Below are 144179 nucleotides of genomic sequence, written 5' to 3' on the forward strand. Positions count from 1 at the left end.
AGGTCACGGGGTCAACAAAAATCGGTTGAAATTGTCCTCACGGGATCAATAAAATCCATAAAGCATCCCATGAGAATCTGGCCAGTAGCTGTGAGAAAACCTTGTACAAGATTAATTATTTTCTACACTTCAACCTTGCAAAACATATCTATGTAATATTTGTTTCATTTTTTGAAATATAAAAAATGTCACAGGTGGCATCAGAGTAGGGGGCGTCACTTGTTTACACAACATGTGTGCAAAAAACACAGGGTTTAAATTCACTTTTGGGTTTCCCATTTGTCTCTTGTAAGGGGTATATCTCCCCTCACGTACCCTTACTTATTAAATTAAATGACATCATGTGCGTATATCTATCTGTATGTACAATATAAAACAAGACTGATTACAGAATGTACAGTACATTGTCCCATGGCATGGGATTGCTTTCTCACCATGGATAATCCGCTCTGCTTGGTGCTCTCTATAGGCTGCATCTGTTATTACTAGGGCAAGTTTTGTGAAGTTGTATCTCTCAGTATTTTGCTACCGTTGACCCTCAAAGCTGGATGTGAACAGAGACTTAACCACTGGTGTGCTGAAGATAAGGACGAAGAAAGAAAGAGGGATTGCAAAGGCACACTAGATAGGCTACTTGCCCCCCTTTTTTTCAGATACTTTCAATCAAACTGCACTGGGTCTGTCTGAGAATACGACAAAAGGGGAATTGGCTGATAGCACAGCTCGACCAATAACCAAGCAGGTCCTGGTGATTCAGCGAGACAGCAATCGAGTGCCACTCCATTGTTAAGGATCCAGGGAGAGTACTGACAATGATACCATACACACCCTATACAATTGAAGTCTCCAGAATCATACTCTCCGCTCCCTTCATTCAGACATAGTAATTGTGAAATTGAACGTCAAGGTCAATGCTTTGTGCCTCAGCTCCAATGTTGATTCAGTACCTTATCGGGAGCTGGAATGAACGGGATCCACCGTCTTTGTACATCACACATTCATGGTGAAAGAATTTGGTTTCAGTTCAGAAATGTAGCAGGTAAACAAAAGAGTAAAAAAAGCAAGAATAATAACCCATCCTAAGGATTGGTGGCACTTCTTAATATGGATGAATGGACATATAGCTGTCTGTCACCCTTTACAACCTGTTCAGAGAGAAGAAACGGAAGGAGAACTGAAACAAAAGAAAAGAAAAACAAGTCCAGCTGGTCTAATAGATGCTTATCCCCTATATTTAAAGTAGTGACTCGCTATAGGCCTAATACATACTATTTAATTATTCAAGAAAGATATTCAGTACCAGAAAAGGATGTCTGTGGATGTAGACAGGATGTGGGAGGGGGAGGGTGTTTGCTCCATTGATTTGACTCGGCTGTCAATGCTACATCCTTGTACCTGAAGTTTCCCCTGCTGATTGGTAAAGCAGATGAGCTGTTTGTGAGCCAGCTGAGTCAGTCTCTGGGCCGCTGTAGTTTCTCACGGCTTCGTTATGAGAGCACAAAAAGACCGAGAGCACTGAGGCAGATGATGCACACGCCTGCACACTGTGTCTGTCCACATGGATGGGCACAATCGGCCCAGCCCATGGGAGGCAAAGGGGTTTGTGGTTTCAGAGCAGGTGCTGGAGGCAGCAAGTCGGAGGTGCAGGGTGACATGAATCAGAGAATCACCCCGTGCCCCCCCCCCCCCCCCCCCCCCCCCCCCCCACCCTCCTCCCAGAGGAAAAAAAAATCAGTAGCTGTCTTGCACTCTCGCACTTTTCTTCCTCCTCGTTTTTTCTCCCTGCTTGTATCCATCTTGTATTTGTCCACAACCAAAGCTCAACATCATCCAGCCTTTACTGTCTCCCTTTTTCCCCTCTTATTCTCCACTGCATGCCTAACCCTTTGATTTGATAAATAAATAAAAGCTTTACTACTGTAGGGGGCTCCTTCCACCTTGCTGCACACGGCGCTTCCCTGTGCTTCCAAAGCCAAAAGACGGAACTCAGAAAACAAGTTCTGCCTTCAGCCATGAGACACGGACAGCGTTGCATCTCGGGTCTTGTTTTTTCTTTTGTTTTGTTGTTTTATGTAATTCAGTAGGGGGCAAGCATGTCTTATTTTCCCTTTTTAAGTATGCATTCATTAAAAGTACTTTTGGACTTATAGTATTGATTCTTTTAATTACATCCTTTTAACTAGTTGCATTTCTTTGTTTATGGAAGAGTCTTAGTCTTTGGGAGGGGGCTCGGGGGCTTGGGCTGGGATGGGAGTCTCACATGGCTGCAGGAAGTGGCTGGCTTTCAGTCCTACACAGTCTGAAAGGCCTTGGTCTGGGCGGGGACCATGAGGGTTGGGGGTGTGGGCCCAGACATGTTCCTGGAGTTGAATTTGGGAGTGGTAGGGGGCTCAGGGGTCTTGGGCACCACTGAAGTGTAGGATGGAGGGGACTGGGGGAAGCCTGGAGGCTGTCCATTTTCCTTGAGAGCTGTTACAGCAGGTGGGCGGGGGCGGTGACCACGCTGGGCGCTGTTGTGCACCATGGACTGGGTGGAGGAGGCGCCAGAGCGGGAGCTGCCAGAGCGGGATGAGGACAGGGAGTTGGGCTTCACTAGCTTGGCCTTGGGAGCCTCTGCATCCTCCCTGTGGTCAGAAACACACACAGACACACAAACAATGACAAAGGTCTATTTATCTTATATCAACTCTACTTCTGAAATGAGAGAAGAGAAACACACACAGACACCACACTATTTTAAGACCCTATTCACACGGGACTGGTATTATGTGAGGACCTCATGTAATTCATGAGATCCCCCCCAAGCCCCTTAGTTTTGTGAAGCACATTTGCATGGAATAATGAAATCTGCTGAAATCACTGGTTCCCCAGATACAACTGTTGAAGGAACAAGAAAAAAAGTTGTTGCTGAAAACACAATGAAAACTTTCCTTTATAATTCCACTTTCATGACAGAGGGAGACTAAAAAATGTACAAGATAGCAGAGAAGAATAGAAACCACGTGGCAAAACCACTTAAAAACATTAATCACCAAAACTAAGGTAATTTATACTGTGATTGTTACTTGGATGAAACTGCAGAGGATCCTTGCAGTTATAATGAATCACTGTCACCAGGTCACCAGGGTGTGTGGGTTGCAGGGCTAAGTCAGCACGTAGTATTATCCCACTGATATAAGACTTATATTCTCCACAGAAAGCTGGAAATAGAAACCTCTCATCTGTGCACCGTTGGCTACACGGTACCTTCCCAGACACACCAGAGATGGTTCTATAACTCTTGGAAGATTTATTTTTTTTTGTTTTTGAACAGCAGTGAGGTTGGTTCTAAATTCATATACCTGAGAGATGTGCGTCACCAACACTGCTGGGGTCTGGTTCAGCACATTAGTGGAAAAGCTCAGAGTCTTAACATGGTATAAAAACAGAAAACACCTCATCACATCTACATTATTTACCTGAAGATGTCCCTCATCCATTTTGCATTATGCACTGTTACATCAGTAAATATGCACCCACACCTACTCCGGTCTGTCACAAAAAGCGTTGTTGCTTTTACAAGTGTCATTAGCAGTCCTCAGGGTCCGCCGCTGCACGCAGGCTTTAGAGTGAGGAATAAACACTAGTGGCATCCCTCAGCTCTGATGCAACACACACACACATACACAGGGAGTGTGTGAGAAGAAGGCTCTTAAAAGATAATTGATGAACACTTGACCTTGTAGTTGTTTTTATTTTTAGACACACACATAGGCAGGCAGGCAGGTGGACAGCAAACACATCCAAGCATACAGGGGCTGTTGCTGTGTCAGTTAGCATTTCGCTTGCACACTGTAGCTGTGGTGCCCCAGGTGCACCACCCCCGGCCCCAGGTGGCCGAAGTGGGCTGTAATTGCATTGCTGCAAGATATCTTTATTCTGTTTCAATAAACTCAAAATAACTCTGTCTCCCTCACCTGAGATGTGTACCTTGTTTTGTTTTTTTTGCATTAGGTGTTGCATTAGCTAATTCATGGTTGTTGTAAATGTTCAGGTTGTGAGGTGATCAGAAAAATCTAACAGGCTTTAAGCATGATTAAGCCAGACAGGTGCTTTCTGTAAAGCCACCCACACATGATCAGCTGTGAAACCGCTCTGCGCCGGCTGTACCATTGTTCTTCTATGCAAAGAGCGTTGGCGCCCGACTAGGCGAAAGTGCTACCCTTGGTGTGGTGCACAGCTGCACTTCAATTATTTCAACTTTGACTGCTGATAGAAGAAAAACTCATCCTCTTTCCCAAACTCTAGACTATAACACACCATAAACAAGACATCACAATCTCGACATAAACTTCTTTGACATTCAGCTCTCACAAAATGGTCTGTGAGTGCAACTGTTGCTGTTCCTAGATGATGTATACCTGTGCTGCGCTTTGCATCTTCAAAAGTTTACACTATGTTCTCTGACCTACGTTGAGGTGAGTGAGGAGCACATTTCCTATCATGTGAAGGCAGCTTGAGGTCGCAACAGGTTTGATCTCATTTAAAAAGTGGCAATTAAAGCAAAACTAAAAGAGCAACAGCCCCACAGAGATACAGGAACACATGGAGAAAGAAACGCAGGACTATCTGCACTCGTAATCCCATACATTCACACGATTCTAGCCTTTTGGTTTGCATTTTAACTTGTATAATAGAACAAAAAATCAAAAAAGTAAACCAGTCATAGAAGAAAAAGAGGACTATTAAACCTGATCTCGTTTGGAGTCTCCTCCTCCTCATACTTCTTCTTCTCTTTCTTCCGGAAGACGAGCCAGATGATTAATATGACAATGAGGACGCCGAGGGATATCCCCACCACCGCACCTGCTACCATACCTACATCCCTCACATCTGTGAATGGAGAAGAGGAAGTGATAAGTGATGACAGACAGAGTCACTCACGAGCACATATTATTCATCATTCACAAATACTTCTGGTCCATGCTCATTTACTGGAAATACCTCCACACTCCGTACGTCTGTGCCACAGTGCCCAAATTCAATTTAACACCAGGGCTATCAAACTGTTTCTGCTGAGCTACTTATATGTGTCATTTTCTCCACACATGACCCCAACCGTCCTGGGTCTCTCAAGAAATGCATTTGTGTGACAGTGAAACATAACTGTGGGAGCATAGGTGGTGACCAGTAGCCACCAGTTTAAGTTTAGTGCAGTCCCTACAGGATTGAAGCGCTGGGGGGAGTGAGGGCGTGGGGAGGTAGATGGAAAGGCAGAGGGGGGGAAAAATATATTTCCAGCTGCAGTTTGAAACAATAACCATCAATCAGTGTGGCAGTTTGGTGTGAGGTGAACGCTGTGAGGTCGACTCTCCCTCCCCTCCCAAAACTCACGCTGCATTGTGACCTCAATGGTGCAGTTTTCCTCTCCCACATCATTGCTTGCTGTGCACCTGTAGACCCCTGTGCTGTCCATGGTGAGATTCCTCAGGGTCACGAGCTCTGGGTTCTTGAGATCTGGGGGATTGAAATAAATATTTGTGTTCAAGTGTTTGCTGTACATTGTTTTGCATTCTGGCAGGTTTATCCTCAAAGTAAATTGACCTTTCTTTAAGCCCCGCCCCTTTGCGATGGTTCGACAAGCTGTCAGAGTAAGCATGGAGCCCACACTGTAACTAAGTGCACTCCCTGAAGGAATATTATCATATTTTTAGAAAAATGAAAGAGTGATTCCAGAGAGAAGCAGACAGAGGGGTCTACAGTCTGTGTTTGACTGTAGACCCCTCTGTCTACAGTCAATCACTGCTGATCGCCACACAAGACAATGAATATAAAGGGAAACTTTGCTGATATTGAACCAGCTGTGTGGCATCGCAGTGTGTGCAGATGAACTGTGTTTGGGTTCGTCCCTGTGCCGCTGCCAGCACCTGGACCTCTGGCACCAGATGAGCAAGTACCTCTGGGGGAAGTCAGACAACGCTCATCTGTGCACAATGCAATGACATAGAGCTGGTTGAATATCAGCAAAGTTTCCCTGCTTCCCTTCACTGGTTCCTGTACAGCAGGGTTGGTCATTTTTCCACTGTTACAATCATTAAAAAGCAAAAGCAGCATGTGTATACACTCAGTAGGCTATATCTTCAGTAGCTAGCTAGCTAACCCTACACTTTTCAGGGTTTGATTTTGGTTTTGGAACAGGGAAGAAACGTAAATCTTTTTCCAACCTCTCCAGGTAACGAGTATCATTAATACACGACGTGCCCCAGGCACAACATTTAGCTCCAAATCCACAATACCAGCCTGAAAATGAAGGAAATCTGAAACAACTGCATTAAGAGTCAATGGAGCACAGCTGTGTTGTTGTCAGACCCTGGTCTAAGCCGGCCAAATGCTACATTATGATTGGCCATTCTGCGATGGGTCAATTGCATTTGCAGGATTTGAGAAACAACTGAAATGTCTTTTATACCTGAAGAGAGAGAGACAGAGAGAGAAAGAGAGAGACATTGATGGAGTGTTTATTTAACAACGAGGCCCATCCCACTGAGAAGGACTTGAAGAGAGTAGCAGGAGCATGTCTGAGAGAGCGATGGAGCCCCACAGCCCCATGGGATATTCAGTCATCCCCACCAATGACAACCATGTGATATTACCTTTCACCAGACCCATAAATAATGGCTGCTGACGCTGTGTGTTATCGTCCAATGAAAACTAATTAGACTGAACAGGTGTTGTTTGGTGGAGGTCATTAATTTGAGGGTTTGCGTCTGGGCACGTGCCATCACGGATGCCAGTTAAACACTGGAGGGAAAACTGAGACAGAAAGGTTGGCACCCCGGGGGTGTTTATGCCGGTTTGGAGAATACACAGTAGGGAGAATTGCCCTACCATTAGCTTTTCTGTTATAAACTGTCTCTGTTACTATTTAGAGGCGGATATGCCTGGTTATGATCCAAGAGGAATGCCAGAATCCACACCATGTGAATGAAGTGTGCCTCAGGGCTACTACACAGCCAATGTTTTTTTTGCTACAGAATGTAGTGGGAGCTGCCAGACCAGTTCTGTGTGTTACATTTGATTTTCTACACTTTACACACAATCCAAGAAAACACTCTGTTCACACTGACTTCATGCATGCAGGTATAATTCACTTGAGCCAGGCTGACATTTCAATGTCACAGACATCTTCATCAGATGACAGCATAAGCCTGCATCCTTGTGTTTATATAACTCATCCCAACAGAGTACAACTAGAAATCACAGGGCTGTGTTCTGTTTGATTTCCTGGGAAAAAAAAAACAACAGGTAGTATGCATAATGTGGTCTTTAGCTGTACATGGTGGTGCTGGCCCTTGTGTGAAGATAAGAGAGGCATGCAGAATCAGTGGCCTAATTTGGAAAATCTGAGTCCATCTAAGTGGCCTTTAGTAAAGCATTGTAACTGTTAATGAATCTGAGAGAGCCACCAGGAGAATGTAGTTTTACTGGGCAGATTTAGGTGTCAGTGTTTCCAAATGTATGAATGTGAAGCTGGGAGGAGGCAAAGGAAAGGCGGTGCACTCAGCAAAACACTTCCTTGGATAAATGCAGCCTATAAAAATCACTAATATGAAAATGAATCTTCATAGCATTTATGTGCAGAGGGCTTGAATGATGAATCAGCATGTCAGCGTAGTGCCAATTATTTTCCTTACCTATCAGTGCCAGGTTTGGCAATTTGCCCAGACTCTTGCCTTTGTCCAGCACTCGCTCCCACTTGTAGTTGATGGGGTCAGAGCCATCGCTGGACTTGCAGCTAAGCTTGACATCACTGCCCTCCAGGAGTTTGCCATCCATCCAACACCTCGGCTTGGAAGGTTTGACTGTGAGAAGACATGGGAATAAAAGACATTTTCATACAACTGTGCAACAAACAATGAAACTTTTGTTTTTTATCTCTTTCTCTTCAACCATTTAGGGTCTCCAACAGGGGCTCCGTGACCCCTAGCGGGACTTCAGGGTTATTTTCACACATTCACAAACTGGTGGCTGAGGCTATGGTACAAACTGCTTCTCTGTTAAACACACATAAACAAGTGACACAGCCATCACAAGCAATCTGGGGTTCAGTATCTTGTCCAGCGATTCCTCGGCCTGCAGACTGGAGGAGCCAGGGATCAGAGCACCGATCTTCCAATCTAAGCCACAGCCACCCCTCGAGTGTACAGATAGTCTTGTGAGCCACAGTGGATTGTTTTGTGACTAGGGATGCTGTGATTCAACTTTTTCACTTTCGATCTGATACTGATACCACAGTCCTAGTATCGATCCCTATACCAATCCGATACCAGTGCATATTTCTATCTCTCTGTTCTGACCAATAGGTTCACTTTTTTTAGTACTTATTTTTTAATGTGGAATAATAGAAAAGGCTTGATCAAGTGCTATATACTCAAAATGAGAATAACATACTTCCCGAGATGAATAGTCCACAACAGTAGATTATTATGACAAAACTTGAGCCATTTCTTAGATATTTCAATTTTTACACATTTATATGTTTAATACATGTTTTGCATTCGGCCGTTCCATCTTTTTCGCTTTTCAGAAGGAAGTACTGCCACACCGCTGACATTTTTTTCAACTATCCACACTGTTTTTCACCCGGTTATTGTTATCACATCACCTCCCCCTCCCGCTCTCCTCTCTTCTTCGTGTGTTACAATGAAGTGCTGGATGGAAAAGCTGGAGCAGATTTGTGGAATGGAGTGCTAGTAACGCAGTGCTAGTATCGCACTTTTCCCCTGCAGTGCGATCCGATCCGATCCACGTTTTTTGGCTGGATCGCAGCATATTTTCGATCTGCGATCCGGATCGCAGCGTCCCTATTTGTGACTTTTTGAGTGAGACTATGACATACCGTCCACCTCAGAGACCACTGGTTAAAGTGCGGAGGGTGAGGCTAATGCACCGAGCCACACTACTGCAACTTGCTGACTTAGCGTCTACAGCACAAATGAGAGAAGACTTGAAAATATTAAGAGAAGTACCTCAAGTGCAACTCGGATTTATACAATATATATAGTAGGGCAGTGGTTCCCAACTGGGTGGTCCAAAAGTGGGTCGCGGGGCCATTCTGAATGGACCACAAGTGACTCGCAAACAAGCCAAATTTGTAAAAAACACATTTTACTTTTAAGTACAGTGAATTTCCGGCACAGAGATTTTATCGTGAAGTGCCGTTTCCTGCTGTGCAGTGAGTGATTAATGGACAGCTACTTGACAGAGACAGCAAACTAGCTCGAAGACATGGCCAAATGTGGACCTTGAACTAATGACTAAGGAGAAATCTGGGTTCTGTGGCTGGACTAGTTGGGAGCCACTGTAGTAGGGGATCCCTGCTCTGTCTTTCTTTGAGCTAAGGGGTACCTGGCCTGGATAACACTGAAGACCCCTGATGAACTGCAGATGATGCCTTCACCTATTGTCATATAACACCAGAGCAAAGTAGGAGAACAATCAAACAAAGGTACGGACAGTAAATATAACATGTAACATGCATAGTTTGAAATAAAGTTAAAATAAAATAACAGAAATATTCATCAAAATGTACTTGTTAATTATTTAATCAGTGGATATGAAGCCATCTTTTAATTAGCCAAAGATACAAGACCAATGACAGACCCATAGCAACATCACATAAGCTTGTGTCGTTTTTCCACTGAGAATGAATGAGAGCCTTATAGACACTGACTGAGTCTGTGAGACTGTGGCCTGGGAATATGGACACATCTCCTAATTTTGAACTATTATTGCTATTATAAACTAAAGCTTAAAATCTCAAACAAATACTCCACTACTTCATGAAATTCATCTTTCGTCTATTATTAATGGATGGATTAGTGAAGATATGATTCTCTTAGTGTCTTAAATGAGCTGAATTATACTTTGCAGTGGATTTTCTCTTTAAATAGAAATTTTACTGAAGCACGAGTTATTCCACGACATAAAGCCAAGTGAAACCATCCAACACCAGTGTGTAACACCTCAGAATAAAACACCACATAAAATGAAGAGCAAAGGCATTAAAGTGGATGATAAGAACGGCTTGTTAAATTGCACAAAGTTAAAATGTTTAATATACATTATAAACTTCTATTTATCCACCACTGGTGTAATTTACATTTCCTAACAAGGGTCACAGTCATTTGTCCGAGCTGGTGACACAAACAGAAAAAAAAGATCCCATAGGGAATGGATCAATGTGACCCCAAAGCTGGTTGTGGACGCTTGTGGTAATATGTTCTCCACAGGTCAAAGTCAGAGTAGCTGCAGGCACAGTACAGTATAGCTGCTGCCTGCTGAGCCCTGTACAGCTGCTCTGCAACGCTATAAAGGCAGAAAATAGCACACTGTTCTCTCACTCTCCCAAGTAATGTATTTTTAGATTAGTGCTGGGCTAAATATACACATCTATTTTGTGTTTTTGTTAGGCTGTCATATTAGCGATGTCGACTTTTGTGCATTTGGCTGTTGCTGCTTGTCAGCATAGTTGCTGTATGTGTAACTCTGTAATGCTGAAATGAGAGTTGGTGGTAGCTGGCACATAAAGGAAGACAGATTATGTGCCTTTGTGTGTCCAACCCTCCATTACTCCATCCAGGCCTCATCCGTGTGAGCATCTAGCAGCTCGGTCAGGGTCAGTTAGGCCTAAATGCAGCAGTAGCAGTTTGAGCCACACAAATACAAACACACCTATATCTGGCCACAAACAAAAATACAAACACTAAGTCAAAAATCTGCACTTGCAAATCCACACTCTCTACTACAAGAAGCAGTGCAGGCACCCAGGCGTTACCGTGCAAGCTTGCACATAAACACAAACACAACCACTGGAGGCACACATAAACCCTGGCACGCACACAAATGCATACACTCACACACCGTCTCATGCCAAGCCAGCTACCAGCTCGGCTGCCAAGCTATTATCTTAGCGTGGGGAGCGAGAGAAAAATGCAAATGTTCGTCTCTCTCAAAATCGAAAGTGTCACCGCAAAGCTGAGGGCAATTTGTAAAAATCGAGGCACTAACTCACTGAAATGTCTTTATGGAAGAGAGAGGAGAGTGAGAGCGAGAGGATTAACAGACTGTTCCATTAGAAAACCAATAACCGCGGGTTGAACTAATCTCCCATGATGTTTTAATAAATCGCCTGCTTTTCTGACATTGAGAACGCTCTTGCTCCTCCCGCTGGACTTTGCGGCTGGCTTTTGTGGTACAGCCGCTCCCCCTTTTGCTGTCTGTCCTTCAGAGTTGTTTAGCTATTTGAGATATGCCAGCAGAGACACGTATTACCACTGAGCTAGCTGTAAAGCTAAGCCATTTAGAACCATCTGCATATTGGGCAAATGAGGAAAACAAAAAGAAGGGGATAAATATACAATGACGCCTTTGCTCTCGCTTATGAGGCCAAAACTGGCTTTTCTATAGTTTCAAGAGCTAAGACATGATTTGTACTTTTCCTAAGTAGCTTATCAGTTGTTAGACTGATGACAGATGACTTTTTTCAATGTCATTTTCACTGACTAAATTTCATTACAGAATGTACCTCGAACCAAGAGCGGGGTCTGCTTTCTCATTGATCTCATAGAGGACACAAATATGAAGTATTTAACTTGATGCATGTCCTTGTATCTCAGACCCTAATCAATCACTCTCCTCAAGACCCAGTCGCATGTTCCTGGTCTCACCTCATCAACAAAGCAATCCGAACGAACCCAAACAGCACGAGCAAAATCAAATCTCGCTGTCTGAAGCAAATTGAATCACGAGGACGGTCAGCATGACGGAGGAAATGTGCCAGGCTAATGATCTAGTGATTAGGTCTGTGTGTGTGTATACGTGTGCGAGAGTATGTATGTACAAATGGGATTGGCTCTCTTCATAACCCGTGTGTCTGTTACAATGTGTCTGACAACACTCACCCAGCACAATGAGGTTGACCTGGCTCCAGTGGTACTTCCCCCCAGTCTTGACTTTACAGTAGTATTCCCCGGAGTCGGTCAGCAGCAGGTCACTGATCAGCAGGGAGGCGTCTCCACCCAGGTACTCGCCAGCGAAGGACAGACGGCTGGCCTCACTGCCCGTCGCCTCATTGGTGTACACCTGTCCCCCAAAGAAGGTAATGATCTAGATATTGAAGAGAAGAAAAACAGATTTATTTTGACACTGAGTATTCTCACTAAATCCTGATTTACCAAACTCTCTTGTGTAACACGCTCCTAATGTCTCCGTCTGCTTGACTGAGAGCGATAAAATCACAGTCGTCCCACTGCCGCTTAACGCAGCATTTTCTTCCTTTTAGACAAATTTTTCAAATTCCTCTTGGACCTGATATAAACTAACATTTTAATTGTTGGTGATGTCAGTATTCATCTAAATACCACGCTCTCACATCACTTACCAGCACATTTGGGTAACTTACTGTGGTTTCTACGTCCCAGCAGTAATACCCTCGACATATTTGACTGGTACTCTGCCATTAACATTTAAAATTACATAACTCTAATGATGGTGTGCGTACAGCTCCAACATATCGACACTCAGTGGGTGAAGAGTGCTGAGAAAAACAGAATACCAGCACTCACGGGTAACATTGTTAACAATCACTTTTTAATTAACACTCGGGAAATAATATTTTTACAAATGAACGCATTTGCTGGAATGCAAGTATCCTGCCAGTGTTCATTTAGCTGATTATCTGTGAGCGCTGTTATCTCCTTGTGCTCTTTCCACAAGCGGAGCTGTGAAATTGACCAAATAAAAATCTATTCTGGTGCTGAGATAAAAGATTGAAATGCCCACAGTGGTGCTGATGTGATGTTAGCAGTCTGGTTAAAATAAAATGCTAGAGAGCTAAACAAATGTCTCACACCAGACGTAGTCCAAAGTACATAGTGACCTAAACTATGTATTCAGAGAACAAGTGTGTTATGTAGCAGGAAATCTAACAAACAGAACACATCTCAGTGAAAATGACAAAATCAGAACGTGTGTTTTGACAGATTTTCATCAGATTTGGATCTTATATAGTGCCACAATATTGCCATTTTTTAAAGCATATAAACTGCAGCATTACAAAAGGAAAAACAAACAAATAAAAACACATACCTATGTATACATACGCACAAGTACACACATATACAGATACCGACATACATATAGAACCTTCAAAGGAACAGGCAGCTGCAGAAGATAAATGTGACTTACTTTACTTGGAGTTATCAATAAAGTGGGGGTTTAGAGTCTAGCTTTTATATATTCCAGAAATGGATTCCAGATTTTTGTACATTTATTACAAGAGCCATTTAATGTGATTCTTAGTTTCTCAAGTTTGAGAAGTTGCATCACTTCCCTCAACCACTGAGTCCAGCTCGGTGGATGGAAGAGGGATTGACCTCCAAGCTAATAAAGTGACACATTATGTTATTTTGAGTTTTGATCCAGAAAGATTTTTATTTTTCTCTTCTGCTATGCCAAAAAAAGCTGTGGTAAATTTTTATTTTAAGAATATCTGATAGTGTTGTGAGGATCCTCAATATTGACATTTTTAAGCACTTTACAGTTTTCTGAACAGTGAGGTTACACAAACCAGTAGAGGCATTAATTAGTTTAATTAGTTCAGCCACTCTCCCTGCAAATTATTTCAGTCTCCACCAAATGAACAATTATTTTGTTTTATAATGAGATACTGTTTTTGCAGCTTTACAGCATTTACTGGAACAACCCTTTAGTTTATTTAATTTGATATGTTACATCACAGTAGCATTAGAATTGTACATATATCCACAGGAATGTGTTTAGTACCACAACTAAATAACTCTTGCCATACCTCTTGAGTGCATTAAGCTATTGTCAGCGTAGAGTGCTTACCCCATAAAAAATGAGCGTGTACACATAAGTATGTTGGAAAGCTGGGCAGTGTCATGATGACACAGGCGCCTCTGGATCTCTTACAGGGTGTCTACAGATACTGACACATTAGTGTGACACTCTTTCCAAGTAAACACAATGAAGCTCAGCATAAGTTCAATCAGGAAGACTTTCTCCGTGCTCATCCTTTCACATTTCTCTCCATCTTACTCTCACTACTCCCTCTAATCAGCTGACTATGGGTGTTCACTCCTCTAGTTATCCAATCACACTTTGCCACGATCTCTCAGCCAATCAGGATGCCACTGCAAAATTTTAAATCTGCTCTCTCTTCTGCTGCTGTCCACCATCATTTTAGGCAGAATCTTCGCACCCTCCTCCACCCTGTTCACCTCCAGCCATCGTATCCAGAGTCCAGGACAAGCTCTCAAAGACTCATTCCTCTACTCATCCAGATCATTGGCACTTGTCCATCTTCACCACCTCTGCCACCTCTAGGGGGGGGAATTCCCTATTCGACTATGGATTATCACCCTCCTCAAATCAAACCATCTCTACGGGGTCTAATCACCAAAGACTTTCCACATTCTTATTCATTTGTTCACATGTTTATAAATAAATATTCTTTTACCATAAAAACGAATCTCTCCTGACTGAACTGATGTCAGTTTAAAATGAACAGTAAGGAAAAATGACAACAGCTGGTTGAGTTTAAGTTTAACGTGTTTAATGTAAAAAGAAAACAAAATCTCATCGCTGTCAAAAATGAAATTTATTATTAGAATTATTCGGTCTGTCCAATGATTGTAAACAGTCACTGGGTCTGACAGGCTGGAGAAATTTTTGCGATATTGTGACCAAAAATATTTAGACCCATCACATCTAAATTTAAGATGATTTAAGAGTTATTAAGGCCCTATATTAAGATACCTTAATTTGAGGATGTGTAGACACCCTGTCTTAACTTAATACTCACCATAAGTAGCTACTGAGTGTTGCAGTCAGTGTTGTATTGAAGTCAGCAGCAATGCATTAGTCATTTTCATAAATATATTAAACACACCTGGTGATAGTGATAACATGAACAAAGGGGATGTTCTTTGATGTACATTAATACAATAAATCGATGTGTTTTTGTGGGTGAATAGCAGGACTGTTAATATGTGTGCATCTTATACATATAGGGTACATGAAAACATACATATGTGTGTATGTATGTATATTTGAATTCATATGCATATATATAATCATGTTGGTAAGTCTTTTCTATGTTATTTTGCTTTCTGTATGATTTGCTTTTTACAGAATGTTTGTATTTGTCTTTATCACAAAATAATTAAAATATAAAACACAAAAGAAACAAAGATCAGGTGAAGTATATCTTTATCATAACATTAAAAGTAGGCTGGTACAGAAAAAGATGTTTGTGTTAGCGACTGAAACAATCTCCTCTTCATTTCTCCTTTTATTTTTAGCACAAGGTTCACTGATGTTTGCAAAGACCGGGTCTTCAAAGGAAAAATCTGATGGTTTGAAACGTCACCGTAGACATCTAACATCTGTAAACCTGAACTGGAGAGCTTTCATTTTCTCCTCTCTGCCTGTTTATGTCTTTGTATGGCTTATTTCTATATCCTCTTCGTGTTCTCTGTGCCTCTCTCTCTCTCTCTCCATCCACATACACAAACACAAACAAACACAGCTGTCACAGTGGCCTATTACTCAGGGCAAGTGAGAGCCTGCAGATGGGGACTGCTAAATGCCGGTGCCACAGCGCATCAGAGCCCAAGAAACAGGGGCACCTGCTGTGATCACAGGTGACGACTGGCCATTTACAGGCACACGCGAAACATGCACTGACCTACACACACAACGTTGCGTCCAAGCAATGTAGAGTCGAAACACGTTATGAATGCAAACAGATATACATTACTGCGCCACAGCTACAGGCGCAGAGCGACACGGCCCTGGCACCTAAACAAAGTGGGACATATTTTAAAAAGCTGCCGCCTATGGGCACACTTCTGCTGCCTTCATGAACTCTGGACATTTATTACTCACATACACATGAGTGTAGCCTACGCCACAAGTGTATGTGTATTTATGCTTCTGGTTATGTCTGGGTGTACTCTGAACACATGCTTATGACACCGACAGAGGGAGAGATAGTGGAAGTGCCGGTGAGTGTGATGAATTTAAAAAGAATTTAGTAAAATGGCCACGGGCTGTTAGCATAGTTTGCAATTAAAATGAGGTGGTTTGTTTATTCAGTAAAAAATTGAAAATACTGTATGCAGACATGGAGTGCCTCTACCTTCCCTGGCTTTTTTGAACGGATAACGAGTCATTAGATGAAACACTCGGAGGAGTTATTTTTACTTACTACAGTAAAAATGTTTTGTTGACTTGCAGGGTTATTTTAAGATGTACAATAAAAATATTAAAAATATTAATATTAAGAGTAGCAGAACCTGAGCTCTGCCTGTGCTGTATGTGTAAGGAACAAAAAAACATGATTCCCATTTATATGCCTTGTTTTTATATCATATAAAACACTTTGTTAAGATGCAATAAAAATGATAGCTATCCACCTGTTCTTTGATCAAGGAGGGATTGTTAAAGATTACTATGACCAGATTACACACGAAATGGTATTGGTACCATTCAGACATTCACGGCATATAGGCTTTGTTTAAGAAGTACATCTATCAACGGTTAACCATTAATTGATTAACTGCTGAGTATAGCCTACTTTTGATCAGTTATGCATGTCGGCCTGTAGGTTCGTTTGCGTACACGCCACACTCCGCAAACAGCTTATGACAGACAAGCTGCCGCCTGTGTTAGACCAGCAGCGCCATGATGCATGCTTTGGGTTGATGACTACCACAAACCAGCATATCTGAGCCACCTGCCCATTACCCTCCCTATAGCCACAGTAAAAAACAAAGCCTCTGATTGGAACACACTTCTGACTGGTTTGATAAAAGCATCATGGATGCCAATGGGGACAAACAAAACAATGGATGTGTTGCGAATCGCACTTTTTCTTTTTACTTCTAGTAGGTACTGCAGCTGCCCTTGAAAGTATGTACTGTTGCATGCAGTATACACCAGTGGCGGCTGCTGGTCTTTCAAACAGGGGAAGCTCACTTTAAGTCTACATCATAAAATTTGGTTTTAAATTGGTTTCCCTGAAGATAAACAAACACCATTCACCAACTTCGCCAGAGACGGAGATCAACCCTTGGAGCTCTGCTGTTGTTACTTTGCAATGTATGTAGTTTAACTTCAAAGTTCTTACTGCACAGATTGTAGATTCTAACATATTATATTTACGACAGTGAAATTACATCTGCAGTTCTCTGTCATTGTTATTCCCATAGTTATGTCTTTTTGTTGTTTGTGATATTTATGATTATTTTGTTTACCTTAACAATCAATAATCCTATTCTTACTATCAGACTGGTCATCAGTTCCTTGACTGTGCTGTCATCCCTCATTGGGACTTCTGACAATCAGCTGTCAAATAGCTGTCTTCTGTTTGCGGCTCAGTCGATGTGACGTCTCGTCCGCTGCGCAGAGGATTGTGGGTCAGAATAGCCAGAATAGCATGCTGGCTTGCATACTGCAAAACAGGACCAAATGTAGTAGAACATCCTGATATTTTGGCATACTGCATTTGACATACTATGTATTGGGACATACTAAATCTTTTTCTGTAAGTATTGGAAGGCACAGCATATCTCAGCCGCCCATCACTCTCCCAATAGCCACAGACAGACCCAGTCCAAAACAAAGCCTCTGACTGGTCGAAAGTCTGATTGGTTTGACAAAAGCATCATGTATGCCTAGTTGGGACTACTAACAAAACAGTACCTGTTTTCAACATGGAAAAATGGATAAATAAGCACAGAAGACATTCAGTGTCGGACACTGCAGTTCAAAGCTGGATTCCAGTGCTTCTAAAAGGCATACGATTGCACCAGAGCCCAGAGCTAATGACAGCATTAGCTTCTGGGCTAAAAAAGTAAGTCTATCTTGCATATAGCATTCCAGAGATATTTAATGTTAGTAACATTATGTCATGTACGACAGAGACGACCCCAGATTTAACTTCCATATTGCCCAGTCTGTTTGATTTTTCTCATCAGTCCTGTTGAGAGTGTGGTGGTGAGGCAGACATGTGCACGCAGCTCTGCTTTGGAGATATAGTGCTCAGTGCATTTTCAGAAAACGTTACATTAGACATCACATTCATTTTTCACTTGCCTGATCAGACAACTGCATGAGGCATTACATGTGCCTGAACACAGAGTTTACTTGCCCCGGGCAAGCGTTAATATCAAGCCCTGGCACCCCTTGTGATTCACGTCATTTTGCATTTTTTCATTAAGAAATTAACCAGTTAGTTACCGGTTAATGGGTGTAGGGCTGTTAAACGCAACATTAAATGAAACAAACATTCCTATTTAAAACTGTGATCCATAACATGTTTGATATATGTAAGTAAATGAAATACAGAAAAATACACATTTTGCATCCACTCTCCACTCTACTGTTAATTAATATTAATCATCTCAGCTGGCTGCAATTGTAGTGTTAATAAACGACAATAAAATAAATAAAAAAATGGAGCGCTGGAAGGGCAACACTTTTTGTTTCTCTACACTCTCTTGCAATGAAAATCATCAGCATACAGTAAAATCTGGTATCACAATGCTGCTGGTGTGTCTTCCAAGACAGGATGATAATTTGTGGAAAGTTGAGAATTTCAGCTTTAGGCATCTTCCTTTCACTGTTTTACATGTTTTGGAAAATGGCATTTCTCCAGGTCAGTACCACCGCTGTCGCTATGCTAAAACCCAGCATGTACCGTGTCTATAGTTTCATGTCAGTACAGTGAAAACCAGACAGAACAGTCTTTTACTATTCATCTGGAAGATTGTAAGTGAACTTTGGTGAGATGTCTCGAGCCCCTCTGTGTCCTTAATACATGTAGCCTGTACATTTGCTAACAGAGGCTAAATGTTGACAAGATGCTCTTTCCCTCTCAACATGGCCCTCCAGCAGAACAAAAGAATGATTTATTCATTCAGCTACAGGCGCAGTCTCTTTCCTAATCAAATTTTCAGACGTTTGATTTTAATTAATGGCGCCTTCAATGTTATCTTCCCGTTAAATATTCATCGCAATGTGGCAGGCCCCCTCTGAATCATCAAAGCGTAAGACACTTGTTTTCCCCTTTCTTTCTTTCATTCCGAGGCCCCTCTGTTTCCCCCTCTGCACACTCCTTTCCTTCTCTTTCTCACACTTCTCTGTGCTTACCAACACGTCAGTGCATGAACAAACGACTTCCAAAAAAGAAAGGAAATCTCTTTTTTCCGACAGAAAGCTGGTGAGACTTTATGCTCCGTCTGTCATCAGATACAACGTTCAATTTGGGTGAGGAAAGGAAATGATTCGAAACCAGTGAAACGATACCAAAAACGTCTTAAGAGGCTGTGAGACACTAAACCAAGTTAAGGCTATTTAAAGGCTTTCAGGCAGGTGATGCTTTATTTAGGACAGAATAGTTGTGCTGCTCTTTAAAGCTGGGAATATGTGTCTACAATCAGCTGCTATCTACTAATTTTGTGTTTTGTATATCAGCTCTAGCAAGCAAAGGAAACCCAAAGAAATGTCACAATCAGTTGAGCTTTTTTTAGACATTACAAAACATGTAATAACATAAATCATTCAAGTTTTTTTCCTGATGTAAAATAAACAATTTAAAAGACAGGGAGCACATAACAGATGCTTAATATGCTTATGTTTAATTTAATCTCACGATGTGAAGCCTTGACAATCATTGGGTAAAAAGCAACTATATTAACTTGCAAAGAAAGCAGCAGCACTTTAGAGTGACAGATATGCAGCGCAGACTGTCTTTACTCCATGAGCTGACATTTTGGAAACAGTGTGCCTTCCTTGGAGCTTAAGGGAGTGTGTGTGCAGTCTCAAGTCAGTTCTGTCTTGCTGAAGAAATGTACAGCAAAATCTCTGGAGAACCAGGAGTCTCTGCTGAGGCTGTTTTTATGAGAAATATGACAGTTATGCTGCTTCGTCTGTTAGCTAATGTTAGCTCGAGTTAAGGACTGCTAATTGTTCAGACGACAGAAAATTCTGGAGCCACAATAGTCGGAATTATATCCCTCTGGACTGAAAGGCCAGTTGTCCGACAGCTTGGTATCCCAAAAGCAAACATGCTTTGATCCAAAGGCCTTTTCTCTGAAAATACACTAAACACTCTCCCAAACAGAAGCACATGGCTAAGTATTACGCAGAATGATGTCATCGAACCTTCCCGCCCTACTCTGCCTCCAATTGGCCCGTATTCATTGCCTTTGTTGGTTGTGTTGGTTACATTTAGGCATGAGGAATGACACTGGTTAAGGTTAGGGTAAGAATATTAGGGTAGGGCCAATCAAACGGAGAGTAGGGCGGATCATGCTGTTGCTAAAGTAAGAAGGTCCGACGACATAATTCTGCATAGTATTAGCCATGTGCTTGGAAGAATGGTGAGATGGCCCTTTGGAGCATATTTGCTTTCAGGAAACCGAGCTGTTGGACAACCGGCCTTTTGGCCCAATGGGACATTTTTTGGACAATCGCAACGGTGTAGTGGAGGGTTTAACACGTGTACATGTTTTACCAACTTCATTTTCAGGTCATTCATGGTGACCCCTCCCAACAACCAAAAAGACATTGAAATATATGGGACAGTATACCCACTTCCCCCTCGGTAGCCCATCCATTTACTTAATGGTACATCCACCACATCAAATATCTCTACACCACTAGAACATTGGAATTATAAACTAATAGAAACAATGGCATGGCACACTTGAGTTAGCAATTTCTAGCTAGCTTACACTTGCTAGTTCCTTAGTTAGTTTTAGGTATGGTACTGAGCTAACAACCACACACTAAATGGAAACTGATGAAAATATAATTAAGACTGTTTCTCTGTTAGACGTGTTAGAAACAGTGCAATCACATTTGGTTAAAGAAAAAAAAGCTAATTGAAAACCTTGTCCAAGTTGCTCTCACGTTTGTGCCTTTGCTGTAGCAAAAGTTAAGAGTAAAGGGTCCAAGGTTACAACTACAAAATGAGCTGGGGAACATTCTGGGCATGATTGTTCCTTTGTGAAAGGCACTAAAACTTGAAGTGCCACAGTAACTTTGGGCATTGAGTTAATGTGCAACTATTATGGCTCCTGTTGGAAATCAATCAGCATGACTCAAATGGAGGGAAGATAGAAGATAGATAAAAAAGTGGATGTGTGAACGAGAGAAACGGGGCAGAGGGAAAAGAGGAGGAGGAGAGGATATATGTCAGGTAGATAAAAAATAAAGGGGTAATAGACAGAGGTCTGTGTTTTAACGCGAATGTTCCCATTGTCATTTTGAAGGTTCTATAGCAAAGGTCACAAAACCTGTAACCCCAGGATTCAAAGCCATCAAGAGTGTGTTTAAGATGTTCTCCTGTTTACGTTCTGCCTGTAGCATAAAAATAGTTTTGCTTTTTCCTTCTGAAGAGGACAGCATTCAGGCTGTTCCTGCCGGCAATGACCAGTTTAGGAAGCACTGCACTTTTAAGCTTTTCTCTGCAGTAGTGATACAAAAAATATACAAGAAGTTATGAAAGAATGACACAGTGACATATCCATTTCCAAGGGACTCATTTAAATTAATGTGTTGACAAACCATATGACGATGGAGAATTAAAAGGAATCTTATCTCACCACTTTCTGTTTGGAGTTTGGTTTCTGCAGTAGCCACTCAATGTCGAGAGAGTTCGACGACGGGAACTGGTGGTGGCACGGTAAGGTGGCATTGTCCCCGACGACCTTCTTCATCTCCGTCTGGGCACCCACTGACAGCAGGCTGAATAGAACTAAGAAAGAGGAAGAGAGAGGTAGAGAGTTGGGGGAGGGGAGGGAAAGGGAGAGGTAGATGTCAAATGGGGACACTTGCTCGATCCAAACTTGAGACAAGAGGCAGATGCCACAGATAGGAAGCAAAAGCATGCCAACAGAGGAAATTGAGACGGAAGACGCAGCGAGAGATATGACCCAGAATCCCAATCACTATCTGACAGATGCCGAGATACGTCACACCCGGACACTGAAGAGAGACGATTCTTTTTACAGGAAATAGAGTTTGGCGTAGGAGGTCAGAGAGAAGTATTATGATGATCTTTTTTGTTAACCCCTTTTGACAAGGGCAGTCAAAGAACACATTCTTATTCACAGCAGCAGCTGCGGGGTATTGTGGCCTGGGAAGGAAAGGTACACAGCGGTTGACTACCGAGCTATGGCGCCTGCACATGGACATGTCTGCTGTAAAACTGCAGAGATACAGTTACTGAGTTGCTTAATTAACGACCTAAAAGGGCCATCTTTCTGTTATCACGTGTGACAATGTAGCAGTGCTGGACCTAGCACATTCAGCGCCCTGGGCAGGCTTCCCCTGCTAGATAATATCCATCCATCCACTATCCCAGCTGACATTGGGCGAGAGGTGGGGTACACCCTGGACAGATCGCCAGACTATCACAGGGCTGACATATAGAGACAGACAACCATTCACACTCACATTCACACCTATGGAGAATTCAGAGTCACCAATTAATCTGCATGTCTTTGGACTGTGGGAGGAAGTCAGAGTACCCAGAGAAAACCCTACAGAAGGGCTCCCTCCTGGGATCGAACCAGAAACCCATCTTCTTGTTTTTGTACTGCACCCCAAATGGCTTTTGCATTTTGTCTTACTTAAATGCTCTCCATACAATCTACTACTGTCTACTACTACTCCACCATTTCCCTTATGTTTGATTTTTTTTGCATATTTGCAATATTTTTTACATCCCCCCTCTGGATGGCGCCCTAGGCAGCTGCCTCTGTCCCCTAAAGGAAGATCCGCCACTGCAAAGTAGACACTGCGATATGACACTATCCACAAACGGAACATGGAATCAACACCCATACCCAAACATCCACAGTCTACACAGTGGAGAACTTGCAGTGAAAAGGTTTGCAGTGAAAAAGTAGCAATAATTATGACTGTGTGTGCACAAGCGAGTGACTTTGGGCACCAGCCAGACTGTCAGGGCCTGTGTCTCAGTGGGGGAGCAGCGAGGCTAATTTATTGGAGGATGCTGGACAGCCCGGCGGGCTTGAGTGGAATTAGCCAGAGGCGTCAGGGGGGTTTGCTGGAAGCTGAAGCTATGGTTTTGGTGTGTGTCTCTGTGTGTGTGTGTGTATTTGTGTGCGTCCAGAGGGGTTGGTGCACTGCTGAGATATTCGACTCCCTCCACCTGGTAGAAAGGCTGTAGGATACTGCAGAGGGCCGCTGAGCTCACTGTACACACTCAAATGTGACGGATATTTTTGGCTCTACAACATTTAACTTAACTACCTGCCTTTAATTTAATTGGCGAGCGAGCAAATAGCTCCTGGGGACTCTCAGCGCTTAAAATAAAGTTATCCAGCCAGCAGATGCTCATTTGGAATCATGCAGGAATGTACAGGTTGTGTAAATATTGTTAGATCTCCTTTTCATTATCATGCTGCTTAATAGCTTTAACGTTTCCTCCTGTTTGCACAGAATAAATAAACATCATGGAGTGAGACACGTATTCAAATGAAAACTATGTGCTTTCACAGGTGTTGTGTCTGTGGCGGAGTGATTCAACCCAGAGCCACTCTTTGAAAGAATCCCTTTGTACTCCGCAGACACAATCACATGCTGTCAAATGTTCCACAGGAGGCCAAATGTGGCCTGTGAATGCATCAGCACTCACTGGGCGCCTGTCCACTTGTTCACTGGTCCACCCTCACAGGAGCCAACACCCTGTCCCATAAGCGATCTCTGGGCCAATGAAAATGTCAGCTCTGTGCTGTGAAACCATTGAGTCAGTGCTGACGCAGGACACAGAGGAGTTGCCTCTACTTCTACCAAGGGGGAGCTTCAGTCATACAGATGACATCATATGGTGGATTTCAGCAGTTCTTCAAGTTTTGTTTAAGCTCTGTCTCTACTTTGTGAGTCCTCCGCTATAAGCCTGAGCTCCACGCTGCTCACTGTCAATCGAGTTTAAAGTTTCCAAATGGCATTCGCCAGTTGGGCAGAGAGACGGCACTTCACGGTTGAGTGTTTGTGTGTCCATTTGGCAGCGCAGGAGCGACAGGATGCATTGCTGAGGTCCTTCTGCTCTGTTGGACCACCTGCTCAGTTCAAGTCATTAGTCAGCAGAAATAAAAGGGCCACCCCTTTTAACAGAGGAGCTCCTGGACCCTGAAGGTATCCCCCTTTATGACTTTTTAATGCAGCATTTGCAGGGTCATTCATCTTGTGGGCTCCCCACCGATATTAGTTTGGATGTCAGAAAAGAGAGAGTGAGAGAGCTTTTTGGTGAAAAGAATATTCAAGAGGAAGAATGATCAGACTGTGCGGTTTGTTGGACCTAATGGTGCTGGTTAATGCTCAATGGCTGTACAGGGGTCTACTGGGAGACCTGCGCCCACTGTCTCTCCTCAGCTCCTCAGGCTAGCCTCTGTAATCAGTACTCCCACACCCATCAGCAGCCCCGGGCTGAACCCAGCACTGTGTAGCAGGCCTGATAAGAGCTCACTGCTCCTTTTCTCACCTCCAACCTCCTACTTAACTGCCCACTGCTTCAACTGTAGGCGCTGTAAATGGAAGAGTTTACCTGGAAGATAGATAGGGCCAGGGTGACCGCTGAAAGTGGGGCATTGCAATCTTTTTCCACATTAAGTACTAGACTTTCAAAAAAGCAGACTTTAAATTGACCTTCAAACAATGACTGGGGTCAGTTCGCTAACTTTGGCATTGCTTGTGTCAAAACTGTTCTTCATTGCTCAACAATGAGGATTTGAGTGTCATAAATTGTATGTATTTCACAGAGGAAAAAAATAGGCAGCAAATGTGCTGTATCTGTGACGGAAAGAAAACTGTCTTAGTTTTTGCCAGAAAGAGTTGGCAGACAAATCAAAATGGGTATTGGTTGGTATACAGTCGCTGCTCCCCACTTTCCCACTTATTTATGGTCTTGCAGAGGAGCTTTTGTGCTGTGGAATGGATGACACAGTGCTCCCAAAATAAGCTCGCCTTGATGTGCGTTTGCATTTGGATTGGCCTCATTCACCGTGTGCACAGCTGGGACGGTTGGACTGCAAGACCCCATCATTTGTGTCAAAATCAACTATGAGACACAACAGAATTCACTGTGGTGGCAGCTCTGCACACACAGTATGAAAAATTGTTTTGTCAGTCAAGTTTAGGTTTGTGACCTTGGCTTTCAATTTGCAGTAAGGTGACCCAGAAACAATAAAAACTGTGAACCATACTAGGTTAAAATGCGATAACATTTGTGGTCACAGTGCTGTGCATGTGTTCACATGTCTCTATGAGATTCCATAAGGACATGGGAAAGGCTATCTCAATAAACATGGCCATCTTGAGGGGGAGATAAATGTGGAGAGGACTTGTGATCTGGTAGCTGGTGCCATATCCTCCACCCCTCTCTCTCTGTCATTGTGTCTGCTTCTCTCAGCTGCGTTTGGCTCAGCCTCGTGCTTTCATTTGTGGCGAGGTTCAATCTTTGCCCATAGAAAGAAAGCAAAGAAGCATAACATAATTAACAAAAGAGAGTGGGAGCTAACACCAGAGGTTTGGAGAGCGAGAGTGTGAGAAAGTAAGATAGACACATTTGACAACAAGAGAGTGAGAGGCTATGGTGAAATATGGAGGAACCCATTTCTATGAAAAGGCCCTAGGGGGAGTTGTGCTCCAGTAAATCCGCCTTACAGAGCCCTGCAATCTTGTTATAGTGTGGCCAGTGAGACGGACAGACAGACAAACAAGGCAGGCCTGGATCTTTCACACTGCCCAAAGTCAAGCCCCATATCCCCTCAGTCAGCACATTGGCCTGGCTGGGGCCTTTGCTATGTCCAAAGCTTGTGACCTCTGGTACTCAAACACAGCAGATCAGAGAAGGGAGAGGGACAGAGAGAGATAGAGGGGGTGAGAGGAGTGAAAGGGTAGAGAAAAATGGGTTGAGGGAGGGGTGGAGGGAATGTGCAATGCCTTATTTTGAGCACTTACTGTAAGTCACTGGTGTGGAGGATGGATTATACCATCACAAAGGTGGTTTTAGACACAGGTTAGCACATGCACAATGGGAGAAAAAGACTGGAGGTATCACTGTTTTATTTCTGCTGACAATTTCCCATTGTGTGCGTTCATGCTGCGTTCCGTGTACGGAATACATATGCGCCCATCTACATTTTCTGTACATGTGTGACTGCTGGTGTGTGTGATGCATGCTTTATGGGAACGCATGCTGCCTATCTACATAAGAGAGATGCGAGGTACTATCTTTTGCCGACAGTAAATAGTGCCTCAGCACACAAATCTTTGATTTAGACTACAGCTGTCATCAGGCTCACATCCTCCAGTCACATTTGAGTAACGTGTACAGCCTCACAGAAGCAGGCAGAAGTAACAATCATCTCCCAACCCTGCCAATTACAGGCTTATCAAGGAACGTGACTAAATGCGAGAGAAATAGAAATGCTTGTGCTATAACCTCCACGTGAATCCCCTAAAATAGGACTTTTTGCATGTCACTAGCAAAATCTGACATGGCAAATATAACTACGATTCCTCCATTCTTACTGCTGACATGAAGCTAGTTTTTAGCTGAGTTGGGGACATGCTGAGAGGAGCATGGGGCTGATGAGACAACAGTGAAATACTCACAGCTCAGCGTGCTGTTTAAAAGGCTGTCTGCCCCACCAATGAACAGCAGTCGTGTGTGACCTGAATTGGCTATTCAAATGCCAAACATATATGCTATAAATACCACCGATGTGGCGCAGAGATTCACAGATAGTAGGTTACATATTGCCCTTTCCTCTTTTCTTGTATCTTTGAGGATTTTCGAGACAGACTTCTTGAAGCGCCAAAAGTCTTCAGATGTCTCAGTAGACATGAGGCCGCCTCCAGTTGTTAGCGCAAACCGAGTGCCTGCAAAAACAACCCCCAGTGCACACTGTGTGAGAGAGTCCTTTATTCATACACCCACAGCTCCCTTTTTAATTACAGCTTCTTAAGGAGTAAGTCTCTTTAAATGTACCAAGTTATCATGCCCCATTAAAACACATGTTTTGCATATGGCACACTACACTAGTCTCCTTGTAGTTTCAAGGTCCAACTCATGAATATATTGCTCCTGTGAAAATCAAAGGGGCTGTTTTTTCCCTGACTGGAAGCTGACTCTTTGAAGGGATAAAATCCCATAATCCTCCTCGCCTCACACCCAGCGACCGACGCTCCCTTCTGCTGACACGAGGCCTTTGTCCCCAACACTTTACAATACGGTACATGAAGTCACTACCAAAGAACGAGTTAGAGACAAATAAGAGCTAACTGCTAATTAGCAATAGCGTACGAGTAGTTCTCTAATGACTCCTTCCTGTTTCCTCACGGCTTGAATATTACAGTTTCTGTGCCACTCTCACGTGAGAATTGTTACACGAGTTGTGTCACTGCTTCGCGAGTATCTTACCACAACTTGCCATGTTTTTGTCTCCTCAAGGGGGAAGTAGCACATCCTACTTTCAACCAGCTAGTACCTCATTAAGACACTGTACTGTGATGATTTCACATCACATCATCCCTGTTTTCCTTGCTAACACGGCAACACTACATGCCAGGCAGCTAACAAGTACACATTATAAAGTAATCATGAAGTAATGATGAATTCCTTGTAAAAACTCACAATGAGGCACCATTTTACTTGATAGGATGCTAAAATAGAGCAGTAACTATTACCACGCATGGTACATCAGAAGAGAAGTGCTTATACTTATTGGTTGTATGCTGCTTATCTTCAGAGTTTCAGCCTTTTATGTCTATCATTTTTAGCAACACAAGGGCCACTTGAGCTGTGATTCATCTGGAGCTTGAAAATATCTAAAAGTGAGGGCCATCCTGTTCACGGCCATCTTTGATCAGAGGTTTCTAAGAAGTCTGACTGAAGCAGTAATGGATGAGTTTGAGGAGGAAAAGAAGGAACTGAATCAATTCCACGATAATCCCTTGAACCTGGAGGGGGAAGAGGGACGGGAAAAGAGAGGGAGGACCAATGGCAATGGGGAAAAGGGAGATGAAATACCACTGAGGTCTGAATAATGTAAGGCCCTGTGGTAAATGTTCACCTTGCGCCACTCTTATTGCCTTCATTAGCATCCCTTTCATGGCCTCGTCATTGCTGTCACGTCGAGCGATAGGGCCGCCATCCCGCTGACAGATCCCCAAAATAGATCCAAAATTAGTTTCACGACAAGCACTTTTAATTCCCCCAAAGTATTCTGCATTTTCTCTCAGCAAAATAAGGAAGAAGGGAGGAGATGGGAGAAAAAAGCTAATTACACCATTCCCCAAGGGAGGGAGAGTCAGTGAAACCTGCTTACAGTGCTATACACATCTTATCAGCGCTGCATCTGGTGGCGTCACCCACACTCGTGGGTGCAGCTGTCCAAGATGCTCCGGCTACTCCATAAATCTTCTGGTTTTAGCCTGAAATGCTCCAAAGAGCACAGAGCTTCTCAAAAAAAGGATACACTTTGGCTCAAAGTCTCTCACGACCATGCAACACTTTCACCAACCTGTACGACAAATGCTGCTTCCTTTTACCATCTTTGGTTTGGTCTCTTTACAGAGACTATATTCCAAATGAAAGAGAACAGTGAGACACTACACATCATTGTGAGAAGCCCAATTTCAATTCTTTCCACTTTACAGTATGTGGCTTATGTAAAAGAAAAAGCAGGGAAAAAAAATAAAGAAAAGAAACACAGCTAGACACGTGACCGAGTGGAAAGAGTGACGAAAAGGAGACTTAAGACTCCTGTCTCTCTCTCAAAGAAAACAGTGATTGCAATTGGCCAGAAGTTTTTTCTTCTTCTTCTTTTTTTAAAATTAAAAAACAATTCATCATTTTGGAAAGGATGGTGCCCATTTAAAATGTTAATTACAGCAATGCATCTTAGAGACTTCACCCTGACTTGCAAAATAATCTGCAAAAGCTTGTGTGGTGTTAAACCGTTTACAGGGTTACATCCTGCTTAAAAAAACACCATTCAAGACATTTTTTCCTTCAACAAGGTCCAAATGTCAAATGGTCTGTTTTGCACCAGATAACACGCTTTAGTTAAATGGGGCTTGGACAGTGACCTCTCTATTTTGCTGCAGCAATGGATCCTCCCAACATCTGGCAAAGCCTAAACAGACCCTCATGTGTGCACATTCACTTTGTTCTGCATGAGCGTCTTCAAATCTGAGACTACAGAGAAGCATGCAGCAAAGGGAGGAGAGAGTTAACGTCTTGTGGAAACTTATCACCGAGGTTGCTGAAGCTGTGTGTGGGTACGTGCGTGTGCGTAAAGGGCACATCCTCCCCGCGGCACGTGCGCACAGCCTTGAATAAACCTGCCGTCCCTCACTGAGAAAACACATTTTAATGGAGGACAGAGGAGAGTGAATTCTTTGACATATTAAGACATGCGCAAAACAGCACTTCATTCTTTTTTTGCTGTGGCCGAGAACATTTTGCTGAAAGTCATTTTCACGGGTATGTGTCGAAGGCTGAAGAGAAAACAATTGCTCGGTTTCAAAGTGGTAAGTCAGCAATTTGGGCTATCAAAAGAAAACAACTCTAAATCCGGTTAGAGCAATTATATTTGCTTTGACAGAAATCAAATTTGGTTCCTCTCACAAAGAAAACTTTTTTCCATTCCTGCACAGATATATTTTTTTCCTACTCTTCCTCATTCAGCGAGGCTTTGTCCCAGGGCTGGGCTTATTTCTCGGTCTATGTGGCATTACGGTATTTTTTTGTTGGCAGAGCTTTGTGAATAAGGGTGGAAAATATTCATCATAGAGATCTCCAGTATACGTACAGACACCACAGTGGAAGGCTGTTCTTTGCTGAGTTCAAGCTCTGTTTGACCCTGCATGCCTGACAGATGGCGCAGAGAGAAACAAGATGAGCTGTATTCATTAAAACACTGTAGAAGACAGGTTTGCCTGCTGCTGATCAACTTAAAACTCTCCTGTTGGGCATTGGTGTGGTATGATAGCATATCTAAGCACTGCTGGAGTTTGGACAGATGGGCTAGCTTTGATATAAACAGCCATAATGCCCACAGTGCACATATAAACAACCTTTTTTCCTCCTGCCTCTTTCCCTGGCACATCACGCAACCACGGGCACAGTTCTGTTCCCCAGGACACGAAAGGCTCCTCAATTTCCCTGGTTATTTATGTGTACTAATCTCAATTTGTGGCTGGCAAGCGTGTGAACGAACTCCTCTCACATTGTTGGAGTGGCTGGACATGGGCACTGACCTCAGCAGATCAATACTTAATAAGCTTTTGTGCTGCCAAGTCCATTTTGCTGCAATCTGCAATTTTTTATGTCCATTAGGTTGAAAATAGAGCTGACTAGGTGTATGACCACAGGAAGTGGAATGTATCGCGGTCGCCCAGGCTCTCTCTGATGATGGATGCTTCACAACAGTGCGAGGCCGATGAAAACTTAACGAATACTATCTACCTCATGCACTATAAAGTGCTACACCCCTGACTTTTATTAAATGCAATTCAATACCCCAGTGGTGTTTCAAAGAAGCATTTAACAACTTGTGGGAAGACAATAAAAGCCACAGTGGGCTGTATGGTTAAGTTTGGCTGCACGTGACGAACAAGGGGAACGGGAGGAAAACAAGCCCAGAGCTGGTGCTATATTTGGAGCACCACTAAAGCTCAGCTTTAGAAGCATTGTAAGATAGCCCCAATCTGGATATGTAAGCACTGCATTTTGGGAGCTCATAGTCAGGAGAGTGTGGGGATTCTGGACACTCCTTGTATTCTTCTCCTCCTCTTCCTCGCCTCTCTGCACACACAGATTAAATTCCATTATTTAGGTCACTGAGATTATTTGTCACTGTCTAAAGTCCAAGTTCACCTAGGGTTAGACGGCAAAGCCTCTCTCAGCAAAGACGCTAATTTACTTCGCTGGGTCCACGGGAAAATAGGAACTGAATACAACAGAGCAGCTCCCATGTTGTACATTTCAGCGGCTAATTGAAAACAGACGGGACGCTAACTCCCTCTCTCCATCCGCCTCGGCTCTAGCGCGCTGCATCACTGACATATTAGCGCTGTCGCCAGTCCTGTGGTATGCATCTGACATATCACTTTACTTGATCGGTTAAGCAGAAAATAACAAAGCAGGGGACGCCTCGTACACAAACGAGAGGATGATATTGTTACAGCCGCTCGAGCTGCAGCTGTAAAGGACAAAGAGGTAACCTATCCATCCGAGCCCCGTGACTAGGAAGGACACATTGATGGCTGCCATTTCCCCAGAGGTGAGCAGATGCCATGTCTGTTTTGGCAGCTGTATACTGAGAGGTGTTGACTTGTGGGGCGGCTGACTGAGGCAGAGTGGTGGCTGCATGATGGCCAGGCAGGTCAACAGGGGCTGCAAGGCTTCCAGGAAAGGCCTCACTTAGGCTCATTTAGGAGAGTTAATGGACCAACATACCATCTGTCCTTATGATTAGCTAAGCCAATTCATGCAGGACACTAACCTTATTCACCTGCTGCACACACACACATAACACACCTAATGGAAGTGTCCACTGCATGTTGTGTTCCTTTTGGCTGTGCCTTTAATAAAACTAGAATTTTCTACACATCATGTGTGTGGAATGCATTTATTTTGACATTGAAAAATAAAGCAAAAGACACACTCACGTGTTAAAGGTCAGCCAAGAAAAGTATGAATGAGTATATTGTTCTAGATGGTTTAATTGCAACCATTTCAGAGGACCACACAAAAGCATTAGCACTTTGCAGCTTTTTTAAAGTAACCAGAGTTAGAAAGTCCTTGTCCCCTAAGAGTAATACACAAGCACACACACAGGCACGCTCCTCCAAACAAATAGGCCTGCCCTTTGTGCAGCTCAGCACCACTTCTTCCCAACCCCCCCCATGTCTAGGAAAGGAATGCCCACGCGGCCACATCCGAGGGCGGAGAGAAGATTGAAACCAGATGAATGGAGCTCGGGTACAGCCTGCTCGCCAGGCCCATATTTCACTCCCCAAAGCCTGATTAAAACGAGGTGCGGCACTAGCTGGGCCAAGGGAGCTTATTCCAGCTCGGAGAAGGACATTTGCTTGCAGCGACACTCTGGGCGAAGGAGGAAACGGGGCGAAGGTCACAACTAAAGTCTCTGCATTTGGCTCACGCTGCCCCTGTAGAGGTTTCCCCGATAAAGCGAAGAAAGTTCCTCAATTTGCACAGATAAAATAAATCCACAGCTGTCCCTTACATATGAATTTGATTCTGTCAGAAAGCAAGAAGGAATCTGTCACCTTGCATTGTGTTTTTTTTTTTTTTGTAGGGGGCACAGCAGCTGAGGAGGTGTAAAGTAGGCCATTGGCGTGGAAACTGTTAACTGATGTGCCAAAGGAAATGAGGGCAAACTGCGAGAATTGTGGAGCAAGAATTATTAGCATCATACAGTAGTTAGACATAGGATGTTATATGTATCACAGTGAAAACAAAAGCCATGATACGATATAGACATTGGATTTTTGTACACATATATCCAAGGTATGATTCTTATGTTTTGAGTATAGATTGATGTGTACAATTGTGGAGCTGTTTTGGTGCCAACAATAATCTCCTAGTATAATTCTTAATTGAATAATGCCCTATTAAGAATGTAAGGAGCTTCTAAGAGCATTATCATCATGTAGTCTACAAAGAGTTTAGTGTGTAGAATTTAAGGGTGTGTGCATGTCAAGAATAAATCCTGAATACTTGGAGGATATGACTCTGTTTTTAAGATAGCTGACGCATAATGTTCATGGTTTTGTCCACAGACATTACAGTCAGTGTTGAGCATGTTGCAAACTTTGGGCAAGAATTCACTGGGACTAAGATGAAAGGAAAAAAAACCCAAACAAATAAACATGCCACATGCTGTTTCTTTCTGCCTTGACCAGTTAGCTTGCCCACCCAATGAGTGTGTCTTTACGCTGGAAGCCATGTCACATGTGTGCATGTGTGTGGGGGTAGATGGAGGTAGAGGGTGTCATTTACATTCTTTCTGGGTAAGGCCAGTGGTGTAGTCTATGTGATACGCAGGTATGTGCTACATACCTACTGAGAACGCTCTAAGATTTCCATATATGTTCTTTGAAATACGCGAGGATACATGACACTTTAGTTCCGTGACAGGACTTTGCTTCAGCTATTTGTTTTCATACATTTGGGGTCGAGTGATGAGACAGAACTTACTGAGTAGTGTGTGCATAGCAAGTGTGTGGTTGAGCAAAAGAGAGAAATCACAACGATGGATGCGATCAGAGCGGAGAAGAAATTAACAGTAAAGATGTCAAGTGGTAGTAAATGTACGGTGCAGGTTACAGTTTGTCTATGAATAAACACTGCAGCTCCCCAAGACCCTCATAAAGTTCCCATGTCTTGCTGTTAAGCTGCTGGGTAAAGTGAAGCTGGTAAGCATCAGCCTCGGCCTTGGAGGCAAAACAAAAGTCTCCTATTTACCTAGACGCCTTGTGAAGCACGGTACATCTTGGCTTCCAATATATGAAGTGCTATGATGCTTGACTGTGACCTAGACCTGACCTACCAATAAACAATTTGCAGCAATTTCTGCATACATATTTCTTTAATTTAGCGTAACATTGTGGGAATAATTGCATTGTCAGTTTTTTCACACCCTCATATGATTGATGATATCTCAGTCTCAAGACACAGCTGATATATGACTGTCATCACATCATCTATCAGCATACAAAACACATGATGATATTGTGTATGACATGTGCTATACTTCAGAAATATATTAGCTGTTAAAGTCTTGTGTTGCTCAACTCTTTCAAGAGGTTTCAACCTGATAACACAGACACAGCATTTGGACTCCTCTCAGCTATGTGTGAATGCATGTACTGTATGTGTTAGCGTGGCGGTGCTCATGGCGTGTGCTCAATAAACTATGATAAACCAGACTACACTGTAGCACAGGGTAAATGTGTACAGCGAGACAGTAAGAGAGTGAGACAGAGAAGCAGCCTGGGTGCTGTAGGTGTGTGTGTGTGGAGCTTAACACATGTGTGAGTGTGACTGACTGATTAGTGGCCTGTTTTCATCAACTGTCTGCAGTCGCCTCTCCTGAGATAGCGAGGCAGAGTGGGAGAATTTCGTACTATTTTCCAGGAGCTGGCTGCGCTCTCTTTCCCTTCCCATGCAGCTGGTCGGCCACACTCACCACCCGATGCCAAACACACTCCCCTCTATCCCCTTGACATTTTAGCTATGTTACCGCTGAGAGAGTTGTGGCTCGCCTGCCTGCCGCCTGCCTGTACACATGAGTAAATAAGGCCCAGCTCATTTCATTTGGCCATAATGTTTAATCTACATTTGCTTGGTCAACGAGAGGTTAATCTCATTACCTTTTGCTAAATGGCATGCTTGGGCATCCTCTGACAAGACGAAGCCTAGACACGAGTTAATTAAAAGAGCAATTAAAAGAAGACAGTAAGTCCCACTGAACAGTGGTAATATGTTCCCTTGACACCGGCACAGCGATGTCGAGTAACACTGTTCTACGGTAGTTTGTCACTAATAACAAACCACTCTTCATTACAAACAATGGAGACTGGTAATAGTGGAACAATAGAGAACTCTGGCACGCGATTAGCTTGTTTTGTGGTTAAACATGTGCTTCAAACTAACCTTTAACACTGTTTGTGGTTTACCTACCGTGAGGCGCCTTATTAAAAGCAAGCCTAACCACAATACACACGCACACTATTACAGCAGTTAATCAACTCCAACAGGTTGTTAAAAATCTGACATGCAATTAGCCGAGACTGTATCGGAGGAGACTTAAATGTCATCACTGAGGGTAACACATTACAATGGAGCTCCGAATTGGAGGCTACCTTGGGTGCTCCAAAAAACAATAGCTGGAAGCATAACCTTCGAAAATGTCGGAGAATGTTAGAGTTAGAGAGGCATATCACTGCTGGAGAGATGGTCTTTTTATAAGACTAGGCTGTCTATGCTGCAGAAAGATGCATAAACTTTTGAAATAAGTGCTACAAGACCAAGAGAAATATGAGGAAAAGGGCTGTGGTATTTGCTATTGCTTAAGATGTAGAAAACCTACAACTACCTGAATGCAGTGTGCCACAGCGGACCTATAAACGCTTCAGCTGGTGGGTGACGTAATGCAAGTCTGGCCAGTTTGATGCAGAAATCTATATGATGGCTGACTGGTAACACATGATCTTAAATAACAGTTTAAAGGTAAGAAAAAACAGAAAACATTTAAGGTGAGAAATATGCAATGCATAACAGAATCATGGTTCATATTTGATCAGCTCTGCTAACAGTATGGTGCCCAAGTTCTCATATTACAGCCAAACAGTGCACTAAAATATGTTTCTAAAGACATTTCAGGTATAAATAGGCAATACAGTAACCAACTCTTGGTTTATATTTGATTATCACTGCGTAGTTTTACTACTTGTTTAGAATTTGGTCTGAGTTTGAGAGATAGAGGGGCGGGTCTCTCTCTTGATCTGCTTCTATACTCGTGTTCGTGGTGGTGGGCATATGGAAATGCATAGGTACCATGTGTGTTTCAAGCAATAGCCCCAGAGCCAGAGCGACATGGATTTGAGCTGAGAGATGAGCAGGGAGATCTGGGTGCACATTTTACCCACACTGTCATGATACAAGGCTGGCTGAAAGTTGGCAAAGTATTCCTTCAATGTTCATTTAGATCAAGAAATCATAAGAAAATAAAAAAATACTGTGACAATTTTAAATTTCTATACTTCATAAAATGATTAAAGTATAGGAAAAGTGTGTTGGGAAAAAGAATGAATGTATTTTTATGCTCAACCTTCCTCATCATATACTGGCAAAAAGATTTTATTTATTTCCACAAGGCAAAGAAATCAATTATTAACCCAAAGAAATTAAGAACACCCATTAATTTATGCTAACAGCCTAACTTTATACAACTTTAATATTACACAACATGACGCAGGACTTACGTCAGAAAGATTTACGTCATTCTGAAATGTGTAATCTGACTTTCTGCCTCTATGTCATCTCTATGAAGGCCATTAGGCACTTTTCTGTGTTCAGTGTCCTGTTAGCATACAGGAAAGCGAGGGAGCTGGGGAAGTAGCCTGCCCTGTGGGTACTACTACCGGCTCCAGTCCCCCCCCACAGATGAATCATAAACAAGTCCCTTGGCCTCCGTGACTTAATCCCCTGTGACATCGCCACGGGGACACGGAGAAAGAGGGAGCGGGGAGAAAAGGAAAACATGCCCTGTGCTCAACTTTCAAGTGAATTAAACATTAGGATGAATGCGTATGAGGTGTATCTGAGGATATGCCATTGAGTTGAAGTAGTAATTTAACAGATGATAGCATCTGGAAGTGGGGGTGGTGATATTTTTTGGGGGGGTTGGTAGGGCAAAGGGACTTTAATATTTGCTTCATAGAAGTAGCAGTCACTTCATCTCAGGCTCTACCTTGGAGCTCCCTCTTTTCCTCCATGTGTGTATTATGCAAATTCATGTCCCACAGTCCTTTCATTTAAATTTGGCCACACAGCTTAAGCTTGGGTAGTCTACAGAGTGTGGCAGCTAAAGCTATAATCAACATCGTGCTCCTTTTAGGCATGAGAAAGCATACCCAGGAGGGAGCAATAAATGGATTTATTTTAGGAACCAGAATGTAGAATCTTAGTTAGGCCCAGACATGCTAAGTGCTTTGTCCCTTATGCATCAGCCCTTGGGCAGTATTTCCTTCCTAATTAAAAAAAGAACAAGGTGCAGGAGCAAAAACAGTGTAGGCACTGTGCTGTAACAGAGGCGGGAGCAGCTCGGCCCGCTGGTGTATTTCTTTTTTTCCTCTAAAAGTTTGGGATATGATTCTCACTTTGCCGGCACTCTGCAGGTTGTGCTGATGCAAGGAGCTTTTGTCTTGAGATTAATGAAATGAAAGGCTCTTTGGCATTTTGGATCCCACACAAAGGTTAAAAACAGCCTCTGACCAGTGAAAGGTTTATGGGGCGCGCCACTGAGAACGTTCTGCTCGCTCAGGGAAGAAATTCTTTCATCCTACACTTTCTCTACCATTTTTACCGACACAACAAATAGATGAAAAAGTGAAGCTGTATTTCAAACTATTTCCTCCAAGTATCTGCTGACAAATTCAATTTCGGTCTGCAAAATAAAACCCATTAACAGTTTTCTTTATCTTTCCAACAGGTGTGAGCTTATGTGTCCATGTGTTGCATATTCCAGCATGCCGACAATAATAACAATGTGGTTAATAAAGGTCTTTGTCAAAAGAAGGCCTCGGTGTAACAACACCCTGACTCTTTCATGGGTATCCTGGCATGGCTAGTAGTATCTGAAGGAGTGATTCAGACGGCCAGGTGGAGATTACAGATCCCATCTGTCCGTCTGGCTAACTTCAGGTGATCTACAAACAGTCTGATGTTAAGTCACTCTGTTACAGAAACTAAGGCTAAAGGATTCTGGGTTGTTACATTCTCAAAAGCCTCCTGACAGTGGCGATACTAGATTCTGTGGGGGCCCCAGGCAAAGAAGCCCATCGAGGCCCCCCAACAATCCCTATTGTATTTTGTCCTTCTCGCCTTGTTTTAATTTAATTTCTGTTGACCAGAACGATATGCTCATTTCACTGTGCTGACGATTACACCTAACATATACATGATGATTACAGGTGAGCAACCTGACTGTCCTAACTAACAGTATCCAGCTGTCATACCGTAGCTAGAAGGGGCCCCGCTTGGGGTTTATTGGGGCAGCGTCACTGCACATAGTGCCTTTGTGGGAGGTTTAAGGGGGTTTATAGTTCTTTCATTCATTAATTTTCTGTCTGCTGGAGCCTATCCCAGCTGACATTGGGCAAGAGGCAGGGTACACCCTGGACGGGTCGCCAGACTATCACAGGGCTGACACATAGAGACAGACAACCATTCACACTCACATTCACACCTACGGACAATTTAGAGTCACCAGTTAACCTGCATGTCTTTGGACTGTGGGAGGAAGCTGGAGTTCCTGGAGAAAACCCATGGTAACATAGGGAGAATATGCAAACTCTGCACAGAAGGGCTTCTTCACTGCAAGTTGGAACCCCCCATCACATGTTCAAACCAGGAACCCCCTCACTGTGAGGTGATAATGCCTCTGTGCCGCTGGTGGTGCAGTGGTTAGGCAACTATACAACTATAAACCCATGCCAGGGTTATAGTTGTCATATTTTGGGGGCCCCAAATATTTACCTCTATTGACGGTGCACCCCTGCTTACCGAGATAAGCACTTAGCTTCATCTTTTGTGGTGGAACTGCTCAAATGTTACACCACATCGTCCCTGAGATACATTGTGAGACTCTCTCTTATAGTGGGGCTGAAAGAAGCAGGTGTGGACATCAAATCTTTCTTGACAGTATTCAAGATTAGTATAGAACCTTCATGCCGGGTTAAATAAAGTGAAAAGTGCAAAATCCCTCTGGCTAACCTGGAAGCCTTTGAGGAATAGTGTTAAAAAAAAAGAAAAAGACTACTTGCCCCACTGCTTGTGATGCCCTGCCGCAGAGGCTTCCGACTGATCTCTTCTGTGAATTGCACCGTATATGGGTCTCTAAAGCTATTCTCCATCCCTGTGGGTCTGCTCTCACATGGGAGATAAAGGAGGCTGGGTGGGGAGAGGTTACCACCAGCTCCACTGCCCCATCCCCCAACATCATAATCTATCTTACATCTCTCTTATCTCTGTCTTGCTGTACATCAGACCTCATAAAGAACACGCGTACAAACAGTCATTGCCGTAAAAGCACACTTTTTGCCTCTGCATGGCGCCTGCTCAGCCGAGAGTACATAATGCCTGTGCCATGCATGGCTGGACCAATGCCAGGACAATGACAATGTTCTCCCCTGAGTCCAGAAGAAGAAACTGTTCAGACATCTCAGCTTTCCTCCTACGTGCCACATGCTGGCCTGGTACATCCCTTATCACTAATTCCATCTGAAGGGGCATCAGGGTTTGAGTAAAACACCACAGCTGGGATCAAGATGACGATGCAGCCTTGTAAAAACCAGGGTTATAAAAAAACAAACATCTTTTATCGAGAGATATATCAAAGAATAACTACCAAAGCAGCTGGAGTCCAGTCTGAACTGCAATGCTGACTTGAACCTCTTGACAGATGCTTAAACAAAGACTTGAAAAGTCATCAAATGTTTTACAGGATAAAGATATTTAATTTGCATCCTGTAAAAATAAATGTGTTTCTCTAAAAGCTTGAAGATGTACCCATCTTGTTATACTTTAATCTTAAAATGTATTGCAGAAACTCCTGAACCAAAAAACTGCATTAGAAAACAAGTGGAGTTATTCTACTGGCAGAATTCAATTATTTCAGAAAGTACGATTTTAATACTAAACTTGATAAAAATTGCTTTCTGCAGCATGGATCCATTTGCAACAGACATGTGTTTATTTATCCGAATGTAGCCAATCAGGAACAATTTATCTCCCCTTATCCCTGGTGGATTAGGTACTAATCTGTTTGCTGAGGGGAGAACGAGAGAAAGGGAGAGAAAAAAGCTTTTCTCTCTCATCCTCCCCATATTAATATTTCTATTAGTGGTGCCTCCCAATGATGCGATGTGACACTTGTGGCTCCGCTTGAGAAGCCAGGCTAACAGGAGGATAGAAGAGGAGGTCAGTCTGGGAGACAAGAGGATTTCGTTCCACCTGAGATCTGGCACCACAGCAACTCTATGTGTGTGTGTGTGTGTGTGTACATGCACGTGCACCACGTGTGTCTGCATAATCATATGCTTTATGCATATAAGCACATTAGAGTGAGATCTGCTGGATTTGTTAATGCAGATGTTCATTTCGGTGTGTAAGCAGTGCGATCGGAGCTGCATCGCATGCTGATTAAGGCTCTCTGTGCGAGAGTGATGGGGAAGAAGACTACTCCTGTACGGTTTAATGAGCAGAAGAGTTTAGCCTGGAGCGAGGTCTTTGGGAGCAAACACACACCCAGCGTAAAGCCAGAATGTCCTCTTCTCTTCCTATATACTCACTAGATAGAGCATCCATACCTAATTAATTTGTGCACTCGCATACACACCGCTTAGATTATGCATACCTAGCAGATTCGTAAACACGCGTGCATGCACACTTGAGCAAGCGAGTAATGCTGCCCTAAGCAATGTGCTACTGACTCCACGGTGCGACCTTCAAGCCCCAATGTCCTTCGTCCCTGAGATGTCCTTTATAACAGCCTTGCTCCTATCCCACGCTAATGCAAAGGGAGGAGGGGTGGGAATAACATCTGCATGAGCACGAGAGCCAGGATATAACAGGAGAGCGGACTGGGGTGGGGGGAGTCCCCTTCTCTCTCGGCAGATCCATTCTGAATAGCTAATGTATTCTCGTCACTACAGTAACAATGTGCAATTCCCTTCACTCATACGCAGCATGCATATCTTTCAGTCACATAACCATGCAGGTCTCATTGTGTATGCATTAAGTGTTAAACCCATGCACCACAAATGCATCTAACATGTTAATGTCCTCACTAATAAAGGTGATTTTGATTCTGATCACGGCCAGATCAAGGCCGGGCCCCTCCCCTTCAATACCCCAGCTACCCTGTACAGTATGCGTAAATCATCTCAACTGCTAAAAGCACAAAGAAAAATGCCTAATGACATTTGAAGGGCTGCTCATTGCCACAGAGTTCCCACTGGCAATTTCCCTACACAATACGGCATTCTTCAAGACCGAGTAGATTAAAGATGGTCAGTGAATGCCTGCGTTTCAGCTGGCCCGTCTGTTGCTGTAATGTCACTGGGTTTTAGCAGGAATTAGTTTTAATGTCACTCTGTCTCCCACACCTGAATGTCACTGGCTTTTAATTGGCCAGCTTGTGAAATGATAGTGTGACTTGTGGCTGGGAGCTATGGATGGATGAAAGGGGGTTTAAATAGTATGCATATTGTACTCTAACTAGTTCCAGTTTGGGGACCAAGCTGTGGTACAATGCACCAGAGCCTGAGCCAAATAGTTGAAGTATTTGAACATGTGCCATTGCAAATGGGCCAATCCCCGTCGTAAATGAACCGCTCCGCTGCTGCATTGTTCCATTACTGCCAGGAATTCTGCACGTTGAAGTGTGAAAGAAAGTGCACTGGAGGTAAAAGTTTAGTTTTCCATGCCAAAAAAATGTTGTTTTTATTATTATCACCACGCATAAAGAGCCTTTTGCAGGGCCACTGGTGCACTGATAAGTTTTATACTAACAGTCCCATAGCACTTTGGTGGTGCAGTACAAATAATAATGTATAGGACAAAATGGATCATACCGTATATGATGCACTTCATCTGTAATACAGTCAAGAAAACAGCTCTGCAGAAGCGAATGCAGTACCCAGGGATGCGCCCGGGGAGTAAAATATTCAGAGGTTAAAGGTCAAACCAGTCACAGCTGCTCTAAAGTCCATAGCCGATGGGCTCTGGGGACACATGGAGACTAATCAGACACACACACATATACACATTTACCCTCTTGCTGTCTCTCTTTCACACACAAAAGAACACGTATACACATATATAGCCTGACAAAGCAGAGAAGGGCATCAGTGACATTACAGAGATTTGACAAAGACTGAATTCATCCATACATTTAGAAATATTTCCAAAATATAGTAACTGGAGTACAAAGGGCTATGTATTCTGTCTCTCTTGGTATGTCGTTGTACTGTCCCTGCAATCTTCTGGCTCCAAACCCTCATTCTGTGCACACACACACACACACACACACACACACACACACACACACACTGTATCACATCACTGACCATCACATGCCAACCTCCTTGCCAACCTCTTTCTCCCATTTGACCGCGGTGACACTAATGTGCGTGATGGGTGTCTCCACATGTGCCAGACTAGTGGCCTCACGATAGCCTCTTGACCACAGCGGTGCTTCAGGCACATTGCAGTAAAGTGAGCTCTGAGTTCCCATTGTTTGTTCACACAAATGGCAATTCTTCAGAGGCAAGTGGCTGTAAGAGTGTTCACACATCATGATTAAAGCTTAACGCGTACACACTCGACTTTTCCAGCAGGAAGAAATCTGCGCTGTGTCTTCTTGGGGTATGGGTCAGATTTTCTCAGTTGCACTGGTAATTTGCATGGTGGGGCATGCATTAAAATCCATCTTTTGGTGATGTGATTAAATTAAAGACAAGGGTGCGGTGTGCTGTGACAGTTCCTGTGATCTTCAGAGTGAGCTGGCCGTGAATGCAAACCTCATGTGTGCTCATCGGGCCCCATTAGCTCACTGGAAAACCCATGACATGCAATAGCCCTGATGATGAGAAGCGGCTAATTGTCCCTCTGGCTCAGGCAAACAGTCAAGTTTCCAAACCTTGACTGTATTTCACCCTGAGGAAACTGCAGATCCACTGTCAGTGGTTAGACTTTAGAAATGCAACAGGAATCTGCGGAAAGAGCCAGATGGGAATGTGTTGCGCAAACGTTACTGGAATGGGGGGAAGAAAAGTGGATGAGGTTTCCACTTTCAGGAAATAAAATCAGTTGTTTTTGTACACAGAACTTAGTGTTTAGAGTAAGCACTTCGACTCAGATAAACACATGAAGAAAACATCACAGATAATGAGAGAAATAAAAGTGTTGCAATGGTGTATGTGCCCTTCTGTGTGCATGTGTGGATGAGTCTTTTTTCCAACTCCCCTGTGTATGACTGTGGTGCAGACTGAACATGTTCCTGAAAGAGGGAATTTATCATCTCTCTGTGACTATACATGGCAATCAGGTAAGTCTGGGGATAAGAATAGCCCGCCCACCAAGAGGCTCTTGCAAGTTAACACAGCTCTTCGACTCAAGTACACAGTGAGAATACTGAGCTGCGTGCAGGCAAACACACTCACATACACGGGTGTATGCACGCCCACAAACACAGGAAAATGCAAGGACAAAATGCAATGCAATGTCTATGTCGTTCTCTCACACACACACTCACACACACAGACAAACAAACACACCAACACCCCCTCCACACTCATCCTGGTTGACCCTTTGCGTCTATGACCAACAGTGCAGACATTCCTCATTCTGGCTCAGCCTGAGCTTTGTTTGGATTAGCTGAGAGGGAGCAGAACCTCTTCGGTCCCTGTGGCTGCACGGCACACGTCAGCCTGCTGCTAGGCTGCAGTCACACAAAGATACATACACACACATACCCGCTGACCTGACATATATTTTTAAGTGCATGCATACACAGATACACACAAAAGTCAACGCCTGCACCAGAACACACAGTGGTAAGTAAATTTACCCAAACGCTCATAGATAAACACAAACACACACTTACACTAATGCACACGACACTGGCCAGTCATCTGGCCTTATACAGGCATGGTGGCGACCCATTGCCTTTCATGGGAGCTGACTTCCTGACATCCTGTCCTCGGGCTCTGTGTTCTCTGTAGCCCAACTAGCACACAGCAGGAGAGGAGGGGGTTGGAAAGAGGGCCAGGGAGAGAAAGATGGAGAAAGACAGATAAAAAGCAGGGCTGGGTCGACCATGGGACTGAGGGAAAGTAATGGTGTAGAGGGTGAGAAAGGAGGGGAAACAGGAATGTGACAGAGGGAGGGAGGGAGGGAGGGATGAAAGCTTCGAGGAACACACGGCAGGAGACAGAGGGGATGAAGTGTGCTCTCTCAGTGTTTAGGTTTTAGTCATTTGGCACCAGCCTCTTCCCCTCACAAAGCCTCTGTTCCCAGACTCCAAAACACCTGAGAGAGTCCCACAAGATCCAAGCCGAGTCGAGACGACTGGACTGTGACAGCTGTGCCTTCAACTCCTCACCAGCTAAAGTTAATTCACACTAAGTCCTGTCTTCATTATAAATATGGTGTCATCCTTTTTACAGGTGTCTGCTGATATGTAACACTCGCACTTGTTTTGCGCACAGAGCTAATTGGATAAGGCACAGGATAATGTGATGTAATAAAACAGAATTTTTACAGAAATTGGTTATGGCGCAGGGATGAACAGTGATGACACTCTGACACATTGTTAGAGTAAATACTAAACCAGGGGCTCATTCCAATAACTTGCAAAAATGCCAACATAGGTTACAATAGTGGAGAGCAATGACATCAGCGACATAGAACTTGACAGAACAGACCTGGAAAATAGCAAAAAATATGCAGCAGCTCAATCTGAAAGAGGCAAAACAGCTTTTAAGCCGATGGAGAATCACGTTTGCCAAGAGACTGATCTGGTGTTGCTGGTTGGTAAAGAAGTAAAGGAGGAAATTGCAGAATGTGTCAAGTGAAGGGACTGAAGTGTATAAAAGAAAATGCAGATGAAAAACCCTGTATCTGACACCAGCAGACGGTACGTAGACTATTACTGTCCTTGTATTAAATGTCTGATTTCCTGTTTCCTTGATTCTCTGGTCAAAAGTTTGCAGGTACCCTAAGGGATCCTTTAAAAGTATGAAGGAAAGTCCCATGACTGAGAAAAGGGCACGAGGAAGCACAGAGGTCATCACACACTGATAACTGACTGCTTTGCATGCATGTTGCATGAATCAAGCAGCGTAAATTCGACCGTAAAATTCCAGACATGTACTTAATGCAATGATCATAAAGAAATTCTGCTCATCAACTGTCAAGGTGTAGGATGAGAGGCGTGTGAGCTTCTTTTAGTGCTTAATATTCATTATGAATTTATACTTTAATACCTTGAACATAAAGCTAGGAAGCTAGGAAACAGCAAGCAGTGATAGGAAGCTAAAGGCACTTAGTTGGAGAGGTATAAATCAGTCATCGATATGTAAGTGGATTAAGGAAACGGTGTCATGTGCAATGTATGTGTTTGTTGAGACAAAAGCACTCCTTTTAACTGAAGAACTTCAAAACATGTACAAAGACACATGTACTGTTGATTTTTAATTGATCTCAGAGAGATAATAATTCCACCCTGACAACCATCATTTGTTTTGTGAGCTTTCAAAATGAGGCTTTATGAGATTCACTTAAATGGGTCATATTCGATTTCAGTTCAAATAAACACCACAGCTGGAGTTTTGTTCTTTCCTGCCTTTCTGCCACGTTGATGATAAATGTACAATTATAACCAAATGCTGTGTGCTAAATAGAACTGTAATTTTCAGCCCCTTTATGCACTCGATGCTAATATTGCAGCAGCTCCTGTGCTACAAACACCGCACGGTGGCACATCCCTGCCTTCCTGCTCCAACAGGAGGTTCTGGTTGACTGAACAGTAAGACTCTAGTCTCCAGCATGACTCAGGGGAGTCATAACCGACTCATTATAAATGAATGAGTCGAGCCGAGGCTACAGTACATATGCACAGCACGACAGGCACACTGTAATGGAAGGGGCATTTACAGACATTTTTTTTACCAAGTCGGAGGAAATTCGCAGGCCAGAATATTGATTTTAAGTTAAACCATTATGACCTGACTTAAAAGCATAGCAGGAGCAGCTGGGTGGATGTTTATAGTCATTTTGTAAATGACTCTACCTTATGTGCTCACCCCGGAGAGGGAAAAACAAAACAGGGAGAGTCTTGGGTAGATGGTGGCCAGAGTAATGCATATGTATGATGTATGACAGGGAGGCGAGTGGGTGTGGGATGACGTCCCATGGTGGAGGTGAGTCACTGCGTAGTGTCTGAGCCAAACAGCCTTTTACGGACACGCTAACTGCTCTGAAGTCTGTGGAGGAGAACAAGGGTTGTTGGGCAAGCCATCAAGGGGCCAATGTTGTAGTGTGGCTTGAACACCTGCCAATATCCTCCTCTGTCGCTGCCATGAGCTAATGCACACTGATAGGAATAGCAGGTCATGATTCAGGGTTGCAAAATGACCATTAAAAAAGTGCCCCTGTCTCTCTGCTGCAGGCCTTTTTAGCGTGCGCTGCCGATATACTACATTCAGGCCCTCGCTGGCCGAGCCCTGCAGGAAAATAATGCATGTTCCCATCAGTCATGCTACACCGCAGTGCTCCGCAACCCCCTCCGCTTCCATGCACCCTTGACCCAATCCATCATTCCTGAGTATGGTGGCCTCAAGGCCTGTCTGGGAGCTCACTCTAAAGAAACGGGGGAGAACAAAAGAGGAGATGTCAAAAAGAAAGCAAAACACAAAGACAAGGAGACAGAGGGGATGCAAAGGAGACAGGGCAGGATGCTCTGAGTAAGAAGGTGTGGTGCATGGTAGACTGCAGGAGGCCACTCCCATACTGCTTTGCAACATCTCCCTGCTGCTCTGTGGAACTACATTTTATGGCTCATTTAAAAATGGAGTTTTGTCTTTAATTTTCTTCCAGCCTTTCATCGCTTTTTCCCCACTCCTTGTCCCCGCTGTCTGCTGTTCTCCCATGAGCTCAACCTTGCCTCTCTCTGACGTCCCCACTTTTTTTTTGCTGCTGTAGTCCATTTTTTGCCTTCTTGTGTTTTTTCCCTCTCTGTGCTCATTCCTCGCACATTTTGTGTTGTCCACCTCCTGACTTCATATATTTTCCCGTTTCCTTTTCTCTTTTACTTTCTGTTCTTCTTTACGCATCTCCTTTTTCACTCTCTGCTCTCTCATTAACACACCATCTTCCTCTCTTTCTCTTTCCCTCTCTCAGCTCTTTTATCTATCCTCCGTTTCCCTTGCTCCCTTCCACTGTCTCATTAGCTGACAGCTACAGCGGTACTCCTATGAGAGTGCCAGATGAAACCCAGAGAGTACCGTGACCTTCGTTTCACGGTGGGGCCACTATCAGTGACAAGCCATCAGCTGCAATGTCGTCTAAGGTGCACACACATACGCGCACGGTCACGCACGTACAAACACATACCGTTGTTCTAATAGGCTGCATGAAACTGACATGAGAACCCCGACACACATGCACACAAACACACAGCACATTCTGGCGCATCATGGTCTGAGCGTATGTCAGCAGCCTTCAACCTTCAACCAGCTATTCACCAAGGCTAAAGAGGTGACACATCCAGTAGAAAGACATGACAGCCATCTTGGCCCTCCTTCCTTTTTCTCATTCCCTCACATGATCCATTGCACGGCTGGGGGATGGGGGTTACGAGGCCAGGAGCCTGCTGGGGCCAGAGTCCTTGAGACGCATGCACACGTGTACAGAACACACAACACACACACACAAGGGCTGTGCAGTAAATAACGCCCATCAACCTGTGTTTTAATCAGCTTCAGGGACGCATGGGTGCTCCCTGTGATGCTAACAGGCCATCCTTCATCGACATGGTGGGCCATGGGGTGGTTGAAGCATGGCCGAGTAGACCTGGAAGGTCAGTGATCAAGCCCCCTCATTGACCCCTTAGGCACGATAGTGTTAGCAAAATGCTGAACCATAAACCCTGGATGAAAAAGCCACAGGGCCACGAGGAACTAACAACCTTGAGATCAGATGTATTTGAAAAATGAATGTGGGCAGTGGACATATTCAATCTATCTTCTTCCTCTTCAAAGTACTATTAGTTAAACCTCACACTACCTGCAATATAGAGTGGTTGATTCTGCACTTGGGGAGGGAAGAAACAATCAGTATTTTGAAAGAGCCTCTGCTGAGATGATTGCAAAGACCCACCGGATGCCAATGCAGCAAGAAGCGAGAGGAACTGCACTTAAGACAGTGATTGGTAATTGCCTTGATTAGCTTTCCTCTTTCCATTCCCTCTATCCAGATAAGACTGTTTATTTCATAAGCGCATGTTAGAACAATATATCCCTGTAATGAAATCACTCCTTGGGGTAAAGAGAAAATATGCCCTGATGTCCTCTATTAAAGCATATCGTTGTCGAAGTACAAAGAAAGGGGAAAGAAATAGCAAGAGAAAACAGAAGTGGAATGGTTAAATATAATGACATCATGGGAATGCTTGATGGAGTTGGAGATGAAGCTGGGGAGAAAGAGGGCTGGGACTAAGTCTAGGTTGCACACAAGCACACTGTGCCAAAGAGTGAGCCGCCTTGACTGTGCCAAGCTTTTTCACATCTTGCAGCATGCTGCAAGGGCCAGCCTTGCCATATTCCCTGCATGTCCACAAACATCTGGCACCCAACCCATCCCGGCCCATCAGTGACTGAGAAACCGCATTCCTCCAGCCCCCCTGGCCTCTCATTTGCTGAGCCCAACCAGGCTTTCGCAAGCTTCTCTGAGGTTACACACTCATTGTCTTCGTCCTTCCATTGTCAACATACCAGCTGAGTGACGTCCTAAACTTTTCTCCTCATATAAACTGTATTAACAGACTTTACTTCTAAAATCAACTGTGTAAAGAATTATGACATATTCTATTGTTTTAAACTGCAACTTGATATACTGAGCTGATACTAATGTACTGTGTTGGAGTTGCAGTTCATCTAAATTGCTAATTCAATAAAAAAATTAAAAAAAACTCAATAGAAAGCAGAATAAAGTGCAGCTCTTCCAAGACGAGATGATTAACAGTGATGGGAACAGCTCTTGTGAGAAAAAAAAAAAAAAAAAAGAGAACAAATAAAAACATGTTGATTGCATGCCAGAAGATTTACACCCCCTGTCATCAAGAGATTCTCATTTCCTCTTGCTTTGCTGGATTGTTAGCAGCTTTATTGTGATTAGCAAATTAGCAGCTATGAAGATGAAGTGGAGCCGAGGTGTCAGAATCAGTAGCTTCCACAGAACTTAACGGAAACTGGCTGTGTCAAATATGCAAAGCTTGATCTGGCGCACCTCCAGGGCCTTATGTGGCTTCTTCTTTATCTATGCTGCAGACGCTGTTTTCATATATTTCATAAATTACATTTCTGTAGTGAAACGCAGCGGAAGCGATGCTGTTTAAAGAACAATAGACAGAAGCAGAGAGCGGGAGACAAAGGAAGGCGTTAAGAGTTATTGTGAGAAATGGTGTTTTATTGACCGGAGCCTCTGTGATCTCTGCCCGTTGTCTCAGTGAGTAACAGCACACACCTTGAGCTATGCAGACCCTCCGTCTCCTCACTTTTCCTCAGAGATAGGCAGGGATGAAACAGCATAAACCACACTCTGTTACCCTTTGAGGTTTGCCTTCAATGGCTCTCTCGGTGAGTCAAAACCGCTTTTCACTCACTAAATCATCTTATAATCAGTCATGCCTGAGTCTTAGGCTTTGCTGTCGTTGTCTATTTGTATGCCTTGCTAATTTTCCAAGACGTGTCGGTGATGCAATGGCTTTTGTAAATGGAGCTTTTGTAAACGGTGTCTTGACTGATTAGGATGCAGGTGCAGCTGCTCAAATTTACCATATTTATCCATTTAGGGCAGATTAATGCGCTTAAACACCCCTTCCTCCGCACAAACGAGTTCCACTCTGCCCTGTCTATGACCAGCATGGCAGTGTGAGGGGTGCCAAGCTCAATCTGAGAGTAATGGGGGAGGTGTCTCTCTTACTCAAATGGATCATTGCGCTCCAGCTCCCAGGGTGAGGCAAGAGATAATTTGTAGGGACAGGCTGAGTCTCAAAGAAGACACTGATGTAGTTGAGCAGTCAGGGTCCCGGACAGATGCACTTTAACTTACTTGAAGGGAAAGGGTTAATGCCAACCAAAAGAGAGAAATCCGAAGGGTCTAGTTATCAACTAATGGCACTCTTTAAAAACCCAAACTCATACTCACCCCTGATTAAAGTACCCGTGATCGTTTGTCAGCAGCAGGATTCAAGGAAGTGCATATTAGACAAACCAAAAGAGGTCAGTCGGGCTGTTAAACAAGCTAATTAACATAAACTCTAATAGCCCATAAGGATGTGTGGGGAGACAAGGTTTAACACTTTACACCATTAAGGCCCTCTATCATCAGTGTACTTTCTACTTTGCAATCCAGTAGCTCAGATATTGCCACCAAGAGCTCCATCTGGCAAAAGCCACCAGAACTCGTGTGATAAGGATCAACTCCCACACTGGCCACTATCAGCATTGCTTCATCATCCCAAACAGCCATCCAGAAAACACTAAAGCAGGAAAATGGGCCACGATTAAGCCGCCCCTAGCACACACTTCTTTTTTTCCTCTAATGAAATTCTCTGTAACAATTAATTACAGTCTCAATCATGGTGGATGCAGTCATTTTCGAGAAACTGTAGTTCAGCTAAAGTTCCCTCTTCCCGCCTTCAGACTCAGCCATCATCCAGAAACGGAGGTGATAAAATATTTAGTTTGGTGCGACTCCTACATCTTAGGATTGATTATTCCCTCTGCTCTCTTGTCTAAATGAACCTAAGTCAGCCAGAGTTCAAAAGGTTTGTTTAGCAGACTTGCTTTGCCAAACGAAGCGGACACGCAGAAACCCTGGGTGGCGGGCTGCAGATGAGAACGAAACCCAGTAACAAGGAAGAGTGGAATACTTCAAAGTTCTGCTGATTGCAGAGAGTGCTCTACCTCCAGAGGCAGGCTACATAAACAACCAGAAACTCTATAGCAAGCACAAATGTGGTCCTGGATATGAGCTGGAAAACAACAGAGGAGATAAAAGCGCCTTTTGTTTTGTGAGCTTTTTGCAGCTTTCATGCTAAGCTTCTGGCCTTTCCCAGAAGGAGTCCAAGTTAAACACACCTCATGCAACCTGCTGCATAATTCTCACTGTCTACAGCCAAAAGGGGGAAACATTACTTAATGGGATAGCTCAGATTTTTTGTGTGGGGTCGTATGAGGTACTTATCCATTGTCAATGTGTTACCTACAGTAGATGGTGGTTGGCACACCTCCAGTTTGGAGAGGCAGACTGGAGTCTGACACATAAGCTATATATAGCCACCTAAAACAATGATATCATTTTAAGTGTACGCTATATTTAGAGTATATTCACTGCTTCACCCATCTGTCAGACAGCTATTTCCGATTGGGAACTGAGGCTGTTATATCGCTGTCTTCAAAGCCAGACTCCATTGAGAAAAGCAGTGATTTAACTTCTCTGAACACAGGAGCTGCTGGTCTACCGCTGCCTCGATCACTTATTTTTTTGTAATATTGTGTGACTTTGTAATTTAAAGTGGTTAGTTCAGATTCACCTAAGTCACACAATAACACAAACTGACTAACTGACTGAGGCAGCAGTAGATGAGCAACTCCTGTGTTCATTGAGCCAAATTTATTCTTTTTTTTCCAATGGAGTCTGGTGGCTTTGAGGAGAGCAGAGACGTGGAACTGAGGCTGTTAATGGCTTCCCTGTTGGAATGGGCTGTCTGATGGAAAGTTAAAGCAGTGAACATAATACATAATATATAATTCAATATAGCATACACTTAGGGTGCGCACCAAATCTTTTTTTAACTTTTAGTATGTACTGCAGCTGCTCTTAAAAAGTACATACAGTTGCATGCAGTATGCACACAATCAAGACATACTACTTTCACATAACATTACGCCCTGAACTTTGACCCTCTTGCTTTTATATCCTTTACCTTGGAGATAAAACAAACCCCACTTACAGAGTATGCCAGAGATCAAACCTGGAAGGCTCTGCTGTTGTTACTTATATGTAACATATTTGCCACAGTGAAATTACATCTGCAGTTCTCTGTCATTGTTATTTTTATAGTTATGTTCTATTGATTTTTGTGATATTTATGATAATTTTATTTACCTAAACAATTAATATTCCTGTGATTACTATTCGACTGTGTTGCCATCCCTCTTTGGGACTTCTGACAGCTGTCAATCAGCTGCCAAACAGCTGTCATCTGTTTGCAGCTCAGTCGATGTGACATATCGTCCACTGCGCAGAGGCTTGTGGGTCAGAATAGCCAGAAAAATATGCATGGACTGGATGTTGTAGGACATACTGGTATTTGTGGCATACTGCATTTGACATACTATGTACTGGGGCATACTAAATCTTTTTCTGGCGTACTATATAATATGGTAGAATGGGTATTGGAACGCACAGTTAATCTGCTGTTGATTTGTTTAGGTGGGATTTTTGGCTAAAGTACGCTTTGCTGCTGACTCTCGTCCACAGCAGTACATTGCTTAGCTTTGTTTCTCAAAACTGGAGGTGTACTGACAGACGTGCTGTAGGTAATACACTGACCTTATACAACTCCATCTAAAAAAATCTGAGAGCCTCTAATCCAGCCTCATGTATAGTTTACCCCTCTCCTCGAGTTTTAACAAAGGGGGTCAACTTCTGCCCAGTTGTTCGACACAAAAAGACAAAAATCAGTGGCTGCTCCCTAAAAATCCAAAAGTAGCTCAGACATTATGTTTCAACACTTATCTTTTTCAGATCTCCATTTTTATTGTTCATGGCTTTGAAATAGACTAATAATATCGCCAGTGGATTACACAATCTGTCTGATGTTGAATTTTAGCACTTCTCTATCTGTCAAAAGTGAAACATAACTCTTCTCAGGCGATCTGCTCCAATTTCCCTTTAAACAAATGTGTCATTTATGATATCCTCACCAAAAAGCAATCAACTTTTGGGTTATGTAACCGTTATATTTGAGCGTGGGAGATGAGACATATACGTGAAGGGACAAGAACTTTTTGATTCAAATCTTTTGAATGTGGGTGTTTCTGAGGGAAAGATCATGAGGAGCTGGAGCTGATAAAAAAACACCAGCATCACATAAAATGCAGCACAGAAAAATAATAGGGTCTGTGAGTGAAATGCCTATTATGGTGTTTGTCCTGGCTATGGAGAGATCTCATTCTGGCGCGGTCACACCTTAATTTGCAAAGCTGTGGGAGTGACAGACAGAAGGGAGAGGAATAACACACACACACACACACACACACACACCAACGCAGCTATTAGGTTTGCAGAGGAGTTGCCCCCCAATGATTATAAGCTTGACTTAATAAGTGATGGAGGGGCTCCAGGTGTTTTTAATTGTGCATTAGGCCTGTTTATTATGACTGACTGAGAGCTTCACAACAGGATCTGCTAAACACCCTCAAACATCTGCACTTTTTCATTTGTGCCTCATTTTTTCCTTGTAACTGGCTGTCTGTTTATTTGTCTGCCCCACATTCAGTCGCTCTCCCTTTCTTCCTTTCCTTCTGCCTCCCTCTTCGTCTCCCTCCCTGCCTCTTCATTCTTTGTATTTTTCTAGCCTCTCTTGCCTCATGCCTGTGATACACTATGATAGAAATCTGCACCACAGCCCCAGCTCCCAACAGACTTGGGCTTGGCCCATTTTCATGTGCATAATGCAAGTTCAGCTTGTGTTTGGACATCAAATGTTACAATTCAATTCAATCTAATTTTAATAATGGCCTTAAATCACTCCATCAAACAGGTTAGTTTCTACTCTGCAGTAGAGTCATTCAGAATAGTTGCTGTTTACCTTTTTTTGGCTGTGTATTGTGCAAAAACATATCATGCAACACTTTTAGCTGTCACCAACTTCTCTTCTGACATCAACACATTACTGCTTTGTTAGGCAGCTGTTAATTGTTTGATCTTCTTTTATAATACAAGAGCCTTAAACATTTTGTCTACACATTTGTGAAAACTGAACCATTATGATAATTAATCACAAGTTGTTTTTAAGCAGCCCCAGCTTCGTAAAGGAATACTTTGCCATTTTTTTTTATCAGCTTTGTATCACAACAATGTTGGTAGTATGTACCTCACTGTTTAAGGCACAACTCTGCAGAGGGTAAAGCAAGCGTCAAGCTAGTGTGAATTCATTTATGAAAGGGTGACAATCAGATGCAGTCAGAATGGACAGCACACCTCAAGTCATACTGACTAGGTCATCAAGGCATTTCTATAGAGAAACTACTTTCCTATCCAGCTGGTATATTGAGCAATATTCACCTGCAAAATATACAATTTTTACATTAATAACTTACCGCATTTCATGTTGAATTCATGAAGAAAACTGCTTTTCTGTTGGCTGTGTGTCGTGCAAAAAACATATCATGCAAAACTTTCAGCATCACCAATTTCTCTGCTGACATCGACACATTACTGATTTATTAGGCAGCTGTTAATTGTTGGATCTACTTTCATCATACAGCAGGCTTAAACACTTTGTCTACACGTTTGTGATGGTTGGCTCTCTTGTGAGAGCGAGGTTGAAAACTGAACCATTTTGATAATTAATCATTCAAGTTATTTTTTAAGCAGCCGGGACGATGTTTTTAACCAGCTCTGTATGACCACAATGTGGATAATGTGTAAATGAACTATGGTAAAACCCTATCCATCTTATGGTGCCCAGATCTCCCAGCTTGCTGACTCTAGTGCTGTTGCTCCATCTACAGATTGTACCTCTGCATTTTCATAAGCCCGCCACCACCACAGACACAAAGAGTATTGAAGCGGATCGAGAGAGAAATCCCCCCACCTCCCTCTCTCCTCAACAGTAAAGCCAGGCAGTGCTGCTCAGATACAAACCAAGATTCTGTTACTGTATCACCTGTTCATGAAATGTCTTCAGAAACATATTTTAGTGCACTGTTTGGCTGTTATTAGAGAATTTATTAACAGAAAGTGGGCACGCTATGGTTTCCTGTATTGGGCTGAAAAAAACAGAGATTAAATGGTAAAACTAAGCAGTGCTTATCAAATGTGAACCACAATTCTGTAACTACAATGCCTATTTCTCTCCTTAAATGCTTTAGAGACATATTTGATCTTACTGTTTAACTCTAATTTAAGATTGTTTGTTACAAACTGGCTGCCATATTGTTTCCTGTGTCAAAACAGACAAGCTTGCATTATGTCACCCACCAGCAGGAGCATTTAGTGGTCCAGTGCATTATGGTAATTGTAGGTTTTCGACCTCTTGAGCAAAAGTGAATGCCACAGCCCTTCTCTCTGGTCATTTAGCACCAATTTCAAAAGAGTTTGAATCTTTCTACTGAATAGGAAGTCCAGACCATCTCTCTGCAGTGAAATTCTTTAAATGTGAATGTTCGCTCAATTTCTTAGTCTCCTACAGTAGTAAATGAATTAAATATCTTTGGATTTTAGAGTGTTGGACAAAACCAGAATTTAAAAACATCAACAAGGGCTAACAGAAAACACTAACTTTCCTATTTTCTGACATTTTATTACCTACATGGCTACTTAACAAAAGAATCTTCAGATTAATTGATAACGAACACCACTATTTGTCGTAATGTTAACAGCTGGTGGACGATTACTTCAGGTTTCATGATAGATATATCAATAACTTGTATAAATAGACCAGGCTAAGACTGTGAATGTGGTAGCAGTGTTTGTGTGTCGCTACTGTATGTATAACAGAGAGGTGGGAAACCTACAAGAGTCAGTGCACGCCTTGGTTTGGTATTTTGACAACACAGAAATTGTTGCCCATGCTGGATTCTATTACTGCACTTGAAAGGTTTGAAAGGGTTAAATATCACACACTTAACAACCGCCATCCATTGATTTCCTTTCATCTCTAATTGCATAGTGAAACACATTCAAAGATGAGGTAAGGGCTGAAATCACAGTGTGCTGTAATGTGCTGTAATCTCAGCAATCAATGCTATTATCTCATGACAGTGTACGCCCTTACTCTCCTCAAATATAAAAACACAGTAAAACAACTTTTTAAGGGGGTTTCTGTCATTTGCTGTTGCGTTCAGATTTGAGTTGCTGAGCAGATCACACCAAGGAAGTAAAAGACTTGACAGTTAAAAAACACCATCCATATCCGTCTGTGCTGACTGTAGAAATGATGTAGGAGTTAGTTGAAAATAATGTCTGAGAGCTGCACTGTGTCTATTATTGGACCCATACCAGTGCTGTGTCTCCCACCTTTCCCTCTAATAGCAGCTCACATATATCTGATTGGACAGGGAGAAGCTAATGGTAACGTTAATGTACTGGAAGGCACATGCACTAATAAATCTATAAACAAATGTTCATAAATGCAGACTTGCATGACATATGGATGAACACACACATCCAGAACACATTAGCGCGGATGTGCAAACGTGCACTGCTGTCCTGTGTGTGAGCTTACACGCAGAGTTGCAGTTAAAAACAATCACACACACCCATTTATTCAGTGACACTGGATGCAGTTTAATCACTTTATGTTGCATCCACTGAATCAAAACACTTAACTCAGGATTTATTATACGATCAACCTGATTTGCTGACTGTAAGGGATACAACCACACACACATTCACCCACTTAGACGCACACCTATCTGCACTTTGCACAGATCTCTATAGTATAATATCTGTGGAGCATCTGTCCATGCCCGGCGCAGTAGTAAATAACCCATCCTCTTGAAGGGAGGGACCTAATGAAGTCGATCGTATGCCACTGCACTGCGTAACTCGCTGAGGCTGGCCGGCCGCAGCGCGGGGCTCCTGCTCATCAGGGCACTGTGCCTTGCTTTGCTAGTGGCTTATACCGCAGCGACATAGATCGATTCATGAATAAGAGAGATCATGCCGCTTTTAACTTGTGTGCTCTCCTCTCACTTTCACTCTGGCTCTCCATACGGCAGAGATAGCTTTGAATGCAGTCAGTAGAAATCCGCTGAAAGATCTGGGAAGCAGAATGGGATGCAGATGATGTAGATAGATAATAGAAGCCTCTCCACTTTAGGGGCCCTCCTTCTTAATGCGTGCCGCACTATCATCTTGATGTCTTTGTGCCAGAACATTGTTCCCCAGTTTGGAAAATGAGGTAAATCGGATTCAGAAAACAAGTGGATTAACTTAATCACCCCTCGGCTTTGACAATGACCTTCGCTTCTGAGGCATAATAAGGATTAGTTAGAAGTGGAAGGACATATGCCATGCAGAAGAAAAAGATTATAGTTCTCCCGTGACAGAATGATTGAAATGTGCTATTCACCATTCCTTCATGGTGAGAGGCTGTGATAAGAGTCCATGGAGCAATGCATCATAACGCTTGGCTGTGATATTCAAAAAGAAAAGTGGTATTTATAACCCTGCACAGTAGAATGCTTTCGGTGTCGCACGCGCAGATACAAATCTGCCGCTAGCATATGGAAATGTATAAACAAACCACAAACCATCACTGAAACAGGAAGGGAAGAGTTTACTTTTACATCAGTGCTATTGATTCCAGGCTGGCTTGCATATATTCTCCATGTTTCCTGTCATTATTGCCAAGGGCCATGGCGTAATATTTCTTACGGCCCATGCTACATTATTGATCCCCTCCACAGGACGGAAATCATTCTCAGGGCTGTATGAAAGACAATACAGATACGCCACTGCGCAGCCGCTCAATAGGACATTAAAAGTCAACAAGGTCATGCAAATTAATAACAGGCTTTGACCTTCCGTCTGACTTATGGGAAAGGTGAGGTCAGGTGGGAATATGAGGTCGTCAGGCACGCTGCTACAGGCAAATGGAGGAAACAAGATCTCCAATAGAAGAGGATGGATGGCAATTGATCTCCAGCGACAGAACAGGCTGATCAATCGGTCGCCAACCCGGCATGTCCTAACAGGATCCCTTTTTAAAATCTAAAAGAAGGACAGATTCGGAGAAGAGACAGAGAAGGGAGAATGTGCTGACGTGGGTTCAGTGAAGGACGTGGCTGTCCATCGCTGTTGTTGTTGTCGGGATCAGGATTTATGCTATTGTTGCTATTGTCAGCTGGAGAGGTTATCTATGAAAGGAGGCTTACTGAGGAAAAGCTCTGTGTGTGTGTGTGTGCCTGAGCTGATGTATCAGTAGATTTGTGTGTATACAGCGTATGTGTGTTTTTCTCTGTCTGTGTGTGTGAAGTGGCAGGACTGATTAGCAACAGTTTTAGCTGCAGACACGGGGGGAAGACGGGAGGGGGGCAAACACACTGAAATCCCTTAACTCCTCTTTTCCCCCTCATATTCCTCTTTCTGTGTCTCCTTGTCTCCCACTGTTCTTTGCCTTTATGTGTCTCTCACTTCATTTTCATCTCTATGCCTCTGCTCCCCCTCCCTGCCTCCTCCTCCTCCTCCTCCAACAACAAGGTGCCGTTTTGGGAGGAATGACATTAAAATGTGTTGACTGCAGTTACATAATAGGAGCTGGTGGTTGAGCTATGTCTGCATGCGTTTGTGTGCTTATCAGTGTCTGTGTCTTTTTCTGTGTATGTGTCAAACAGCACCCACTCTGTGTGTGTGTGTGTGTGTATGAGCTAATGTGATTGTTTAATATGCTTGTTTATAGCAGCCATGTGTGAGTATCAGGTGCTAAGAGAAGTGCCTACCTCTAATACAAACCATGCACCGTTTTAGCCACATTCACAACATACAGGCAGATTCAGACATGCATGCACCACACACGGCCTTTAGAAGTCTTTGTAGTGTAAGGATGAGCTTCAACTACAAAGAAGTGATTGAAATAATAAATCAGTAGATATACACTGGCATAAGGTGATTAAGTTTGAGATGTCTGTTGAAGTTAATACCCCTGTTTACGCATTATTATATGTAATCATGTATTGTACTCACAAACACACTTTGTCATATACTGCATGAAGACATGTGGAACTAGAGTAAGGAGTGCCTAGAGCTATCAGTGTTTTTGAGTTCATTGTGCACTCAGTGTTAAAGGATAACTTCGGTATTTTTCAACCTGGGCCCTATTTCCCCATGTGTATGTGTGTGTATGATTCATAGGTACAACTCGTTTTAAAATTGGTTCAGTACTGAGGGAGGCGGATGCAGCCGGCAGCCGCGAAACGAGCTAAAACGGTAATGGGGGCAAATGCGTCCCGTATAAGTTTGCGCATTAAAAGTGCTTTTTTTCGCCACTGACCGGTTCAGATCGCCAGTGCTATCTCTGTAAATAGCATACTAAGCGTTTCCCTTACCCTTCACTTGCTCTGGGCTGTGACGTCAACTCAGCTATCTGCATGGCCTTGGACTTGGACACCAACGTGTCCCACATCCAGGTGGCATGAAAAGAATACACCAATAGGATTGGACTCACCCAAAAGGGAAAAATATGCCACCAGTGTGTTTGGGCTCAAGTGGGCAGGATTAAGAAAAAAAGGTTGAGATTCAACAGAATCTTCACCAGCATAAAAGAAAGCACTCAGAGAGTGAAACTTCAGTCTTGTTCCGGAGCTTGACTCATTGAGTTGTATGTGTTGTTGCCTGTGAACACATTAAACTCAGTTGCACCTGATTCTAAGTGTCTCCAGTGATTTTCTCAACATCAGCTATCTGACTCTAAGATACTTAATTGAGTAGAAGGCGAGTCCAACCAAATAGTTGAAGACAAGGTTGGGAGCCATCAGGTCCAGCTCCAGGCACCGAATTCTGCTTCATCATCTTGATGAGAGAGAAAGTGGCACTCTGTGTTGCATTTGGTCTGCTGTACTGCAGCAGCACACAGTGACCTGGACCTGCGAAAAAGCATACAATTTTCCTCACTATCTGCCGTACTTTTCCCTCTCTCTCTCTCTCTCTCGCTGGATGATACAGCATGTCCTCTTGACCATGACACCTCTCACTCTCAGCAGTGTCTGAAAGTTTGTCTAGTGTGCTAGTGTTGTCCTGTACGGGCAAATCCATGCAGAGAGTTGGAGGACTCGTGCACACACATACACCACACTGAGTCACGAAGCAGGAGAAGCAGTGGCTTGGCGGCGCGGCGTTGGCATTGTCTCTTCAGAGACGAGAGTAAACAGATCGACTGGGCCGCTTTGCTGCAGTTGCTCATGCTGACTCACCCTGTACATTACCAGCAAGGGAGAGACGCGGGACGCTCATAAAAGTGGTCTCATCACTCCCATTTTGTCCCACCTGTTTCCCCCTCCTCCACCCTTTCCAAGGTTATCCAGCAGGGGTGGGGGTAGAGGGATAGCAGTGGTGGAGGTAGGGAGGGGTCAGAGAAGGTGACAACCCACCTGAAGCGGATTCGCTAAACGAGTCTGGACAAACGAGGGCCCTTCAGTAGAGCGCTGGTTCTGATTAGCAATCTGTCCCTGTGGATACAGCATGTAAAGCTGACGGTGGGGGGAAGGAGTCTGAGACTGTTAGAGGGATTGTTACTGCGGCGTCTAAGCTGGCTGGTTGGCTGGAGGGGGGTGGGGAGCGGTTGGTGACGCTGGGGGCGGATGCACCATTTTTCTAGTCCAAAATGAGCCCAATGTCACCGTGACAGCGCAGCGCTCCTCTGAGGGCACCGCGGGCCAGGGGGGAAAATGATGGATGAGTCGCCAAGCAGCCGCTCCTGCTTCATCACTGTGTATACACACACAAACACACACACACACAAACAGGCAGTCAAAGTCAGGGAAATATGTGCACATAGTATACTCACACGATGACAATGCATACCTTGCAATATGTTCACACAAAGGTATCTGGGGATACACAAATACGGCATGCACTCACACACAAACACACACTTGCACAAACATGTACATGCACACACCACAAATATGCTCACACAAGGCCATCTGGGGAAACACACCAACACAAATACGTGTATGCGCACACAAACTCTGAGTGATTTATTTGTGTCCACATGGGTTTTAATTAATCACCTGGATATAAACACTCCAGATGCAGATATTTACAGGAGTTGTCAGTTATACACACACACACACACACACACACACACACAAACACGTGTGCGCACACGCACTTACACGCACAAATATAGCTCACAGCACTGGCTTCATTATGACTGCAGCCCAGGCTAATGCCACAGGATCAATGACAGATCCTCTCTCTCTCTCTCTCTCTCTCTCTCTCACTCTCTCTGTCTCTCTCTCTCTCACACACACTCTCTATCTCCCCTCATTTCTCTGACCCAAAAGCAGCAGCGCGCTGCCATGCAGAGCACCCTGCAGCGTTTATTCCTTCTATGACCGAGCAGTAGCCTCCAATAAGGCCCTGGGGTCATCCTGTTGCTAATACTCCACCTCAACATATCCATCCATCCCCCCACTCATCCCAAGTATACCATTCACTGCAACACCAGTTATGAGGGTTAGGGGGATTACACGCAGAGGCAATTACTTAAAGTGCTGATTACCTGCAGAAAATTGTAACCAGTAATGCTGCTGGAATAGTTAATTTATGTCACACCCCTGTAAAAGCATTCAGTTAAATAGGATTCATTTTTATTCTACAATTCTGCAAGATGTGAAGAAGTTCCACAATTTAGATGGTTGTACTGAGCAATGCAATAACTCTGAAGCATCATAAGCATCTGTGATCTGATTACTGCATATTTACAGTAACTGCAACAGATTACAGATGTCATCTTTTTGGAATCAGATTACTGTAATTCCATTACACCTAATCAAATACTCCTACTCAGCCCTGCTGAGCTCACGGAAAGCAGAATCCCCGACTGTCCTCATGCAGATGCAAGTCTACGCGGCCAGTGAAGGAGAAATATGTCCGGCCTCTGGTGAGCAAAGGGGGGAATAGCCAAGTGGCAATCCATCAAGACCCTGCAGCAGAAAGCTGTGCGCGCTCCATCCGCTCAGACCCCTTGTCTCGAAAGATGGAGACGGTATTGGGGAGATACAGGACAGTAAGAGAAAGGGCTCATAAACATATTCCCTCAGGATAGGGGGGGAGGGTGGCATGTAAAATCCTCCAACATGGGGTTGGAGAGAAAATGTCTGGCCTCTTAGATTGATGGACTAAGCTTCTGCGCTTGTAGTGTTTTTTCTGCAGCACAATACACAGCGGTGTATGGCTATGATTACTTGTAGTCAAGCCACGGCCGGGAGTGGATGGCGGCTACAGTCTAAATATTAGGATTAATGACCACGCTGGTCACTCTAGTGAAACATCATTCATACTTCTATTGCGTTCCAATGCCGTGTAGGCAAACAATGGCAATACAGAGAACATTTGGGGTCTGCAAAAAGTGAGAATAAAAAATAGTTTTTCTGCTCTACGGTCAAAAATAATGCTGTGGATTGTGACAGCTGTGATAAATAAACCGTAAGTGGGATTACTTGAACTGTACTACTGGTGAAGTAAAACAAAATTCATATGTAAACTAAGGCTTTCAAAGCCTGTGTTCTGCTGGTCAGTGTGTGGTATTCCGTTGATAATGTGTGCATTAATACATTAAAATGTCCTTCTACCAGACAGGGCAGGTCGAATGTCTGTTCTCACCCCCACCTATTGCCACCACTCTCCCTTTCATAATATCACCTGCAGACGGTGATTATATATGCAGTTGGTCTGGCTGAGACGATGACAATAACAAAGTGAAGCAGGGGGAAATGAAGGAGATGTCAGAAGGGGCGGTGCTCTAACTAGGTCGCAAGGAGAGCTCCGTGCTTTAACACAATAACTTTCATTAATAATCAAAAATGTGTTGGCGCCGTTGCATTATGATTTCCCCAGAGAAACCTGTGTGGTACATTTACAAGACGACAAAACTGCACCAACTTGCATGTCAATGAAAAGGTCTCCCCGATGCACTTCGCAGGGGCAGCACAGGGGCAAGTGACAACACTACTGACGCCGCTCCAGAAAAACTGCGCCCAGCTCTATCTGTCTTAACAAGAGGGCCGTTAGCTTGAGCTAAAGGACAGCATCGGTATAAACCAAACGTTAGTCATATCATCTGTCCAGAGCTTGTGGCAACCGGAGGTAATAAACTGTGACTTGAACACATTAGTTTGAATACAACAGGAGCATAATTCCATTGTCTATGTGAGCAAGTCATTTCTCAGTGCAATGTCTTCATAGGAGCTCTGTCTCAACTAGATGGAACCGGACAGAGATAAAGCAGACTGCAAGTGTGTGCTGTTCGTGCTTTGTATTCAGTATATTTTGCAGTTAAGGAATGCAACCTGTCGTGTCCAGTGTCGGTAACTGTAGCCGGGAGCGAACACACATGGTCAGTTTCCGGTGCAGCCCTTTGCTAACTGTGCACTTTTCCTGGCGCCCTTGCCACTATGCATCTTTAGTGTCCTGTAACTGAAAACCGTCAGCTCTGTCATTCTCCAATCCTGCCACTTCAGAGGCATCTTTGTCTCACATCGAGCAGAGGTAATCTCTCAGTATTGATCTGGTCACATGGCGAAGGCAAATATGTTAAAGTGGATACTGAAACCTGCACAAGCGATCTGAAACATGATACTAAAAGAGGCAATGGTGCTCACTTTGTTATTTTTGCTTTTACACTGCACGCTGTATACATACTATGTCTGTGTGGCTTAAACACACCTTTACCTGCTTACATAAGCTCCTATGAATCTCCTCTGATACATCGTGGCAGCCACATACTGTAGAGGAAGCATCAGAAGACAGGCATTGATTTCAAGCAAATCTGTCCGGACATCTCCTCTTTCTGGTTCGGTACACCTTTCCACAGCTAATGAGCAGCCGTCTTCATTCCCTGCCGAGTGAGACGTTCTTTTTTCATGCCTTGTGTCAGGAAACACTGGCGATTCATTACCAGGGAGGAGAGATGGAGGAGGGAAAAAAGAGTATGATGGTTAAGCCTGAGCTTTAAGACAGACAACTATGTCCCCTAATCCCTTCTGAGCAGCCGTAAGCCTTCCGTTATCGCTCGTTAGAATTGTGCATCCCTTAAACACATTAACTTAGGCCCTAATGCTGGGCCCTTTTGTAGGACTCGGCAGCTGCTCATAGCAGCCAGTCACTAGGCTAAGTGGGAGGAAACATGCTAATTGCTGCCACTTAATTGGGTAATAAGTGTGTTTGTGTGTTTTTTTAATGGATGCAGAAAATCAGAACATTTCCCACCAATCGATGATATCCTGGAAAGCTCGTGCTATCCCTCAGATGTGTCAGACAGGGAATATGATGACAAAATCAGGCATGAACACACACAATGACAGCCACTCAATCATGTGTGCACGCACGTGGTTGCATATTCATATCCTGGTGTTCTAGTTATGAGCATACAGGTGAAAAAGAGAGGCATAACCTTGCTTTTCTCACAGGTCTAGTGGGACCAGGATCAGAGCTGCATCCTCACTCCACTCCACTGTACTCCACAGTAAATCTCCAGCCACTGTGTATACCACTCTTGACATTGGCCTTCAGTAGCCCAACATCCTCTCTGTCTGACGACCAGCAGAGGCTCTTTTAGCTGCATGAATAACTCATAACATAAAAGAAACATGGTAAATACTCAAGTCAACAGGCCACATGGAGAATAATACATGAAACAAGTAGCATAGACGCACATTTACTGTTGAAATATGATTCAGGATATCATACCTTTATTCCTTTGTTTGATGTGTAGTTATTCTGAAGCATTAACAAAGGCAAATATGCAGGAAGTAAAAGAAATAGTGCATACTTTATCCCTTAAGAGTGCTCTATGTGCCGGTGTGTGATCCAAAATTATGTGCAAGCAGTTGTGGCTATGTTGCGCAGTTGCTGCCCACAATGGTTTCACAATAGCATACAAGTAGAGCACAAACATTATTTTAATTCAATGTTATTCTTCCGTTTCCATTTGCCACGATTCAGTGCACATGGATAAATGTGGCCTGATGCTGCCTGTGATCCCCAGCCGTGCCAAGGGTCGCACGGACAGGGGAGGACCACATCGACTGGGCGGCCACTACAATAGAGCAAGGCTTGTTATGTATTCTGACTGCAGCACGGCTAAGACGCTTGGTGTTTGCTGAGACAGCAGATGACTTGCCTTGCTCTCTCTGCCCCTTGCTCAACCGAGGCAGGATAGACTTAATTGCCTCATTAGCAAAAGGGCCAGCGAGGAGTCGGCCTCTTCCACATTGTTCAATGTCAAGAGTGCAACCGAGAGGAAAGGTTAATAGAGTAAACAGCATCTCCCTCTCCTAAATGGAAAAAATGTTTGTTTTCTAGAATGATGGGTCAGTGGCCAAAAGCTTCATTTCACTCTGCAGTGACAGAATTGTGCATGTAATTTCATCTTATCTGCACATTGCATATTCTGACCTTCATTATTCCTAATATCGGAGTACAACACAGTTTGCTGTTGCTCTGTGGTAACTCCCAAAGTTGTCTTCTTTTAAGCTTGGACCCATCGAGAAAGCACAGTCATCATGCCAACTTTAATTATTTTAAGAGCTTGAATTTGCAAACTCTGCTATTTCCTCCTCTACAGCGTCTTTGGACCCCAGACAGCAAATCAAGCCAAATGCTAACACTCTTGATTTCCCTCTTGAAGAAAGACACACAAAATAAAAATTATGTCTGCTGCTGAGAGAAGATGTGAGGTCCAAAAAAGCCTCATGTTTAATAATTTTGAGAGAGACATAAAACTCAGCCCGGCTCTCGCTCACGACTGCACTGTTCACACGCTGAAGAGCATCGCCATCCGCATCCAGAAACCATAATAAGACAATTTCATTCAAAGTGTGACAGTTTGGACAACAATGCCAAACCATGACAGGCATCTTGAACGCAGTCCTAAGCCTCTGCCTGTCTCTCCACTGGAGATGTGGTGATCTATAAGTCGGGTCTGACAAGCTGCATGATGGGCCAGGCTAAACAAGTGTGCACTAAACAGAAAATGCAGGAGACGTGGAAAACAAATGGAGGAAACATGTCGTTATCTTCTCTGAATGAGCTGCGAGTTATGATTGGAAAGTTGTTGGCATCATTTCACAAGTCTCAGAGGTGCACTCCATTACTGTAGCGAGTTTACACAACCACATGAGCACCACTAACCTACAGCTGCAGAGAGGGCTTGTGTGTAAGTGTTTAGTTGCAGTAACAAGCACAAATGCACTCCACCTTCACTTTAAGTCCATGCTAAGCTAGTGGCGTCCCCCTGCTCATGGAGAAAACAAGCCCACTTTTGGAAAAACACAACATGAATATACATATAACATGTGACTGCAGATACCTCAGGCTGTGGATTATACCATTCGTACTGCTGGGCACGATATGACGGAGGCTACATTAGAAAATATACAGCTACACATCTGCATGGGCAGTATAGCGTAAAGGCTCCATTTCATCAACAAGTCAAGTCTAACGACTCGGAAAAAACAAAGGTGGTGGTGCCATCTGCTCTGAACCACTTTTCCGGGAAAGGGGGGAGGGGGGGGACGAAGCTTTTTCAGCACTGCAAATATAAACTGTACTCTGACCACAGTCTGGGCTCCTGAACAAGTGACGTTATCTCCTACGGGAACAAACTTCTCAACCTTTGGCCATGATAAAGAGCTCGGCACTCTTTATTATGAAGCTCTGAGCGGAGAGCTGTACTGCAATCAGCGACACTACATACTTAATTTGTGGACAATCTAGCAATTGATCAATGATATTCAGTTTACATTGTTTTCGCTGTGCTATGAAAGACCAAGTGGCTGGCATTGTGGTTGGATAATTAAACCATCCATCACACAACATCCACTCCAAGAGACCAGGACTGGCAACCCAAGACTGGGCCTTAGTTATTGCACTTTACAGTTCCTACTGAATGGCAAGAACATGAGGTAAGGTTTTGGTGACTAAAGATTTCATCCCTGTAAAGAATTAATCAGCATATTTTACTCAGCTTTAAAGGTCATTCCCAAAGTTTTGACACAGTCAATAAATAGATTCAGTCCACTATTTAAAGTTACTGCATGTACAATTTGTTTTGTCTGCAGCCAAAATAAAGTCATTTTATTCCTCACACTCACAGTATATATCAAAATTGGACAGATGGCTGAGTCCTGACTTCAGCTATCATGCACTAAAAGTGGAGGGGCTCCTCCAGATGGTGTTCAGGTCTTGTGCAGGTAACCGCTTTGTCTTCCGCCACTCTAATCAATGGCCACCGAATTCCCTCCCTTCCAAACACCATCCATCTTTAAGTCTTTCCAGGCTGCCCAGTGACGACCAAAAGCGGCTGAAGATAAATGTTTAAAGGGCAGGAGGGCCTCTGCTGATTAAAGCCACTGACGCTTTCGGGAAGACTGGCAAGCAAAAGAGGAAATGGAGTGAGACAACGGAGCACGCGGGTTCAAAACACCTAATGGAGTGTCCTGCTTGCTGGGCTAATAAACTGCTTCAAATTGAAAGGAACAGCAGGCGTCTAAATAGAGCGATGTGGAACATTTGCTCCTGTTCATTCAGTTAGCTCCCAATTGGAAAAGCGGGAGAGGGAAGGAAGAAAAAAAAAACCTCGCCTTGGTTGCTATTATTTGGTGCAGCACAAGTTGCTTTTATTCATCTGCAATCAATTCTAGTTATTGAGTTACAGCTGAGTGCCATGTAGAGTGGAAGAAAAGTCGATGTTTTGTGCATCGGCACCAAAGTGGAATAAATAAAATAAATGCAGTTTTAGAATTCTTTCTGTCTGCGTGAAAAAATCCTTTGCCTTGAGATGTGTGGGGAGGACGCGCTGTGGTCGCAGTGTGGCTGTGAGCTGTATTCTCTTGCAGATTCTCATCTCAGCAGCATGACGCTGTTTGAATGTCCAAGTTGATATTTGGACATGATAATCAATAATCACAGCGTGAGATGAGGCACCGCACAAGTTGGGGTCTGACAGGTGCACCCCATGACCAATTAAAGTGCTGAGCGGCCAGTAAGAAATGATCAATTATTGGCACTATGTTACTCACTGAAAATGTCAAGCAAACGTTAGTCCAGCAGTAGAAAAAAATGGTCCAGTCGACGCCTGCTGAGTTAAGAGAAGGATTTCATAGCATCTTGACTTGACATGCAAGAAGAATGGTCAGGACTGGTCAGCATGTTAACAGGCTTTCAGGTGACAGAGGAAATCTCTGAAGAGACACACAGGCATGACCGCTGTAACACAACCAATGTCACCTCTGTGCTGCTCATTTGGTGTAAATGTTTTATCAAGAGTTTGCCTTTTCTTCCCTTTGTGCCATTGATGTAAGCGCTATGCTAAGCCGCTTGAAAGTGAAAGACACCTCAGCAATGGGGATTTTGGTTTTTGAGCTGTTTATTTTCCTTCACAGTTGGATCGCACAGCTGCACAAAAAACAGAGATATACCTGGTTTCAGAGACAGTGAACATAGATCAAAAGCATGTTCTGCTTAGAGAAGACAAGCATGCCAGCTTTATTCCGCACTGCCAGTTTTCACTAAGGCAGAAAGCTCTTGAAAGCACCGCAACAGGGCTGGGAGCTCTGAGATGATAGCATCTCAGCCCCCACCACTAATAAACAAATCATTTTAAATGGTATTTTTGTAAGATGTAGGAATTTTGATCACCTTTGCTCTTGCAGATGGAGAGCACTCGGTCGGTGATGGATGGAATCCTATTTCCAGCAATGTCAACAGCTGCGAAGAATTAATATCAGGACAGACCTTTAGTGGGGTGAATCAATGGGAGACAATTCCATGCTCCACCTCGCCGACAGCATCAGCGTTTATCTTGCCGTTTTGTTCACTCTTTGATCTCCTCGCTGCTTACATAAAACAATCATAGACCTTGATTCAAATATTTATGCGCACAAGCTGCAAACCAATTCACATTTTCTAAGAAAATAGAAAGCTGTAATTGCACTTGCTCCATTGACTTTCATGGTTATTCACTATTGCAAATAAGGCAGAAATCCTCCCTTTGGAGGAAATGGCCACGGTTGTTGAGATTACAGGGGACGAGGGGCCAATGCAACATTCAGTGTCACAACTAACAGACGTTTTAAAGGGCTGTTTATTTAAGTTTGGAGCAGCTGATGTCTTTTTGCATGTTTCTGCTTTTCTGCATCATTTATTTTACTTAACATGGATTGGGGCTCCATGTTTAGGCATCATATGGTCATATGAAATATATATACATGTTAATGACATAGTTAACGGCTTAGGGCAGTTATTGAGAGATCCCAAGGCAGTGGGGTCAGTGATTCAAGGGGTGAAGGGTCATTTTGTAGGGTGACTGCCGTTGACATTGCTGTCTTGTAGTTGCCATCTAACACCAGATCAGAGTCTTTTGACGTCACCATGCCAACTTTTTTTGTGCTAATCATTCAGAATTTTTCACTTTACATACATTTACCAAATGTTGAATTAGAAAGGGTGCTATAACAAATATTTGATTTGATTAATTAACAAATACCTGTCATCAACACATTGTCCAATCCATATCCTGATTCTTGCAAAACTTAGTTTGACTTTTTGGGACATTTGCTTACTCCATTTCTTGCCAAGAGTTAGATGAGAAGGTCGATACCATTCTCCTGTCGTAGGAACATTACATTTGTTGCAATGGAAAAGCCGATACTTCAGCAAGCTAACGAAGCTAATCTCAGGCACCTACCTGTCTAACAGAAAACAGACCAACGCCACATCGCTCTTCATCCTCATCCTCTCCTTCAGTGCTCACCAGTAAAAGTAAAAGTAAAAGCCAACCCCAGATTCACTCTAGTTTTGGAACAAGCTTTGCTGGCTTGGTGTTTTGCCTCGTTATATTTATGTTTGTCAGCATTGTGTCTGTGATGTGTGCTGCTACTACCTGGTCACTTCCTTTTAATAAAGTCCCAGTCTCAACTGCACGTTGTTATTTGCTGGGGGCTACACACCACTGCCCAAAAGTTTCAGCTCAGAAATGTCCCAAACACAGCAAAATAAGAAGAACATAAAGGCAGAGAGCAAAGTCTTTTTTGTAAATGGAGGCTACCATACAAGGTGCCACCCTCATCTCAGTTTTTAACACATTCACACACCAATGGAACGGCCATCAGAAGCAATTCGGGGTTCAGTATCATGCTCAAGGATACTTCCACATGCGGACTGGAGGACCAAGGGGTCAAACACTGATCTTGCAATTAGTGGGCTCTACCTTTTGAGCCACACCCACCCACAAGTTTTTTCGGAAAATCCTCCACAGTATACCTTTGATAGGAAGCTATAGCCAGCAGTTGGTTAGCTTAGCTTAGTGGAAAAGCTAGCCTAGCTCTATGAAAAGGTTACATATATATATATATATATATATATATATATATATATATATATATATATATATATATATATATATATAAGTTTGCTAATTAACACGTTTCATCTTGTTTGTTGTACAAAAAACTCATTACACTGAGCGTGGCAGGCCTTTCAATCTTCTTATCTAACTCTCAGTGAGAAGTTAATACTGTAAGCATTTTTCCCAACATAACAAACTTTACAGATTTTTTTTCTGTCTTGTGTTTATGTAATCTTCGTGACTAAACTTTATGTTCTGAACACCGATCAATAAAATGATCTCATGATCTTCATCTATTGTATCAAACAGCACGTAGCTGTCAAATGTATGTGTTAGATTATCTGAACAAAATGTCTTTCTTTTATTGTCTGTGCACAGCAGAATACAAGTGTAGTGTAATGGCATGTGCGCACTGTGCATGTGGCTCCAGTTAATGTGAATGTGAGCCTCTCCCGAACATCTGTCAAAGATTAGCAGTAAAGTGAAATAGGCAGTTCCTGTTCATACGTTCCAAAATAATCTGGCAGTAATTTTCCCAGTGAAGGATGAAAAGGGGGAGGGTTTATAGGTCAGAAACACTACACAAACCCAGCTCTGTCTAGGCATGTGTCTTGTGTTTTACAAGATGCAAGTGCCAAAAGACCCGTGCTTGGACAGCTTGGAGATGATGGGTGTGGCAGAAACACGCCAGGAGAAAGATAAAGAAACTGTCACACAAAGAAATATTGCAGAAACAGCAGATGAATTCAAGGAAGACTACGTTCATTCCACCAGCGTGACCTTTATTTTTTCTACCTTGGATGTCTTTGGCTGCTATAAAAACCAACCTGCCTAGACCTGGAGTAGTAGGAATAAAAGCACTTACAGTACAAAGCAGGTACACTTTCACCTACAAACACTCTTGTTCGAAGCATGGCATCCAGCTTGCTTCAACAGAACAGACTAAAAGCCCTAAAATCAATGAAACATGAAGAATCCCTTAGGTAGAAAAAAAGGATGGTTTGTTATTCAGGTAAGCATGCTGTCATTCAAAGGCCATACACATCAGGGGGAAAGTGCTTGGAAGGCAAATCAGTGTTTGTTAATGATATGGGTCAATTGTTTTGAGGACGGCTGGACCTCTGTACTCATCTGTAGGCCTCTTCAATCACCCTTGGTAGAGGTTTTGTATTCTGGAGTGCTCTGTCCTTGCTGAGCTATTCAGATTTGCCACTTTTGCTTTGAGTAATAAAATCCCCTCTTGACGGAAATCTGTTTACACTTTGTTCTGCATGTCAAATCGCTGACATTGTAGGTGGAAGGCAAGTCATTTAACTATCAGGAGCGACGCACTGCCAGCTATTTGCTATTCTTCCCTCAGCAGCTGCATCTTTGTGCTGTACTGTACGTCCTACAGCGTGAATACAATATCTACTGGATACTGATTCCTGCATTGTGCCTTTGCTCAGTCTCTGTGTATGTGCGTGCTGAAAGTGTTGATATGTCTGCATCACATTCATCAGATAAACTGTAAATGAATTGTACCAGCCAATAAAAGTCATTTAAATGTCTGCGCTTCAACAATGTGAGATGAAGGTTGACTCGCAGTGCAAGGAGTCACGCCTAACTGACAAATGCTTTAAACACCATGCACGTTCAAGTCCCGTAAAGTAGATCTGCCAGATTCATCACATGCTCTCAAAAAACAAACACGTTCAAAGCTGAGAATGTACATGGGGGATGCTACTCGATAACGCAGAGAATAATGTGCGTCAAAAGGAGATCAAAACCAAGCCTTAATGTATGGTAACTAGACGTCAAATATCGAAATGTCTCTGGGTTTGTAGGAATGTCAGAAGTCTGTGGCTGGGTGTGTGTGGGAGTGTGTGATTCAGGCGCAAACACATCAAGATGTCACTTCATAACCTCTGGCTCAGGAGGCTCCTGTCATCTTCACATTTCAGAGATCCTCTGCCTACCCCGGCAGACATGCTAAATATAGAATGGGGACAGAATTTCTGTTTGGAGCCACTGCTCTCTTTATCTACATCTAACACTAGCAGGCGTGCACAGGCACTGCCATCTTCTCATTGTTATGCACATATGTATACAGGCATGTGGACACACAGGCATCGGCACGCGCACTGATAATAAGACCCCGCTATATTGTGCATTGTCTTATAGACTGATGATCAAACGAACATGAGACTCCACCGAGCGAGGGCGCAGAGGTTCAGATCGCATATAAAAGCTGCTCATTCTTTCCAATTACATTTCTGTCAAATGACTTACACTGTGTTATTACTTCTTGGACAGTCATTTTCAAATTCCCTCATTCAGAATCATTTAATCCTGGCACAAGGACAGATAGGCAATCCATCACCAGTCTCCTTTACCTGCTGAATCTACCACACTGTTACCCAGTTACTCTATATGACCTTGTTCTGTTTCTTACTTTGGATCGGCCGAGTCACAGAAGGGAGCCATGGAACTCTGTGGCAATTAATTGTGCTACTTATCTGTAATGTGAACAGTGGATATTACGTCTCCAACAGATATTGAATTAAGGATGTCTCAGGACTTGCGAGGCCACAGCCAAATAAAAAGGAAATGAGCCCCTATTAATGACTATTGATTCTTTTATAATAAAACAGCCACTTCCTCTCTTTACTTGGCCTCGGTGTTAATCTTGAATTAATACAGGCTCTAACTTTAGGGAAATGTCCTTCGGTGTGGCGCAGCAGAGCGGCCTAGCTTGGAAAGCTACATATCTCCCTGGTCAGGGAAAAATGCTTTTTGGCTGACTGGCAGATATTCTGTTCTCGCATGAGAGACACATGACCCAGGATGCTGTTCTGTCCTGGACATCCACCCTAATAATATCGTTTTCAGCTGCACAAATTGTTTTATATAGTCATATCTGGTGACATGACAAGGAGGGAAGGAGAAAATGCCTCACCATGGCAACAACAAGCCATTTAATACTCTAGGCACAGGCTGATGGTTATTTTAAGAAAAGTGCACCATTATAATTTTTATTAGGGAATAAATTACTGTTATAAATTCATGTGTGATGTTTTCAACTTGCTGCCTCAGCTGTGCCAGCTAAGAATTGGTTGTGTTTTTATCGTCGTCATCATCATCATCGAACTGCTGTTTAGATAATCTACATGTCTGGCTCGAATCACATCATCGTCTAATACAAGCAGGCTGATGACTGAAACCACAAACTGTGTCAGTATGCAGTGTCCACTGCCGAGTCAGCTCCTTTAGTTGAAGCGCAGCATCAGTGGCCATCATCACTGAGCACACACAGTGGATTCACTGGTCGACCACTGTAAGCCTTAATGAGTCGGCATGTATGCAGGTTTAGATAACATCACCATCCTTCCATTTTCTTTACCGCTTATCTTACTCAGGGTAACAGGGGGACTGGAGACTTTCCCAGAATGCACTGGGCAAGGGGCAGGGTGCTCTCCTGAGAGGTCACTGCAATACGTAAGTAACTGAATAATAGTAGCCAGAGATAACAAACTCTTAAGGCATTTGCAAGAGTACAGCACAACCAACATCCAGCAAGCAAACAACATGAGCTGTATGTTCAAACTAATGGGATGAAAAATGAAACACAAACAACGAGGTCTTTTGATTTCTCTCCAGACTGCAACAACACGAACAGCAAGCATCACGCAGACCAGAGCACGACTTTTGGACTCAAACCAAAGCAGACGAGCTGCCAGCTCTTAGGTGCATTATCTCTCATATGGCCACTCTCAACCACTCTCACTTTAACTCACAGGTCTCCAAACTTTCTCATACCAAGCATTCCTAGCCACTGTTACTTCAGACTTTTGGGAAACGCTGCTTTATCCTCTGTTGGGGGAATTTTACTGCAGGTGATGAGACAGCAGTAAGGAGCGTGAAACCTCTTACTGGAAGTCATTTTTACACACTGTCTCACAGAGCTACACTAACTTCCAGTCAGTGGAGTCGCAGTGGAATTGAACAATCCCTCATCAAGCTTTAAACCTGGTGTGTCTGAACCTGCAGGCCCTGAACACATCACTGTGATATAGTAGTAATAAAAGCTGTAGTTTCAGCAACAGTGGTGATAACTTAAACAGACAAAGACGAGCAAAGCAAGCTTCATTTATGATAGGAAACAAGCACTTTCGATTAACCTTTTCAAGTTCTGTTTCAAACTAAAAAACAAATGATATAGCCAAACAAACTTGAACATTTTTCATTCCTAAAATCGTATTAAAGACACTTAAAATTAGGGCAAACAGCAAGAAAGAGCATATTAAAAATATCTCCCTTTGTGAGGTCTTTGTGGGTGCTGGATGTGCTTCATTTTGGATTTCATGCAAAAAAAAAAAAGCATTTTATCCATCTGCAGCAGGCCTGTTTCTGAAGAATGGGTGTCAATAGATGCACCTAAAGGGTCAATAAATGTGGATAGCAGCTTGAAAGGGAGGGATCAGGTGAACTTTTATCCCCTTTAATATTCCCCCTTGTGAGAGCTCCCCTGAGCAGAGCAGCCTAAGGTTTGGAAATGAAGGTTGACTTTGGCGTTTCCATTTTTCCCATCCGCGTAATTATAAATAGCAAAAACATATGCGCATCATAAAGTGCGAGGGTGACTTTACGCAAATAAAATAGAAAATAAATATATTCTGACATCATTGTTAATCGAGGCTGAAAATCTTTTGTCAGATGTGTTGGTGAGAAACGCGTCAAACAATAAAAATGTATTATAAAAAATGGCAAATAGAATAACGCCAGACATCAATGTCTACACCGTCAGTGGATTGTCAGACGAACCACGCTCTGTGCTTTTTAAATTAATTAATTATCTTTGAAAGGAATGGGAAGTGACTTACCCAGAAACAAAGAGCGAAATATTGCAGACATCACGGCTGGAAATCCCATATGACACGGAGCTGGAAACAATGCGCTCAGACTGCCTTCACATGCATTCGGCTGACCTAAGTGCGGGCACAACGACGCGGCACCATCAGCGAACACAGAAGCGAAATCAGAGATAAATAAATCTTCATTGAGCATATGAGTCCAAGGACATCATATGTTGCACACGCCCGACATATCTAAGCCTCCCGAGAAGAAGAAACGTGGCTCTTTCTCCTCATCGTCATTTTCATCGCAGGCTACTTGGCGTCAAATCAAAGTTCCCTGGCTGTCTGGCTCTGGCGTGGGACGTGTTGTCTCAGGGTCCCCTCTGTCTCCTCCTCAGCAGTCTCTCCTCCTTTCCTCCTCCGCTGCACAAAATGCCAGAGAGGAGGAGGAGGAAGAGGAGGAGGAGGGCGAATAGGTGGATGATGAGGGGATGCTGAAGGATGGAGACCTCTAGAGTCTGAAGTTCTCTTACACAGCCCGAGCATCCTGCAACAAACACTAAAAGGCTTTAGAGAGGAGGTGCTCCTGTTAGGTGTTGCAGGCACGAGCCAGCTGATTTCTTTGGTATGAATGGAGTTAATATTGCCTTTAATGGAGATCTTCCTATGAGCAAACAATAGTCCTATAATAAAGTACTGCATGTAGGGTTTGTAGTGAAACATGGGGGACTATTATATCTTAAATTTTGCCATATGTTTACAATATTAATACAGTGAGAGTGTTTTTAAGGTATTCTGCAATCTATCACTATCACATTGCTTTAACATATTATACATAATTTGACATGGTTTAAGAATGGGTCTAATTTTTAGGGTTGAAGTTAATCACTTCATTAACTGACAGAAAATTAACAATTTTTGTACCTGAATAATCATAAATCATCTTTTAAGCAAGACTGAAAAAAACTTACAGTCTCAAAATATAAAGATTTGCTGCTTTTCTTTGTCTTACATGATCCTAAAGTGAATATCTTTGGGTTTCAGAGTGTTGGTCGGACACAACAAGCAATTTGATGCCATCACATTGGGCTGAATAAATAATATTTTGTTATTTGACATTTAATAAATCAAACGATTAATTGATTAACCTTGAAGATATTCAGCAAGTAATCAATGAATTTATTATTTACAGATGTAGCATTTTGTTTGCTTGCTGGTAGTTCATTTCATATTTGCATCGTGATTAAAGTAGCTTTTCGACATTCTTTGTGTAGCTATCTAGCCTACTGAAACTATGAACAATTTTTGCCATAAAAAGAAAGGGATGAGTTTTATTTTACCATTGCTCCCCTACCCTTTAATAACCACAGATAACCACGTCATCAGAACCGACAACTGCTATTTATTAACAAATGTTCAGAGAAGTTGTTGCATGGTATTTTAGAGGTTACTTGGCTAACAGCAATCCTGCTTGGTGCAATACCTCCACCTGCACCTCCTGGAGAAAGGTGATTTAAGTGCCTTTGAACATAGCATGGTCATTGGTGCCAGATGGGCTGGTCTGAGTATTTCAGAAACTGCTGATCTACTGGGATTTTCACACACAACCATCTCTAGGGTTTACAGAGGATGGTCACAAAAAGAGAAAATATCCAGTGAGCAGCAGTTCTCTGGGTGAAAATGCCTTGTTGATGCCAGAGGTCAGAGGAGAATGGCCAGACTGGTTCAAGATGATAGAAAGGCAACAGTAACTCAAATAACCACTGGTTACAACCAAAGTCTGCAGAAGACCATCTCTGAACCACCAACACGTCCAACCTTGAAGCAGATGGGCTACAGCAGCAGAAGACCACACCAGGTGCCACTCCTCTCCGGTAACAACAGGAAACTGAGGCTACAGTTCACACAGGCTCACCAAAACTGGACAATAGAAGATTGGAAAAACGTTGCCTGGTCTGATGAGTCTGGATTTCTGCTGCCACATTCAGATGGTAGGGTCAGAATTTGGCGTAAAAACCATGAAAGCATGGATCCATCCTGCCTTGTATCAATGGTTCAGGCTGGTGGTGGTGGTGTAATGGTGTGGGGGAGATTTTCTTGGCACACTTTGGGCCCCTTAGTACCAACTGAGCATGGTTTAAACACCACAGCCTACCTGAGTATTGTTGCTGACCGTGTCCATCCCTTTATGACCACAGTGTACCCATCTTCTGATGGCTACTTCCAGCAGGATAACGCACCATGTCACAAAGCTCAGGTCATCTCAAACTGGTTTCTTGAACATGACAATGAGTTCACTGTACTCCAATGGCCTCCACAGTCACCAGATCTCAGTCCAATAGAGCACCTTTGGGATGTGGTGGAACGGGAGATTCACATCATGGATGTGCAGCTGACAAATCCGCAGCAACTGTGTGATGTCATCATGTCAATATGAACCAAAATCTCTGAGGAATGTTTCCAGCACCTTGTTGAATCTATGCCAGGGTCTATGCAATCCATGCAAGGTGTGCCTAATTAAGTGGCTGGTGAGTGAATATATATAATTAGAATTTGGTACCACTGTCAGTTTGATTTTTGATTTCAGCTTCTTCCAGTGTGTAGTAATTGTTAGCTTGCAAAGTTATGCTTTCAAAGTAGCTTCTCAACACTACTAATGTATAGTAATAAGGATTGCAGTTATCTATTTATTGTTATATGTTAGGGATTTAGATTGTCAGGCTAACTTTGTACAATTTTACACAGAGAACAAAAAAAAACAGCATGTTTTAAATCCAACAGCATGACATATTTTCTCAGCTATTTATATTTTGCAGGCTGCGATGACGCATGTTTGTGATCAAAGGCATGTTAAACATCTGTTTTCAACCAGAAGGCATATTAGTGCTCGCTTACCATTTCTTATTTGTCCACCAGCCCCTCAATCTTAGGATTATTCTATCAATCTTTTTTAAAACTGCCACACAAGGTTTATCCCATCACCGGCTCTGGCTCTGGGTAGGATATTTCACAAGAGCAGCATGGTCTAAGTTAGGTAAGCAAACAGCAGAAAAAGGGGTGAGTGCTGCTGTCTGCTGATGGCTGAGACAAATTAATCCCCCCCTCTTGTATGTCTCAACAATCTACAGAAATAACAAAAGGATTTTCACTCGCCAGTGGCCCCTCTGCTCTCTCCTGCTCTCTCTTTCCCCCTCGAGTGGCCTGCTCTTCAGCACCAGCCTTCCTCCATTCCTTTCCGTTCCAATAACTAGATAGCTTGAAACAATGTCTCACATGCACAAGTAGACACACACACACACTTTCTGTCTCTCTGTTTTTCTCCTACTCAACACATGTACTATACAGGGAGCTGCTGATGAGACACAGAGGGTGTAACAAATACACGCATCCTAATTCCAGATGTTGCAAGAGGCAGATAAGATAAGACGCGGTGATGTTGTTGCGTTTTCAGTCTCGTGCGAGCGGGTATTTTGTTCATAATAACACTTGCCTTTTTACTTTGCTTGTGTTGCTCTGTTTACCTTTGTATTTCCAGCTGAATATAAAAGGTCACAGTCTCATTGCGACTCATCTCTGTAGAAGTCGGTATTCACAGAAGTCAGTGTAGTAAAGTACAAAAGCAAAAGAACTACTCTAAACCGCTGCAGTATCAGCTGTCAAACGATGATGGATGGCGGGCTCTAACAGACATGTTCGGCCTTACAATCACCGCACCACTCTAATCTTAGTTCAGATAACAACACCGGATTGGAAACACACCTGATAGCCAACATATATTACATCTATGTTTCAGTGTTCCCCTCAAAGCAGGCTTTTCTGCAGAAAGATCTGGACGCATGCAGCTGCACAATGCATCTCACAGCACTGAGGTTATCATGATTGCTACATAAAAGATGACCTTACTTATGTGTGTAAAGAATGACACCAGTACATAACATATGGGGCAGATCCACGGTTGATAGCAGTGATTCTGCGATAGGTTACTTGTCTCGCGAGCAGCGTATATTGTGCCATGGGAGGAAACCTGTCTACGTTTGGTGGCTTGGCCTTGGTGCATGATATAGCACCCCAATGCAGATGGCCTCACAGATGGTTGATATTTATACCACAGGGCCTTGAAAAGTCATGAGTGTGGAAACTGCTCTTTCTCCCTGATTAGTTTCACATCACCGACAACACAACAATCTCCGCGCACCCATTCCTCACTGCGCTGAAAACACACGACCAGTTGGGAAAGTTATTACAATCCATTAGGAGGAATGTATGATATTGTGTGGGCTGCCCCTTCGTGAGGTGACGACGATGCTGTGGCGGGACTCCCCCTCCTTTTTTTTTTCTTCCCTTTGAGCACATAAAAATGTAATCCTCCTAAGTGCAAGGTCCATGATTTTTTAAAAATCTTCCAGACCCAACACGGCTTCCATTTTAGCTGGGAGCACTCCTGACTTATGTACTTTAAGTGGATTTGCAATTTAAATTGGAGCAACAAGATGCTCCTCGGACCTCCTGGCAGAGATGGAGCGCCTCAGTGAGAGTGTTCCCGTCCGCCAGAACAGCTGTATCTCCCTCATCATGGCATCACAGGGACGTGTTAGTGTTTTGTGGACGCGTAGACGACACCCTGCAAACACACACATGCGAGCACGCCGGGATGCCTCGCTTTGGCCACCTCTCTATCCTGACCTCAGGGAATGAGGGAAGTGGATAGTTAAAAGGATTCTTGAGTAACAATATGGACGTGGAAGAATAGAAAAAAACTCTTTTGTTTAGGCCTCTCTATTTTTAGCAACCAGTGTGATGCTTCACCGTTAGTGTTTCATGGCTCGCAGATTCTTTATAATTTAATGAGGGAGAGGGCGGCCCTTGGAGATTTATGGCGAGCATCTCAAGGCAGCATTGGCCAGTCAGCTTATTGATCCAAATCTGATGTTTGTTTATGGGTCAGTAAAGCTCTTTCCCTGTGGTACGATGCAACCCCACCAGAGGAACATTCAAATTGTCAGCTCCTCCTAAAGCCAATAAAATAAATTCACTCTTCAGGTCAATGTCCATTATTTTAGTCTCTCTTGAACCGTACAGCAGATCCTGACAGCCAGTAAGAGACGTGTTTAATATCAGTGCCATGTAGTGTTGAGGCTGCAGCCATGGATATAAAAAGCCTGCTGAGACTACTGTAAATGTTTTGTTTCACATGCACATACACCTTTTACACAGAGGCAGGTTTATTGATCTGCAGGATAAATTAAGTTCTCAGCTCAACAACCATGTAAGACATTTTATCTGACTGTACTTTCTATATTTACCTCTTGTAATGTTTGATATAGAAGGAGCAAAAGCCCATTTTAGATCACCTCCTGTCATCTCCTGCTCCGCATTCCTGTGAACGCAGCACTTGTCTCCTTGTACTGTAAAGCCCAGTGAGTTCAAAAGTGGATGTTTCTCCCCAATTTATTTATGAGCCTTTCACAGGGAACATGAGGCAGGGCAGGATAGAGTTTAAAAACATGTTATCATGCTCTAATTAAAGGCAGCAGCATACCCAGTTTTATTTTACATCTGTTAGTCTGTGGTGAATAGGTAAATGAATCAGCTGAATGGGAATGATTGAACGTCTGAATTCATCAACCAAAGCAAGAGTGAACGGCTGCACGAGCCAAACACACGCATGATGGTGTCATTTGGAAGAATGAAATAAGGCTGATTGTTGTTTATTTTAAATCGCACGACGCTCTGTCTTTGGGGAAAGTAATGATGTTAAATTGTTGCCTGCACCGGTTCAAGATAAACAGATCAATCACGTTTGAATATAATTTCCAGCACATTGTTCGCCGCATTAGAATTTGTTTTCCTCAACACTGGCATTTTCCACACCAGCAGTTACGGGAAAACACTGTATCCTGCCCATCTCCAGCACACAAATATACATTTTTAATTAGAAGAGGCTGTTTGTGCTATTTAGACATGGATTTTCATTAGTCGGAGGGCATGGATAAACACCGCACTACCACCGTCAAGGTGTCATTTGTAACCTGAGACTGCGATAATATCATAATAAATATAATAATAAAAATCTGTAACAATTATTTCATTATACTCAGCTGCTCAGCATAAAAACAACTTAATCTGTCAAGTTTACAGCCTGTGTTGAAATAAAAATGCTTCATCTTTAAAGCTGCTCCTGACAAATAAACCTAATTCTAGCAAACAAACTAATTTGTGCTTTATTGCCACTGATCCACAGATAACAAAAAATACACCCGGAGCACAAATGAAAATTTCCGCCTTTGACTTCGCTCCAAAAAACACATCCCTGTTTTTTTTTGTAGCCTCGATATTCAATGAGGGCATACTTCTCTGACACAGAAGCTCATATGAATGAAAAACCGTGGCGGTTGTATAACTCTACCCCACCGACCACAGTTAACTGACTTATGTAAAATGAGAAAACAATCTTTATGCTCATTACCAGGACACTGGAGTAGCCTTTGTGGGGAGCTTAGGATACCACATTGAACCAAGCAAATTAGCTGATTAGCCTCGGATTTAAACGCAAATTGAATGCCTTCTTTGTCATTGATTGCTTTGCCTCTTCAGGTTTATTGACACAGGATGGAGAGCTCGTGAGCCCGTTTTTGTTAAACAAACAAGGCGAGCTTGATTGAGTAATAAGCGGAGGTGGTTGCGGAGGAGAGCAGCTGAAGTGTTGGGGGTGTTTGTTTGAGATCCCCTCCCCCTTTTTGCTCTGTCCAAATCCCAACCACAACTATTACTACTGCTGCCCTCTCCCTGATGAAGTGGTCTCCATCCCAGACAGTGGGGAAGTGAGTGATGTGAGCCATATGGTGGTAAATCAGCGGACGCTTTGCATCATACTGTATGTCGGGGGTGAGTGTAGCTGGAGGGCATCCATCTTCCACACATGTCTATTTATTACTTGAGGAAATGACCAAGCTGCTGGTAAACACTCTAACCAAAGAGTATGTTTAGGAATTACCATCACTCTCATATTGTGTATCCACACCACTGAGGAGCCATCTATTTAAGTAAGGGCATCTAAATCTAAATTTACCAGAAACTGAAGCTCAGTTTTGCACAAACACACACCACTGCTTCATATTCTGACGGTGAAGGGCACCCAGGCAAACTGATACTGCGTGTTAAAAGGTGAAGGTTTCTTTTGTGATGTCAAGGGACTTATGAACAAACCTGTTCCATTAGTGTGTTAAATGACTGAAGGATGCTTCTCTATCCCCTTACGCACTCCCGGCCAGCGGAGCCTGCAAGGTCATATGTGTGATTGCATTTTTGAAAGGATTATTTTGGAACGTGAGATTCTTCGCTTAGCGAGGGCCAAAAGGACTTTGTTTCAATTTATAGTCATGAAGTGATCTGATAAGGAGAGCGGCTTAATGTTCTTTAAAGAAACTAACTGTAGAGGCAGGAATAATTAGGCCCTGGTGAATCATTTACAGTTGTAAAAATCAGAAATATAGGTATAATAAAAAAGTATCCCCACACAATGAAACATCGTGCTATAAAAATATTACTTGTGGCTAAAATCTTTTACATTTGCAAGAGACGACATGACTGCTTGCATGGGAAAGAAGTTGCCAGCAGTGATGAATTTTGGCCACAGCAGCGGTGAAAAAGCTTTAACAACAGACTGTATGCTAGCTGTCTGGCACCAACATGTTTTTGCAATGGATTTTAAGTAGCTCTTTCGGAGGTGCAGTTACTTAATTGTGCTACCAGGTGGAGTATCCACCTAGATGAGTGCTAGCTGTAGCAGGGCTGCGGGGGTAGATAGAGAATGGTCTGCTGAACCAACAACTAACATCTCCTGTCTCTGCTTTTCCTGTGTAAAACAGGACACGTTTAGGCAACACAAGGCGTGAGGCCTGTGACACAGACACAGTTAGCAACTACCTGGTGAACATAGTGGAGCAGTTAGCTGCTACAGAGCCAGAGATTTCCATCAGGAGATGGTGGAGGCCAGAACAGAGCAAAAAGAATAGTGAATGTTTGACTTAAATTCATTAGTAACTAAGACATGTAGGAGACATTGATGAAATTATTTTGCGTGTAAGAAAGCTGTTTTTGAAGTAGTCTGACCTACAGGATGTGAACTGTGCCTAAGAGCCTGCCATTGGTCGCCTATTTTAGACATACTTATTCTACCCCCTCTGCTCCCTGAGATTTACTGTTTTTAAACTTCCTATGGCCCAACACATTCTCACTCCGACCTCATCACATATCGACGTTTGGTCATGGACTTTACACATCCAGATACGATGTGCAAGGTACCCTGGGTGTGTTGGTTGTTGACGTTCTGGGACACCGTGTCAAGTTCTGCCTGTTACATGCATTGTCTTCTTTCAAAATACACTTGCGTTTTCACAGGAAATTTAGTGTTTACCTGTAGTCTCTTTCAAAATAAAAGCACTAGGTCAGTACAACAATGCAAATTGACATATTTTTATCTCCATCAACTAACACATGTGGTTAAGTTTACACAACAAAAGCACATGGTTAGGTCTAGGAAAAAGGAACAGGGTTTGCCTTTAGAATCTTACGGAATGCGAGCACCAGGTTGGAAGTGGGTGTTTGTAGGACCCACCCCGCCTGCCTTACTTGGACTTTCGCAGGCATAACTTTTGTTCTTGTCCCACTGATTATCCCCCCTGATGCCACTGAACGGCGTTAAAGTGTCTGATGCCGCAAGTCACTGCCCAAGCATCGGATTTTGACTACTTTGGAGTGAGGCCAGGCTCTATGGCAACATAAAAACTAGTGTTGCAAAGCCAGATCTCCATACTTTGTTTAAGCGTTGTGTGTGAAACAACCAAAACAACTCTGAGCTTGACAACCAACACGCTTAAACATCTTTTAATATTTTTTATGTAACATTTTCTCCATGTGTAAATGTTGCACCAAGACAAATCTGCCCTCAACACTATTTTGAAAAGGTACTGTCGGTGCATCTTGGGCTTAACGCTGTTTAGGATGATTGTGATTAGTTTAAAGAAATACAGTCAACCCAGAGTGTTTTTTCCTTTAGTATTTATGATGGGTTCAGCCAGACTAAAAAAACAAAGACTAAAACAAAGTGTGGAGATAGGTCTGGCGGTGCGAGACTAATCGAGAAGTTACCGGCTCACCTTGGATTTTGTGCTGTAGCAAGTACATCGTGCTATGTGGGTCTGATTTTGTGCTTTTGGCTACTTATTTCTACAATATAAGGATAAGGGAACTCTTGTCTGATAAGGACATGGCGAAACCCAGTCTTGTTAAAAAATGAAATAAAGTAGGGACACATAGAGCCGAGGGATAAAATGAGCTGTGCGATTTTTCTTTCTCTTTCTTTTTTTTAACTAGACACACACACACAAATGATGTAGGATTATGTTGCGTATGCTTTCGGGGCTGCCTGAATAACCCCAGAATTGGAGAAAAAATCATTTTCTGGAGGAAAAAAAAAAAACGATATTGGTCACAGACAATTCTATGCCCCGAGCTGGGGACTATTCTAAAGCCCAGGCAATTTTCCAGAGCAACTATGGGCAGAGGCGTGACTGATGCAGTGACCAGTGAAGCAAGATCATTTCTTTGACAAGCCCTACCAAAGAAAGAATGACAAGAAATGAAAAGTTCAGCACAAAGCAATGATACCCTTATTGGCCAACGTGGACCATGTGACACACTCACACACACATCTGACTGCTCAGGGATTTCTTTTGATACAGATGATCATGAGGCTCCACCGTGCCTCACTGAGCCTGGGTTACTCTGATGAAATATCAGTGATGCTCCATAAATATCTTTCCTTCTCAGGGGTTAAAGGAGAAACACATTCCTCTCTGCGGTGACACTGCCTCAGCACAGTGATCAAACAATCAGAAGAATTGGCTTTTAGAGAAATATCAAAGGTTGCCAGCAGACTAAAACCATACCTCAATACACACACACACACACACACACACACACACACGACCCCCTCTGTCTGAGCTCTGATATGTGTGCTGTTTGGGCTACTTAGCATTCTCAGACGGGAGCTGCTAATCATGCTGCGGGAATTTTAGGACCATCTGCAGGCGACCAGGATTTACACACAAATCAATCAATAGAAACGATCCGTCTATAAGGTGTGCAAACTGGTGATTGGCTCCGTATGATTTCTTGACTTCAGCTCTCAGAAGTAACAGTTGATTTAACACACACACGTGCACATACAAAGTAAGATGTTTGTTGAAGGGAATGACATGTAAAGACTGAGATGTACGGTAAAGACGAGTTTTATTTTCCGCCCTCATTCATGATGCTGTCGGCGAACACTTTGAATGATTAACATTGCTCACCAACTCATATCAAATCGTTTTTTGTTGATGGATGGGGTGTTACGGCAACAAATTATCAAAAACAGAGCAGCCGACTACACGGATAAAAAGTTCATTTCTGGTTATCACTGTTTCCATTTATCACCTCTCTGGCTGCAAACACAAGTCTCCATCTCTGTCCTCACCTTTCAGGCTGGGTACAGGTTTCATTCATCACCAAAGTTAGAAAAAAAAGATATCTCTTCAGATCACTCCTTCTTCTTTGTGGTGAAAACACAACTGTTAGCACCAACATCCTGCTTTTTTTTTGTGCCAGCCCATCCATTTGGGGTAAATCACATAACTTCGGTTTAAGGCCTCAAAGGTGCGACTCTGATGTCTATCATGATTCTCTGCCTCCTTCCTCACAGACAAGTTTATTCATGGTCTTCCTCATTTGTCCTGATAGAATCTCGCCATGTGCACACCCAGCCGCAGCTTGGATGGGACAAGTCATGATGAGAGTAGTTCCATGTAAGACTAACATTAGCTAGAAGGAAAGAGGCACGAGTAACCTCTCGTCTCCTGGGAAGGCTCGCCTGCATGCGAGGTGGAAAGCTCAGCCCTGCATGTGTGGTTTCCAATAACACAGGTAATGAATATGATAATGAAGGTTTGGTCTGCCTCATGTGTCAATCATGTTTGAATCAGGTAAAGTGGCACGTACTATGGAAAGTATCACGCTTGAGTTGATGCAAACGCTCCAGAGACATGGACAGAAGAAACACAATCAAGTGCAGCTACAAGTCCCAGAGTCCTCTGGGATGCCTTGCAGCTAACTCTAAATAGAGATTGCTTCAACCTCTTGCTACAGAAATAGCGTGCTATTTCCATTTATTCAAATGCACAAACCACAGTAGAATTGGTTGGACTGCATGTTTTTTTTTCTTGAGAAATTCCTCACAGCAATTTAAAGAGGCTTATTCCAAAATTAGATGTATCTTATTATCATGATTAATCTTATTTTATTATTGTTGTTAACATTATTTCATTGGTAAAACGCAATATGTAAAACTATTCTGACAAATAAAATGAATGAGCCAGTAAGTAATGGAGAGAGTTGCAGAGTAGCTGAGGAGTGTAGGTAAATATGCTACCACAAGCAAAGCTTTGACACTGTTTTGTTTTGTATTGGACTACACCATAATAACGATTACTTTTTTCAGTTTACTCCTGCCACTGAGTATTTAGCAGGGGAGGGTAGATCGATACCAAAATATCAATACTACAGATACTATGTTTTTGTTTTGAAGATCAATTCTAGCCAGGGGCGTAAATATAGACAGTGCAGGCAGTGCAGTTGCACAGGGGCCCGTGGGGTGCAGGGGCCGCCTGGAAGTATGCCCGTGTTCAAAGGAGAACACGTTAAATCAAAAATAGTGTGTTTTTCTATATATGACCTCAAAAAGGCAAATCCATCTGTATCATGGTTTTCTGCTTTTGTAAAATAGTATCATATTGCAACAAAAGTATAAGCTTATGCTTAACTATAAAAAAACACTATAATTTAACTATAAAAACTATCAGTTAAACTAATAATTTCCTGTTTATGTTGGTTTTGTCCAATATCAAGTGTGTGTTTAATGATGTAATGACACAATATGATTTACAGCAGCTAGTTTAGGTGCAAAATATCTCAAGGCTGACAAACTGGGCACATATTTCAGTTGATATAACATAAATGCAGCAGTAAGAAACACAGTTGGTAAAATATATATACGTCTAAAACTCTCTGTGTGTTTGTGCTTCATAACCAGTGACCAGGGTGCACTACAGCCTGTCATAATAGCCTGGACTGGCGTCCATCACCATTACCTTATGCCACTGATTCTAGCATCAATAGGATTGATATCAACAAAAGGGATCAGTTCTCTCTTCCATGATGTACCCATTTGTGTTTCCAGCATAAAACTGTCTGTAAACAATATTCTGTTTTTGTGAATGCATCTAGTGCATATACCCTTTGCTTTTCCACTGCTGTTGTCATGTTGTGCACCATAGGCGTTTCTAGCCCATTTTTGGGGGTGCTGAAGCACCCCTAAAATTTGAGAGATTTTTTTTTAATTTTTATTTTTTTACTGTATGTCCCTTTTTAACAAGCTAGAAAAGTGTCAAAACCATACAGTACTTGGTTGCAACGTAATATTTTAACAACAAAAATACAGCAGCACCCCCCTTGCCTCAAAAATGGTTTGATCCACCCCATCCCTCCCACCTTTCCCCGACTCGGGCTCTGAGCGCTCTATCTGCACAGAGCAATGCGCTGCCTTCCAGAGTGGGTGATATGCAGTAGTGGTGTAAGTACCTGGCTGAAACCAGGATATGTGGCACATTTCCTAACTTCTACCACTCAAGACCAACACATTATTATCATTACCAGTCCTCATTTTTGCTGCATTTAATCGTAGGTCACTGTTTGTTGTTAGGCAGGAGTTAGCTGACATTTTTTCTAGCTACGAAACGTTACAGGTGGTCAGTACCACTGTCCTCTGTGTGAATTGGAATGAGAGAAGCTAGCTGTTGTGTCATGTGCATGTGTTAATATTAAAGCCAAGGTGCTACTGACTAGCTAACTGACTGGATGCCCATTAACATTATAGCTCCTATTGTGTGTATTTATTATTATTATTTTGTAGATTTCAAGCACTGTTCTTTTTTGAAGTGTATTTTTATTTATGTATTTGTATTATATAATACAGACAAGAAGGAAAAAGGCAGAGACAAACATTGAAAAAGTCAATTACTGTTAATGTGTTAATGTTACATGTTGTGCAATGCATTTCAAATAAAAGTAAAAAAAAAAAAAAGTCCAAGGTCCATTTTTGGTATTTTTGGTACTCACTATAGGGGGCTGGTTTACTCCAGAAACATACATACTGTTTATGTGTATGTTGAGGAGCTGCTGTGGTTAAATTAGGGTTACAATATGTTTCTTTTATGATTCCAATCCATTCCTCTTTTGCTGTGGCTCAGCATTTAAATAACCTTTATCAGATTTGATGGTTTAGTAACAGACTTTCCCAAAAAGTGTTGTGCTTTTCTTTCACAAATGTGGGAATGAAATTGAGTTAAAATGTACAAAACAGTGAAATTTATCTGGCCTGCCCGGGCAGCTCTCTGGGTGCTCAGCACCCCTAAACCTCTGATCCTAGAATCGCCCCTGTTGTGCACATTCAGAGGACATGCATGAACAACATACGTGTCCCCCATGTGCACGAAAAAAGAGAATCTGGAGTTGAAACTGAAAAAAAGGAAGGAGGAGAGAAATGCCTCGGCATCCAGACCCCTGACACAGACACAGAGGTCATCGGCGAAGTCTTTTCAGAGAGGTTCAGGTGCTCGTATTCAGGTAAACTGTAGTGAAATTAACCTTTTAGTCAAATCGGATCTTCAGCATTGGTTAATGTTACATTTTCAAACTGTAATTGGTCATCTTTAGCTGTTACTTCAGCAGACTGACTGTTACTTCACCTCATAAATTATGACATACTGATCTCCCCTATATCAAAGTACATCAGTTGCTTTTAATGATAAAAGTCAGTATTGCCATCGACATCCGAGATTTTTTTGTGGCACTGCACAGCCTTAGTTTAACACTGTTACTACTTACTGTTATGAGACAATACAGTGAACTTATCTACCTTGCATAGCTAGCTGTGTATTTAGATAGGTATATTTTCTTTGGTGTACTCCTAAAAATTCAATGTGTTACATGGCAGGAAATGTATCCTACTGGCTAACTAGCAAGCATTAGCCACCTGCTTGTTTAGGGGTGTAGTAAATGGCAGGTGAGGGGTTAAAGGCTATTGTGCAATTCAAACATGTGATCTAATCAAAAACATGGGCTCTGTCTGTCACTACACTGCACAATGAATCAAGGCTTTACAGACCACAGTCCGCTTTGTCAACGTAAAAAAGCCGTAAAAGTAAATTTCTTATTTTTAGTTTAACATTTAAAATCTGTGTCTGCTCCATTTGAACTAAATGCTCTGATGGTGCTGTCATAGTTAGTTTTAAGTTGAATGTCATTTCAATCAGCATGTATAATTCGAACTGTGAATGTCTGATTTCAAGCTTCATGTAAGACGGGTGCATGTTCTTCAGTGGTATTTGTCTGAATATGTTCCTCAGAAAGCAGCTTGAAATGCATCATTCAGACTGACATATTAATCCTATGACAAAATAATGTTTTATTTTCCTTTCTTTGTTAACAAATAACTCGTAAACCAATATTCTTTTTGCCACAGTGCACCACACTGCACTGAAAAATTGCTGTCGTCTTGTGTCAGATGCATAAAACTGCAGTTTGGCACAATATAGCCCGGCAGAGATATGATTGCATCTTACATCAGCCCTGGAGATTGGAGGTTCTGTGTGTGTCTGAAACTGCTGTTTACTTACCAGTGAAATACAGCCTGTGACACATTCTCACATGTAATGAGCTTGGACACTGAACTGGGGTTTTATAAGAAACAAATTACAACCTAGCATGCAGCTGTCACTTTGCTTTAGTCAGGAGGGCCACCCACTAAATATCACCTAGCTCATTACTGTACTGAGCGTTATGGATGCTGCACATGAAAAAAAAAAACAAATCTGGTCTAGAGGTTTTTCTCATAAAGACACCCTGTGACGTACAACACTGTATGCATTCACCTTGCATTTTAGCATGTGTATGTTTTGATTTGGGATCTGAACAAGTGTTATATGCAGTATATACACTAAAAATATATGAATTATATAGTATACTACTATAGGAATTGCAAGGCCTGACACTACTCTCCTCTATAAAATGGTGAGAGTCAGTATGACTGAACGTACACTCACAAGATAAGGTTAAACAAGGTATTTTTTGTGCACGACATGCCCTCCGGGGATAGTTGCCATTTATGCATGACTGAACTGGTCTGCACCACGTAGGGTCAACTGCTGTGCTATAACAGGGCTGTATTTAATGCTTCTAACACAAGCATTCATTAAACAAGCTAAACAAGGAACTTAAGTGAATTAAAAGCAAAATGCTTTCCAGGCCGGCTCCAGTGGGGTGCGTTTACTCGCACCGCAATCCACTTTGATTGTGCTCCAGCACTGTGAACACTTGCTGCTGTTTCGCTGCAAACACAAGTTGCGGATTCTGACTCACATAACACTGACTGATTTGTGGCCCCACAAAATGAATTTGTTGGGCCGCGGCCAGCTGTGCAGCCTCTCCGTCTTCTCATTCTGTCACTTCCTCTCTCGTTTTCCATCTACAGTCTTTTATAACCTTCATCCTCTCTTTCTCTGCTCTTTCTCTGTGGGTGAGGACATCCACTGCTATGATGTGTGGAATAGCCGCGGCTGACTGTACAGGCCTTCAGCCTTAATAAAATCTCTGGTTAGTGCCATGGAATATCCAGACATGCATTTTGGACTGCTTTGATTCTCCGACTGTCACTGAAATGAGACAAAAGCTGCGGCGTCTTTAAAGCTGGTGTGGGGTTCAAAATCAGTGAGACAGGGAACACACTGGGATATGCATGAAGCATAGGATGTGGTCATGGCTTTAAAAATGGAATGAGAAAATTGTATGTTCTGCGCCAAGCTCACATCTTGCATGCGGTAGCCTTGACAACACTGTTAACTTCAGCGTTGAACACGGGTGGCTGAATGACCTCTGCGCCGCCGTCAAAATACAGATAAGAATATGCCATATGGCTGCCATAATTATACCTGTCACGTTTCACACCCAAAATAGCTCCCTGGAAGCAGAGCAGTTAAATCATGTATTTTTTCTTTCTTTTACAGATGAATGGGTAGAAGAGAGGAGCGGTTCCCTGCTGCTCTGCTACTCTCTTAGTCGAGAATGACAGCTCACAAATTGGATATTTTTAAAGGATGATATAATCACAGAGTCATATCACTCTCGTGTCTTTGTCTCTCCTCAGAAGTGCCCCAGAAACAATACGATCAAGGCAATCAAGAGATTATCTTATCTGATGATTTTTAAAGTGGTTGATAAAACTGTGCTCTGCGTGTCTGAGGCAAGCAGCTGAAATGCGGGAAAGGGTAGAGATTTTTTTTTCCGTTTTTTTTTTTTTTTTGTCTTCTGGCAGGATGGAAAGGGATGGCTACGGGGTCAAAGAAAAAACAGAGTGGAAAGAGAGAAGTGTTTTGTAGTTTTAGGAGGGAGAAAAGGAAATGATGGTCAAACAAAAGTGAGAAGACAAATGAGAGGAGCAGAGAGAGAAAGGAGGGAGAGCTACTTCTGGTGCTGCTCTCAGCTTGTGGTGCTTGCATAGGGGAAGAGGAGGAGTTCTCTTGCCTGCATTAGCACTGCAATGTCAGGAAGGACTAGCGTATATCACTGAACGTATGAATGGGTTTCTTGCATAGCTCCGGCGAGAAACTATTTAAAAGTGCGGCTATGTCGTTCATTAATTTGCTGCTGGCTGAGTTAAATTAAAAGATATGAGATAAGTTTTCTAAAAATAGAACTTATACAAATCTACGATAGCCTTACGTTACCCGTGCTCTTGTATTTTCTTTTTCTCTGTTGCCAACTCCTGTGCCGATTCGCCTGTTGCCATGTGGAAGATAAAAGAGGTGGAAGGCGAGTGTGACACCTTGCTATTCATCAGCACATGGGCACGGAGAGGTGGACAGGGCACAGAGTTGAAAGAGGGGCAATGCACTGATGCCCAGCCAGCACATGGTACGACTCGCAACGGAGCATGCAGAGTGCTCGAATGTGAAAAAAAGAAGAAGATGAGGGAGGGAAAACAGGGATCAAGGCCAAGCACCAGCTGTTAAAAATAGCTGCCCTCCCTGGCATTTTTCTATACCTTCTAGCGGTTCTCCTCCTAATAATAGCAAATATACACACATAGCTCAGGGCCACTGCAAACAGAGGAGGGAGGGGAGGCAGACCAGCATGCCTGGAGGACAGATGCACTAGGTTATGGTAATGCTTTTGGAAGACAAGCTTCCTCCTCAGGACACACTGCTCACTTCACCCAGTCCCTTAGCCCCATTTAATGAGCTCCAACAGACAGAAACAAAGTACACGGAGAGAGATCGGATGGCAAATACGGCACGGTGATATATTGCTCGCTTGTCCACAGCAAACAAGAATCACTTCCAGACATGCCATAAAACAGTGAGAATTCACCTTGAGCCTGGTTGAATATCAAAGCCCGGGCCGAGTGAGGAGCACACTTGGAGGAAAACCTTCAGGAGCAAAGCGTCAGACGCTCAGGTCACTTGATTGTATGAACGTCCAGCACAATGACTCCAATTACATCCATTTAAAGGTACCACTACAGCAGCTACGTCATGGTCAAGTAGGCAAAGCCTTGAGGGAATAGTCCAACAAATGATGGATGCTTCCCTCCACAATGGTGTAATACTAAATAGGTCTTTTAAATTCATTAAATACTTTCCTTACTCTGGATTAGCCTGTGCAGGCCAGAGCCATTATACTTGCAGATCACTCTGGCACCGCACAGGCTGAAACTCATTCCCAGAGATTTTTTACATATCTGGCCACTGCGGCGGAATATCCTCTGTCACTTGCTGTTTGTGATTGGTGAATACACAATGTGTGTTTTCCCCTGGCATGCCAAACAACCGGGGAAAAATATCAGAACATTGCATGGACATGAGAGTTGTGCTTGAAGGAGCACACTTTTTTTTTCTGTGGCCAAACCTGGGGGATGCTCATTGAACTGAGAATGCCTTTTGTGTGATTCAGCAAACAAATTACTCAAAATGTGACGGTGAAAGAAAAAAAAAAAAAGAAAAAGTGGCAAGACCTCCTGTGCACATAAAGAATGGAGGAGCTCAGACAAATGGTGTGGTCTCCTGTGCCACTTGAAGGGGAGTGAGTCGGGGGGGGGCATCATTCAAGCACGGCAGATGAAATTCAGGAGGCAATGGAAAACAAATACAGCCAGTCATCTGCAATGAAATTTCTAATTTGCTATTTGCCTTGGCGATGTAAAAGCGATACTGTTTCAAAATAAAACATCTGAGGGTGTAAATTGGATGCACAGTTTAACAGAGGCGCTGCGAAGAACAACATGTGGGTCATACATTTCCCTACGAGTGCCTCCACAAAAATGTCAGAAGGCATTACTTGAAGCACATTCGCATACATTTACAGAACAGAATGAATTAGTGTGTGTTAGGGCCATAACAGTACATGTATTTGTGTCGAACCGTTTGGTACGCGACTTGCGGTTTGGCACGACCCTGTACCGAGTTATTGGGCGCAGGATATTATTTTATTTTATTTTGTTTTATTTTAATTCCGTTTTTTTCCATTTAAAATATCTAGTTCCCCGATGGACATAATTGAGTGACGGACCAAGTCCCGTAAATCTCCGCTTTCACTTTGTGCAGCGCATTCTCGCATTTTGACAACATGGCAAGTGAGCCTGACGAACCTGAAGACCCACCCGCAAATCTTAAGTCCTCCGTTTGGGAACACTTTGGTTTCAGGGTAAAATACGAAGATGGAAATAAACAAGTTGACAAGACAAAAGCAGTGTGCCGACACTGCAGAACAGCGGTCGGGTATGTACTTGGAAACACGTCTAACATGCTAACGTATCTAAAGCGACACCACCCGAGTTTGAACATTAACCGGCACGACTAGAAAAAGCAATCTGGTGTAAACTACGATATCGTCGTCGTTTAAAAAGAAAGAGCGTTTCCCTGACCATCGCGCTAAAGAAATAATCAACGCCATTGGAGTTGAGTAAATTGTTTAAGCTGCACTTTAGATATAAGCATGTTTTGTTTACTGCACTTTAACAAAGTGGGAAAGCTAAGTAAGTTCCCAGTAAAACTGAATCTGAGCAGGCTTTAAAGCTGACCAGCTGCACTATACTTTTTATTTTAATTGAGTAAAACTGTTAAAGCAGAAATTTATATTTATATTTCTCATTCAAAAAATGTGTTAAAAAAACAGCAGGATTTTATTTTTTCACTTTTATATTTATATTTTCATTCAAACAATGTGAAAAAGCAGGATTATATATATATATTTGTTTCATTCAAAAATTGTGTAAAAAGAGTTAACTGCTGTGGTGGTATGTTTTAATAAGGTTACCAATAAGTAAAAGATATTTAATAGTTGTTTATTTTTTTCATTACTGTACCGAAAAAAACACGAACCGTGACTTGTGTACCGAGGTACGTACCGAACCAAGATTTTTGTGTGCCGTTACACCCCTAGTGTGTGTATGTTACCATGAGCAGGTGTGAAGCAAACAGCATGGTGAATTTTCTCCATGTGTTACTGTGTGATCATTCTGAGACAGTGGTGGATCTTCCTATGGGTGTCATAGGCGGCCACTGAGGGTGGCACCCAGAGTGGGGATGCCAAAATCTCCCATCTCCCTATCATTTTTTTAAATGAAGAATAAATCAAACACAAGTGGAAAATGATCTAAAGGTCTAACGCTAACTTAATGTGTTCAGTATGTCAGAACATACTAGAGCACTGATATGGAGTGTATGTGGAGAGCATTAGGGCCATAATATACTTGCTGCTTGACTGAACGTACGCGTACACAATGCGCGTGTTGTGTACGCATTGTGTACACGTACGCACCATGCAGCCAAGGGTCTGGTCTGATCATCCGGTCGGGTGCATTCGCACCAACGCCTCTAGCGGTTATACGAATATTGCATCTTGCGCACGCGTTGCGGTACCTCGCGTTGAGATGTGCGTTCGACGCGTCAAACGAATGCAGATCATGCATGGCAGCCATGATGCGGTCGCGTTTGCGTTGTTTGCAACAAGTATATTATGGCCCTTAGAGTAAGGGAAAAGGAAAAGGCAAAAGCAGCTGCGGCATAGAACAAAAAGTCTTACTAGATAGATAGATAGATAGATAGATAGATAAAAAGAGGACCAAGAAGAAGAAGGTCTACTAAGACAACTGATGTATAAATTCATGTCTCGTCTAGACTTATTTTTCTTGTTTGCAATACATAACTTCAAATAAATAAATAAATAAATAAATAAATAAATAAATAAAAACAAAAGAAGAACAAGAAAAAAAAAGACTAAATTTGTAATTTTCTCATTTGTTACTTTTCCTGTCTGTAATACATAACTTTAAATAAATAAAATGAATAAATAAATACATTTATTTGTGTATGTATGTATGTATGTATGTATGTATGTATATGTACATTTAGTTTAGTTTAGTTTATTTAAGGAGGGACAGTGCAAATTAATAAATACACATGGCATAAAAATGCCAGAATTAGCCAAAAGGCTACAAAAAAAATCCAAAACAAACGAACAAATAAAGAAAAAAACAAACGACTAAATTATTTTAACTTGATTTTTTAGTCACATGAATGCAATGATTAAGGCAAAGTTGATGCAACATAAAAGGACATACAATTTTTAAAAACACTGGAGACAGTAGTGACGTATTTCCATATGTTTTGGGGGGAATGGGAGAAGTGATGATGATAATATTAAACAACTTCTTCTCTTATTCGGGGAGCTTTGGGCTTTAGCTATAACATCACAATTACCTCTCATCTCCTGATAGGGCCAACATCTTGATATTAGTTCAAATGACTTCTGTCACAAAACACACACACAAAAAAAGGAAAAACATCCTCATATTATTAAACACATTTTACTGACACCAAACATCATTACAGCTGCATACCTGATGTTCCAGTACATTACTGCCCTCATTTGTCACAAAAAACAATGTCTGCATTTGTGATCACAACAGAGGGCACATTGATTGTTTATTTCACGTTTGTATGTTTTCACAGACAAATAGAGCCCCAATTAAATTTCTCTCCCCCCTAAAATATCTATGATAATTCCTCTACAAAGACTGAACCGAGACTTTTTAAATCCCAAATGGTCGTGTCATAATCCAGTAAATTCAGGAGCCTAATTGGATTTCTGAAAGGCCCAGAATAGTAGCGGAATATTAAATACGAGCTCTGTCAAATTCTGTAATGGAAAAGGGGTCAAGTGGAAAAGCCATCGACGACACGCACGCCTACTGTAGCCTTAAAAAGTAATTTTTCGCATATCATTTGCTCCCATACCAAAATGTGGTCAGTCACCAGAGCCAAACACTAATGGTGAAGTTAAACTCCGGAACAAATATGAGAAGTAAGCCTTTCAACATCCAAATATAGACACTGAGGGTTGCAACACAGAACCTAGAAACTAATTAAAGCTCGTCTGTGTGACGCACAGTGCCATGCAAGCATCTGAGTCAACCACTTTCACTTCAATATGCTGAGAGAGGGTGTTCAGACACAGAGCGTCTTCAAGCGCTATCTGTCTCCTTTCACATCACAGTGGATCCAGACACAACAGCTCACTTCTGTCCGTCTTGAAATAACTGGCATCTGAGGAGGAAGTGAAGAGAACAAAAACAGGAACAGGACCAACAAAGTACGCCAAATCTCCAAGCTGTCCTTTTAAAAATGCAAATGGAGCCTGGCTGAATGCATTGTGGCTCAGACACTGGCTAAAGGGGCTGATGTTTAGAAATAACACCTTGCGAGTCGTGACCCAAATTTGCCTCAAAAATAACTGCCTGCAAGACCAGAAACCCACAGTGAAACATGGGAGTTAGAAACCAAATCTCATTTGCATTTCAGTCACAGTCTCAGATACTGCCAGCATTACTTATTGATAACATTTTCAGACAAGAAAAATACAGGGGTGGGGAAGAATTGTGGAATATTGTTTGTTAATTAGCACATTGTGCAGTCTGATTCATACGGCTATTATCTAAGTGATCTGCATACAGGAGGAAAAGCTTTCTTTAAAGATTTAGTGCAATCAAAGATCATTTTAAAGTATAACTGAGGCGTTTGAAAAGCCTACTCCAGGGACTGTAGGAACAGTCTTAGACTGTGTATGCGTACAGTATCTTGATTTGTAGATTTTCCAGCTTGACTTTTTATTCCCTCAGGCCTCACCATCAAGCCGTTTCTCTGACATCTGAGTTACTGGGGGCATTTTCTCTTAATTAGAGGCTCAACCTGGTCCAGAGCCACCGCCTTCTTCTCCTTATGCATATTTCAGACACATCAGTGGAGGCGATAGCTCAGGGCATCCAGTGATTACCTCCCCATCATTTCTTTTAATTGCTCCTAATGCCATTTAACTGCTAATGGTTGTCATACCTGGAGAAAGCTGAAATCAAAAGGTGTTTATGAGGGGGAACATTCATTTCCCCCTTGATAAATACCTCTCTGTGAGAAAGGCCTGACAGGTGAGGAATTGGAGGTCTGTGTGCCGTAATCACGCCTCTGTGTGCACGCTAATGAATGCAGAGCCTGATCCATTTCCCAATCTGCCCTCTGTAATGAAAAGAAGCGAAGGCCTCCCCCTGCAGCACTGCCTCGTAAGCCAAGTTAACACACACATGCATGCCATCCCTGTGACTTGCAGATTGAATTTGCCATTAAATTATTCACTAATCTTTATCTACAAAAAAAAGCCTCCTAAACAGGCTTCTGTGTAGTTGGCTCGATATGTTATTTGCATTTTAAGTATTGACAGTATGTTAAAGGGTTTGTGGGTGGAGGTGGGTCTTGTTTATGCAGGATACAGGTGGTTCAAAGGGAACTCAACAAGCTGCGATGTGGGCTAAAACGATGCTTGTCTTCTGTGATCATTGAGAATTGAAAGCATGTTCATTGTTCTGTCTGTTTTAAACTCATTGTGGGCTGCTGAATGTCACACTGAATTTTTTGCAGTCTCACTCTGACAAACCTCAAACAATCCAAAGCAAAAGATGCAATTCATTCCTTCTGTTATAAGCACAACGATATCTCAGATGACAAACAAAAAGCCGTGTAAACAGTTTCCTGGGAGCATATACTGCGCTTTTCCGTGCAGGTGAATACTGTCGTGGCGGCTGGCAGTTCAAGTCTTTTCATACGCTAATACACCAATGCTCAAAACAACAAAACTAACAACAAAGCGACAAAAAGAAGCCTCGCCAAACCCTGCAGGCGCAGTATCTGCAGCCTGTCATGAGATGAGCATTGAGTTCGCTGGTTTCTGGTACCTGAACGAATCGCTGAAAAGCGGCACTCACTGAGACAAGCAATATCTCAAGCGTGCAGTACCGCCGATGACACGCTGAGCCAAGTTTGAGATTTCAGTATACGGGTCACGTGCTTATACAGAGAGCTGTCAGTGCGGTACACTCGAGTGTGTACAAAAGCTTTGTGAGGAAGAGGGGTAAAAGGTAAACAGCTGAATATAAGAATACAGAGGAGTTTGTCACAATATGAAAAATAAAATGGGTATTTGTTATTCATATTGATGTTTTTCCAAAATATTCATTTGATATTAATAATAGATGACTGAATAGATGAGAAAAAGAGGAGGAAATATTGAAATATGAGGGGTTTCCAGTGTGCCAGCTATAGGTGTTACAACAGATTTGGTCTCTGGCTGAATCAAATGTAAGCCCAAATTGTACAGTGTTTACTTGCTATACAATGTTTCTTTGATATGTATCCTGTGTAATATTATGTGCATGTGAATGCCAACAGCCAGTAAAAGGTCATATACTGATTAGAAATTCAAGCATGTTCGCAAACTTGAAATATGCTGATATTATCTGGGATGCTGAGCTTTTAAACCTCTTGCTGTTTACTTTAGTTATTCATTGTTTTGTTGTTGCTCCCAATATTATTTATTATAGCTCTTCTAAAGATATATAAATAGCCTCCCCAGAATATGACTTTGTCTGGAGGTTAGAATCAGTATGCATTCAATGCAACTGCATTTACTGAATACTTCCTCTCTATTTTTACCAGAGGATCCTGGGAATTCTATGGGGCATTGTGGCTGATCGTCAGAGGAACTTTCTGACCTATGAGTCTGATGCTGTAGGACCTCTGTCACTGTCCCACTGTCTATTTTCTCTCTTCACCTCACTTTCCAGCCCCTCTCTCCCCCAACAGTGTTCAACCTATCAAACTGTAGCAACCTCTCCGTGCTCACTTTACACTCCACTGAGCCGATGTCATCATTCCTACATATCTTGCCAGGTAGAATTGGCCTCCTTTTCTCCTTCCTGTTGTTCAACTGCTAAAAATAAAGCTCCCTTTTGCGGAGCTGCCATGAGGCTCCAGTCTGGTCCTCCGCGGGGCTTAAAACTTCACTTCCTGACAAACAGACTGACTCCATTTTCAAGACTCAGAAGCGAACCTGCAGTTGCCTGATTGTTCGAGTGCGGACCCACAAACACGTCTGTAGCACTTTTTATCTGTGACAAATATAGTTTAACCATAAAATCAAGCAATAACGTTTAGACAGATACTGTAAATGCTCCATGAATCAAAATTATTTTCAATTATAATCATACTAGTTAATTTGACAGAGCCAGTGCAATCCCCTGTCCCTGGCCAGATATTAAAAAGGCACCCTGAAAAAAGAGTAACGTAACACATCCTATAAAATTCATACACACAACGTGATAAATATGCACAAAATGGTACAGCATACAACCAATAAATAATGACACGGTATAACACATAGTAGTTAGCTACAAAGCACACTTGATAAGCAAGAAAAAAGAGCTTTTGACATCATCATTAAATCAAATTATTCTGACAAGTTTTGCTGGTATTGTCAATCCCAATGTGAATCAACACTGGTGTGACAAACCAAAACAGTGATAGTTTAATAAAGCCGTCATCTGGAAGCCATTAAAGGGATGGTTCAGATCTTTTGTAGTAGGTTTGTATGGGTTACTTTTCCAAAGTCAGTGTATCACATCCAGGAGATGTTGGTTGGCAGGCCCCCAGTTTGAAGAAGCAGGCAGGAGTAACGACACAGAAACTAAGCAATGTACTGCTGTGGAGGGGTCATCAATGAAATGTATTTTAGCCACTTAAAAAAGTTCACTTTAAATCACTTTAAAGTGTGTGATATATTGAGAGTATCGTCATCACTTCACCTTGACGTCAGACAGCATTTTCAGGAACTAGAACTGGTATACTGCACTCTTTCATGCCAGACTCCATTGAGAAAAACAGTGATTTAACAGTGCCGAACCCTGGAGCTGTTGGTCTGCTTGACCAGTTTTGATTTTGTTATTGTGTGATGTTGTTGTATAAAGTGGTTAGCTCAGATTCAGCAAAGTCACACAATGACACAAACTAACTTACCGATCAAGGTAGCAGTACACCAGCAGCTCCCGAGTTTAGCAAGGTAAAATGAGTATTTTTGTCAATGGAATCTGGTGATTTTGGCGAGAACTGAAGCTGTTAATGGCTTTCCCATTGAAACGGTCTGTTTGTGCCAAGGTAAACTGGTGTAGATATTCTCAATATAGTGTCCACTTAAACGGTTTTTGATTAGATTTTTTGTGGGTGGGACTTTTTTAGGTGGCTAAACTACGTTTTGCTGCTGCCCCCTATCCATACCTGTCAATTAGGAAAAGGGCCAACACGGAATCAGTTTTAAAACCTTTCAAATCTCTCAGCTCTCTCCACTTGGTGAATGCCCGACCGAGGTTGACACTTGTTTGGGCTCGAGCCCTATCACTGTCCCGTTTAGCCTTCTTCTGTTCTCCTGTTCTTTTTCTTTTAGATGGTGCTCCTTCTTTATCCGCCATGACATCGAAAGTACAACCAAGTCCTTATAGATACATCTGGTAAAACTGTTATGTGTTCAGCAATGCCTGTTGCGTACCGCTTACTCGAAGAACACTCTCTGTAAACACGGCTCTTCTTCTTCTTCTTCCCTCAATTTATTGGCGGATCGCAAACAACTTCCAGGTACATACCACCACCTACTGTACAAGAGTGTGCAATGTGTCCGAAATCATTCACTACTCCCTACTACATGTCATTGAGCCTGTTTCTTAAATCCTACTCGTAAACAACGGCTCCTTCTTCTTCTTTGGTTTAATGGCTGTGGGCCGCTGCAGGCGTGCAGACTTACTTCTGCCTCCGGGTGCCGTATTCTGGTTTGCTGACTTCTGCTGTGTCCGACCCAAGCCAGGCCACGCTAAATAGCCATATAGAGAAAGGCTTTTTTGTCGCTGTTGGGTTCAAATAAATATGCAGATCTTCAAGGGGAGGTGATACGAGCTAGGGACAGTTTTATGAATAGTAAAAAGTTCCGCACAGCTGCTGTAAGCTTAATACATTGACCATAAAAATTTGACATGCCAAAGTCTTGCCACACATACTCTCTTTGTACCATCTGTAACTCAATCAAAGGTTTGTAGGGTTCAAAAGGTTAAACCAACCTCCTTTTCCATTTTAAGTGTCTGATGCTAGTATTTCGGGTGGCTGACGGTTATTTCCTATAATGACAATAATTGCAAAATTAGTGGCAAGCAAATGCATAAAAGTCTGAGCCTTTGATCCAGAGACAATTTGGGCCATCTTTGACTAAAATCTACATCTCCCGACTCTTTCAAGTCTACACTTTGGTACAATGCAAAAATCTAGGATAATGTGTTTCAAGTCTTCCTCCCTCAGGGACAGTCTTTGTTAGCTCTTGTGGAAAGTAGTTCATAAAATACGTAAGATTATTGCTGTGAGTGAAAACACTGCAGGCCATGTTCCAGCCTCCTCTTTAATCCACAGTACATGTACTGCACGTGAGTCACTCGTTTTTACACTGTGACAGCAACTTTGTTGAACTTCTTAAGACTTGCTCTGTCTTACAGGCACAATTACAGCTCAGAGTGTGCTGAGTGGAATAAAACTGTCAATAAAGGAACACAGATCTATCCACACTTGAAAGTTTAATGGCTAAAAACAGAATAGAGAGCAAACAGGGATATTTTTGCACAGGCTTTATAAAGTAATCCACATGGACATAAATGCATCATCCTCTCTGATCTCAGGATCCAAAGCATTTTGGGCGATAAAAGACATTTAGACAAGCCAAGATACCTGGATTGCCTCTACAATTCAAGTCCGAAAGCCCCTCTGCTGATCGCCATCGAACATAAATGAACACGACAAGTTTGAGTGGATCTGACTGCTTAGCGGCTTTGCGTGATTGTTTAATGGGACCTAAGGCAGGAACTCGAGAGAAAGACAATGCTGTGTTTGGGACGTTTTCAATAATGTATCGATGCACTAAGTTGTGGGCCAGATGGTTTCTTCCAGCACAGTCTTGTCTTGTCTGAGCTGTGTCTACTGAATAGAAAAAAGTGCTGAATGATACAGCAGCACGGCTGGATTAGTCAGTTGAATTAAAAAAGGTCATAATGCTTAGTCAGTGGAACTTTGACTTTGGGAGGAATATTTGATGAACTGTCCTCATGTTGGCACGTTGCTGACATTAAAAAAAAAATCCCTGTAGCACTTTGTCTTCTCAGCACATTCCCAATACAGATTAGTAATGGCTCCTGTAATGTCTACGTTTGTTCTGTTTCACACAAAAATGAAATAAAAGTGTACTTTCATGAGGAAATTTAAAATACAAGATTAGACTTTATTTGTTTGTGAATGTACATAACATATTTTTTTCCTCTGCAGCTACATCTCTAGAGAATAGTACTGATAATAGCTTTGTGTATTGACCTTGCAAGTAACTCCATCTGTGCAGGATTAGCAGCCATGTTAACACTTAACCAAAATACCTTTAAAACACCGAATTTTCACCAAGTCTGTAATTTCACTCTCACTCAGGAGAAACACCTTGATTTTTGTCATACATGCAGTGCAGGTGGTTGCTCACCTTGATCACTGGTGAAGTTCACCTGTGAGCAAGCAGAGAACAAATGCTTGTGTCTACACAGATGGGACTGGACAGATGGAGATTTTAACGGGGCAGCTGATGTCCTTGGGCACTGGAGAACTTAAGTCTTGTGGATGGAAAGTAGGTAACTGCCCAACGTTGTACATTAGGTGAGTGACTAATCCCATTACTTCAAGCTCCGGTTTCAACCCGCAAGGATGCAGTGCGGGACAAAATGCTTTGTCAGAAGTAGCTTTGAAATATGACAAAAGAACAAAGATTATATGCGTTGCTGACAATACAAGTGATTTAAGTAAAAACATGGCCTTTTCTTTTTACCTCAACAGTGGTAAGGTTTGAATAATAGAAGATTTGTGCCCATTTTGCATCTGACAATTTCTTTTTCTGGAATGCAATAAGCATTACAACCTCATTACAGCCACTGTAGCCACTGTGGACTTTCAGTATTGTTTCCATTTACTAGCAGATATTCACATTTACAGCAGGTTACAATTAGGCAGCCAGGAGATGATAGGTGTCTCAATTCGGGACTCTTTAATATATCGCTGCTAAATAAGGCACAGTAGGACTTACATAGGTTCCAGGAACATAATGATGTCTGAGATATAATGAAAAGGTGCTTAAGAAATATCTGCATATATTATTATTATTATTATTATTATTTTGCACCTTATACATAGAATAATCTGCAAAAGACCTTTGACTTGGACACGTTTAAATTCCTTATTTCAGATCATGTTTTAATTGAGTGTAAATGCTTTTAACTATACATCTACACTCGAACATGATATCACTCTTTATGTCTACTTTTAGCAATCATTTATTGCAACTGTTCGTTGTTTTGTATGATTTCATATCTGTTTTAAGTGATATGCATGATGGTTCTTTGTTTGCTTATCGATTGTTTTAATGTCTTTGTTCCCTCAACTGATTTCTTAAATTACAGTCTGACTGAATAAATGAATTATAATTTACATTCTCAAGTTAGTAGCACCAATAAACTAGATATAGGCTACTGTTTGTACGACTGATTGAGTGAGGCACTGATCTTGGCGAATCGACTTGTGGCTCTGCTTCAACTACGCAAGAACCTGATGACACTCGACCAGAACTTCTGACAAGTCAAAGATTATCCCAACTTCCAGTGGCCGGTTGGGAGCAGTTGATCAGACCATGATTGGTCCTTGCTCTTGCCTGTAAATTGCATGGTAAATGACGCCTGACGAAGCTGAAATTTGATCCAACTCTAAAACTACATATGCGGCTCCAAAATTGGGTCTGAAACAGACATAAATTGTACAGTTTATGTCCAACTTTAGGGAACACAGAGGCCTCAGTAAGTAAGTCATTTTATAGGGACCCTGACATCTAAGATTTTAAATGCCAACCACTGCTTCTCTATTACTATTATTTCAATTCTTACTGGCAGACACATTCAATATTCCCCTCCACAATGTGAGAAAAAGGTTGATTTGGACTTCAACATCAAGCTCTGACGTTGGCTGCCTGATCTTTAAGGGCCATGAGGTCAAGTGCTAAACTCAAGGAGCACACCTCTTCATCTCTCCCCCTCTTATCTCTTCACTCAAGAAGTGATTACCTTCATCGTTTTGATTTTTTTTAGGGAGGTAACTTTTCCTCTGCACCTCTTACCAAGAGGTTTCTCAACCTCTAAATGACCATAGCACAGCCAAATCAAATCCCTTTTCCGTAACTGGAGCAGTAAAATGAAACATTGCTGTGAAAACGGTGACTGCTGTGCTCTGTTTGGTCGGTTCAACATTTTTTTTTTATTTTGCCATGTATAGATGAGAAGTAAAGCTTTATAAATCAATAAACCAAGAGGGCATGCTTTCAACAAAACATTGCCGTATAAATTATTTTGTACGTAGAATTTAGTGACATTGTTATTAGTATTATTACTGACTCATGTATTGATTTCCTCCAGATATCCTTGCTAGCCCCTCCCCTAGAGATGCTATCCTTGTATTTTGTGTGGGGACGTAGAGTCACAATGAAGCCGCATTGATTTTCTTTTCTTTTTTTTTTTTTGCCTCTTGGATTTTAAAAGGACAAAGGAAGGGGAGTCCATTGCCCTGAAGAATGAGCCCTGGAATGGAAGTGCAGAGCGATACCTTCTCCGCTGGCAGGTGTCACTCACAGGGACCTACTGCGTATTTGTATTTCAGGAGGCACACTGCGACTGTTTTATGGAAAAGTCAAACTTTGCTCTAATTAGTTTGTGATAGGAGGTGGGCTAACCAGCTTAGGGACACATTTTGTTTATGCACTCCTCTGGCTATTTTCTCAGCTGGAGTGTTGTTTACTTAGTGCATACAATTACAAAAACACATTAGCGTGCCCATTGGCCAATGTCATCAGGGACAAACTTTATATAACATTTAATGTTTAGAAGCTGTCCATTGACGATATGAAAATTACACATAAATTTGAAATATTTTTGTTTCCTTTGATTTTGTCCTGCTTTAGTCTTCTGAACTCTTGAACTCTCATCACTTTGACACTGTCACTTTACCTTTACATACTTTTACTTTAAGTGTTTTACAACCCCTTTAAACCTCTGTATATTCTATATACCACAAATATATATTCTTTTATTTCATATTTTTATATTTGCACAGCATTATGTCTTCAATTCTCGTTTTCACTTGTGTGATATTGTCGGAGGGGCTGTAATGGCAGCTACTGGATCAAAAGCCACAAAAACAGGCCAGTTCAAGTTTTGATTCCCTCTTTCGGTCTCTCTAGATCTCTCTGTCTCTCACACACACGCACACACATGTACACACACTCATACACAAGTTAGCAGCACCAATAAACTAGATTTACTGTACGATTGATTGGGTGAGAAAAAAGGCACTGATCTTGGGAAATCGACTCGTGGCTTTGCTTCAACTGTGTGAGAGCCTGATGACATCCATCCATTTTCTAACCGCTGATCCTCTTGAGGGTCGCGGGGGGACTGGGGCCTATCCCAGCTGACATTGGGCGAGAGGCAAGGTACACCCTGGACAGGTCGCCGGACTATCACAGGGCTGACACATAGAGACAGACAACCATTCACACTCACATTCACACCTACAGACAATTTAGAGTCACCAATTAACCTTCATGTCTTTGGACTGTGGGAGGAAGCTGAGTACCCAGAGAAAACCCACGCTGACACGGGGAGAACATGCAAACTCTCCTCAGGGGGGCTCCCACACCCGTGATCGAACCAGGTACCCTCTTGCTGTGAGGCAACAGTGCTAACCACCACACCACCGTGCCGGCCAGCCTGATGACAGCCGACCAAAATTTCTGACAAGTCAAAAATGTATCCCAACTTCCAATGGCCGGTTGGGAGCAGTTGATCAGGCCATGATTGGGCCTTGCTCTCGCCTACATTGCACGGTAAATGACGCCCGACTACGCTGAAATTCGGTCTGACTCTAAAAGTAGTTATGCGGTTCCAAAATTGGGTCCAAAACAGACTTAAATCGCACAGATTATGCCCAGATTTAGGGAACACAAAGGCCTAAGTAAATAAGTATTAGTATATAAGTATATAATACGTTGCCTGCTTCTCTGTAATTGTTGTGCATATGACAATAAATAACATTTGAATCATCACTAATGTCTGTTGGGAACTGGTAGACCAAAGCAGCTTTAAAAAAAAAATAACATGACAGTTCACTAAAATTCTTATTACTGAATATTCAGTTTACATAAAAAAAAAAAAAAAACACCCTCACAACTAATACCTGCTCACGTTGGGCAGGGAGAGCAAACTAACATCATGTCACCAGACTGCAGTGAAGTGAACAATGAATCACAGCAGTTAATCGCTGCTCTCTATTACCCAATGTGTCAAACCAAAAAATGGATCCCGCAGGTGTAGTTATTGTAATTAGTCTGCTCAAAGCAACTGGAGGAAAGAGCCTGTGCTCTTGCCGGTGGGGGGTAAGTGTGAGTGAGAGGGAAAAAAAGAGAAGCTGGCTTCCTAGTGTGGAAAAAAGGATAAGCTCAGACAAAGAAAAAGTGCCACCATTTAAAGAAGCCCTCTCTCAACAACAACCCAAGGACATCCACGCCAGTGAAACTGACCCAGAGGTGTTATGGTTCACTGAATATGTTCTCATCCCTCTGTCAACACAGTACTACCAATACCTGAAGGATGATGCTCTGCAGCTGTGGCCGCACTGTTGGAGCACAGTGCAAGAGGGGAGGGGCATCCTGTGACCTTTGAAGTAGGAGGTGGACTCAATTAGCTGCATATCAGAAGGAGCAGGATTGTCTTACAGTCCCAGTGGACGAGCACTTTAATTACATCTAAGGAAGGTAAATATATGTCTTTATGACAGTGTTAGGAGCTTGGCTGGGAAGCCTTGACTGCACTTCAATATCAGAGCACTTTTAATCCCCATTACAAAGATTTAGACACAGATAAAGGCTCTTGGTATTTCTGAGAAAATGAAAGCTAATTTTTAGATATCTAGTTTTTATACACCTTGCTAATCCAGGGATTTGATAGCATTAATCCAAGGATTCACAAAACGATTAACAGTGTAAGAATGAAACAACAAAAATGAAATAAAATAAAACAGTTACACATAATTATGGTAAGGTTTTTCTGACTTTTCTTATTTTTTATTCTCTTTTATTCTGAAATAATAAGAGAACTTTCACCTCTTTGGATGTCTAAATATCCTTTAAAATAAACAATTTTACAATAAATAAATAAATAAATAAATAAATCTTGGTTAAGGGCTGACAAGTCATGTCCACACTTAAACCACAATGTGTGAGGATGGGTCATGAGCAGATGTGACATCATTAAAGATGTAATTTGTTGACAGAACCTCTACTATTTCGCATCTTTTAGAAAATGTATCTTTTAATTGGATTTTTTTTTAAAGCTTTCTTAATGCAATGGTTTGACATTTTGGGAAATAAGCTTATTCGCTTTCTTGCCAAGAATGATGCAAAAAGATCAACACCAATGTCATATCTAACTATAGCTAGCTTCGCCAAGATCTGGTTAGCTTAGTGCCAAATTCTTCCTCTAAGCCACTGGAACTGATTGAAACACATTTTATTTATGCGTCTGATTCTTAATTTCATAACCTAACTTAGAAACACGTGTCATACTGCAACAGCACTTTGGGCCTTGAAGCACTAAGACACCATCAGTATATGGATTCATCCCAGACCGGGTGTCCAAGCCAGGATGAAACCTTATTTAGTGGGCATGCTGTTGACTCTGGAACCATTGTATTTCCCAGCTGTGTGCACACTTAGGCAGCTGATAGATTTAAGGTCACCTTGGCTTGGCTACTGTCACCTCTCTTTTTACAGAAGCAGCAGTCCTTACAGTATGAATGATTATGTAAGTGTTTCTGCGTGCATGTGTGTGTGTGTGTGTGTGTGTGTGTGTAGCCTTAAATAGTACACATACAACCTCTTTTAAAGCCTCACACAAGCTACCACTTCTAACTGCTACATCTCCATCGATAGACAATTACCCCAGTCCGGAGGAGGATTTATCTCTTGGTTTGCCTTCACAAGAGAATCATTTGCAAATTCAATTGAGTGAAACAAAAGGTTAATAGGTGTGTGGGAGGCAGAAAACATAAATAGTTTGCAAAGCAACTCGGCGGAAATGGATTCGCATGTGAAAGAGGGTTAACTAAATTTTCTCTTACGACTTAATGTGTGTCTCCCCGGCGCTAATCTGTATCAATACATCAGAAAGCCAGATGGCAGGGAGTCATTTTGGGAATAGAGTAACTGACAGGCAGAAGAGCTTTTAAGACAGATAGAGAGAGAGGGACAGAGGCAGAGGTAACTCACAATTAAACTCTACTATGTAAATAATTAAACACCCCATGACCTACACAAAAACAGCGACAAAAATCTTTATACAGCATGTGGTCACATGGGACATGGTGCAATGAAATCATCATTAATCATAGAATATATAGTGTTGTAAAATCAATGTATATGTATTTGATTACTAGTATATGTTTAAAGTCAAGCTGAAATTTAAATTATCCACATTTTTTGTGTGAGACGTGTTTAAAAGTGATACAGTGACTAATATGGAGCATAAACCTTTTTTTTTTTTCTTTTTTTTTAAACATATTTGTGAAAAGTATGTCACTTTCTTCCTCCTGGGGTGCATTTTCCATGGCAGCATTTCATTTGAGGACCAGCAGACAGGCTTTTAATTTCCTTGGTGCACTACCGACTAAACTGTCATAGTTCCATGGCCTACAATTGATACTGTTTTTTTCTTCACAAATGGCTAACTATGAGTTGCTGAGATTGATTAAGTTGTGATTCAGCACACTGGTCCCAACACTAAATATTTGGGAAGAGCTATTGTGCTATTAAGTTTTGAATGTCACCCAGGAGGCTTTCACATCAAGGACCCCAAAGTCTAGTTTGTTTGATTAGTGAGGATGGTGTACTGGTCACGGTTAGTCCATTTGTGCCCAAGTCTACTTGAAAAGGTGGTCTTGAATACAATTCATGTATACTCAGGAGAGAAAAACAACTGTACCAAAAGATCAAAGTGGACTGCTATTTAATGCAAGGAGTGGCTGGCAAAAGCATTTCTCAAGCCTGCTGGTCATCTTAGAAATCTGCATACGCATGCAGCACCTGCATAACTCATCCTCTAAACTGCACGGCAATGGGTGATAAGGCAGGAAGGAAGGTGAGAGAGTCATTCCTGACATTGCCTCCAAAATACAAACAACAGAGAGCACAATGAGTGGGTCAACTCCATTATATAGGGTTAGGATCTTGTGATTGGAGCTCCTGCAGCAACTATGTAAACATATGTCGCCTTGATGATGACATAAATGTGCTCAGGTACAACATTAGGATACTAGTGTAGTAGCAGATCACTGGGGGGGATGGACTTTGGCATGATACTTATAAATTGTATCTAATATGAAAATGCTATCAGGGAATTTGAGCTAGTTAGCCTAGCTTGCTAACATCAGCACCAGTATCCACTCTACACCCACCCACTCAGTGCTGTGTCAGTCCTGTATTAAGGAACCAGTTCTAGTGATGGCTATAACAGCAAACTGTTACAACCCACAGCAATGAATAGTCTTGTAACCTCAGCACTCTGTGGCCTATTGGCGTTTTTCAGGCCACGCCCCGTCAAACCATGCTGAGCTCATTTGCCTTTCCATTACCAGTTTAAACATACTGTTGCATCCAGAATGGGCTGTCTTTGGCATCCGGTCAAAGGGGGCCTAAATGCCTCCAACTGGGTTGCAGTGACGTTAGAGGGGACTGCCCATCATTCCAATGACTCATTATTCCAAAACCCTGACAGTCTGAAAAACTGAACTGAAAACCAATTTGTCTGACAGTCCACTTCTGGAAAACAAACGGCTATTGCTCCAAAGGGTTATTGCTCCAAAAATAGATGCTCTTTCTTTTTTTGGCGAAGGCATGGCTTGCCCTGCTCTGCCTCTGATTGGCTAGTAATTGTTGCCGTCATTGGCTGGGTAGGTTAGACAGAGTAAGATGGGTCATGCCTTCGCCGTAGTTGGAAGAAAAATATTGCAGTCGACGTATTACATACCACGAATCTGTCTAACTACAGGAACATTGTGTACTTTTGAAACAATGACTGTTTGTTTTCAGGATAATGGGCTGTCGGACAAATGGGCTGTTTGTCCAATGGAACATTTTTTGGACCATTGGGGTTTCGGAATAATGGGCTGTTGGAGCAATGGCATGGCACCCTTGCCTTAAGTCGATAATGTCTAGAAGCAGAACCAACTTTAGTACTATTACCAATAGCACTGTGCAACGTTTTTTGGTAGCTAGGTACTTATCATCATTGATTTTCAGGCTGTTGTTATGATGGAGTATCTGTCTCTGGCATTAGCAGCAGAGGCTATTTAAACATGTTGCTGAATCGTCACTGAAAGATGACAAAGCCTATCTGACGTAGTGCAAACACAAATGCGTCAGCAATTGGACACACCCTCAAGTGGGTAGCCCTGTTGTACGAAGATGCAAAACCCTGCCGCACTGGGCTTACGCACTGAGTCAAACCAAGTTAAGCCAAGCCACCATGTTCATGGAAAAGGGCTATATGATATATGCGTTTTCAGTCCCTTGACAGAATAACTAACACACAGGGTCCAGGCAGAGTCACAGAGTAACATACGGAGAGCTCAAATCACAGATGGGACTGACAGCAACATACAAAATACAGTATTGAGGAGCAGATAAAGCCGTGCCACACTGCAGCAGAGGCCTAGTGGGATGAAGCATCACCTGCTGTCACAATGGAAGACTTCCAGTGTGTTGATGCGTGTTCTGTGCAGTCGACTCAGTCAGAATTTCATCACGGTCTTGACTAAAAATACTTGACATTTTCGAGGGAGTAAAGCAAACTCCCAAACAAAAACAGATCCCATGTGTTTCCACTGGGATGGGGTAATCCCTGGACATCTGTTGGTGAGGCGTCCTGAGAGATGGGCCTGTGGAGAAGAAAGTGTGGCCGTTTATTTTGGCCAGCGTCTTGCCTGAGACGATGACGAGCAACATCCTGCGCAGAACAGTCAGAGCTGGTCGGGCCATTGGCAGTGAAAGCAACAACAGAGAACAAGGAGACTCAGTAGGCATGGCCACTCTCATGACACTGTTTTATAAAGAGGCAGTCTTGCCTTGTAGATATATAAATCCTGGAAAGGGACTGTTTCAAAGACATAAGAGGGCAGCTGAGTATGACTTCGTCTTTGTCACACACACATGCAAGCACACAAAAGAGGAATACAGACACAGAATGAGAATAGACAGAGAGGCACTTTTTGTACACACCAGAGTGTTCTTTCACAGGTTGTGAAGCTTGGCTCCATTAACACAGCAGGTTATGTGACAGAAATCCAAACTTAAAGTACAGAACGGAAGGCAGGAAATTTTCCGTTTACACTTACAGTAAGTCATGGTTCCCCCTAGTGTAAACTCTAATGTTTAGTCTTGATTATATGTTACATTGTGTCACATGGACCGCTCTGTCTGAATGAGACTGGTGAGTTTTTAGTACGTCTTCAATTGCAAAAACAAGGCCTTGCTTGATGGGGTTTGGGGGTAATGGGATGAAATGCAATTAATTTTTTTTCAACATTTTATATTAGCTGAAGAATCTGTGTTATTATTCAGATTGCAAGTAACAAACAGGTTAACCCCATTCATTGAGTCAATGTGACCTTTTCAATGGACGGCATTAGCAATTTCTTTTCTTCAGACAATCAGTAAACTGTAGCAAATCACATTTTTATGTTAATCTTTGCAACCTTGACATTAACCCTGTCTACAGTCTTCAACGGTCTATTAAAAGAGATTTACCATTCCCTCATACCTCCAGTCATTTTGCTGTTTACTTGATGTTGCCAGCCAAGTTACACATTTACCATGGAGCCCTGCCAACTGTTTGAGGCTATGTTGTTGTATACACAAGACTCATCTCACATTAACGAATAGGAGTGGCAAGAAAAACTTGAATAAATCAAGGTGAATGGTACATTTAATTCACTGTCTTGTTGTGAATATAACCTTTTATCCCAAAAACATTTCTGTCTTTGAATCCTAATGGAGATGAACTTGTGTGTTGTAATACTCAAGATACTAGAAGTCAAATCATATTTAGCTGCATTGTCAAACATGCATCAGAAATTATAACTGGCAAATTGCGCAACATGACATCCCACAAACAGTGGCAAAAATATGTATTAAAGTGCTCTAAATTAACACCTTGGTAGAAGAAAAGGTATTATACCTACTTACCAGAGGCTGCGTTAAGCTTTCTAATTGTCCGTCATTTCAACGGACAGGGTCTTCAAAATTCTGTCATAATCTATTATTACCCATCATTTTCATTTCAGTTTCTTTTAATGATAATAAGACATATTTGATAGCGTTTAATTGTCATTCATTCATTGTGCAGTGCTATTTGTTTAAGTGCCATGGCAGAACTGACACACGGGCATGGGTACTAAAGCACAGTTAAGTTGTGACTCATGTCAAAGGTCATGTAACATCACAAGTCAACTATATCTCTAAAGTAAAGGTAGGTTTTGCTGCCTTTTCATCTTTACTACTTTACAGTTAGCTATAGACTGAGAAAAAATAATCTAATTCACTGTATTGCTCAAAGGCCACCACTGGTAGCTACCGACAGCTTTTAAGGTGAAATGTTTTCTTGCATGTAACTAAGTTTATGAGTTAATAATTCATTCAACACACTTTAAATATCAACATAACAACTTTGACCATAACATTTGTTTTACTGTCTCTCTTGTCTCTCTTGCATGACATACTCTTTAGTGATGATTGGATCTTGAAGTGCTTAAAAAAATTCACATGAATTTATCAACTGGTTTATGCAAACTGTGAATATTCTGTGTTTCCTCACTTGGCGAAAAAAGTGTTATAGTGTATATAGTGTGCTCCAGCGTGAAGAGAAAAGATGAACAGAGACTACGACTGCAAAGACACTCAGCTATGAACTTCTGCACTGGTATGTAGCAACAAACCCTTCCAATGCAATGGTTAAAGCCAGGTGGACAACGAGGTCATGCACTTGAGATCAATGACAACACTGGACAATAGCTAATTAATATGCAAACGCCACCAACTGGACAGGGGTGTGAATTAAAGTCATGGTAGATTGCTCTCAGTGTTCTTATCTGTTAAAATGACGGACAGCCACTCCTTCTAAGCTCCACAGTATTGGCCTACGCTGAAGATGTCAAACAGAAACAGGAAGATTTTCATGGAATTTGGAAGTGTAAACCTGTTTACCCAAACCTGGTTACCATTCATTTGAAGCCATTACAATTCAAACCAGGTGCCATAACTGCACTTTTATTCTTAGTATGATTGTATTGTGGGGAATTTGATTCCGAACTCGCAAATATCATATTGTCCTGTTACAACATAATACCATTTGTATCTACTGTGTATGTGTGTGTGTGTCTGGTGGGGAGATGATGTATTATTCAGCTCATGTCTAAGTAAGGGGGCTTAAGGTGAGAATAGAAGTTTGCGGCAAGTCGTGAGGCAGCAGATGAGATTGCTGATACTGGCAGGACATCACGGGGCCTGTTGGGTGAGCGAGCTCCGGCATAAATAAATGCAAATGTTGGCTAAGTGCCCACAGAGGGAGCTAGCATCACACAGCCGGGCCAGCTTCGACTACCTGCACAGGTACAGAGAGTATTCTTTCTTTTTCTAAAACATGCGCCAGATAATAGTCAATATGAGACATGCTGACCTGAGGATATGCAAAAGGTACAATTGCTTAGGTCCCACACACAAAAAACCCACTTCCATGTCTTTTAGGTGATAATGTTTACATCCTTTTTCAATGAGGGCTGTAATTGAGCCAGTTGCCAAACAGGCAAACCCCCAAGCAGGGAAGTACACTCAAGATTTAAGTGAACATCATTATTGGAGTTGAAACTCACATCATGCTTGTGGGCACATGGATCGCACACTGTTACACTAAATGCCTCTCTCTGATAGGATTCCTGCTCCTCTATATTTAATGAGAAGCATCAGCAGGAATAAGTAGGAGATCAGTGATTTCCCCCTCCAGACAGTCTCCATTTAGCTCCGCCAAAAGTCAGTCACAGACCACAATCCCACAACTGTGCAACCCATTTGCACTTTTCATTTTGGGTAAATGGCATCAAGTGCCACCCCTATCATCAATGGGAAGCGTTGCGCTGCAGCGTGTCATCAGAAGACCACACACTGTTATTACTACTACTACTATTACTACTAACAGATACGTACTTCCTCCTCTGGATTAGCTCAAAATCATGTGCGGACACCCACTAACTAACTTGATTTCTCATGTGAAGAACCAATCTCCAGAGCTATGGCTTGCAAGTCAATATCTTTGTTGCCACTGTCTTATAATGACGGGATTGTGGGACGTACCTTTTGGGATATTTCTTGACCTCAACAACTAGTCTGTCCTCCTCCATTCTTGACAGCGAGATTGTACCACAGCATGAGGCAAGGAGAGGAGTCAAACTGCTATGGGAGTTGGGCTGTACAAGCAGGGAGTGATAAAGAAAAAAGGTTTTTTTTTCCAGGGGCAGCAAGGCTTGAAATAGGACAGTGGCATAAAGTATTGTGGGGTGATGCGTCCATGAGAGCTGGTGTGCATCTAGCTGCTGCTAGTGTGGGGTTGTACATAGAGAATAGTAGGGGCAGCTGTTGTGAAACGAGCTGTTAGGTGGTGGTGTGTTTCGGCCATCATGCTTTCAGGCTCTGTCTTACATGTTGCACCACCAATGGCAAATCTCATACTGAATCATGCCACCACTGAAGCTAGCTTCATACTTGACGCAGTGTGGTTGGCCTAGCGAGCCTCACATCATGCACCTCTGATCTTTGATAGCTGCCCGAGCTGTGCAGTAGACTGCTCTGCCAGATTTATAGAGATGAAAGCTTGCATTTCTGTCATTTCAGAAAACCTGTTTAGAAGTATTCGGATCATTTACTTAGGTAAAAGTACTAACACCACATTGTGAAAATACAGCACTACAAGTAATGGTGTTGCATTTAAAACCTTATTTAATTAAAAGTATGTATTATGTGCAAAATGTATTTAAAGAACTCAAAGTAAACGTATCCATTGTGCAGTAAAATGCTCCCTGTCAGTGTTTTACTCTCATATGGTGTTGTAGGATTAATATCACTGTCACATAAATGTGCAGGCTGCAGTTTACTGGTGTAGATGTTTAAGGTTGTGCCCATTTTTACACCTTTATATACTGTTGGGTAGTTCAATCTACAACAAGGCATCATATTCTATAAGATCATGGTATGTTTGTAGCATCGCTGTCATGTGAGATCATCATATCTCTAAAAGGTCAACTTCTCATGGTGTCAGAAAAATAGCCCTGGTTTTGTCACAATGCATTTTCCAGCTGATCCGAACGGGTTTTTAAATAGATTCTTTTTCAACACATAAAGAAACATTTCACCCTTTAGTTTATCATTAACATTCAACATTAACACATGTGGTGATACATGGTTTTCACTGGACAGGAAGGGGATGAAAAACTGTAATTTAAAAATGTAGTGAAGTAAAAAGTACTACACTTAGCTCGGAGATGTAGTGAAGTAATAGTATATAATTACATAAAATGAAGTGAAGTACAAGTACCTCAAATATGTTCTTAGTACAACATAGCATTTGACGTCTTTTGATATTTCTCTTGTAATTGATTCATTTTTTTGATTACCTTTACCAAAATATGTGAGACTTTGGTGTGAAAACACTAAAATGGCTGGTTAAATTGTGGAGCTCATGATCTCTAGGTCTTATCACACTATTTCTGCATGACTTCTTTGTGGATATTAATGGTTTATGAATTGCAAACCATTATAAGCAAAGATAAGGGGTTTTAATTCTAAACATCAGCTATCACGTTTCATTTAATTGAACACCGTGGGGCCTTCCTCTGCTTTCTTTAAGAACAAGGGTTCTCTGGTCCCTCATTATGGGCGTGGCATAGTCACTATATGTGTCTGTATCAGGTACGATGTATCTGACAGTGTACAGTGGCATTGCCATGATGTGTGATACGTTATGTGGTGTGGCATGCATGTGTGCAATTTAGCCATTTCATCATCAAAATGTCAGTCAAGTCAGGTAACCAAAGTTGGCAACCCTGCTTTTAGCACCCACACAAGTGAGAAAATGACAACACCATCACAGTTTAAATGTACTTGTGAACTGCCGCCATTATAGATCATCATTTATTAAATGGCACATTATGGTCCTTGCCACCTGAAATAAAATGGCCTCAGTAATCAACAAAAGCTCTTTAGGTGTTCAAGAGTACAGAGCAGGAAAGTGGTTTGCACGTTGCATGTGTTGAACATGACTGACCGTCAGCTCAGCACCAGACAGAGGCCAAATATATACATCTGATTTCCAAAAAAGAGGATCTTATGGGCCCTATAAAAAAATGTGATAAGGTCAGATTTTTTTGGCTGATTACCTCCCACAATGCTCCCTGTTATTCACTTCTTGCCAGTCTCGTGTGTTAAAGTGCACCGACAAGAAGCTGCTAAGAGCCTTTTACAGGCAAAGTCCCTCCTTCATCGGATCCCTGCTCCTCTCAATCCATCCCACAGCCTGCCTCTGAGGGATGACTGAAGGGGTGTTAGAGACAAGGTGTCCAGGATTTTCAGGGTCTTGTCAGGACTGGGCATTGGGGGACATAGAGTCTAAACCTGTCAACAGAGGTGCCAGCCATCATCGGCTTGCAGGAAATACGATATGATAGGTGCATGGCCTAATATTGGGTGGTTTTCCCATAGTGGGTGCTGTTTGGGGAGAATGTCCAGACGGTTACTAATGACCCTTGTCTGCCACCAGCTCTGCCTAGGGGAGCTGAAGAATGGTCTGGTCAGATGGTCCATCAGGAGAAAAATGGAGGAAGTTGAGAAAAGAAGAGAAGTGAAAAGAAGTGTGGAGGTGCCCTCCCTTGCAGCAATGAGTATCCTGCATTTTCACACCGTGAAGAAAAAAATCTGGAAACTGACAACCTGTCTTTCTCTGATTGTCTGACCATGAATTATTAATGGGCACAGTAGTTCCCTTGAGCCTTGGCACAGACATATTTTGCTATTTTAAAGGTCCATCTTTTTCTCTGAGTCGTACATTGTCAAGTGGCAGTAGTGACAGAAATCTGTAGAATTTCACAGCGAGCGAGATATTTTTAGGAAGAATGGACAATATCCTTTGATATAAACAACTCTGACTTACTGAGTTCTGTGTGTGTGTGTGTGTGTGTGTGTGTTTGTTTGTGTGAGCATGTATGTCCGGCCCATTAGAGGGGCACTTACAAGACCAGTGGTTTCCATTAGGCCCGCGGATCAGCTCTCTCTGTTTTCACTGTTGATTTGCTGGGACTGACTGGCATGCAGTTGTCACTCATTACACCGAAGTCTGTCCACTAGACCGTGTCTGGCTGGCTCCAGAACATCGGCTTGTCATTCTCTCCAACTGGAGACTGAGAAGGAAAAGACAGGGGAAGTGGAGGAGGAGGGAGTGTCATAGGAGAATGTATTGTGAACCCGACTGCAGATGTGACCAAATCCCTCCAAACAGGATGACAATGTGCTTAATGTTTAGCTGAAGCTGTAAGAACAAAACCAGGATCTACATGAAAGAGCTGGAGCTCTGGAGTGAATTAAATAGCAACGATGAGTGGATGTGACAGGGCTATCAGGAGAGAGGAAGAACAATGGAGCATCAGGCACATATCTGATTTAATAAGAAGTGATATGGGAGTAATCCCTATGTTAGGTCTAAGAAACCGGAATGCAGATGGCAAGAACAGCACAACCAAGTCATCAGTCATGGTCATCATTCGCAGACCCTGCCCTGAGGAGCAGGCTTAGGCAGTAACAATGTAGAGTAATGCTCTGACTCAGCATCCAGGCCTGATGCAAAGGGCAAATGCCATATTATAATAGTAAATTACTCCTAACTCAGTTGATCAGGCTATGAATTAATGATTTTACAAGGGGATTATTAGGAGGCATTTTTATGGCAGATTATTTCTTATAGTGCAATACTATCCTTAGGCACCATTGCGTCATGTGAGGGTGAAGGCAGGCTTAAAATAAGCTGATATGGCAGTTTTTTTTATAATTGGGAAAATATTGATACAGATTTTTGTCATGCTTTGTACTTGGGTAGGCTATCATAAATTAGGCCACGCAGCCTGTCCAACAAGTCTGTTAAAGTAATACTTCACCAGCAAAATTACCATTTAACAACACACTTTTGTTTTTACAGGTTTAAGTTAAAGAGCTTAGACTTTTTCATGCACTTGGATGTATTGCCAAATTCAGGGAATAGACACTGAAGACATCTTATGACAGTGAAATGAACACTCAGTTTACGGGCAACAGTCACCGTGCCAATAACACGCTCCCTCAAAACTTCTCACAAGACATCTGTGGCCCTGTGATCAAACTGCACATTTCAGAGTGGCCTTTTATTGTGACCATCCCATGGCACAGCTGTGTAGTTATGGATTATCTTGGAAAAGGGGAAGTGCTCACTAACATGGATTTTAACAAATTTGTGACCAGAATTTGAGAGGAAATATATCTACTGAGGGAATGAAAAAAGATCTTTAAAACTTAAATCTATGAAAAATGCGAGCAAAAACAAAACTGCTGTGTCAGATTTTTTTTTTAGTATATACTATCAGTTACTTACTGTATATTACCTTGAATTTGTGAAGGAAACTTGTCTTTCTCGCATGTCTCTGCATGTGAGTAAAAAAAGTTTTCTTTTTGAATTCACATGTTCTTTTGAGGCATCCTTATGCAATGAAAAATAAGAGGACTTGTTGGCCACAACTATGACAACTATACTATCACCTCTTCACAAGTTAATTTAGCTGCTTTAAGTGTTGCACTACACAGCGTCTTGCTTTTACAAGGGCTGTGGACGTGATGCTGCTTTCAGTTAGCTGTCTCATGTTTGTAAGCTAACAGCGGGAATGAGTGCACAATAAATGTAGAGCTGTCAACCATCTAAAAATTCCTCCATAAAAGCAATAATAATGTTTTTAGTTTTTATTGACTGAAGCTAGACTACAATTTAAAATCATTAAATAATTAAAATGTGTCCAAATTAAGTCTACATTTTCATTACAGGACTAAAAAATAAATCAAATTCAGGTGCTAAAATGAGCTGCTGACTGCTGGTGATGCCATAAGCAAAGATAATTTGCATCATTTATAGCCTCCTGAAAAAACTGACTCCCAGATAAGTAAAGTCAGTGTCTAACATCCTGGGTATTGTTATGAAATAAAGACCACGTGATTATACTTGCTTTCCAAAAATATGGTTTGAAGAAGAAGCTGTGTCTTCATATACTGTAAAATTCTTTTATACAATGATTAAAATGATCAACCTGCAAATGGACTGAGTTATCTGTGTGTGCACACTGTCCTTCCTCCGCAGCGTCTTCTCCCTACTTGCATCAATCATGCTCATGTCCCATAATGCAATCAAAAGCTTAATGGCAAACACGACCTAGCGGCACAATGCTGATGCAGGACATTTTTCTTGCTGGCATAAGTGGACACGTAAATAAGTGAGTTAGGGTAATCAGGGAGTAGAGATAGTAGTGGCTCTGTCTATGTGTGTGCTTGTGTGTGTGTGTGTGTGTGTCAGTCTACAGCGTCAGCCCAATATCGATCACATTCACAGTTGCGAGACCATGTTGGGCAACCTGCCTTCTAGTTTGACAGGTGTCCTTGTCGGCCTAATTCCTTTTCCACCGCTTTGTCTCTCCTTCTTCTCTTTTCCCTACTGGGGCACAGCACCCCAGGGGGGCTGTTCATGTGACAGGTGTCCCAGTTGATACGGAAAGCACAGACGAATACAAAGGTGAAATAGAAAGACACCTGCTTCTGTGGCTCCCTCTTTAATATGTCGCCAGTGACCTGTGCGCAAAGTCACGCTCGCGCTTTAGCACATAAACAAACATCAGACACGCAGGCAAACAAACACCAAGGTGTCCTCATATGACTGGATTGAGGTCAGGTGAGAGGCGCTGCTGTGTGTGAAGAATCCTTGGAGTAGCTAGATCAGCAGCTGTGTGGCACACTGAAGGAGAGGTAATCACTATTCAGAACGCAAAGGCTCTTTATTATAGGGATACACTGCAATGATGCAAGGCAGTCTTGCGTGAAATTGAAGAACTGACATACTGTGTTTTCATCTCCTTTTTTATTTGTCAGCTTTGCGCAGTTCAATAACAAGTTGAGTCAGTCACTCACTCAAGTCGAGTGACGCTGTGTTATTGTTTTCCTCTTTCTCTCGTGCTCAACTTTTTCCCTTATCGTTGCACTGAATGGTGCTGCCGATTGAAGCGACATACTTTTTGTGACACCTGAAAACTTGTGTGTCTGCATCTGGAAGGCTGAATCCCTGTGATTGAGGGAGAAAGACCTTCCTTTGACATGCCACAAAAATATGTCCAGGAGAATGGGTGATAAAGGGGTTTTGGGAAGGGACTGTCAGCAAAAATGAATATCAGCACGAGAGGACACAACGCAGGCAACGGTTCAGTGGTTCACCACATCCTGGCAGTTATTCACAACGACAACTTTTCAAACACGGCTTTGCGTGACTTTGTCCCTGAAAAAATGCATTTGTCCGAAACCAACTGAATCTACTTGGATTATGAAGGCTATTCCAGGCTTGTGTCAAAGATGTTATTGTGGTTGCCATGTATATTTGGTTGTCTTTCATCATGTCATGTGTCTCAATTTAAAGAAATGAAATCAGTGGCAATGCAGAAAAAGAATATCATACATATACTCTCTAAAGGGTTTCTTAATTTCTAAGGTTTCCCCATGTCTTCAATGCCCCTTAAAGGTCCTGTGTGTAAGACTGAATCAGTCATTGAATCAGAAGTTTTGAATCACCAGAAAATTGGAATTGTTCCATTTTCATGACCTTAGAATTGGGCATTTATATATATATGGAGGAATTCCTCTTCCACTGAGGTGATCATGTTCTTCTACAGTAGCCCAGAAAGGACAAATGAAACAGTGGCTCTAGATATGGCTATTCACATTTTTAAGTTGGCCACCGTAGTCCTCCTACATACTTGGTGCACAGGAGAAGTTTCAGTTCTAAATCCTACACACTAGAATCTTACAGTGCTGTATTTATCCTCTAGTAATACCCATTTTCACCCCAAATGTACAACAAGGCAGTTATGTAGCTGCTATTAAACGTTTTTGGCATTTTGCACTTTGAGCCCCACTTCTGGGTTGTTTATGATGAAATAGAGTGGCTCAGACCAAAATAGTGACAACTGCTATTTTTGGAGAATTTGGCTTTCCCCTGCTGCCTATGGCCATGTGTGAACCTGTCCTATAACCACCCTAAACGTTTGTTTTCAAAGCCATGAAACTCACCGAGTGGTCAGTGGTGTTCGTTGATGTTCTGACATAAAAATTGTAGCAAACTGTGGTTTCTGTGATGATTTATTTGACATTTTGTGTAATACATTGTCTTTCTATAGGAAGCCTTATTGTCCATTGGTAGTAATCCGCCAGTGGAAACAGAAAGGGGGTTGTTTACGACAAGGTTGTAGCCATTGTAGTCTTTTAGCTCAGCGAAAGTGCCGGCTCGACAGTGCTGTGTGCGCTCCTGGAGGAAGAACGAGAACGAATGAAAAAGTTTCGTAATAAGTTTAAACAACTGCACAATGGATTACTCGCTTGTAAACAACCTTTGCAGTACGATGTCTTTGAACACAACGCCAACCTTTTTCTTCTGCTTCTTCTCTGTGTCCCAATACACTGCAATGGTTTCCTGCTGGTTGGCGACACCCACGTAAAGGAGCATTATCGCCATCAAGTGGGCTGGAGTGTATAACGCTTCAGGGTCAAACGAACGATCAAGCGGAAGTTTACACACGAGTGTGAGGCAGCTGAAAAATAGTTCCACAATTGAGATGAAAAGCAAAAACACGGACGGAAACCACAGTTTGCTACGATTTTTATGTCAGAACATCAACGAACACCACTGACCACTCGGTGAGTTTCATGGCTTTGAAAACAAACGTTTAGGGTGGTTTTAGGACAGGTTCACACATGGCCATAGGCAGCAGTGTTAAGCCAGGCAGGGGAAAGCCAAATTCTCAAGCAATCGTCACTATTTTGGTCTGAGCCACTCTATTTCATCATAAACAACTCAGAAAAGGGGCTCAAAGTGCAAAATGCCGGACTTCTCCTTTAATGCTCAAACTACTTCCCTCTCATTACTTGTTGAAAAGTTTCCCGTGCTGTCTAAAACTGATCTTTTGTGCATGTCATGAGCGCAGTCTTGGCAAAGATGCACATGGAGGTGGTATCGATTTAACGGACTCCAGTCTAAAGTACATGTTTGAAGTCTCTCCATCCTATTGAGTTGCGGTGTTTTTTCCCCTGGTACTGCAATGGGGAATTTACTGACAAAATAAATTCTTCACTTGGAGGAAAGGAACACCTGTCTTTTCTGCGTGGGTAGGTTGGTGCTCTTCTTACAGGAGTAACCATTTTGTTTAAAGTGATGTAAATACTCAGTTCAATATTCACTGTTGATTTCTCTTTTTAAAAGAGTATTTCTGAGTGAGATGATACTGGGGAGTATGCCACATGTATTATATATAGTTTTGGCCATTTTCTGGAACTGATCTTGGCTGACACTATTTGAAAAGTGGGATACACCCTGGACATGTTGCAAGACTATTACACTATGACACTATGACACACAGAGATAGACAACCATTCACACCTACTGGCAATTTAGTGGACAGTCAGCTGTGGGGAGAAGCCAGAGAACCCACAGAAAACTCAAACACAAGCATGCAAATTCCACACAGACGGGCTCTAAGTCTTGGTTCGAACATGAAGACTAAAATAGTATAATATCTGATTAAATGCATTATGAAAAGACCAGCGTTATAACACAAAAACATATTCTTTCTCACCTTGTCTTTTGTCCCGTTCAGCAGTACACTAAACAGACATTTCTGATCTTGTTTCATCTTCCTTTCTCTGTTTTCTGTCAAACTCTCACTATGTCTCTCCTTCCACTTTGGCATATCCCACTAGGCCTCATGTCCCTACTCTGCACTCTCTACAATGCATTTGACCAGCTCTCACAAGACACTTTCTTTCCTCTAGCTAAGCCCATTCTTCTGTATCCTGCCCTAAATTCTACCATCCATTAAAACACAGATCCCCAAGGTTTATGATTAGATGTTTTTGATCTTCTCTTGCTTTATATATATATGTATGTATATATATATATATATATATATAGAGAGAGAGACTACCTACCCTCAGTATTATATTTTTATTATATAATTATCCTATTTGTCCTGGTGTTGGAACAGAGGACGCAGTGTAAGACAAGTTTGCAGGTACACCAACAGATTTCCATCCAAAACTATCAAAACATTTTCTGATCAGGCACATCAACAGGATAACTTTTGGTTTTTCCTTTTTTGATGCCACTGCATTGTATAACAGTAGGTAAAGTTCTGAGCTGCAAGTAGCAGGTATTAGTGGACATACACTGCTGATTGGCCAGAGTGACACAATCAGCAACTCAGTATCAAATATCAACCGTGTTTGATGACGATGGGAACAGTGTGAGGCCTGCCTTCTACCAGCAGGGTGGTGATGAGACCTTGCCTGAGTTCTGACAGTTCTCTGGAACTCATTTGGCATATAGCTTGTCTTTATTCCCGCACCCGAACAAGGAAAGAAGCTGGATGGGCAGCTATTATTTCTGGCCGTCATGCGTTGTTTGGGCCCGAGCAAATTTCTGTAAAAGCAGGATAAAAGAGTTCTAAGAATTTTGAACAGGGCTTCAGAAATGTGGTAAGTTCATGGACTTGCCCTGTGTCTGAAGGTGTTTGAGTTTCCTTTGTCTGAATCATCAGTGCGAAAAAATCAAGAGGCACAGGTTAGAATTACACTGTATTTGAAAATCGTGTTTCAGTTTTATCAGCTTGGTGCACACACAAGTGCAGTTAAGCATCACACCAACACTGCACATGCTCACCATTTATGAATTAATGAAATATAAGTTATTAGCTTCTTTGTCATCCATTTAAAGAGAGGCAGTAACCACTCATAATTCAGTAATGATAACACTTTCACATATTATGTAAAAATGAAACTCTGGCCTTGAGCTTTCAACCTCTGACACTGTTCCATTACAACTTGCAGAGTGTGTGTTTTATATTAAGCATGCTGGCTCTGTGGTTGCCATGGCGCTACAGCTTCCTAGTTTAATTTAAACCTCTTAGATTTGCAATCTTAAGATGATTCATTCAATATTTCTTGTAATTATTTTTTAAGAAGCAGCACTGAAAGCAGAGTGGATGAAAAACAGCTCCTCATGTTCTAATATAGAGTTTAAGGCCATTGTTCCTCAGATCTCAGTGAAAGACACATTCCAGACATTTCAGATAAGGAAATGGAACCAAAACAGAAAGCAAAGGCAAGGGGAAAGAGCTCTTGCTGCCCAAATACAGCTGGGCCGGGTGGGTGAATAGGCAGAAACTGTGGGTAATAGTAGAGAGAGACTGTAGGTAACATTGCATGTCGGTATAGTGGGAGGTGGAAACTGGGTGTATGGAATATGAAAAGCCCTAACACTGTTATCGTTGACTGTCTGCGCGTGCAAGATGCGATGTGACAGCTGAGCAGGGCTGTGAGGGCAGAGATGAATTCACAAATGGTAGCCCTAGGGACCAGTGGGCTGGGGTGGAAGGAGGTGGGAAGGGGTGGGAAGGGGTGAGAGGGTGACGGTGCATGCTGGGGGAGGGATGGAGGGACGGAGGGAGGGTCGAGGGGTTATCAAGGGCTAGCGAGGGTAAACTATCCGCAGTGCAGCCAGGATTCTCCCTCAACCTCTCTGCCCTTTGTTGTGATGGTCAAAATAAACTGTGGGATGGAGCATCAAAAAAAAAATCACCATTTATCAATTCATTTTGTGTGATGAGACAAAGCTGAGGGGAACACTTTACAGATATGTGGATAGTTGCATGGAGCCTTCATGGCAGAAGGGACCATTCAAGGTCAACAACAATGTCAACACACATGGTCCTTTCAAGTTACTCAAGCTTAACGCAATGGTTGCACATGGTAGGAAATATGATTATTCCCTTTCTTGCTGAGAGTTACATGGCAAGATTGATACCACTCTTTTGTCTGTATGGTAAATATGAAGCTACAACCAGCAGCTGCTTAGCTTAGCTCAGCATAAAGACTGAAAACAGGGTAAAAGAGGAAGCACGACTGAAGCTACGAAATCCGACAACCAGCACCTTTAAAGCTAAAAAATATCATGTTATATTTATTTTTATTTACTTATTTAATCTGCAGTTTCCAAGGCTTGACGATTGGCTGCCAACCCACTGATGTGGGAAGCAGCAAGTGTTGGTTCAAAGAGGCGCCTATAGCTGGGTGCCCTGTGAACAGCTTGAGTCAGACAGTTGCTTTGAACACCACCCTTGAAAAAAAATAAAATTGAGGAACTCTACCCCCTCACACTCCTCTCTTTACAGGCAGGATGTTGGGTTTTGATGCCTCTCTACCTCCTGTATGTATCTATGTGTATGCCTCCCATGCTTTTATCTGTTTTTACTTATAGTTACTCTATGAATTCAAGTTACTACAACCCATAATTTGCCAAATTTTCAATCAATTTCTTTTTTAAATTAGCAAAGTTTTCCTTTAACTACCCATATCTTTATTTTTAAGCTACTACAGCTCTCATGCTTTGCAGAGACACACCTCCAGTAGCTTATCAACTCAAATTCAGCCACTGCAAACCCCAGGTTCTAGGGTCCGATCTTGGACTGCTCTCTTCTGAATCAGCAAACTTTCTGGCTTTGTTGTCTCTGAGTGGCGGGGAATGAGGCGGAGGGACCACACACGGGAAAAGTTAGTTTGTTCTTGCAGAAATCTTTTCATTTGAACCCAAAACACGTTTTTCCCTAAACCTAACCAAGAAAAATGTTCTGACCTAAGTCCTGAAGGCAAACATTTCCCAACAGTGGACCATGAGGTGGACTGGCTAGCTAGCCGCAGTCTCTTTCAATGGTGCTGGCTTGGAGTAGGCTGGCGGACAATCATTGGGCCTTGACCTGTCCGCTTCAATCATGCGGAAATGTGTGTGTGGAAAAACAAAAAGCACTGCCTGGCAACTTCATGGTGATGACAACACTCAGGACAGATGTCGATGATACTCCCACACATAACCCTTGAACCACGAATGGACTTGATAAGACCTAGCTGTTTCCCTCAGTTTCCAGTCTTTATGCTAAGCTAAGCCATTGGATGCTGTGTTTAGCTTCATATTTAGCACACAAATATGAGAGTGATATCAATTTTCTCATCCAACCCTCTGCAACAAAGTGAATACACATATGTCAAACTATTCCTTTAAAGACTAAAATGTATGTAACTAGTCGAATTAAAGCCGGAATCACACACTGATACCAATGGCAAGTATTTTACTACAATGCAGCCACATTCATTTACCATCCTGTAAAACAGGCATTAAGAAATGCATGACATACTGATGCACTAATGGACAATAATTGTGTCTCCTGATTTGTCATGCTGATGATTCAGACAGGCTTGCAGGTTGTCCATGGGGAATCCCACTGAACATGTGTGTCAAAGAGCTTCTTCCATGTGCTATTCTAACAACAGGACACTGCACAATACAGGCCTACTGATTCAGACTTAGAATGGCTGTTAAATATTTCAGAGGCCCAAGTCTTCCATTGCTGTGAATTAAAAGTGTTTCTCATGTTCTTTTTGTTACCCCACAGTCTTCTACATGCAATGGTCTTGTCACAGGCCCATTTCTCTAACCCTTCATCTGACGCTGCCCTACATAAGAGTCTGTCCTTTCCTTCCTTCAGGACAAATTCACTACATGCCAGGTGAATAAGGATGCTAATTCCTGTTATGATTTGGCTTCCAATCCTCCCTGAACAATACAACTCTACATCCCTGGACTTCTTAAAAACACTGGGCTAATACAAGATCGCAGATGACATTAGGATTTAATCAATCAATCCATCACTGCTCTGTAGCTCCTCCATCTCCACCACACATATGTGCGTCATACCCTACCATAAGAACGCAGCACTCCTCTCAGCATAGGCAAAATTAATCACAGATGCCACCAAGAGTGAGTCTGACAGCAGCGAGAGAGAAGTGTGTGTGTTTGTGTGTGTGTGTGTGTGTGTGTGTGCAGCACTGTTGAGTGAGAAAGAGAAAATCCGAAAAAACCATTTAGCATTTTAAATAGCTGCACCATCTCCAACTCAGCCGAACCCCATTAATTAAAAGGACATGGCCCGTTGAAGCCCAAATGAAATCTCACTCTTATTCACTGTAGAAGGCGTCTGTAAGAATGATCTCTCCCCTGCCCCATGGTAAAACCACGTAATCTAGGCTACAGACTTTATCATAATTGGATGAGGATGATTTATGCCAGGTAGAGAGAAATGATGAGGGGGAAACCTACTCCTCTACTTCACCCCAGTCCTCCTCCTCCTCATTTCCCCTTACACACTCACACTCTCACACAGACAGCTCAAGAGGATGTCATATACTCTTGTATACACTTAGAGCTTCTAACATACTGAGGGAGGTCTCAATTATCTTGATTGACATTTTCATCTCAATGGGAGAGTTGTCGTCACTGTTTTGGCATCTAATTTCAGAGGATTTAATTTGCACTTCTGAGTCGGTGCTGAGCTTGGTAGTCAATTTTCGAAATGTAAATGTGTTGATTGCACTCCCAAGGGCCAATGGTTATACTCTGATAAATAAAATACTATTAGTACTATTTTTTTTTTAACAAATATATGCACAGTATTTCTACCTTCTGTACATGTATTATAAGGTCTTTAAAGTCACAGAGCGGCCCAAGGTAACCTCTGCCATGGACCCATGCTGTGATCAACACAGCTCACAATATGCTGAGCTGATGGTCCCGTGAGTTCAGTGTTAGCATTGTATGTTTCTGCAAACCCCAAATACATTACATTTGTATTTTTCATATGCATTTCTAAGGTGATGCCGTACATGAGCTGGCTTTGGGAGGTTAAGCAGATGGTGGATGTTGTGGCACCTAGGCGAGACACCTGCCAAGCTGCAGACAACTGCAGTGGTCCAAGACCAACAAACAAGAAAACTGTTTTTTAGCAAGACTTTGCTGCATCTTTCACTGGCTTTTTGGCCACCAAACATGGGTGTTTTTAAAGACCTGTCACTGTATTTCCACTGGGGAAAGTACCACAAAAGCAATTGTTTTTTAGTGAGACGATATTGAATTTAAAGGCAAGAAAAGCAGTTGTTTTTTCCCTAACTATTGCTGCATTTCCAGGGTTTTTTAGCCACTAAAAACAGCTATTTTAAGCCAAATCATGGTCTTTTCCAAACCTTAACCAAGTGCTTTTTGTGCCTATCCCTAACCACATGTTAACTACAGTGTTAATTATATGTCAAGTCCCAACGTCTCATAATAACATACAAATGTAACACAATGCAAACACTTATTCTGGTAATAGTGATGTTATTTTTGGCCTCTGTTCAAATATTCTGAGTGCCTTAGTAATCAATGTTAATATTTTATAGCTTTTAAGTCATCATCAATGAGCCTGGATCAGGTCTGATGTCCTTAAAACACAAACTTCAAGTCTCAACTCTGTTCAGAATAACTATGACTGTTACATGTCCATGTCGTGCCGTGTGGCTGTGCAGCAGTCGAATGCCCTCATCGGTGCCCTTGAACCTCGAGATGCAACCAGAACTTTTGTGTGTATTTTTGGATGTGTACATGCGTGGGCAAGCGTGTGCATATGCATGCACATCTGCATTTATGTTTTTATTCATGCGTTAGTAGTTTGCACTTTTTCCCCTGCTGTTGCCTGCTGTGGGATTTTGCTCTTGGCTATCCAACCTGCTCAAATTTCAGGTAGCTGCACTCCTTACCCCAGAGGAAAGTCATTGGGGAGGTCTTGTTGTTTGAACAAAACTTTCCACCGTGTCTTACTGTAAAATGTAAAGGAGGCTGCTACATCGCTGTAAACCGTGCATTAGGGAATGGAGGAGAAAAAGCGAGAGAGCAGGGCAGCTTTAAAAATATATCTGCAAAGGGCTTTTAACCTATTCAGGTCTGGAGTAACACGACCAGGGAGCTTTAGCCGACATTAATGGGAGTGGGTGATGTGGTGTGCTAGAAAACATGATGAATTTATGCCATACACTGTCACCACACATGCTGTAGAGATACATATGATATAAACTATTTTAATTCAAAGCATGTGCAACTTGTGAATATATAAATATGTATAAAAAAACCCTGATAACCATACTGTATTCTTCATCCACAGCTTGTTAACTCAGAGATGGTATAATGAAGGAAAAGAGGAGGGGAGGTGGTAATAATGCTTCCCCCACCCTATATTGGGAGCGGATGCGTAGCTAATGAAATGGACGACACAGACGACATGTTGCTGATACAGTGGTAATTACCAACTGCTGCTACTGCAGTACCTACACTGCCTCAGTCACGTGCTCATAGCCCTGAGCATGACTTAGGCGATGCTCAGAGCAACTCCTCTCTCACTACTCCTCTCCCTGCGTGTCACTGTCAATTTCTGCGTCTCCCTACCTTTACTTTAGTTCTCTTCGTTCTCTGTTGACTATCTTTCTTTGCACAGGCTTCCATCATCTACCTGTGCCAAGTGGGCAGTTAATAGCTTACCTCTATAATATAAAATGCATATAGTTAAACGGCAAATAAAGCGTTATCTCATATGGGTCATTATTTCCAACATATCATATCATGCTGTAAACTCTACTACATAAAAGATAGGAACACAACCGAACCCTGATATAGTTTATGCCTTTGTTCAAATACTATAATAGTAAAAGCTTCAAATAACCCTGTTTCAGATCTTTTCTACAATTAAATACCCACTAAAAAAGATGCAATATTCAATATACTCAACATTTTTCATGCTATTTTCAAATGCAGCTTCCACAGCTGCCATAAGACTCTTCACTTACCCTTCACTCATGCCTAAATCTGACTGCTACAGGGCAGTGATTTTAAGCCTCTGAGTGCTCACTCAGGAACCCTCGCTTTAGTGCCCTGATTGGGACCCAAGTAAACAAAAGCATTCATAAGTTCAATGATGCAGTGCATGAATAAAAACTTGCTGATGCACGTTTACTTTAGCGCAAGTCTTTTAACTAATTTATTACTACCCCCTGAAGCAAAAATTCTCATTGCAGTGATGCACGTAGTCCATTTAGGGCTCCTGTTGTCATAAAACTGCCAAACATTCTACTGCAAATTTGTGTCTCCCACACACAGTGACCATTTCTATCAATATCAGTTATCAATATGCTATGAATATGCTTGCTAGCTGCATCCATTTGTGGATATGACACCCTTAAACTCATGCATTAAGGTCAGAAATCATCTATACTTTTGCAGAACCACTTTTTGTTGTACAGTATGATATATAACATGTTCTCGCTGTCAAACAGCTGCACGCCTCTGTCAAACATTGTTACTATTCTAACTGTGTCCACTCCATTAGCTGTGTGGCCCACACATCTCCCTCATCCCACTAAGATTAGCATATGCTAATATGGCTGTAGGTGAAATACTTTGGAGTAATTACATTGCCATGAGACAGAGGGGGTTTTGAAATTGCAATCCATTGATTATGTTAAATAGAAAGCATCTAATGGAGGGAAACTGATGCACAGGCAGTAGACTGCAGTTGTAAAGGCGCAGATGCTTCAGAGATCATACTGCAATGATTACATTGCGGGATGAAAATTATCACGTGCTTGGACAACATAAGTGGTAGCACTTTCATGATAGTTTGCAGGTCAATGCCGTTTACCGTTCCAAACCCAACAGACGGCTCATTAAGCGAAGAAACATGGTTTAACAACAAACAATTATGCACAGAACCTAGCACTGCAAGTAGAATTGCAACACCTGCAGAGACTCTTAAAGCTAATTTGGGAGAAATCCTTTGAGTGAGACATTAACTCAGCACAAATGATATGAAAAGCTCAATTAACATTTAACCAAGTGATGAAATACAACAATACAAACAAGTGTGCCTCTGGGCACAGTGAGAATAAGCCCTCATTAGCCAGATGGAAATTATCAAAATAAGATAATAAGAAGACCTCCCCCAGTGCAAGGCTGTGCGGGGTGGAAAAGTTAAAGATGCTGCTTTTATTTACCAAAGATGAATATTAACAAAGAATATTCACAAGGAGGAAAATACTGCTTATCTCACAAGGAAATGCAAACCAATTTGCGAAGATACACAAACATATTGTGATATTTTCCAGACTACATTTTGCTATTTTAATGCTATTTTTGCCTGTTGTTTCAATTTGAAAACAAGATTTATTCCACCCTGCAAAACAATGCTCATGTCCTCTTACTGTTATTTCAGTGACTGGGCTGCTGTGTAGCAGATAGCAATATTGATCTCAGTGTTGGTGGTCTTTGACCCACCAAACAGCTCGCTTATCTCGTCTCTGCATCGTAATGGAATTAAAACATTGGGAGCAGAGGTTGGGATCGCAGGGGGGAAGAGTTGCTACCAGAGTAGGAATGGTCCCAACCTTTTCCCCTCTCACGTGTACACCATTAATAAAGTCATACATCATTGTGAGGACTGCTTATCCTGCTGTTGTCATTCGTGAACTGCACTGTTGTGTCCTCGAACGCGCCTGACACTACATTCCTGACCCCACAGATGAATAAAGAATCTGTCTGGGATTAGCCCTTTATCGTTAAGGTCTCTTCCCTCCACTGAATCTGTTGAATTTCAATTTCAATCTGTCCCAGGCATTGATATTTTTCTTCTCCACATCCTGACAGTCTGTTGATATATGTTTATGCCGCAGTTTATGACTTTGTCTGGACTCTTTGTGAAACACAATAAAGAAAACAATAAATCTACTCTTACATATTCTCCTGCACAGTGATGTGGTGGCAATATCCTGGCTGCAAACCTGGAATGTACTGCCATAAAGTGAAGGCATGTGTTGCGATTAGAGCCACATGCAAGGCTATACAATATACAAATATGATTAATGGAACGCCGCCATCGCCCCTCCGATTCCCATCTATATCCGCAGCTATAATTACACCCAGCAGCATTTTTCTTGTACTTGCTGCAAGGATTGATGTGCATAATTTATTTACTTTCTGACAGATTTTAAATAGGAAGCATCAAACAACGGAGTAACCTTGGCGCTTCATCCGAGTGCACTTACATCGCTGTCACTTTGAGGAAAACAGAGTGTGAATATGCAGATGTATTTCCTTTTTACACGCCCTTACGCGTTAGACGGCAATGACTCCCTCTGTTGTTTTTATTGACAGCGATATGAAAATGCGGCAAATGGCTATCAGGTTCATTAACACCAGTCTGATGATAAACTGTGAAGTAGGAGGCTTCAGAAACAAGGTGGACTCATGCTCGAGGTCCCTGAGGTGCGACAACAGGTGCACTGCATCGCCTAAATGCAGGGAAATGGACAGCTGAGCCTTTTAGCTGATACAACACCATGAGTAAGCTTGTAGGGATTCAGTATCTCAAGAGGCGTTCAGCAGTATGAATGCATGTTTTATCTTGGAGATTGAATGTATGACTGTATAATTCAGTCTCTAATAACCAGATCACCCTGTTGCCCATATTAAAATCCAACTTTCTTGCAATTTGTCCCCACTCCACCCTGCGCACACGTGATATCAGCCAGTGACATCAATACATTTCCAACTGTCCAGCACTCCATCAACATTATCGGCTGGTTAATGTATAAACTGCTGCTTTCTGTTGCCAGAGGGACAAGATTTGCCCCCTCATCTAGGAACACCAGATAGAAAATATAAAATTAATATTTCATAGTGCTCCGACGCCCGTCAGACAAATTTATGTGGACATCCCGTCAATAAATGGTTGAAAGATTGATGGAATATGATGTCCCCGGGTGGAGCATGAAGCAGCTGGTGGCACTGTTGACACAAGTGCTATTTTTGGAAGATCCCCGGTTCTTTCCTTTAATCTAGTGGGGCAGCCAACTGATGCATTGTTGCATGCATTAGTGTGGTCCGGGAACATGGACAGCAGAAGGGCATGTCACAGGAATGTCCCATCTCTGTCACAGCGTGTGTAAAATCCCTCCACATACTGGACTTGTCAGATTTATGTAAGGACATAAATCTGACATGTGTTATGTTACTGACTGGAAATCAGTTTGCAAGTGTAGCTTTTTTTAGTAATAAGAGTTTCCTGCAAAAACCTTAATGGTCTTAAGGAGAAATACTTTGAGCTATCACTATGACAGTGTAACATTTCATTATTCAAACTAGCCAAGCTATAATGGAAGAGTTCACAAAGTGGTGAGTGATAACTAAATTCAGTGGTGTAAGGTAGTTACGACAGGCCCCAGTGCACTCTATTATGAAGGGCCCCATAGTGTATGCTATCGTGCATCTTGTCACATGATCAGAGACTTGACACTGGATAACATTGACACAAATATTACCCAGCAATTATCATTCCATACCTGCATATCACAAAAAATACCAAAGAAAATGAGAAATCACTAATTTAATTTAACAGTTTTAATAGTCTATTAAAGTTTATTTGGAATAAGTATATAATTTTGTTATAGATGCTCTTGACTATTTTACAAAAAAAAAAGAAACATGATGAAGATGGGTTTGCCTTTTTCAAGGGCATATACTGTATATATAGAGTTCTTCTTTGAACACGGGCATATCTCCAAGGTGGAAATCACTCATAAGGGCCCATTCTCCACCCAATACATTGTCGGAGGGCCCACTCTCTTTATGGGCCCCTCCACCTCACGGGCCCCAATGAAATTGCACTGCCTGCACTGTCTATACATACGACTATGACTAAATTAAAAGCAGGGTGCACCACACAAACTATTTTTTACATACAGATTAGTTGGTCTTAAATATTTACACCCTGTCCTACTGCCTGCCAGGTGTAGGCCTTACTGTTGCATAGCCAACTGAACCGACTGATAAAGCTAGCATTAGCTTGCTAACATATGACCAGGTTAGACTGCAAAGTAATATCTGAAAGTGTAATGCTATCAAAGAACATCAGCCTAAATGACCTGATAGCATTGGTTAAAGCAGAATCATTCATTCATTCATTCATCTTCTAACCGCTTCATCCTCTTGAGGGTCGCGGGGGGGCTGGAGCCTATCCCAGCTGACATCGGGCGAGAGGCAGGGTACACCCTGGACAGGTCGCCAGACTATCGCAGGGCTGACACATAGAGACAGACAACCAATCACGCTCACATTCACACCTATGAACAATTTAGAGTTATCAATTAACCTAGTCCCCAATCTGCATGTCTTTGGACTGTGGGAGAAAGCCGGAGTGCCCGGAGAGAACCCACGCTGACACGGGGAGAACATGCAAACTCCGCACAGAAGGGCTCCCACACCCGGGAACGAACTGGCAACCCTCTTGCTGTGAGGCAACAGTGCTAACCACCACACCACCGTGCTGCCCGCAAAGCAGAATCAGATATTTCCAATTCATTCTAGTCTGCATGAACACTTCTTACTCTGAAACACATATTCTGCCACATGCAAATATATATAAAACAGTCATTACTACATTTACAGGATTGGCAGCTAAGTTTAACATATGGCTTGGACACCTAAAACCATAATTTTTATCAGTTATGTGACAGCTTGTGATGCTACAGTCACTTCCTGTTTGCAGCTGATCAGTTTTGATAGGAAGCACTACAAACTGTCTATCAACTGACTAAGGTTATTACAATCTAAAGCATGTCTTAAGTTTTACTTGCACAACCTAATATAGTAAATTACTATCTACTACCTAGTCAATTACTATTACCAAGAACTGTAAAGCACTCTACACACCATCTCGGTGACAAATTTATTAATAACTAGTGCAACCCAATCCTGAAACTGAGACATCTAGAGACCATGTTCTAAAAGATTAATGAGCAGAAATTATCATGTGCTCTCTCTCTGCCTCTGTGACATTTGTCCACCTGCAGGTCTCAGGGCATGTGCCTAGAGGGTTGCCTGGAGGGCCACGGTCTTCCATGAAATCTGAGCGGATTCTTAAAATGGAAATTACAAAATAGAAAAGATCTAAAAGCCTAGTAATTGTCTACAATAATACTGGTATCGCATAACACAAGGCGTGGTCTTTAATAAGCTGTAGTTTCCATTGATGATAGGGAAATATCTTTGCTATTAGAGGAGAAAAAAAACACGCGTTAAATTTTAAAAAGTACCTCTAGTGTGCGTCTGGTTTGGAGTACATATACATAATATACCTCTCACAGAGACACTGAAACAAGTTGTACCCAAACAGTGGTTCCCTTTTTTTTGTCTTGAGAACCCCATACCTTGACTTTTGTGGCTGATCAGTTATTCTCTACCTGCCCACAATATAGGTATTATAATAGTACCAATGTACCTCTGGCAATGGAATAGCGATTTGTGTATATCCTGCAAAACATCTGTCTTTCAACTCATTCTGTTGCAGCTCCAAAGCTCCCCTGCCACTCTCTGACATCATAAATAAATTAACTGAATGTCAAGGCAAATGCTGAACGTTTGTACAGAGAGACCCACAAGCCAAGGATAGAGGGACGACACAATATTAGTTGTGACAATGACACATCCAAACCCCTGGAACAGCGTTCAATGGATTTGACATGGTCCCATCTTGCCGGATCTGTCAAACTCCTCTTGAACTTTTCTTTCTATTATTTTGCGGTAAGGAACACAGTTGAGCCTAGAGCAGCTCTTGCATGGGTTTGAAGTAATGTGCTTTACCCTGACAGTGAAGATAAAGGGCCGAGGCTGGGGGTGAGGAGGAAAAAACAACAACTCTGAGGTCTCCGGAGAGCTTACTGTGAATTTGAAGGTTAGCTCTGCAGTTTTATGCCAATAGAAAACCGGTATCTGATTTGAGTATCCAGGAAAGCTGCTGCAAGCAATTAATATACACAATGAGCATAACAATGAAAATATTATGACCTTCTTATGGGCTTCATAAACATTGCTGCAGCCTCTCGATGAAATTACAAGGCAATATGCATTATTTCATTTGCATCATTGACTTCTTGTGGGTTGGCAATTTCAACCCAAGCTTATAGTATTTTAACACCTATTAACCGTGTGCCAATCATGCATGGTTTATATGGGTTCTTCTTTTATTTTTAAATGACAGTCCATCCCATAATCCAAAATGCTATTTTCCCCCTTATCTGTCGTGCTGTTTATCAGTCTAGATTGTTTTGGTGTGAGTTGCAGAGTGTTGGAGGTACCGGTCTTAGAGATGTCTGCCTTCTCTACAATAAAATGGAAGTAGATGGCACTCGGCTTGTGGTGCTCATAGCGCCAATGAATAAATAAATAAATAAAAATTTGAGGGGAAAGAAACAATCTCTTTCCAGAAATCATGATTCGGTAACTCAAGATAATCCACAGACCTTGTTGTGAGCAGTTTCATTAAGGAACTATATTATTTTTACTGAACTACACCCTCCAGCTGTATCACTGCGCAGAAGAAAGTGTGAATCTACTGCTAGCTCACCAAGCACCACTGAGCTAGCTAACGTTACAACTCAGCAAAGAAGGATGCCCTTTATGTTTACATCCTGCACTGTCACAAGCACAAGCTTCTCGTCCATTAGTAGATGCACACTTCCTTCTGCACAGTAATATGGTTGGTGGGTGTAGTTTGGGTAAGAAAAAAGTAGTTCCTACCTGAAACTGCCCACAACAAGGTCTGTGGATTATCTTGAGTAATCGGGTCATGATTTCTGGAAGGAGACATTGCTGTTGAGTTTTTCAACTGTATTTTATTGGTGATTTAAGTCACCACACGCTGAGTGCCATTTAGTTCTAGTATACTAGAGAGAAGGCAGACATCTCTACAATTGGAGCCCGGTCTCACTCCGAAGTCGTCGAAATTCGGGGCTTTGGCAGTGACTTGCAGCCAACCACTTGCTTTTGTTGCCTTGTTTGTTGTTGAAAGAAAAAGAAAACTTCAATTTGTGGTGTTGTACCAATGTAGTGCACTTATTTTGAAAGAGTCTGTATATAAATGGTAAATTTCCTGTGAAAACGGAAGTGTATCTTCAAAGAAGACAATGCATGTAACAGGCAGAACTTGACACGGCGTCCCAGAACATCAACAACCAACGCACCCAGAGTACCTTGCACTTCTAATGTGGACGTGGAAAGTCCATGACCAAGCACTTCAATGTGTGATGCAGCCGGAGTGAGAATGTGTTGACAATTGATATCTCCAACCCTCTGCAACTCACACTAAAACAATCGCGACTGATAAATAGCACTACAGGTAAGAGGGAAATGTGTATTTTTGATTTTTGGGTGACCTGTCCCTTTAAAACACCAATAAACATACAAGGAGGACGATACCACCACTTCAGTGGAACCATTATGCGTTTCAAGTGGCATTTGATCGATAGTAACTCCTATTTGAGAACAGCTGTGTTATCTTGTCTAAATGGAGGAATTTCCTTATCGACTATAAAACTAAAAATATAAACCCATTTCGGTTCCTTTGTAATTTCATTACAGATGTTGGTCTGACTGACTGCAGGGCTCTTTTTCCAATGAGCGCCATTTCCTCAGTGCAATTACATAATTGATGGCAGCCAGAGTGCTAGCCTGAACCCAAGTGCAAATTAGAGAAAGAGTTCTAATCTGGAGGTTTTGCATGTAAAGCAAATATTTGCATCACAAGGAGTTGGCATAACATCCTCTGATCAGCTGATTACCATAGTGATGAGAATCTTCAAAGGGAAAACTTAATTCTTCGGGGATTGAGCTCAAAGTTATAGGTTATAAGCTGCAATATTGACTGTCTCTGAGGGCATGTTCTGCTCAGCAGCAGGAATATGGGACACTCCACTGTTGATTATAATGAAGTGGGGGAAAAGGCAAAAGCTTACTTTTGGAAGAAGGGGGAAAAAAACAAGAAGCAGCCTCTTTTTGACAGAGCTCATTATCTTCTCTGAAGGTGTTGGAGGCTTTAAAAAGCAGCAGCAGAGAGGAGTAGGGAAGTTGGAGATGGAATATCCAGAGAGGCTGGAGATTTGTGATGTGATGAGCTTTATACTGTGGGGGATCCATTTCTTAATTATTCCTCTAGGACAGCCATTTCCCCTCTATTCCCCGGCTATAAAACACCCTCCATATGGCACCTTTGGCAAAGGGCATGATTCTGCTCCTCAACAGGCAGGCATCAGGGGTGAGCCAGGCCATCTGAAATGTGCTGACACCTCACTTTCTGGAATGGTTAACGGGGTGGAGGTAATGGGAGGAGTGGGGTGGAGGGAATAGTGTGTGCAAAGGAATTGTCCCTTATTCTTTTTATTGCAACAGATGCTGCCTCCATGCTCTTAATCACACACTGTAAGTTAATATTAGTCATCGGACACCCTCTCTAGGGAGAAGTGGGGGAATGGGGAGGTGCTGTTTCAGTTAAATGATGGAAAAGTAAAAAAGGGTCTTGGATGCCCTGCCGCAGTCCGTTTTGTGGTGTGGGGCCGATGCCAGACATCCCTCTCTCCCCCTCGCTCTTTCTGATACTGCTACTCAGCACTGCAGCACTGTAGCAACAGGATGGATCTCTCCCTTAATGTGTGTGTGCGTGTTCGAGAGAGGGAGACAAAATGCGAGAGGGAGTCGCAGATATGAAAATGAAGTCACAGCATGTCAGCGGGGCAGCAACATGCAGAGCCGATATTGAGATAACAAGCATGTTGAAACGGGAGAGAAGGCTGTAAAGAAACGAAGCGGCTCGGACACCCCTCAGAAGATTTTTGCATCCATTTGTTTTGGGAGGGTGTTGAAACGGGGTGGCATGCTGCCAGTGATGAGCTCTTGTCTGTGTGTGAGTGTGTGTGTGTGTGTGTGTGTGTGTGTGTGAGTGAGAGAGAGAGACAGAGAGAGTCACTTCATCAGATGTGTCTTACAAAGTGAGGACAGAACATTTCCCTGAAGTCCTACACTTAATATCTGAAGCAAACCTGTTGAAATTGATTGATTGGAAATGATTATTATTCTGCTGGGGAAAGGATGAGTAATACTTAACTCTGGTGTGTGGTTGACTGTGTGCACTGTGGCTTTTCTACTGCAATACTTTCAGACTTGTGCAGTAATCTAAGGATCTTTCTGACTCACCTCGTTACATACTGGGATATACATGACAGATCATATGCATATAGACTCAGCATACATTAAGGACAGCTGTTGGAGAGACATACTGTAATGCAGCAGGCCTATGTATATACCACTTACTCAACAATCTAAAAGCGAGCCCAGTGTATGTATGGTCCGCAGTCCTGAATAATAAATGACATCCACCACAAAAGTGGTTCTCCTGCTCTACTGAATTAAGCATGATTGATCCACATATTGCCACTAGAACTATGGGAACCACTAACACACCATACGTATCAATTGAGTCTATTCGATGCAGGAGAGGTGGAGGGTTGGTGCTGGATAAGCGCTGAGTAGCACTTATAAAAAAGGTACAGGCCATTAAACCATGCGCTGGATGCACTGAGTGGGAAGGCGCTCTGTCACATCACGCCGCCAAAGAGGGATGGCTTAATTAAACTTTCATCCGACAAATATTCATGTCCGTTTAATGATCCTGAATCACTTCATTTCACATGAATTATGAATATTAATGAAGAAGAGTAAAGGATGGCGGAAAGGTGTGTTGTGTGTAAGTTGCACCCTAAAGCAAGGGTGGATGTTGGTGGAGGAGAAGGATGTGTCTCGCCACCAGTCAATTCACAGTACGACCAAACCCTCCAGGCCAGAGGTCATAATTGTAAGTGAGCATACAGTGTGTGTGTGTGTGTGTGTGTGTGTGTGTATGGCCTCATTACAGTAGCCTTGTATGGAAGCACTAAACCGCCATAAGATTTCACCCTGATCTGACCAGCGCCAGGGTGGCTGGTGGTGGCCTATTTCTGAGGTCCGGCCCTGTCACTTCCCCCCAGAACGCTCGCTGGTTACCATCTTGCCCTTGAGCATTGCTCCCATTTTGTCATGGTTTTTTCTTCCACTATTAATTAAAACAATGCGGCCAAGTCTTGTGTGCAGGCATCCAAAAAACAGGAAAAAGAGAAAAAGAAAGACAGTCATTAAAACATAAACTGATGCACTCATGTTAATGACACTGAGGGTAGGATGTGATGTGCTTTCCATGCTTAAATGCCTTCCGCTGTTTCATATTTAGCTCGGAAAGGGTTTCTGTAATTGCCATAAATGAGCACAATGGTTTTCTGCTTGAGCACAACTTGTTTCCAGACAGATTAAAAGGCATAACAGTGCTCGCTTGTCAATGTCGTGGATCATAAAGTGAGTGAGTCAGGCGATTCTGTGATTTCTACACTAAATTAAACTTGATCATCCGAATGCACATTTGCTGACTAAAATAATTAGGAGTCAAATGTATGATGCAAACCACTGATCAATTAATATAACCTGGGGTCTTTGAGTCAGATGTACAGTGTGTCACATTGTATGCAAACTGGGAAACAAGATACTGAATGTTCTGATGCTCACATGAACAGCAGCAAAGGCCTTATGGTATCTAAATATGACCACATCGCCAATGACTTACAATAAATATACAGTAATGTGAAAAGTAGATCTGTTCTGTTCCTCTTAAACTGAAAAATTTAAATACCCCAGAAAATACTTTCATGGACAACAACTCTACCTCCCTAACAAGCCATTTAGAGCCCTTTACTGTTATGAGAAACCTCAAAGTGGGCTACAGGCTAAAAGAGAAAGATAAAAAGAGGAGATTACTGTGACAATCTCTGCATAAAAAAACAACCAAACTCCTCAAATTCAGCATTTTTTTCCATCTACAGTGCATAGCAACCATCTGACATCCCCACAGAGATGAAGCCCTGCTAATGCACTGCTGCCACAACCAGAATCACTGGATCAATGCTGCCATCTACTGCTACGTTCCAGTCTCTTCGGCACAGCTTAGCATGCAGTATTTAGAACAATGACTGATTGTTAGAGATATTTAATTGATTTTTGAATCTAGTTCAGTTTACAGCAAACTGTAAGCAGAATGTATGTATTTTTTGGCAAAGGAAAAATACATGGCATTGTATTCTGTCTGTTTCTGTGGGCAGTAATGAGGGGTTCAGAAATTCAGCAGCTCTGCCTGTTTTGTCTTCCAATTCACTCTCCCCCTCTCCCCCATTTCCACACTGCGTACTTTGTCCTGTGGAACAGCACTTTCATAGTGCTCTTCTGAATTCCTTCCAATGGTTATAAAAAGGGAGGAGGGAATACATCAGGGAGATGTATGGGGTAATGGCAATGTGGGGACCCAAAATAGATTCAAGGGCTTTAGTCATCAAATAGTATACTGCACAGGTGTGGTTTTATGGTTTAGACTTTCAAACTGCTTCCATTGCAACCTTGCAGTATTTTAAATCATAAGCATTTTGTGGGAGAGCGCCAATACGTCCAATGCGTCAAGTGTTAACAACTATGCACAACAGCAAAGGTCCCACAAGCCGTGATGACAGCCAAGATTTCGGTGTTAAATGGTGGCGTTTATTGCCACGTGAGAACTGTAAGTGATGGAAACAGCACCTTGCACGGAATAAATATGTCAGAGACACTGCAAGGTGTAGATACTTTTACAATGGCTATGGCATGCAGTCCACTCTGATCTTTCATAAATTCAACAGCAAGAAGAGTAAAAACTGATCCACGTTTCTCTTACTTGAGCTTCAACAGGCCAGAATCTGTGAGGATATTTCCCAGGCATGAAGGAGAAAATCATTAGTTTAAATTGATCTAATTAATATGGAGGACAGACACCACGGCCCATCTGATTAGGGTGGAAGTCAAGCCTCTCATGCCGCTCACTTGACCTCCACGCTCAGTGATGTCGCCAGCACCAGAGGCACTTCGTTCAAGGCGCTGGAGTCACTGACCCAATCACAGTGAGCCACGAGGTGAGAAAAAAACCCAGAAAACCTTATCTGCGTGCAACAGCCAGGCAGTCAAAGAAACTTAATAAGCCACTGTAGAGAAAAGAAGAGAAGAATGACGAACCAATATTAGCAACGTTCTGAGGCAGAAAATTGCATCTGGCTTTACTAAAGGCAGATCAGTACAGAGCTATGGGCGACAAATAACAGAGAATATTAAAGCATTAAACATAAGAAAAATCATATAATTAAAATACATGAAAAGGGTATGTATGAGGGGTATATTGATGTGGGCCAATCTGCTTGCAGGTGTGCAATTTAAAAGACCTCCTCTCACTTCCACCTTCATCACTTAAAGGAATACTTCACCCACAAAATATTATTTAGTGATGCTGCGTTACCTTGAATTCATGAAGAAAGCTTTCTTTTCTTGCATTCCTGCTGCGGCACACTGATGTGCCATGATGCAAATCCAGGTGTGCTGTGGGATTTTGTGATAACCACACATTATTATTACAATATACAACTGGGCCTATATAAAAAAGGAAGGAATGAATTTTTAATTTTATTTTGATTTTTAAAATCAGTATGTTGTGCACACCGATTTCCTAATAAAGACACAAACTAAAATAAAATAAGTAATTTAATTTAATTTAATTTCAAAAACCGTCACAGGGACCCTATCCATCACTGCCCACATAAGGGAAAAAAAAGTTTAAAATAAATTCTTGAATCATTGTGTTATGTATATTTCATGAGTAATTGTTGATTGTCAATTGATATTTGATATTAGTAAATAAAAACAAAAATGTATGTCTTGATAAGAGTGATAACACACGTTATAGAGTCTATTACAAACAGATATAAATACAGGTGTGCCTTGAGATTTTGGCTTGCCCTTTGGTGTGCCTTGGGGCCAAAAAGTTTAAATATCACTGGCCTAGGCCAATATAGCCTGTGGAATTAAACGATTAATCAATTAGTCAATCGGCAGAAAATGGATCTGCAAAAATTTTGATAATTTGAGTCATTTATCTTATTTAGCGTGGTATATTTAAGACAAATTTCCAGACAGTCTCTGGCTCCAGCTTCTCAAATGTCAGGAATTCCTGCTTCCCTCTTTGTTGTAGGCCTGAAATGTGCCAACACACAAAACAAGCAGGTGGAATATGCCAGTTTGGATTATAAGAAACTGTGAAGGGATTTTTTTTTTTTACAGTGCTCTGACGTTGTATTGACTTAACAAGAAATTGATTAACTTAAAATAAGACTCTTGATTAGGTCTAATCAACAATCAAATAAGCTGTTGCACCTGTGGAAGCCTAATTAGGCTATAAAAAGTTACCAAATAAATATCAAATTGTAGCCCACTTGTACAGGTAGCCAAAAGATAAAACCATTTTGGAAAAAAGTTTGAACTATTTCAACAGCACACCTGCTCTGAGTGGTTTTACAAATGCTACATAGCCCCCTGAAACAAAACTCTTTA

The 144179-nt window shown here is 42.3% G+C and overlaps 1 protein-coding gene across 1 annotated transcript; it reads right to left on the reverse strand.

Annotated features, from left to right (window-relative positions):
- Window positions 1-2144: 2144 nt before the first annotated feature.
- Window positions 2145-75277, reverse strand: clmpb (CXADR like membrane protein b). Its single transcript, XM_033631610.2, has 7 exons — window positions 74876-75277; window positions 21678-21829; window positions 11943-12147; window positions 7674-7841; window positions 5374-5496; window positions 4731-4872; window positions 2145-2624 (listed from the first exon to the last, which is right to left on the reverse strand). Exons 1-7 carry the CDS (start codon window positions 75057-75059, stop codon window positions 2291-2293), a joined length of 1308 nt encoding a protein of 435 aa, XP_033487501.1. The 5' UTR covers window positions 75060-75277; the 3' UTR covers window positions 2145-2290.
- Window positions 75278-144179: the final 68902 nt, after the last annotated feature.

Source organism: Epinephelus lanceolatus, chromosome 4 (genome assembly GCF_041903045.1).
Source record: "Epinephelus lanceolatus isolate andai-2023 chromosome 4, ASM4190304v1, whole genome shotgun sequence".
Taxonomy (NCBI): domain Eukaryota; kingdom Metazoa; phylum Chordata; class Actinopteri; order Perciformes; family Serranidae; genus Epinephelus; species Epinephelus lanceolatus.

Bases quoted from the DNA above. Each gene is read 5' to 3' on its own strand.
- clmpb (XM_033631610.2), bottom strand. From the start codon at position 75,059: ATGCTCAATGAAGATTTATTTATCTCTGATTTCGCTTCTGTGTTCGCT. The intron at 21,830-74,875 runs GTAAGTCACTTC...CCTCTTTCTTAG, and splicing joins ATTTCGCTCTTTGTTTCTGG to TTCTATTCAGCCTGCTGTCA. The intron at 4,873-5,373 runs GTGAGTTTTGGG...CTCCATTCACAG, and splicing joins CATTGAGGTCACAATGCAGC to ATGTGAGGGATGTAGGTATG.